This window comes from Chelonia mydas, chromosome 9, assembly GCF_015237465.2.
Source record: "Chelonia mydas isolate rCheMyd1 chromosome 9, rCheMyd1.pri.v2, whole genome shotgun sequence".
Lineage (NCBI taxonomy): Eukaryota > Metazoa > Chordata > Testudines > Cheloniidae > Chelonia > Chelonia mydas.
The window spans coordinates 78,746,588-78,866,138 of NC_057855.1; the positions used below are offsets into that span (position 1 = coordinate 78,746,588).

The following is a 119,551-nucleotide window of genomic DNA, read 5'->3' on the forward strand; positions in this document are numbered from 1 at the left end:
CCCCTATTCTGCACAGTCCTAGGACTGCTGCTAGAACACAGCCTAACTGCTTTCAGCTATCAAGTCATTCCTGCTCTGCTCCGAGCGGTTCCTCAGAGCAGCTCACTTTTGGATTATTAGCTCAGTCACAGCCATTCCCTTTTACTTGCTTGCTTTTGGGGACTCTCCAGGATGGAGCTTTTCAAAACCAAGCAAACTGTGAATGACGGGGTATAATCCCATCTGGACTGAAGGTGACCACATTAGGCACTAGGCCCAGTAGACATTTAGTAAGACAACACTAACTACCTTTGCCTCATTCTTGGGACATCACCAGAAGCCCCAGCAGCTCTGAAAATCAGTCTGCTTCTCTTTAGGCGCCTAACTCTTGGGCCCAAGCAAAGGATTAGTGGTTTTGGGTGCCTGAGCTGATTTTCAGAGAGTGCTGAGCACCCATGCTCTGAAAATGAGGGCCCTTTTGCGGGTCTCCAGTTGGGTACTCAGAAACCCAAAATGAATTAGTCACTGCTGAAAACCCTGGCCCAAGCCAGAAAAATGTGGCTTTAAAAAGAAAAACCAAACAAAAAACCCCTCTGCGTGCTTCAGGTTCCCCTTCTGTACAATAGGGATGATACCACTTCCCTAGCGCACTGGGAGTATATTGTGAGGCAACGTGCATTGAGCAAGCTGGATGGAGCCCTATTATTATAGTGGGGTTTAACTTGCTTCAGAGTCTAAAGAAGTCATAAGCATGAGTGTCATTCTGGTGAAGCATGTTGTGCTGTCATTACCCTACATACACAATTCATGCTACAACCCGGTGCAGTATTTTTGCCTCTTTTTGTATCACCTTCTCAGTATCAAAGCAGCAGCTCAAAACACCCTGCAGGCCACCCAGGCAACGCAGGGCAGAGCATATTTCTAAGAACAATGGAATCTGTATAGAAATAACAGAGGGAGCATAAAAACAAAAATGCCATAAGATGCAGGTGACAATGAGACTGGATTATTTTACCATTGACAGTATGGTTGGAAACATCAGGTCAACTACAATAAGATCTGTCTAGAATCTTTGCTATTTGAAGGAGTTTGGCTAACTTTTTTGTTCCATTTTCTCATGTAAGTGCTGCTGGTTTCCAGCCTGGGCTGTGCCAAATCACTGAGAGAAAGGCTTTTTTCATTTTATTGACAGCTCATTTAGGAGCAGGAGGCACTGGAAATCTCACCAGAGAGCCTGTTCTTACATGCTTCCCAGTTTCAAATGGTTCACATCAGCATCTAGCAATCTGCAATCTAGCAATCCCAGCCAAACCAGGCTAGGTGTTTGAAATCAGCCATGTGGGATTGCACATGCGAAGACGCAGATTTATGGCAGATGTCAGGCACCAGACAATTTGAAGGAAGATGCAAGAAACCCCATAGTAAACAGATGTGGAAAAATCTGCCCCTGAAGAAGGTTTTATCCTAATCTCTGAAAGATTATCTTAAACCCTGAAACATGACATTTTATTTCCCTTGCAGTACTCTTTTATTAGCATCAACTATAACAACTCTGGACATTCTTGTTATTCATATAAATGTCTAGCCCCTCTTTGAATCTTGCTAAATTCTTGGCCTCAATATTATCTTGTGGCAATTAGTGCCACTGTCTAATAATGCATTGTGTGAAAAAGTACTCCCTTTCATCACTAAAACATATCGCAAGCATATGGAAGTGTCTGTGATGCTGATAAACAGTTTCCCATTAGGTCATTGTTTTTTGATTGCCTGCTAAATGCATTGTGAATTTGAAACCAAATCCTTACTTCTGAGAGAAAGATTTCTGAATGGAAAACCTGAATATAGACTTCAAATGTCCATGTGGCTTCAGTGGCAAGTTTAGAAATTTCACTCAAACATATAGGGTACATCTACACTGTAATCAGAAAGGTGACTACAGCATGTGTCTATATACCAGAGCTAGCTTTGGTCTAGATAGCTGGAATGCTAATATCAGTGAAGCCAAAGCAGTCGCCTATCTGCTTGAGTACACACGGGACATTTCTATACTGCCTCTGGGAGTGAGTGTCTCAGCCCAGGTCTACAGACTTGTGCTAGTGCATTAAAAAGAGCTGAGTAGATGTTGCAGCTCGGGCTTTCAAGTCTAAGGGAGAGTGAGGGTTATGCAGGCAGTGTTATTCACCATAGGCTGCTGTGGCTTCACGGCTATTGTTATTTGAGACAGATCCAAGTGATCTTGGGTATGACTACACAGGCTGCAGTCACACCTCTGACTGCATCTTAGACATGCCCATCAAGAGAGAATCCAGGAGGTAAAATATATCTTAAAACAGCAACTGCATGTTCATGCCCCAGATCTCCATTTCTTTCATTGTACTATCAACCACATCAGGAAAACAAATTCAATTGGTCTAGAAACCCAGTGATTAGCCTTTTATTTTTGAGCTAGAATGTGATACAATAGTGGAGAAAGGAGCGAATATTTGGAGAAATTAACACAGTTAGTGCACATTGGCACAAAAAGTTCATATTTATGGAAAAAAATCCATTTCTGTGTAAAATGGCAGAATCCTGAAGGTTACCCATCCATTGCTATTTATCAAACTAACTTAGACTATTTAATCAAGCTGATGCATACAGTTATGATTTTATGGTACTAGCGTTCCCCCAACTATGTCAGAATGGGAAGTCTCTCTACAGTTAAGTAGCCAGATCCAGCAAAATTCGCCATTCACAGTAACTGTTGGGATGTCCTTAACTTCAAGGAAGGGAGAGAATCACCTGTGTTTACTATGGCCCTACTTCAGCAGAGCATTTAAGCAAAACATTGAGGTGTCTTGTTGAACTTCAGCGGACTTAAGCAGGTTCTTAACTCTAAGCATCTGCTTAAGTCCTTCAAGTTTAGCACATGTGTAAGGAAGAGCTTTGCTGAATAGGGATGGATTCTGAATCAGGGCCTATGTGACCTAATGCAACTGGTCACAAGGCTCAATGGAGACAACAAAATATAATATACTTAAAAAACACGCCTAAATCTAAGGGAAGGCTTTGTGCAGGTGCCAGTGCCAGTTACTAATATTATTATTTGCTTTGCTTTCCCACTTCCAGCTCTCTCCTCATGTCAGCAACCTCCATGGGGACCTGGACAGTCAGACCATCCATCGCCTTCTTAACACACACCTGGCAGCCTAGACGTGATCTGAAAAGCAGACAACAGAATGAGCTTCATACATTTTTATGGCAAAGGAAAGAGCCCACTAGTTCCCACCACCAATGCCCATACCATTTCGTTTGTCTTCAGATTCATACAACAGCTCAGCTATCAAAGGATGGAGCTAGCACTACCCTCTCCCTCCCCCAGAAGAAGGAGATTCTTAAGACACGTTCGTAATAGAAAATAAATTACACCCTCTGAGTAACTGTTGCCTTATAAACACTAAGAGTCTAGACTACGAGGAGCGAGACAGAACGTTCCCAGTCCAGAAAGTGGTACATTTCTGTGTGCCAACTCCAACAGGCAAAAATGCTTACGTATCAGTGAGTCCATAGGCCAAATCCAGCATGTCCAGCTCCTCGTCTGTAATGGCATCCAACTTTTGAAAGACGTCCTCCTCAAAGATGAGGTGACACGTGGAGCAGGCCAATGTACCTTCACAGGCACCTGCAGGAAGTGGGAGGGGTCAGCACAGTGCATCAGAGAACAGCAAGGAGGGATAGTAGACACTCTTGAGGAACTGTGAAAAGAGGTGGCCCTGCCTATACCCAGGCCGAAAGTACATCAGGAGAGGTTTCAGAGTGAAATCAAGGAGCCAGTCTTGCTACTAACACATTTACTGACAGCCCCGCACCTCTTATCCAGAAGGATCCCAAAGCCAAATGAATACATAGTTGAAATATGAACATATTTGATACATCCAGATAAATAAATAACTTCATTAATACAGTCCATGGGGTGCCAGCTAGGATGGGAGTTGCACAGATATTGCCGCTCTGGCCCTTTAAATGAGACAGGGATGTGAAACCCCTGCACCCCGGACACATACATACTCACTAACGACCGTGTGGCAGAGAGAGAGAGGAGCTGGCCCCCAGTTCAGCGATCCGAGTTTGACCCAACTGCAGAACTGATGATAACCAGAACAGTGAGTGACGTTGCCAGACCATTGCAAGCGCGTCTTCAGTCTCGCAATTCCCTGCATTGTTTATTTCACATTTTGTGTTTGACCCTTGGGAGCTTTATTATTGCACCTACCAAAGCCATCGATGCCCAGGTTTTGATTAACCACCACTTCCAGCAAACTCTCCCCTTCTTTGGCTGTGGCCGTGAGTCTCTCTCCATCCCGGTTTATAAAATGCACCGTCACTCTGTCCGCAGAGCTGTCAAACAAGTTACAGGAGGTCAGTGCAAGCTGGGCCACTGCTACCTATGAAACAGCTGCCGGCTGAGCAGGAGAACGAGGTAGTGATCACATGAGGAATTTACATAAGCATCCAGCTTCTTGAAAGGCTACAATGCAGTTGCATGAAAGTACCTACACTACGTAGTATCTTCGTGTGTCAGTCCTTGCCATTCACTGCACAGGGAAGGGCAAACTAGAGCCATTCAAATCTGAACGGACACAAACTTTACCCCTTGCTCAAATGTTTCTAAAAATAGACAAGTGGTTAAGGGTGAATGAGCGTACCTGTATATGGGCAAGGGGTGGGAGACTGTTGATTTAAACCCAAAGAGCTTGCTAGACATTTGCTATTGCTGGGAGAGGGGGGGCCTCTCTGGGCTAATCCTATATGGAGTGAAGTGAGGATACTGCATGGTAAAGCTGCTCAGGATTAGATTTAAATTATGCAACAGGGGCTCGCTCTTTTTTCCCCCCAGGAGGATTATTTGCTAAATGCTCCATTTCTACTCTTTGTTAGTTCAACCCCTGAAAGAGTCACCGAGAGCCTTGATAATACACTAAAAGCTAAATTCATCCTCATCATAAGGGGGATACAGCTTTTAGTGTATGAATGGAAATCACCCCCATTTTCACTAGGCTAGATTTGGCCCTAAAACTCTATGTGAAGGTGAAGGTCCAGGGACTTTTCTGAATATGCCCATTCTGGCTGGAAGTCTGCATAAAACTCACAACCCATTTCAGCAGGGATGTCTACAACAAATCAGCCTAGGTACGTTGCCTGTAATATAACTATTGCATTATAGCAATAACAATAGATCAGACCCAGCAAGCACTGTGTAAAACCTGAGATGGGTTCTTTCTGCCTCTGCTTAGGATATTCTGAATTGCTGGTCAAAAGATGGAGAGGGATCTTCTCTGGATATTAAATCACCCAGCCCATATGCCCTTCTTTGCATGAATGCAACCTAATCGGATTTCTGTTGGCTGGAGAAAAGAGACAGGGAACTATGGAGAATGTACTATAGAAAGGGGGATTACAACAGAGGGCTATCAATTAAACACAACTGGTCCCCGAACCTGCTCTAAAACATACACTTGTGACTTTACTTGGGTTCCCCAGGGTATGCCATGGCAGGAAACATTCACAGTCTTTGTGATCTATAAACTGCAAGCACAAAAGCTTCATCATATGGAGGTCCTAAAAGTCATATGGGTCCCATTAGCATTTCTGTGGCTCGTGTATTTCTGTTACACATCTCCTATGCAAGAACAGAGGCAGGATTTTGGTAACCCAACTGTGCTTCCCACACAGTGCTACCTCCCAATACCTAAAGAGTGGCCAAACAAGTCAGATAAAAAAAGACTTTTTTGCCCCACGCTTAAACAGAACGTCGCTAACAATTGCATCGCTGAGGGTTTTCACAGCTGCCTGCGCTGCTCTGGGCTCCTCCTGGAAGCAAAGCTGTCGAGACACCCCAAGAGAAGCTAGCTGCATGCTGGCTCTGGAAATCTCATGAAACAACCTGTTCTGGCCCGGTTTGGCAGATCAATTACATCTGAATTACAGATGCTGAACTTCACCATCTGCTGAATGCTTTGAGGTTCAAAAATCACTACAGTAAAACATCAGAAACCTCCATACCCCAAAGTTACAATATCAGGACCGACAGTGCGAACGTGACAGGTGAGGGGCTCCAAAAACAACATCCAAGAGAGAAGTGGAAATCTCAGATGAGGTGAAATCATTCTTGCAGAAGGGAATTTGCAATTTAAATTGACAGCCCAAGAGACCTAAGTCTTATAGTTATCCACAGAACAGGCCTGCCAACACTGACCTAGAAGAACCACCTCTAGGGAGGAGAGGAAAAGATCAGCCTCTGTATCTCATTCAGTCCTTAAGAACATAAGGACAGCCATCCTGGGTCAGACCCATGGTCCATCTAGCCCAGTATCCTGTCTTCTGACAGTGGCCAGTGCCAGATGCTTCAGAGGGAATGAACAGGGCAGGGCAATTAGTGAGAGATCCATCCCCGTCATCCAGTCCCAGTTTCAGACAATAAGAGGTTTAGGGATACCCAGAGCATGGGGTTGTGTCCCTGACCATCTTGGCTAATAGCTATTGATGGACCTACCCTCCATGAACTTAGCTATTCTTTTTGAACCCAGTTACACTTTTGGCCTTCACAACATCCCATGGCAACAAATTCCGCAGGTTGACTGTGCCTTGTGTTCCTTATGTTTGTTTTAAACCTGCTACCTATTAATTTAATTGGGTGACCCCTTGTAATAGTGTTATGTGAAGTGATAAATAACACTTCCCTATTCACTTTCTCTACACCATTCATGATTTTATAGAGCTCTCTTATACCCCCCCTCAGTCATCTCTTTTCTAAGCTTTTGCCCTCTACACCAACTTTGACAAGAAGATGGCCAATTCATGCCACCCATATGGGGACATCTGTCAAGAGGTGCACTAGTGGCCTAGAAGCATATCACACCACCAGCTCTCTGAGCCGTTCAGAACTTGATGGACTGACAGAGTGGCACACTGAATACAATGGCATCGTTCTGCATAGCACCTCTGAACGGGGACCTGACCATACTCCTGTGAATTCAAAAGGCAGGAATTGTCTCCAAAGCCAACAGAACTTCACAGCAGCTCAGTCTCCCTGGTTGACTTTGCAGGTTGCTCTCTCAGCCCTCTAGAAAGGGATGTCACCCATCTAGCAGCTTCTGATACATTCCTGAGCAACAGAAGTGTTGCTGCAGCCAGGTGGCCTTGCTTTTGTCGTTGCTGGCATCAGAAGAAGGTTTTTCAGCCTTGAGAATGATGTGTTTGTTTAGTAGAGAGAATTGGCCACGCCTGCAATCCTCTGGTTTGCCCCTTATACAAGGCTGACTGAAACAGCACCCAGTTTCTCACAGTCAGAGTAAGATTTAAAGTGAGCAAAACTCAGCAAGGCCACATTCCTGGAAGCCCAAGGGACAAAGAAACAAGCAGTGACGCTCAGATGTGCTGGGAAATTATAACACAGTCTACCGATTTCTTAGCAATACGTCCATAGAGTGCAAGCACACAAAGTCAAATGACCTAAGTGTATACCATACACTCTGAAGTTTCCAGTGTAGCTGCCCTGAAGGATGTGCTATATTGTATTTAGGCTCAGTTGCATCAGGCGTGCTCTTGGAAAGCCCAAGAAGTAAGCAGAGGGAAAACTCGTTTATTAGGGATATCCCGGAGATAGCTGAAGCAACACTTGGGAATGCTTATGCAATGTGTTCATCCCCAGCTGTGCTGTGCAGCAGGCAGAAATCAATTATTTCCGGTATAGGGAGTCCTCCATTGATTTATTTCTATCAGTGACTGCAGAAACAGATGAGAAGGACCTAGGCATAGGTGCCGACTCCATGGGTGCTCCAGGGCTGGAGCACCCACAGGGAAAAAATGGTGGGTGCTGAGCACCCATCAGAAGCCCCCCTATCAGCTTCTCCCCACCCCCTAGCACCTCCTGCCCGTGGGCCCCACGCATCAACGCCTCTCCCTCCCTCCCTGCACCTCCCGCCTGCCGAGAACAGCTGTTTCGCAGTGTGCAGGAGGCTGGGAGGGAGGGGGGAGGCGCGAGGACACGGTGCGCTCAGGGAAGGGGGTGGAACTGGATGGGAAGAAGTGGGGTGGGGTGAGAAGAGACAAGGGTGGGGCCTTGGAGGAGTAGGGGCAGAGCCAGGGGTCAAGCACCCCCTGGCGCTTTGGAAAGTCGGCACCTGTGAACCTAGGTCAGACAGTTTTCCTTCCCCTCTACCATTCCTAAATGTATTGGATAGAACATGTAGCATATACCTACCTGATTGTAATGAATGGTCCCTGATCAATCCTTCAGAAGCAGGTGAAAAAAATTACCTGTGAAAATTCCACTGTGGGGAAGAGAGTGGAAATTTCTTCCCTCTACCAAGCTTACTGATCAGATTAACTCTGCACCAGTGATCCAGAATCACCATGATTGTGTCTAGCGCCATCTATACTCTTAGATAATAGTTGATCACTAGCATTAATCGTCACGATTATGCCCTTGTTACAGTATCTCGCTAAATAATTAATTGTTCTCTTGAATCCTAGTAATATGGATTCCATCAGTAGTCTCCAGTGGCAGAAAATTTGAAACACTGATGATTATCTCTTGAAAAAGCCTCTGCCTAGATTTAATCTAAACTGGCAGGAGAAGGGAGCAGAAGGGTTGTCTTATTTCCTTGTCATTTTCAGGAACCCCCTCTGTGTTTTCCCAATGCCACATAATTCAGATAGGTAAGGTATAATTCAGAGAATCATGTATCTTAAAATTAGGGGGTCTGCCTATTGCTTTTCAGGGAGTTTCAATCATAAAGCAATACCTAGAACATTTTTCAGCGCAGGACCCCCTGGAGATGAAAACAGGGAGAGAAGTCAGGCAGGAGACCTGTACTACAGGAGGAATAGGTTCTTACACACACACTCATATCACATGAGTAACAAAAATGGCCTATTGCAGCCAGAGGCAAGCAGCACAGTCCCGTTTTACTAGGCAGAGAAAATATTCAGAGCCATTTCAACCTCCACAACAGTGAGACTGACTGAGTCTCTCTCTCTCTCTCTCTCTGTCAACAGAACAAGCCATTTAACTGTCTGTGGAACTTCTTCTCAGATGTCTGAAGCCTGTGCCTCCTGGAATCTTTCCTATTTGTCCGAGAAACTGAATAAAAGGATTGGATCCTTCAAAATAGGGAAAGGCAAAGTGTTGGGATTGCACTTAGAGTTGGGCAAAATGCTTTGGAAGAAGGGAAAGCAGACTCCAACCTTCACCTACCTTCTGTGAGCTTTAGAGCTTCAACCATCACTAAGGCACCAGTCCTACAACCACCCAGGCGTGGAACTTCCATTGACTTCAAAGGGAATTCAGCATAAGAAATTAATGTGGGATCATGCCCCAAGTCATGTACTTGATTAAGTGGGTACTGTTGCAGCTGAGTGACAGCATGGTGCAACACACAGAGCACTGGAATAAGGCACCCCGACTCCTGTTGCCACTGACTCCTTGTATAAAGGCAACGATGATAACCCGCTTTGTAAGGCACTTTTAGATCAACAACTGCCAAACCCATTATCATTGCTAGGTATTTATCAATCTTTTATTTTTAAAAATCATTACACCTTAACCTCACTGCCTTAGATTAGTAAAGCTGAATGAATAATTTAGGCTGTTTACTTTGATAATCTCATACATCCTGCAGTGTGAATCTCACTGTTTAGAGGACTGAAATGATTTGGAAGATTTTCTCTGGCTTGACAACTGGCTTGTCAAACAGGACTCTACAGCTTGCCTCCGTATGGTTACAGCATGCTGTCTTATTATGCATGTGGTGGATGGGTGCATGGATGTAAGCAACCATTCCTTCTACAGATCTCCTGCCTTACTAGACTAGTCAGTTTCACACTCAGATCTTCACAGACTATTATTCCCACCCTGCAGGGGAATATTTAAACATAAGATTCAAAACCCCTGTTGATCGGTCATGATATAAAAATGACAAATTCCTATTCATATTACATTTTGCAAAACTCTTGTTGCTCCTTAACAAAATCTTGGACCAAGATTTTTCAAGAGAGACTAGTGATTTTGGGTATCCAATTTGAGACACTTTAAATGTGTCTCATTTTCAGAGGCAGGTGCTCAGCATTTTCTGAAGATTTCTCCAAGATGTTTCAATTTGGGCATCTCAAAATCTGAAGCATCCACAGTCACTAGTCCCCTCAGGCTCTACATGATACAGAAAATTAGTAGAGGAGTGGCCCTTTAAATGTTTGTTTATTTTTTCAAAGATTTTATAAGGCCATATGACAAAGCATGGTGTCGAAAAGTATTGCTGGAAAGAATTTAGTAAGCAACAAACTAATTAAAAAGGAAAACAGTTGATAGTGGCTGTTCATAAGTCCCATTAAACAGGTTTATCGCTACAACTCCTTTCTCTAAGGTCAGATAAAGTGGCATATTGTGTTTTCCATTTTGCTGGCTGGGCCCTTTTTCTAGATGGGTCTTAATCTTTGCTAGCAGATTAAAGTCTACTCAGATCACATTTGTTTGGAAGAACTACAAGTTCCCTTTCTTTTCCCCAGAGAAATTAACACATTACCCTTCCACATTACCCTTAACACAAGTGGAGCTCCTTCAGAACCAGTTAGAGAAGATACCATCAGAACTGGTGAGAGACTTGAGGTAAAACTCAGACCCACCCAGAAACTCTGCATTTGATTCTGCATCCCTTACTCTCACAGAGTAGCACCATTTACCTCAGGAGCCTCCCTTGTCAAGCCTGCCCCGACAACAACCCTGCTTTGCCTATATTCCCCAGCCTTGTTCCCCATTGGTCAGCTTCTCACACAACCTCCTCCAGAGCTATTCCTGTGCTGCCCCCCACATATGGCACGACCTCCTTGAGTAAATCTGCAAGGCTCGTACTCTGCCCACACTTAAGTCCTTAAAACGCCACTACTGCTGTGCTGCTTACCGTGAGCGAAGTTGCCTTGTATCTAAATTGCCTTTGGTCCCCTTTCCCTCACTAGTTGCCCTTAGACAGTGAGCTCCTTGGAGCAGGGACCATCCTTCTCAAGTATTTGGAAAGTGCCTGCACATCATGGGCAATACGGGTAATAACAAACCACACTAAATTAGAGGCAGGCTTGCAGCACTGGGCTCTATGCTTTCAGTTGATATTCTGCTTTTAAAGCCACCCAAGGATTTGGTGCCAGTGAAATACCCCTTCCCTAATCCAAGCCCATTGGCTCTTTGCTTTTGCATCAAATATAAATGCTTTGATCTGATTGTAGGGGGTTGACCTGTTCCTTGTTTGGGCCCAATGAGGCATACTCTGAGCCCTGGGGGACTTTCTTTCAAAAGTGCAGAAAGCAGCTGTAAGGCAGTATACCTGACCTGCCAGATGCTGCAGTGCTCAGTTCATGCCTGATTTAAGACATTTTTAACAGCTAATCCAAGGATGGATTTGCTGACCCCCACAATTTCCAAACTGTTTCTGGGGTCTGGCCCTGGGCTGGAATTCTGCAAAAGGAGAAGGAAGTGATTTTTACTTTGTGAATTTAAGAAGAGCTGGGTTGATAGGAATGGGCCTTCTCCCAGCCCTTATTCCTCAATAGTTTCCACCATCTTTTAGCTGGCAGACTCATCATTAAAAGACAGTCCTATCAAAGAACAGGACCCTCTCTAGAATGTGCTATCCTGATGGGATCTTAAAGTCCTTCTGCACGAAGAGCTCACATGCTCGAGAACCGCCATTGGTTACTGTTCGGTGTAGTACCATGACCGAGAGGTGGGTTTGCAGCTTGGTCCCTGCCCTACAGTGCATCCCTGAGTGGAAAGTGAGGAACCCATGTTGCTCAACAGTGCCCCCTGTGGCCGATTAAATAGAAGCTCTTATTGGGATCCATCCACTGGGAAGGCAGACGGCTGCAGCATGCTTGCCCAAGAACTGTAGAGGGATGAAAAGATTGGGAGATCCTTAGGGGCAAGGGGGAAATGTAAATAAATGGAGGGATCCATCCAAGAGAAAACAGGGAGAATTTGAAAAAAAAAACAAAACACCCAACTTGTGTTCCTGTTTGTATGTTAATAGTGTAACAAACCCTACAGTAATTGTGGAGTCAGCTGTATTGCCCCCAAGGAGGAGTTCCTGAGAACCTCCTGCTCCCAGCTGCAAGGGTGACAGTCAGTGCAGTGCAATGTGAGGTGCTGGCTTCCGGCTAGAAAGTGCACGCTCTGCTGCCTGCAGATGCTGTCAGCCTTACCAGCTGGGGAGTGAAGGACAAGGTCGGAATCCGAACTCACGTGGCTGTAGCTAGAAGCCTTGGCCAGCCACAGGCCATGTGTTGAATACATCCTTCAAAAACCCACAGCACACTACACTAATAAAACCCTGAGGGGATATCTGTAATTCCTTAAACCACACTGGCCTTTTTGGAGAAAAAATGGTTACTGAGGTGAAGTATTTGACATCTTTAGGACACATAACATGACCTCACCTTTCCCTCAGGTGCTGAAATATAAACCATCCTGCGGCATTAGAGTATGTAAAGCTACCGTATTGGAAAATGGGTCCTGGAAGCTGTCGTCGCACACTGGGAATCCAGCCCTACTGGCAGTGACGGAGTGTATTTATTCTCCGATGGGTTGTCATAAATATAAACGGAAGGCACCAGGTGCCAGCGAGGTTACCTTAGCTTCTTAACCCTTTACAGGTGAAAGGATTTTGCCTCTGGCCAGGAGGGATTTTATAGCACTGTATACAGAAAGGTGGTTACCCTTCCCTTTATATTTATGACATGGGTGCTTGGACGCAAAGGGAAAATGATGCAAGTCTCAGACCAATTTCTACCAAACAGGGGTCCACATCACAAAAAACACAGTCATGGTTTGCATTAATTGGCCACCTTTTTGGCTGTCTGAGCAGAGAGGCTGAGGAAGTGCGGTTCAGCTGGACTCAGGAACCTGGCTTTTCCACTGACCTGCTGTGTGACCTTGTCAAAGCCACTGCATATCTCTGGGCCTCTGTCTCTCCCTCCACCCCCAAGGTACATAAATGTTGCCACAGTCAGAGAAATACTAGAACCCAGCTAGTCCCCAGCATTTGTTGGAACTCACTCAGATCTAAATACATGAGGTACACATGCTGAACTTGCCCTAAGTGGCTACCCACCCCCCACTAAATATTACCTACTGTCCCAATTCAACCCCCTGTTGACTTCTCTCCCTTTAGGACACCATGTACAATAAGCTAGTGAGAACACAGGGCAAGAACCATGCACAGATTCAGCATAACATCCACCCCAATTGTCCCTCAGGTGGCCTTGCCTCTTTCATTCTAGATACAGGTGAAGCCCTACCTCCCACAGACCGGGCTATTCACGGTGCCATTCTCACCTAGCTAGGGGATTGATTGCTATTTATTTTAAACATCCTCTTTTAAACTAATTTGTCTGTCCCACCCCTGCACCTCAGCAGGCTGAGATAGAGGCACGTGGCCCCAGATAGATGGGGTCAGACTGTCTTTCCTGAAAGGTCCTGGAAGAAATGAGGTAGAGTTGAGTCTTTTGCTTACCCTGTGTCCCTTGGGACATCATGGAGCCTGTGTGTGGAGCCGAAGCTTCTCTTTGGCTGCAGGCTGACAGGTGCCTGATTGTGCTCCGCTACTCTGAGGCATTGAAAAGACTGAACTTTGCCCAAATTAAGTCCGTTTAGCAAGGTGCGGATAAGCTGCGGAGTGCACCGTGCCATCATGCTAGCTGAGTCTTGCTTTATGTTTCTTCGTTCTTTTTTTGTTGCAGGGCTGGCTAGCTTCTGAGGTATAAGTACAGCTGAGAGAGGGGAAAAAAAAAAATCTAGGACAGCCTCCCTGTGGAGGAGGAAAGAGGGTGTATCCTGGACCTTACTACAGCCCAACCCACTGGTGGAGTTTTGTAAGCAGCTGTAATGTGCAACCCCTGAGCAGGTTAGGACCCCAGCTGATCACACTTCACTATTCTTCCCAATTCTGTTTCATTCTAGCAATCAAACAAACCCATTTTCAGACGCTATCTTGAGTACAATGCCCACCTTACAATATGTATGTCTGTCCTATGGTTGAAACAGTGGACTGAGACTTGAAATTCTTGAGCTCTACTGCTGTCTCACCAAGTGTGTCCCCTCAAGCACTTAGACTAGTGAGCTAGGATTCCTGGATTCTGTTCCTGATGCAGATGCTGTATCGCTATGAGCAAATCACTTCATCCCTCTGTGCCACAGCTTCCATTCTGTAAAATGGGCACCTTTACCTACTTCACAAGGGAGAGGAGAGGCTCAATTAGTGAATGGTTTTGAAATCCTCAGCTGCGAAGTGCTACGCAAGTGCAGATTATTATCCTGGTCATTTAAATGCACAGGGAATTTAGTACTGGTGATAACCCTAAAGCCTCAATTTATTCCCAAAGCCAGTATCGTCATGGCAGCAATAGTGTCCTCTACCCCATAACAACGCACCTCACCCCTGACCTGAAAGAGACCCGCCACTATAGAGGAGAGGCAAGTCCAGTCCTGGGCTGATCATTTCAAAAGACTGAATTATCCCTAAACAAATCTGAATAATTTGACAGTTAATAGAAATATTTGTTTTAATTAAGTTTATCTATATCATAATATATACATTACTATAGAGGCATTATTAGTTACCATTATTACGGATAACCTTTTAAACTGGAACTGTCTAGGGCTCCCACATAGGTTTCAGAAGAGGATAGCAGCAAACCACCCATCAATCCCAAAAGGAAGAGACATTAAGAGGTTTAGTCTAGATCTGGACAGAAAATGGGGTCTGGGGACAAAAATTTAGAAGCAAAAATTATTTTGTTTGTTTTCAGTGGAAAAAATTGACTCTGTCAAAGAAGTGAACATTTTCAACCAGAAACGTCTTGCTTTTGGGGTTTTCAGTTTTTCCAGACACCAACACGTGTTGACAAAAGCAGACACATTTCATGAACAAGTCTAGTCAGTCAAAAACTCCAATAATCTGTTGGGGAGAAAAAATTAAGGGACCATTTCCAAGCAGCCAGAATTAAAACACACCATTTAAATCATTTTTTTGTATTGCTCTCAAGACTAAATTGAAGGTGGGGAGAAGCTTTCAGGGAATGACATGAGGTTCAAAAGAAAGAAGGTCCCCTCCCTGAGGTCTCAGAGAACCCATGATCTCTTGAGGTATCTGCCCTCCCCGTGATGTGCCTGTCCCATCAGTGAGATTCTCAGACATTCAGGGTTATTTGATTCCCATTCAGTGCTTTGGATCCTGTTCCTGCTCCTACTGATTTTAACGAGAGAAGGATCAGCACCATTCTCTATGGGTATGTCTATACTGCCATCACAGGGTGATGCACCCGAGCTAGCTTTAATCTTGCTAGCTCGGGTAGTGGAGCAGCGAAACTGTGGCAGCATGAACTTCAGCATATGCTGTACAAGCACAGCCAACTACTCCCAGATAACTACGCCTGGGGCTAGCGCTGAAGCATGAGCTGCCACGTGACTCTCCTCTGGGACCCAAACTAGCTACATTAAAGCCAGCTCGGGTAGGTCTACTTGAGCTGCAATATCACCCTGTGATTGTGCTCTAGAAGACATCCCCATATATGGGGGAAGGTGGGAGGGAGAGAGAGAAAGAAACAAAGTGCTCTGTATTTGATTGACAAATGATCAACAAATGCTTGAACTCAACAAACTCTAGCAGCATAGGATCCTCCGCTGCAAGTACTCTGCTGGATTCATCTGGTGCCAACAATCCCCAAATCCTCTCTCCACCTTTCCCCTCTCACTATGTAATGCACACATCAGCCAGTAGAGGCCCCCATAGACCATACAGGAACAGATCCATGACAAAGAATACATTGACCACATCCATGAAAAAAGAAAAGGAGTACTTGTGGCACCTTAGAGACTAACCAGTTTATTTGAGCATGAGCTTTCGTGAGCTACAGCTCACTTCATCGGATGCATAGCATATCGTGGAAACTGCAGAAGACATTATATACACACAGAGACCATGAAACAAAACTTCCTCCCACCTCACTCCCCCGCTGGCAACAGCTTATCTAAAGTGATCCTCAAGTAGAGCCATTTCCAGCACAAATCCAGGTTTTCTCACCCTTGAGCTGTAGCTCAGGAAAGCTTATGCTCAAATAAATTGGTTAATCTCTAAGGTGCCATAAATCCTCCTTTTCTTTTTGTGAATACAGACTAACACAGCTGCTACTCTGAAACCTGATGACTGAACATGGTTCTCTTCTCACCCCACTGACCCAGATCAGGAGTTACTCCCTTGAAGTCAGTGGCAGAAAACCAGTGTGAGTGAAAGGGGAATCAGGTCCTTCCCTGTAAAACTTAAGAGGGGGAGGTGGCAAGTCAGTGATTAGTCCTGTATTGATAAGCATTCTCCACGCAACACACAGCAAGTCTTAATGCTTTGCCACAATGGGGACACAGCTCAGAAGCGCAACACCACGTCACCCATAGGCAGCGGGTATAATAGGCCGGGGGAGGCTAAGCCTCCCCAAACCCAGACTGTGGCCCCGCTCATGCTCTGCCCCGAGGTCCCACCTTCACTCCTGCTCTTCCCCAAAGCTGGCAGAGGCTCAGCTCGGGCCTATGGAGCTCAGGGCTTGGCCAGCCAGTGGCTCGGGCTGACCAGCAGCCAGGGGCTGCTCAAGGCAGCCAACGGCCCGGGGGTGGCTGGCTGGCATTGCAGGAAAAGGGGAGGCCAGCATGGCTGGGGCGAGTGGGCGGGTTGATGATTGGGTTGGCTGGGGCGGTTAAATGCGCCCGCAGGTGGTCCAGGCAGCTGGGGCAGGCAGGCTGGTGCTTGGGACAGCTTGGCCAGGACTCTTCTGGCCACGGTGGGGGGGAGCTTGGCACTCCAGCAGGCAAGGGGGTGTGGAAGGGGCAAAGCCTGGGGCTAGCCTCCTCAGAGTGGGGGTTCACATCCTGCCCATGACAGCATGTTAAAAGGCTGCGCGCTGAAGGACAGACATGCTCTCCCACACAAAGAGGCTGTGTGTGGAGTTTAGTAGGAAGGGTGGTCTTCAGTAAGCAGCTAGATCTATTCAGGAACCCCCACAATTGCATTTGGGCCTGGTCTACCTTAAAGGTTAGATTGACCTAGCTATAGCAGTCACAGGTGTGAAAAATGCCCCCCCCCCCCCCCCCCCCAAGAGACATCATTAAGCCAACCTAACCCCGTTCTAGTCAATGGAAGAACTCTGTCAATCTAGTTACTGCTGCTCAGAAAAGTGGCTTAACTACAGTGATGGAAAACCCCCTCCATCACTCTAAAAAGCACCTCCAGCATGGCACTACAGCAGCATAGCTGTGCCTTCATAACAGCCCACAGCATAGATGGGGCTTTACTCTGCTGTAAGGCCCACGTAGCATTATGGATCCTACCAGCGTTTGTTCAGCCCAGTACATTTTCCCATAATGGAGGGGGGGAGATGGGAACTGAAGTATTATTATGGTTTTAATCTAATGAATATTATTACCCTCTCAGTCCAGATGATATCTGTGCCTCCCACACTGAGACAATTTCTGTATGTCCCATGCTTCACAGGGTACAGATGTTAAAGGAAGGAAATAAACCCTGACAAGGGCCCTGCCCAGAAAACTTGGTTTTTAATAGTCTGTACACGCACATATGTTAGAGATGGAAAAGACTTCCATTGTTAGGGTTTCTCACCCATTGCACAGACCCCGACCCCCAGTCAATATAGCACTGGCCCCTACAGTAAATCTCCAGTTTTAAATTATTTGTGCAATAGGGCAGGAAAACCAACCTCTTCAACCCTGTCCCAAGTCATGCAGGAGTTCAGATGGAGCTGTTCTCAAAAGTCCCCTCATTCACACAGCGACTTCACTGTGGGAAGGGAACCTTTTCACTGGAGATGGGGATCAGACTAAATGCCTGATCTGAGGCCCCTAAAATGTTGAGGAAATTCAGCCCCAGATTAACATGTAACAGCTGGTTTGATCTCTATCACATGCTGAACTAAAACGCTGGGCCTGAATCACAAAGGCATGAAGTTCAGAGCCAAACCCAAACTTTGTGGCTCAGGCCCACCTCTAACTTTAACTAGCAAACACTACACATGGTTATTAAAAGTCTCCTCCAATCCCACTCTCTGCTCATGAGTCTGGGTTTGTGGTGCATCTCAGCACCTTGGTCCCTTTCTGTTCTCTCCCTTCTGCCCCCCATCCCTGTGTTAAATGAGAACTGGATTCACCATGAACAATATGGAAAAAGGACCAAGAGCACATCCAAACAAACAGCTGAGCAGCTAATCTCACCAGCAAACCTTGAATCGAGAGATAAGCAAGACATAGGAGCAGCAGCTCTCCTGCAAGGACGCTGGCATGTTTGCTTAGCACTGACCTCCTTCACTAGCAAGAATTCTAAAACTGCACAGTGAATGGCAGGTCAATGGCACAACAAGGGATAGCCCAGCTGAGCGCTGACGCTGAGCTCATTATCCCCATCCCCCAAGGGAGCACTGCAGAGGCTGTGGAATCGGTGGATGGGGAGTAACTCCCCTCCAGCTAAACCACTGCCAGGGCTTGGAGAGAGAGAGAAAGAGAGTGTACTCAGGGATCAGCTGACAGCAGGGCATCACCTAATTTTGGACCTCTGAGGATAATATAAGAGAGGCAGTGTGTGGACACCTCCATCTGCAAAACTAGGACCAATCCCAAAAGTAAAATGTAGCGTTTGCAAAGTGACAGAGCTCACGCCCTAAACCTGGAAGACAGCGAAAGAGCTAGGGATAAAAACACAGCGTACTGCACATAGAATGGCTCTTAGCAGCATTGATTTGACTGTCCAGCAGTTAGTGCCCTGCCTTGCCCAATCAGATTCAAGTCCTGGTAGGGTGACCAGACAGCAAATGTGAAAAATCGGGACGGGGTGGGAGGTAATAGGAGCCTATATAAGAAAAAGACCCAAAAAATCAGGACTGTCCCTATAAAATCAGGACATCTGGTCACCCTAAGTCCCGGCCCCAGCCTCTGCTCTGCTGAGTAGGCAGGCGCTGAGAGAGAAGCAGGCTTTCCACCACCACACACGCCTAAAGCAGTGTCACGTTCTGCTGCTGCAGCACTTGCCCAGACAGTGCATGCAGCCCTCACCGTGCCTCTGCACATGCTGCGAAGGGGGGGGTGTTCCCTCCTCCCCCCCAGCCTGCAATAAATCATGGCTACTTTAGATTCCTCAAGCACAGGACAAGGGACAAACCCACCCAATTTAGGGACTGCCCTACAAACGTTTGGGAGAGGTGGCAAGGTGACGTGGATTTCCTGACAGCAAAATTCAAAGCAGCGAGTAATCAAAGTGAAATCAGCACAAGGCTGAACGGACAAGAAATTACTTAATGGCATTGCAGCAGCTCTGAGCAGGAAGCACACTCAGCAGCATTTCCTGAATACCAAACCCAGGTACTTTGACCACCATTACAGCAGCCTGGGTCAGTTTCACTCCTTCTATGGGCATGTTCCTTAGGGCTCTGCTCCCCTGCTCACAAGTAAACATCAGAAAGAGGCAAGAACCCAACACAAACCCAAACACTATCTATGCTTCCCTTAGGCACAGGGTTTTCCTGCAAACACAAGTCTAATCAGAAAGCATTAACCCCAGTGCTGCCAACTTAAGAGACCCTGTCAAGGGCTGGTAGGCCTCAAATGAGGCCTACACTCTATTAGTTCATAGCCTCTCAAAAAGCAGGATTCTCATCTAGTTTAATGCCATGTGCAGCATCCCAAACACACCTGCAATTGCAAATACACTCATGTTCATGTCTTGGAACTAGGGGTTGGGGAGGGAACGATTGAGAGATTTAAAAAAAATTCCCTCCCCCTTTTAACTATCAGTAGCTAAAATCCCATGTGACTACATACTGTGTCCCTCCCAGCCTTGTAATTGGGTTGTTACACAATTGTGTAATTTTCTTGGGTTATAAATATTAAAAGGAGACCTGTGTATGGAACAATCATCTATCCGTGGGGTTATGAAATTGAAGAGAGAGTGGTCTCCATCCTACTGGACATGGAACTGGCTCCTTTATCTGCAGTGAGTCCCGGCGGGAGAGATTGGGTCTGGGAGCTAGATTCTACCATTCTACTGTCATGCTGATGGGAATAGGGCAGGTGTTCTGTGCCCTCACGGCTCGCAAGCAGTGAGGGATTCGGAAATAGTAATGTCTTGAGAGAGGAGAGAGCTAGTGGGCTGAGCTGGGAACCAGGAGCTGCTGAGTTAGTTCCAGCTCTTTTAGGGATGTCTACACAGCCTACAGCAGCAAACCTCCAAACCCAGGTCAACAGACTCCCAGTGTCAGAGCACAGATAAGAGGGTCCCATGTCCACAGGTTCAAAGTCACCTTCCAAAATTCACCCTCCCTAACTCCAGATGAAAACTGCTTAGTCCACCTGCCCCATTCTGACTATTTCTGTTACAGGGAAAGTATTGCAGTGGTGCAGCCTGAATCCATCTGTGTACTGCTCATGATCACCCAGCTCCAAACTCACAAGTCTGTCCCATACCGAACAAGTTGAACCTGAATAGAGCAAATGGACATAATGTGCTATGGTGGTTAGGACAGACATCTAGGAGTCACAATATTTTGGTTGTGTATGGCCAGATATTCGGGAATTGTGGGTGCTCAGCTTCCCTATAGGCACAGCTCTGACAGTGGTCAGCGCCTCCACAAATCAGGCCATTAAATTCTATGCATTCGTTTCCCCGCTTGTAAAATGGGAATAGCCTTTATCTGCCTCATTGGTGTTCAAGGGTTTGAGATCTCCTGAGAAATGGTCCAAACAAAGGGGGAGCAGCACTTTTCCAACACTAGTGAAGAGACACCAACCAATGATTTATCACAATACAAAGCCAGAAACAGACAGCACTGGTATTCTGCCCCATGTGACAAATCAACACTGTCAGAAACTGTCATTAATCCACCTAACCACCTTCGAAAGCATCCAGGTGAAGGTCTCCCCAGTGGTTCAAGTGGCCCAGCCAAGTCTCTAGTTTACAGCAGCAAATGCTTTTCAGTCACTCAAGGATTCTGCTGGCATGAGCGAAGAGGGCAATGCCACTGCACTTGGGATACAAACAGCCTTTGCTGGAACCTGCTGACTCCAGCTCCATATATTCCAAGCCCCTTGCTGCCCTGTTCAATCTTTCTGTCAGCGCAACCCTGGTTTGTTTTCCTTAAAGCTTCAGAATTGAAGGCAGCAGGAATGATGGAGATTTGTAATTTTCCAACTTGCTCTTGTGACCAGGGGCTGTGCCAAATAGGTCTAGGGATTTGCTTTGGACAGACTTAAGGTCCCATCCAGCAGCTCCCCCTCATTCCTTTCCCCCCCCCCCCACACACTTCTCCTGGAGCCCCTTCTTCCTTTCCCCAATGCCCCCTACTGCCTTCTTCTCCCTAATGCCTCCATTTCTCTTTTTCTTCCTCCTCTTGTTTTTGTCATTTCTCCTCTCCACTCATTCCTTGTTTACATACTGACTTTCCCATTCCTCTGCTGCTACGTAGACTCACCCTCATAATCAACCACCACCTTAGGTCACTCATTCAGCTGCCTCAAGTTCTGTGACGATCTCTAACACTGCCACAGAAAGTCATGGCCTTGTCCATGAGCTGTTCCTGAGCTGGTGCTACACACACCTGCAGGCAGAAGCTAGCCCTCTGCTTTAATCACAGCTGCACTGGTGAGACTTTTCTGAGTTGAGCCCCGTGTCTGTCCTGTATGCATGTTGCGGAAGAGCTTAAACTGAGGTTTTCTTAGAAAGGAGGGAAACAGTATTATAATTCCCATGTGAAGTCAATGGACAGAGATTGGGTTATATAGCAATTCTGGGCCTAGGTCACCCTTGTGCCAGTGCAGAGCAACTAAGGGAAAGCAGTGAGTAAATCTGCGGTGTACCATGGGTGAGATCCGAATAAACTTTTCACACAAAGATCACATTGCCTCCCATGAAGAAAAGTGACAGCTGGTTAACACCACATTTCACAACAACTTAAAGCAACCAGTAAAGCAACTACAAACTGCAGTTGGGTTTATTCTCCACTTCTCCTTCGGGAGAAATTTTGCTCTCATACTCACAAGGTACTCCTGGCAAAGGCTAGGATGAATGTAACTTCCTCTCTCATTTACGGTGCCCTCCACTTTGACAGGACATTAAGTACCAACTAGCTGCAGAGGCAGGTGTCATTTTGTGAGGCAAAGTCAATGCAGCATGATACAGGGAGACAGTACTCTTGTGACCACCACCACCACAGGGGAATTGAACTCTGGACCTCTAGACCTAAAATTGTGAGCGTTGATACTTGAGCTAAAGTAACTCCTGTAGCCTTAATAGACTTTCATCCTCTGTTGGCCAGTGTCAAGTGGAGGACACATCATGAACACTGGACAATTAGTTGCACTCTCTCATGGAGAGGTTATGCTTATTTTTGGTTTTCTCCATAGCCTAAAATAAAGGGATTCAAAATTAAAGTATATAATTAGTGGGAGAAAAGTTAAGAGTGCTACATACATATGAGAGCAGGACTTGGCCCCAATTGCCTTTCAAGAGTCTAGCAGGAGAGCCTGAATTACATTTGTTATTGCAAGTCATCCATATATTTAAATGGCATTTGGCAGCTTGGCACCAATGGGCATTTATATCCAATTGTTAATTGTGGAAATAAGGAAGTGACTGGAAGAATACAGAAGAAACCGATCTCATCTCCTCGGGGGGGTGGGGGGGTGGGGGAGGCTGAGATTTTCTGAGGTTAGCAGAGGTGAATTACTTCCACCTGCTTACAGAGTGAGACAGCCTTGTCCGTGTCCACTCTGGAATATCTTCTTAACTCGGCTGTCGGCTTGTAGCACAAGGGCTGTACTTTAGGCTCCACGAGCCCCTTTCCCCCCTGACCCCCTTTTCTAGGTTATAAATTAACACACACACACACACACACACACACACACACACCTGACATTGTTACAGTCAAGTGCCCAATCCCTTATTTTCTGTGCACTTGCAATGTGCACTGATCCAGTGCCTCCATGGAAGCAGTACCACCTGCATTTATGGGCTTTACCTCAGTTCAGAGTCTTTCCTTGAGGTTTTTATCTTTGTCCATGCTCAAGCCTGCATCTACTCCACACTGTAAATGCAGGGCTGATGGATGTCAATTGTTCTGCATTGACTGAGTCAGCTAAGACCCACCCCACTTCTGGTGACATTGTCACCTCCAACGGTTTGGGAACCAAATATGCTACATGATACATAATGCTGGAAGTGTGGACTGTTTGTATGGGAAACAATAACCATCCTTACCAGCTAGTTCTCAGCTTTCGGTAGAGACCCCCCTCCACATTGGGAGGATGATTGGACATAGACATAACATGCCTGCCTGGGGATGACTGTCCCAGGGGCCTGAACCTGGATCACTTAAATGTCTTGCTTTCACCCCTGCCAGCACATTAATCAGAACCTTGTGCTTTGTAATCCATGGGTTTGCCCAACTGGCTGAAGAGAAACCTCTCTCTCTGAGCAGGCTGCGGGACAGGAGTTTCTTTACATTGGACCAGATAAAAACCATCTTTCAGATGTTTTGTTTCTTCTCACATCCCAACAGACAGGGGGTTATAACAAAGGGACAAATCCCAGGAAGTGTAAGCAGAGAGAGGCAGCAAAAGGAGAAGGGGGGACCTAAGGCTTCAGTGGTCTCTCAGCACATGTGGGTAGAGGGACAGGAAGAGAGCATGAATGTGAGCACAGACCAGCCAGGAGGATAGAGCTCAGCAGAGAAAAGCAGATATTTAAATAGTTACTACGAAAACCTAGCCACTGTACAGTCCTTAAGTACCAAATGCTGTCCAATAAAACTGCACACATCAAAACACATGCACATGGAAAGTTTAAAGTATTTGCTGTAACTTTTAGAAGCACGAGTTATAATTTAAATTACACAAAAAGGATCCCACCCCTTCTGTAACTCAGAAATGGATTGGGGGTGGGAGGTGTTGAGCCTTGACACTTTCAAGAGACCAAGCATGGAAAATGTGAACCCTTGTCGTTTGAGTATTAGGAGCATGTGAAACAGGGTGCTGTAATTAAAGCTATTTTGCAGCCTTAACTCTCTAGTGCTTCAATTCTTCCACACCTGCTTGCAGGTATATTACTTTCCCAATGGGCAGAGTTTTCAGAAGGTGGAAGGATAGGGTCATGGGTAAAGAGGTTAAAGGGAATGAAACTACATATTGCTTGAAGTCAAGTAACAATTGTCAGGGTTAGTCTCCCATTCCAGGCCAGTGAAAATGTTCACTTCTTCCACAGACTTAGAAACACGTCTCCAGTGAAGATAAGTGATTCATAACTCACCAGTGTACATCAGGAGTAACTCCACTTAAGTCATTGCACTTACACAACTGACTAAGTGGAGTATCAGATGTCAAAATACATACACACCCCCATTCTTGAATCCCACACTTGTGCTGATGCTTGTGTCTAATCAGCTACACTTGACACGGTTTAATACAAGGTTGCCTCTTACACCATTGTGGTTCAGACAGCCTTAATCCAGATGTTTGATAAGGATTTGGTACTTGTTTAGGAGAAAGTCAATATTGTGTTGTTCCTGCAACCATATAGTGGTATGTTTGGTTGGACAAGAGGCATCTAAGTCTACCACTGTGGACAAGGCATATTTATAGTGATTTAAAACAAGAAAGTTAAGACACAAGACACCAATGTAGTCTCAGACCAATTGTCTTCTTCACCGACTCCAATTATCTAGTCATCAATTGGGAGCACTCCTAGAAAACCAGTACACTGAGCAAACTGTAGGTTATGAATTCCATCCTTACTTGGCAGCCCCACCTACCATGATCCTTTATGACCCAATTATGCCTTGGGGAAGAGGGCTGTTTTAGAGACAGGCTTGCAACCCACCAGAAGGGATAGGAAGTGTCACTGACCCCCCCCCCCCACACACACACACAAATCACCACCCCCAGTGTTCCTTATTAAGTACAACAGACAGGCAACAGTAAATTCTTCTATAATGATTTTTCACCAGTAGATCTCAAAGCACCATCAAAAATAAGGATCTTTACCGTCCTCATTTTGCAAATGGGGAGATTAAACTGCCCACATTCACCTAGGATAGAGAGAGCAAATGTAACACCCCCCCTCTTCCTTCAACATTTTCTCATCCTGAAAACCTTCATTTTAAAAAAAGCCAAAAACACACTTTGAAATTTGGGAGCAGAGCGAGGAAAAGCAACTGTAGCTTGGAAAAAAAATCTAAAGTTCAAGTCCCACTACATAGGAACATCTGCTCATAGCAAATTTAAGCTACAAAACCAAAAGCAGACTAATATATGCTGCCCTCTTGTGGCTTACTGATGCAAAGCAGCAGCTATGTCTCCACACCAGAAACAAGGTTTAGTGAAAAATGTAACTCAAAATCCAACCATTTTAGGTTCTTCCCTGAACTGGAAGCAGTTTTAGATTGGGAAAAAAAAGTTTCCTTGGTCATTCTCAGCTGCAGGTGTTAAGGACAGTACAAACCTGTGACTTGGTTTTGACTTCCATTTCTGGAGACCTGGCCTCCAACCCTAGCTTAAGTCAAGAGTTTTGGTGGGTTCCATCCTAGCCTCTACTTGTGTGCATCAAGAAGGAACTACAGAATTTGTTAATGCTGAGAGGTTGGAGTTCCATGGTAACAGACTGTTGCAGGTGAGCATGGAGGTGCAGTGGTAAAACATGGAAGGGGGGAGGAATGGGGGTGAAACAGAAATCACAGCAATCCAGATACACCAAGGATTTAATTTCTCTAAACTTTATTGGCACTGAAGGAAGAACAGGACATGGACTTTAACAAATTCCTCCAAATGAAAGTGTTTTGATACCAAGGTTCTTTTTGTGGTTAGCCACATGGGCCAATGAGTTACCTCACAAGCCCCAAAGGACTGCTGTTTTAATATAACCAAAAATAAAAAGTTTGGTCAAAAATGTGTAGACATAATTTACAGCAACAAACAAAGGCAGGCAAACACTTCATAGGATAACCCCCTGAAGAGGATACTATATATCCAAGTAGTAAACAAACTGGGGGAGGGGGACAAGAAAAAAAACTCAATGTATTGTAACAAATAAAAAAATGTGTCTAGAAATCTCACCATAATACTGAAAGCTTCTTACATTAATTTCCTTGCAAAATATCATCTCTTTACAATACAGTATACATTTTCAAAGGATGAGGGGACTATAAACATCTCCTCCTCCCACGATTAATATTTTCTAATTGTGCATAGCTAGAAAGACTGAAATCAAATATCATTAGATACCACTGGAATATATAATACTGGTAGGAAAGGGCACAGCTGAAACAACTACATGAGGAGTTAGGTGGACTCACTGGTATGAACTGTTCTATTCCTATATTGGACCATTTGAAATTAGAACGTGACAAAAAACAGAAGTCACGTCAACATAACAGGAGTTCAGCAGTGTTCCGTGACCAATCACAACAGAAAGGTTTAATGGTTTATTATTTGAACAAACATACTCCAGGCACTGTGCATTCTCTCATTAAGGAAACTGTTAAAGATGCAATAAAAGGCTTTTAAAAAAAGCCAGTAGTTGTCAGAGCAGAACCGCTGAGAACCAGGTTTAAAGCACCAGAAGTGAAGTTTAATTGTTGTTTGTTCTCCCAGTAATGACTCAAATAGAATCAATGCCAATAACTCTTCAGTAAAGAAATATGCAAATAAGTTCTGACAAGTTTAACTACAATCTTATTTGTAACTTTCAAAGCACTGGGGTGTTTTGTGAGTTTTTTTGGTTGATGGAAAGTTTCCCCTCTCCTCCCCTCCTAAAGGCACATCGTGTCTGGGGACAAAAAAAAAAGTGCTTCAAAAATGCATGTACTGGACATTTGGAAGGATCTACGTTAGGTTATGCCACCAACAGAGGTCCATTTGGTCACGGTTCGCACGGACCTCCGTGCAAACAAACTGATATTGTGTCTAAAATCACTTTTCGATGAAGTGGTTTCAAGCAGCACAAGGGATTCCTGGAGGAAATACTGCAGGCCTGTATTAACACTGACTTTTTTTGGCACTCTTTTCTCCACACCACTAACATTCCACTGTGCCGCTTCTACTTCGCCTTAGTAGAAGGAGTTTGAGTTTTGAGGAGTTCTAGTGTAAGTTTTCAGGTGTTTTCTTTATACCACAAATAACGGTGGCACTATATGGATGAGAAGGGGGTGGGAAGCTCCCACAGGGCTGAAGTTGCATAGATTTTGGAACATGCCAAGCAAGAATACATTACCAGCCAGGCTGAAGGCTGCAAATTTAAGTAGCAACAGGCTAAGCGATGATGGGAAGAGCAGGGGAGAGGAGGAGTCCATTTAGGTGGATGCAAATTTTAAAAGGGCTCTTCTAAAACTGGAGATTTTCCCTCATTTTCTTCTACAAAGAATCAAGGCCATGTCCAAGTCAACCCTGACCATACATGGTTATTTCCTGCCAAGTGGTACACAGAATCCTCTCTAACATGGACAGGAATGCATAACAAATCCATTTGGATGACAGGACTTTTTGGAAAGTACAAGTAACAGTAAAACAGTAACAGCTAGCTCAGGACCATGTCACCTCATCACTAGGGACAGAAACTTCTGTTCTCAGGGCCACAAAAGACACAATATCATTCCAAGGGGAGGACAGAGGTTTGAGTTAGGAATGAAGTGTGCTGCTATCATTTGATAATTAAGATGGCAGTACGAGAAGAGGATTCCATTTAGGACAGACAGCTAGCAAGGTATCTTTTCTTCCCAACCACAAGAGATGGCAGGGAGGGATGGAGGGAAGAAGGCGCTGACCTGTAACAGATGAACCAGATGTGAAATGAAAAGCCTTAGGTCACTGATTATTTTTCCTAGTTTAAACTAACTATGAAGACACCTTATTAAAACCCTAAACTACAGTATATATCTGTGCACAAGTCATAAGGCACCAATGATTTAGGATAAAAAGGCCTTTTCTGGAAGTTACCTGCATGAGAGGAATAAATGCATCATAATCAGACAGACAGTCATGATTTTTGGTGGCTACATTTTCATTTGGTTAGAGCTACTTAATTTTTACATTTCTCCTCCCACTCTTGCATATTAGCCTATTCCTTTAGAATTCTAGTTGGGGTCACTAGTGGAAGTGAAAGCCCCTCCAACAGTCTCTGCTACTGCTTGCCATTGGCACAAAAAATGGCAATGAACAAGAATTATTGTGGAGGAGGAACCCCTCTCCTCACTGACTAGAGAATTTACTGCTCCAAAACAAGTTGCTTTAATGGAAATGCCCAGATCACTCCAAAGGACTCAGGAATAGGAAACTGAAAGCTTCATAACTAAAAAGAAGTCTGATGGATCCACAAGAAGTTTTAACACTGACAGTTCAGATGATCTGTTTGGCTTGCTCAAATTCAGGGAGCAGAAAAAGCTTTGGTCTTTTACAAATAACGTTTATACTTTACTTCCAACCCTTCTTCACTCAAACCCTCTTCCCCTATACCCCACCCCGCAACTCAATTAAAATCAAACCCTTGCATTAAAGCAGCAATCTAGCCCCTAGCTACTCAATTCTAATACTGAAGTACTGTTGTAAGGCATGTGTGTCAGACTGCTGACTTTTACCATATGTAACTCAGTGGAAGTATCTGGTTGCATCTCCTCCCAGTGGACCCTGGGAGCAATGCAATTATTTCAGTGAACAGTACAAAGCCATGTGCAATTGAGACTTTACCCAGCTAAGCAAAAATAATTTCAGATTTGGAGTCCTGTTCCCCCCCCAAGACAACATGGATATTTTGTTTGTTCCTCTGTTGCTGAACTGCAGAGACTGCACGAAACTCGATAAATAAAGACCATGGTCACTCTTCTGTAGTGGTTCCAGCGCAGCACGATTACACGTGAATGATGGGAGAGGACGAGAAAGAGGGGAGAGTACAGGGACCGCAGGTGCAGGAGAGTTTACATGGACTCAAACTCATCAATGCGCTGCTTAGTATTGCCCTGCCGGATCTGGCGGAGGGTCTTGTACTTGTCACGGCCCTGCCGCATGTTCTCAGCGTGGATCATGTCATTGGCTGTCTTCTTAGTTTCATCCCGGGCATTTGCCAGCTCTGAGGTAAGAGCCTGTAGATGGGAGAAAGACAGAAGTAGGGTTACAAGCCAGCACATGCCACAGCCTTGAGCTGTAGGATCAGCAAGAGGTAAAGTGGGCCTTAGTCCCAAAAGATCGCTATCCTTTGAGATGGAAAACCCTGTGCCTACCTAATCTAGTATTTTCTCACCCCCAATATTTACAGTGTAGGAAGTGTGATAACATCACACCCTTTGCTCACAAGTCTAGGTTTTACCTAGTGCATGAGGAAGGCTGGACTAAAGTTAGGCATAACATTACATAGGAAAAGGTGACAACACAGGCTCCAAAAAAATGTGGCCCCTGGGGCTCTCTCACAAGGGATTTTTCCCATGGGGGGTAGGGGTTGAAGACAAATAGAAAGATATTTATTTAAATAGTGAACAAAATGGCAAACCCCTTTCTATTAGCAAGGCACTGCAGATTCCAGCCACCTTTCTAGCTTCGCCACAGCGCAGTGCAGTAACATTTCTGCCCTGGTCTGCAGGTGAAGGAGCCTAGACAGCCAGTAAGTGATTTACAGCTGGACACACGCCACCACTTGTTAATTTAGTGCCTGTGAACGGTCACCACACAGCAGACTGAAGTTCAGTGCAGAGCGTAAGTACAGCACAAATAGCAGGGCAAGCTTTCCCTGTGCTGCTCTCAACAAAGGAGCTTCAAACCTGCCTTTGAGACCACTACTAGGGTTGAGCAGTGCAAACCAGCTGAGTCAGCCAACAGGGCAGCAGACTGGCATGGACATCAGCTTGACAGGAACTGGACCAAGTCCTTCGTCTTGTTCCAGACAGCGCTGAACAGCTGTCAGATGGACAGCAGGATTCAAGTGGGCAGAGTACATTGGACAGATGCTTTTCTTGGTAATGAGTACTCTTCACTGGTAAGAGGTCTGAATGGTTATCGGATGGGAGTGGGCGGGGGAGGGACAAATTTCTCCCCACTCTCTCTACATTTTGCTATGTATTGAACTGATGAGATTGTGGCACCCTACTCTTCAATAGATGTATCTAGCCCCCACTACAGCTGCCCGAGCATGGCAGGGAGCAAGGAAACAAGCAGCAGATATCCCTCACCCCACCCTGGCATTACCTTCAAGTGTTTCTGAACCCGTTCGTTCTTCTCCGCCTCAGTGGTGCGATCCTCCTCACTGCGGTCCTTGATGGTGGCATCTGCCTTCAGTTCAGCACTGGCCTCTGCAGCGTTCTCATCCTGTTCATCATCATGCTCGTTCTCAGACTGCATGGGTTCGGTGACATGAGGGGTGCTCATGGCCGTCTTCAGTTCCTCTTTGGTCTTCTCTAGGTCTTCCTGCACAGTCTGAGCCTGCAGGAGGGCAACATCCCTCAGTGGGTTAGGGGAAAGAGACCCATTTCAAAGGCTTCCCTTATAGTCCAAGGGACCCAGAAGAGGGAACATCTGGGTTCAAATGTCTCTTTCAGAATGTCCATAACCCCTTTGGGTGAAGTGCTTTCGAGTGAGAATTCATAGGCTGTCCAGGCACCACCATACACTAGTGGAGCTAGAATATGGCCATCAACCCCAAGGGGTTTCGATAGGCGAGTTATATCCTATTTGCAGTAACTAAAGGCAACTTAGATAATCTGGGCAGCCGTGTGTGTACAAGTACTGCAGAGTTAGGTGTGTGCAGCTGTGCACACATTTGTATGCATTTTAGGTGTTCAGATACCCAACCTGCACCTGTAAGTCCTGCACTATGTATACTTCTACCTTACACCAGCCCTAGGCATGTGCAACTACGTAGTCTGCACACACGTTAGGCATGAATAAGGGTGTAAATGTGCCCATCTTTTGGAAGTCTGCCCACAGGATAATTCCCATGTCTGTCCATTTAAGTTGCAAGGTGGACATTTTCTGCTTATTCTTTTGACTATATTCACTTTTGGAACACTGAATGAATTTGTAGCTACATGCAACTACTAGATTTTACCTGCATATGTTGCTCCCACCACTTTTTGAACGAAAAGCTGGTTCTAGCAAGGTGAACCAGGAAATACTGTAATTGGTAAATTGGTAACTGGAGGCAACTTAGCTTTACCACACATTGGCTTCCCTCCTTTCTGCTGAAGTGTGTTCAGAGTCTTATTTTAAAGAGCTCTCTGCATCCTAAAAGGACTCACGGTTTGGGTCATATGATTAATCACATTGACATGGTCAGAGGGTCAGACCAGCCCACAGCAAGAAGAGGAATACTGTGCCAAGCCCAAAGCTACACTTTTGTATTTAGGCTCTACTGATACCTTCTGTTGCCACTCCATGGCTTCACTCTCCTTCTTCTGCCTGGCTATTTCCAGCTGTGAGATTTTGGATGTGAGTTCTGACATCTCAGCTGCCTGTGAAAGTAATAGGTTATTTTTAGTAGGAGAGAAACCAATTCCCTTCTGATATTAGGACCCTAAAGCCCCAGGAACCTGGAAGTTCCATTTCCACACTGATAAAAGAGGACTAGGACCAACATTGTTAGTTGCCTATGCCCACCTTGTAGCTGTGGGTCTTGGCTCGGTCTTTCCCTCTTTTTCTTCCCTTAATTCTAAGAGTTCTAGAACAAGGCCCTGAAGCTGCTCTCTCAGTACCGAGCTTGACTAGTTAGCGCATATATGGACTTTACTAGAAGCTAGTCTCCATTAGTCACTACATACAAAAAGCAGCTCAAATAGAGACCACAGTAAAAAACACCAGCATTTTTCTGAAAAAGGTAATTAAGTTTCTTTAGATAGTAGCTTATGCCCCTGTTACAGCTACAACTAGGCTACATAACTCACCCAATTTTGAGGCCAGCAGTCTAGAACTCCAGTAAAACCATTCCCCCACTGCTAAGCTTTCAGGAAAGCGGCTTACCAGCTGCTCCTGGGTCTTTTTCTGATCATGGGATGCTTTCAGCAGGGCTTCCTTTGCCTCCTCTGCCTCTTTGCGTTCCTTAGCCAGCTTCTCTGCTTCTTCCTGGGCTCGTTTCCTTTCCTGCTCTAGCTCCAATGCCCTGCGGGTCTGTTCTTCTAATTCTGAAGCGAGGATAGAAAGTATGAGGCAAAGATGGTCTCTTTCTGATCCTCTGAGCACAGAATAAGTGCAGGAAAGCAAGCTTCCTTCCCCATGACAGACATATACTTTCCCTTCACCACCAACACAGGAAGGTGGGTAAACAAGTGGGAGTAAATATTGGTGAACAGGATAGTCAGGAATATACTGCATAGGCAGCCTGGTTTTGCATTGTCCTACCCCAAATTAAAAAAAGATGTAAAGTTAGCTTCAAATGCCATCGGGTTACTATTAGTTGGAACCATTTGTCTGTACAAAGCATCAGACAACTCAAGCGCCTGGATTTTTTGTTTGTTTTAAACCAAGCAACAAATATACAGCAATTTGCCCTGGCAGCACCACATTTACCACCATTCAAGGGGCTAAGAGTTCAGGAAAAGGACAGGAAAGTCATCTGTGGCGAAGTCTATTGTACCTGCCCATTTGGAAAGGCTTCTTCTGTGGTACCCCATCAGCACCAATTGAACCAGAGCACCAGGTGATTATGTAGCTCAAGGAAGTAAGATGGTTGGTGGGGTGGGTAATTGTGGAATTTATTTTTAATGAAGGCCCTGTAGAACCAGACTATTCCAGTCTCTCCCAATGCACATTTCGTAATACCTAGTTGAGCTTTCTTGGTTTGCTCCTCAATTTGTCTGAGTCGTTCCATCAGCTCTTCCTTCTCACGCTCAATCTTTTCTTTCTCCTTTTCTGCCAGTTCCCTCTTTTTCTTCTCATTCTCCAGCAGAGCTCTGATTTGGGGAAAAAAGTTACAGTACAGCAGTTAAATCTAAATCACAATTCAAAAGACAACAGTACTTTATTATAGAAGACCCAGGAGCATGCAAACAGCAACTGACTTAGTGAACTTTAGAGACAAGATGGCTGAAGGAATGTCTTCATTGGACCAATTTCTGTTGGAGACAAAAGCTTTCATGCTTACAAAGAGCTCTTCTGGTCCTGGGACTGACCCTGACAACACCACTGCAAACATTAGTGAACTGTGTCAGTTATGTTTTCATTTGTAGAAATTACACAGGTCAACCTACAGCCCTGTTTAGGTCACCTATTTGGACAATCCAGACTAATTTGAAATATAGCCTTTAGAGTCATCATTAAGATTCAGAATCATGATATTGATATGATTAGACGTGAAATGCTCTGAATTGCCCAAGGCAGTCCTACACAGGATCTTATTTATAAGGAGTGCCATCTACAACATCTCTTTAGGTTTACTGGAGCAGAAAGGAATCCGCTTGATCAGTTTAACAGTGGACTCAAAAACACTAGTTACTCAAGAGTCCTGCAGTACCCACCTCTCCATCTGTTTCTGATGCTTCTCTTCCCGAGCCTGTGCCTTCATCTGCTGCACCTCAATGGTGTCTGGTTTACGTCTGCGCATATAGAGCTCATGGTTCCCCATGCACAGTGCCAGGATTCGCTTGTTAATCCGTAATCGTGGAGCATAGAATACAAAATCCTTGGGACAGATGGGAGACAGCATTAGACTCGTTGCTCCCCAAGCATGCACCAAACATACCTCTGTATCCAATAATAGCCTTGCATAGAAAAGAAAATGTCAAGTGTCTGAGGGAGCCCATTAGCAGTAATAAAAACTGATTTCAAAACACCTATACCCAGCAGAGACAAGTGCCTGATGACATGGGTCAGGTGCCTTGAAATAGCAGTAATAAACAGTCAGTTTAGATTATGAAGATTGACAGAACTTGTACAGGAGTAAGTAAGTATCCCCACAAGCACATTTTGGAGATTACAAGGAGACTATAGTTGGCAGTTTTCCTGGGATTCCCAGTGATATATGGTGCAGTTCAAGTCTCTGGCCTTAGAAAATTCTCAGGGTTTATGTTCTGCTTAGTGCATACCAGAACTGGATTTTCAGTTGTGTGGCTATGCATGCAGTGCAGAAATACTCTAAACTCAGTTAAAGCATTCCTCTATCAAGCCTCAGTGTCTGGTTTTAAGGAAGATTTTCTATGTTCTGAGACATTCTACAAGTTTTTAAGGTTTTATGGATCATATAAGAATGACACCCTTACTATTTCTATTCAACTAGAATTGTGATGTTCTGGCAGACATGTGAAGAACCAGGTTTCCTCTTATGCCAGAAAAAGGGGAAGAAATGGATCTTCATTGTGTGAATGGAGGTACAACAGCTGCAAGGTGGTTTCCAAGCAGCAGTAACTTCATCCAGGGAAGGAAAGAAGAAGATATAAATTGGTACATGGGGAAGCCAAAGAGATAGAGCTTGATTTCATTTTCTCCTGAATTGGAGAGATTAGAAATGCATTCTACTTTGGATTTTTCCAGAGTGAAAGGGATTTGTTTGGGTTATCAGAAATAGTAAAATTTGTCCTTGCACTTCAACAAGAGATTATCTCAATGTAAGGCAGCCTGTCACCAAATCAGAAGTGGACAACTATGCAAAATGACTATTGTATAAACCCCCTTCCCCTACAAACCCATCTACCCACTTACTACTATTAAGCTTGCTCTGCAATGCTGGAGGTATCACTTGGGGAATATGTGGATGCCTTATACCAACAAGTACTGGAATTGACTAGACTGGTTTTATTTAAATGTGTAAAAGATGTAGAGCTCAACTCTACATATAAAATGCTAAAGATTTATATAGTGTTTGAGTACTGTTTCTTACTGGTGCTTTCTTGTCAATGGGCTTGATAACAAACTTCTTGTCATTGAATGAGATATTCCTGATCTCACTCCAAGGGAATCCAATTTTTGGAGTTAACCTGCAATAATGAAGAAAGGAGGAGTTTTTAGTAAAAGTTACCCCAAGCGGTCTCAAATTCTTAGTCTAATTCTGGGCTGGAAATCTCACCCAAACTGGCTCTCAGAGTATTTCAGTACTTCCCAATTCCAGCCAATGCCAGAAACAAGAGTGAAGAGGCATGTTAAAAAAACATAAGAGCAGGAGTTGACAGCTTTTCAATCCCTCTCCCCCATTAGAGAAAGTGAGGCCAGGTCTACACTACACAAACTTATCTGTGAGAAATCCACACCTGAGCAATGTAGTTATACTAACCTAACCCCTGGTATAGACAGCGTCGTGTCAGCAGGAGAGCTTCTCCTGCTGACATAGCTATTGCCTCTTGGAGATGGATTAACTTCACTGACTGGATCAGCTCTCCCACTGTAGGAGTGTCTTCACTTAAATGTTACAGTGGCACAGCTGCAGCGTTTTCAGCATAGATGGGCCTTAAGATTTGAAGGCTTAGTCTTTAAGCAATCCCTATTTAATGGGATTTGATCAATGCCTAATTTCAGTTTGTCCTATCCACCCCATGATTGTGAACAGCTTTTTTATATCAACTTTACTTATGCAGGAGATCCAAAGTACTGGATCACAAGGTTATGTTGATGTCATCGCCAAGAGCCACATGAGGACGTGGCTTGGAGGAGTTTGCACAGACTGCATATAGCATCATCCCAACAAACTGAACCACCTTCCTCTGCATCTGAGTGAGGAACAGCTATTTGTTCCAAAAACCGGATTCTTAAAAGTATTCCTTTGCTTTGGAGAAGGAAGTTTGTGTTAGCTGTATATGCACGGTGGAATGAAGGGTCACTAGAGAGGGGGCAGTGAACTTAGAGATGTCCTTTTGTTACCTGTCGTTCTGCTCATAAATGTTGAGTCCGAGAGCATCAACACCTAGCCAGAGTTCAGAGCCCTTCTTATTCTTAATGCTGAAGTAGTTCACGCCATACATTTCTAGATCCTGTGCAATTTTCAGGTACTCCAAGATGGCATCTTCCCTAAGAATGCAAAGGAGAGCAGATATTCACATTTGAAACCAGATAAGCCAAAAATTGAGAATTTATGCCTTCTTGATTAGTTAGTGGCAACTAGTCTAACACGTCAGAGCATGACAATGCAGAGAGGATTTTTTAAACTAAGGGCTTGGCGAAAGCCAAGAGGAGCACATGGTTCAGGTGGGATGTCTCCATTAAAGGGGGAACTATGTCCTAGTAAAGAGATCGTAGAGAAGCTAATAAGGACCAGACAAATGTTAAAAAAAAAGTCCCATTTAAATAACATTAAGGCAAGCAATTGAACATTGATAATATACTTGTGCTTATATACACAAACTCTAGCAGTCTAAATACTAATATGGATGAACTAGAGTGAGTGGCATTACATGAGGATATTGATAGAATAGGCATTGTGGAAACTTGATGGAAGGAGGATAATTAATGGGACCCAGTAATACCAAGGTACAAAATATACAGGAATGAAAGTAGGTCATGCTGGTGTGGGAATGACACTGTATGTGAGAGAGAGTCAAAGTAAAAGTCCTAAAATGACCCAAACTGTCTCTATAGAGAGAGTCTATGGTAAATTCCATGCCTGAACAATATAAGGATAGCAGTCTATACCACTAGTCTCCTGACCACGATGATGAAATGCTTAGGGAGATTAGAGATGCTACAAAAGGCAGGAAACAATAATAATGGGTGATTTCACCTATCCCCATGACTAGGCATATGTCACCTCAGGAAGGGTTGCACAGATACAATTTCTACACACATTAAATAACTTTCTTGGAGCAGCTGGTGCTGTAACCTAGGGGTTCTCAACCTCTTTTTCTTTCTGAGCCCCCCCCCCCCCCCCCAATGCTATAAGTTGTGGCACAAGTGGACTGTGGGGTTCTAATTTTCTGCATATAAAAGCCAGGGCCAGCATTAGTGGGTAGCAAACAGGGCAGTTGCCTGGGGTTGCATCCCACAGGGGACACCACAAAGCTAAGTTGCTCAAGTTTCGTTTTCAGCCCCAGGTGCCAGGGCTCAGGACTTCAGGCTTCAGCCCCATGAGGTGGGACTTCAGCTTTCTGCCCTGGGCTCCAACGAGTCCAACACTGGCCCTGCTGGGTGGACCACCTGAAACCTTCTCATGGCCCCCTGATTGAGAACCACTGCTGTAACTCACAAAAGGAGGGGCAATTCTTGATTTAGTCCTAAATTGACCACTGGATCTGGTCCAAGAGGTGACTATAACTGAAGTACTCACTAATAGTGACCATAATGTAATTAAGTTGAACATTCTTGGCGGGGACAAGGAATACTAAATGCTACTATAGTGGTTGTGTTTTTTGTTTTTTTTTAAACTTCAAAAAAGGGGAAGGATACAAGCTTCCTCACTTTTGTTAAATGGAAATTAATAGGGTGAAAAGCCTGCAAGCTGCATGGAAACCCTTTAAAAAAACCACACAAACCATACAGGCTCAAACTAAATGTATATCGCAAATAAAAAAAAATAAAAAAAAAAACACAAATCACCACACCACCATGGCTAAACAGAGTAAAGGTGGTGGTTGGGAAGACATCCCTTAGAAAGTTTGGAACTCAAATCCTACTGAGAAATAGAGAAGTATAAACCCTGGCAACCAAGTGTAAAGGCAAGCCAAGAAAGAATTTGAAGACAAAAAACAGCAGAAAATTTTTTTTTTTTTTTTTTGGTTTAAGTACATCAGAAGCAGGAAACCTGCCAAAGTCAGTCGGGCCACTGGACAACTGACATGTTAAAGGAGCACTCAAGACAAGGCCATTGTGGAGAAGCTAAATAATTCTTTGAAGTCTTCACTGTAGAGGATCTCTGGCAGATCCCCACACCCAAACCATTCTTTTTAAGAGAAAAATCTGAGCAACTGTCCCAGATTAAGGTGTCAATAGAAATAGTTTTGGAACAAACTGACAAGTTAAGCAGTGATAAGTTTAACTTGTCAGGCTCAATGGGTAGTGATCAATGGCTCCATATCTAGTTGGCAACCAGTATCAAGTGGAGTGCCCCAAGGGTCGGTCCTCGGGCCGGTTTTGTTCAATATCTTCATAAACGATCTGGAGGATGGTGTGGATTGCACCCTCAGCAAGATTGCAGATGACACTAAACTGGGAGGAGAGGTAAATACCCTGGAGGGTAGGAATAGGATACAGAGGGACCTAGACAAATTAGAGGATTGGGCCAAAAGAAATCTGATGAGGTTCAACAAGGACAAGTGCAGAGTCCTGCACTTAGGACGGAAGAACCCCATGCACCGCTACAGACTAGGGACCAAATGGCTCGGCAGCAGTTCTGCAGAAAGGACCTAGGGGTTACAGTGGACAAGAAGCTGGACATGAGTCAACAGTGTGCCCTTGTTGCCAAGAAGGCCAATGGCATTTTGGGATGTACAAGTAGGGCATTGCCAGCAGATCGAGGGACGTGATCGTTCCCCTCTATTTGACATTGGTGAGGCCTCATCTGGAGTACTGTGTCCAGTTTTGGGCCCCACACTACAAGAAGGATGTGGAAAAATTGGAAAGAGTCCAGCGGAGGGCAACAAAAATGATTAGAGGACTGGAACACATGACTTATGAGGAGAGGCTGAGGGAACTGGGATTGTTTAGTCTGCGGAAGAAAAGAATGAGGGGGGATTTGATAGCTGCTTTCAACTACCTGAAAGAGGGTTCCAAAGAGGATGGATCTAGACTGTTCTCAGTGGTAGCTGATGACAGAACAAGGAGTAATGGTCTCAAGTTGCAGTGGGGGAGGTTTAGGTTGGATATTAGGAAAAACTTTCACTAGGAGGGTGGTGAAACACTGGAATGCGTTACCTAGGGAGGTGGTGGAATCTCCTTCCTTAGAAGTTTTTAAAGTCAGGCTTGACAAAGCCCTGGCTGGGCTGATTTAGTTGGGGATTTGAGCAGGGGGTTGGACTAGATGACCTCCTGAGGTCCCTTCCAACCCTGATATTCTATGATTCTAAGTTACTATGACCAAATGGTATTCCCCCAAGAATTCTGAAGGAACTCTTACGCAATTGCAGAACTACTAACTGTGGTACATAACCTATTGCTTAAATCAGCCTCTGTTCCAAAACACCAGAGGGTAGCTAATTTAACTCTTAAAAATGGCTCCAGAGACAATCTTGGCAATTACAGGCTAGGTAAACTTAACTTCAGTACCAGGCAAATTGGTTGTATCTATAACAAACAGAATCAGACATCCATGAACAGTGTTGGAGAAGAGTCACAGCTTTTGTAAATGGAAATCATGCCTCCATCTACTAGAATTCTTTGAGGGAGTCAACACACACATAGACAAGGGTGAGACAGCAATATAGTGTACTTGGATTTTCAGAAAACCTTTGACAATGTCCCTAAACCTTCAACTGCCAAAAGCTGGGACTGCAAGGTGGATGAATCACTCGAAATTGCCCAGTTCTATTCATTCTGTCTGAAGCAGCTGGCACTGGCTACTGTCAGACACTATATGGAGATAGATGGACCACTGGACTGATCTGGTATGGGTGTTCTTATAATGCAGCCATTTAGAAAAGTTGAGTTTCACTCTGCTAGGGATATTGTACACTTGCTAGCCAATACTGGCTGAGACAGACAAGATTGTAGTTATTCTTCAGTAAGATGGCTGGAACAGTGCTAAGAGGCTTTTGCCCTAGGATGAGCTTTTGTTTACACACAAACCTTATCTACAGAAGTAGATACTACCATGTAGTAGGACTATACCAATCTAACAGAGTGAGATCAAACCTTGATCAGTTACCTGAGCATTCCCCGATGTTCCTCATGCCACACTTGGATCCTCTCCTCCCATTGGTCTTTGTTGAGTTTGTGCTGCTCCAGAACTCTAGAAAAGAAAAGAGCAGGAGGATCCTGTCAGTTCGAAAGGCGGCACTACACCGAGACAGGCCACAAGTCTGAGCATATGCAGTGCTGTACAGTCTAAATGTCTCATACACAGTATAACAGAAATTCTATAGTATATGGTGGCCTCATTGGCCAGGGTTGACTCTTAACCCAATTAAATGTTTTAAGACAATTTGGCCTGATGAACACCACTGCTGCATATCCAGACTACAGTGTAATTTGACAGGAGCCCTGAATATTTAGCCAAGTAATGATATCCAGCTTCTCATTTCTTTTATGCCATCATACCCATTTATGAAGTTTAGTGCCAAAATTTACTCTTTGCTCCCCCCTTCTTTTGCTTAGGTATCTTCAGTTCGTTATTCCCAGAAATTTAAGTTTCTACCTGCATTTTTATACGGAATTGCAATGGGCTCTTCAAAATGCAAATTTCCAGGGAGAATAGACAGGGGTGCAGGAAGTGCAACAGCCTTATTCTTATGAAAAGATGCACTCTGAACACCCATCAGAATTAAGATGATTTGAGAAAACAAAAACAAGCAAAAAGCTAGAGTAAGTGAAGCTTATAGTAAATATAGCACTTGTGCACTTCATGGTGCTGGAAGGTCTGAGGCTGGTGAAATCTGCATACCTTTGAGGGAGCAGTTTGTCACCAGCAAGATAGCCAGGCTTATGCAGCTCCTTGTTGAAATCTCCATGTTTAGATTGGACGGCATAGGAAGCCAGCAGGACAGCAGTCTCTGGAGGGCAATAGATATCATCATTCAAGATGCCCTCCTTCACCTGGAGGAAAAAGAGGCGCTGCGTGATGTCCTGAATCAGCTCCTCTGACACATCCTCTGGGTAGAACTTGGCACGGAACTTGAAGAGCAGAGGGCTTTCCTTGCGTACATCCTGTGCGGTCACCTGGAGTGAGAGATGGCACCATCCAGTTTTAGAACTAGCCAGCTGAGTGGAGCAGTGTGTAATAAAATGGAAGTAAAAGACAGAGGCATGTTCAAAAAAACACTTCCTTTCTGACACAGAAAGCAAAAAACCATGAAGTATCCTCCCATTGAGCAGTTCATTGGAAACTGCTGAGTTGGTCCAGTCTAGCCAAGATTTCTTGTTTAGCAACTACAAAATACTATTGTAAACTTATCAGTAAGTCACGCACCAGAGTTTTCTAGGGATGGCACCACACCAAGAGTCTTATTCACCATATGTATTACACATGGATAAAGTCTCTTCCTTGATCCACCACATTAGATCTGCCTGGATAAAGCACAGGATAACCGTAGGCCAGGAACAGCAGATTGGCTGGCATATCTATACGCTGTAGACCTAGCTACTCTGGAACAGTCAGCGCAGACTAGCCAAAAATAATAATAATAAATAATATCAAGGTTCAGTATTCAGAGTGGCATACAAGAACAAGTATGAGGAGCTGACCATCCCATCCAGCTGAGGACAAGAATCCAGAAAATAATTTAGTGCATTTGTTCTAACCATTATCAAGTGTACAAATCGGATAACCGGGCATATACCTTTTTATTAAGTTTCAGCCATGTCGAGAAGCCCTTGGTGTCCTGATACTGAAGTCCAAAAAACCAGACCTCTCTCAGCCCAATTGTCTTCACAACCTGGAAAAGAAGACAGAGCAGTGTGTGCATCAGTAACTGTCACAGCTGACTGGCCAAAGGCTCACTGGTTACCTGGGAATGTGTTGGAGTGGTGTAGTATAAGGTAGGCAAGTTTAGAAAACAATCAAATAAGCCAACTTTCACCTGTTGACTATGGGGACAGGGAAAAAAACTATCCTTGTTCACTCCCTGCACTCCATACCACTTCTGCAGAGTGGTTTATAAAGAGAGACAAGAGGGGTCCCTAAAAAGTTTGCCAAATTTGAGGTAGGGTGATGGTAATTAAGGTAGGCCAAATTGAAGCAGGTGGTAACAGAATGCCCTATGCAGCTCTGCCGGTTCAGATCACTACCACTCTGCTGCATCTTCTTACATGCCCCCTCACTCTCCCTGAGTGAAGGCTGCCTGTTGTACAATAGTTTTCTGATTAAGACAGACACCAATTAAGAACTAAGCACCTATAACAAACTCACCACAGATGCCTCCTAAACCTATCTGAAACAGGACTCCTGCTGGGAAAAGCTGGAGCAACCCTAAATTGATACATTAAGATTTTGGCACCACAGCAAAGGCCAGGATTTCCCTTGTATGTAGGTAGATTCCAGAGAGTTTGCAGGTGGGAAGCTATACAGCTTAGACCCCCTACCTTTTCCTGGTCTGAGCCTGGACAGTAACAGTGCAAATGCTGAGATACTAGCCATTCTCATAAATGAGCAAGGAGGACTGCAGTAAGGAGTGATACATGCTGGTTGGGTAAGGCAATGGCAGATACTACAGGAGTAGACAGCATATGCCTTGGCTCTAGTTCCAGAACCATCCCTCATTTTTTTTACATGCAACGGTCCTATTTTTGAGCATAGCATGAACCACTCTGCTATGGACCAGAGAGTCAGTCTTGTTAACTGCAACATGCCTTAAGATTTGCAAAGCACGCTACCTTGTATGTAAATGATGTCTACCCATACCCACCCACTGTTTAGTTGCTCCACTGAAGTGCACTGCTTTGGGTAAGGCAGGACAACAACATGCCCCTTAGACAGTGGTGAGCCATCAATACAATAAATAAACCCCGATGCAAGGATCTCTCCTCCGTCATGCACCTAGCACACTTTTGGTGCTATATAAACAAAGAAGGCTTCACAAAGCTATTGTAGCATTCAGTGTTAGAAGCCTGCCAAAGGTGGAAAACTACTGCGGTAATGCTATTTCCTGTCAAGGGGTGGGGGTTATTTGTGATTGTGAACAAACCAACAGAACTGAACTTTTTGATAAGCCAGGGACATGTTATAGGCTAAAAATTCCCCTACAGGCAACCTTCCTGAAACTTTGTCATCTGGCTTCCAATCTGTACTCTACACTTCAGGAAAACCAGACAGATATGTCCCACTCTCCCCATCATCTTCACTAGCTTCTTAGCCAGCTGATTTTACCCACCTGTCTTTCAAACTAATTTTATAAAATTATGACCCGCAACACCACTGCAGCCAAGTGTCTCAAGACTGCTGGCACTCACTCCAGCCTACCTGTCAGACTTCAGATTTACTCACTTCCCTGAGACTGCCTGCTTGCCTCCCTGGGCCTGATGCCTCATCTGTTGGGGAGGAGCAGTGCTGACATGATCTCCCCCCCTCTCAAATCACCTCCTCTTTTAATCTCCAGGAAGCCCTCCGCTCCATCCTGTTTTTATTGCTCTAGGTGTGCAGCATACCCGGCCATTTGTATTACTGGTTTTATGGCCTGCTTGTAAGAGCAGAAGAAATGCTGGATCTGAGAACAATGCTGGGTCACTTACTGCTTTGCTACCTACCTGTAAAAGTGCTACCTCACTTTTGCTGTAAGTATTTATCAGACTTGGTCTACAATTAAGACAACTATATCAGAGATGTGAAAAACCTATACTCCTGACCAACACACAGCTATTCTGACCTAGTGCCTCCAGTATAAAAACAGAAAGATTGATAGAAGAATGTGTCTGTCAACCTTGCTACCATTGTTTGTTTAGGTGGATGGTGTTCCAACACAGAAGGAAAATCCCTTCAGTCAGTGTAGGCTGTGTCTACACTGTGGGGTTATGCCAGCATAATTATGCTAATATAGCTGTGCTGATATAGCCTCTATATGGGTCCCACCCTGAAATCCTCCCCTATGCACCAGTCCCTCCGACTTCAGTGGGATTTGTCCAAGTAAGCACTGCTTGCTTAAGAGTTGAGGGATTGGTCCAATGGTTTGGAGTAGACTCCTAGGGACAGTGGGTCATAGGAACATAAGCAAATGTTTGAGACAGGCAACGGAATACATGTTGCTAAACAGACCTTATGAAGTGCATTTAATACTGCAGGCCACTATACAGCTTATAAGTGTGTGGGGCAGGGGAAGGAATGGGTCTGGAACACAGTTAAAAAGAGCTCTGTTCTCAGGCATCATTAACATTTGAATAGGATGGTGGCTCACCCCCACTGCTGCATGTGTCCACTTGCCGCAGTTTCATTTGCCGACAGCTTAAGCCTGGGAGTTCAGCATGCTGAACTGCCAAAAAGGAACCGAACGGCATCACACTGAGGCCATAGCACAAAAGGACTTTTATTCCACAGTGGAGAAGTCTGCACTGTAATAGCAACAGCAACAGATGCGACAAAAAGGAAAGCCAGCTATGCAAACTCAGTATCTTTATAAATCTTATTCCCTCCCTCCCCAAAATATAACTTTTTTGCAAACTTATACTGACACTATGCTGCACAGAACCACATAATTAGTGCTATGAATTACATGAGCTGTAAAGCCAAGCATGTTCTGGCTTGCTAGACCAGGTCTGTGCGCAGGCTGTACGTAGTCATTCATATCTGAAATCGCTTTCCAACCGGATGTGCACGCTGGTAGCCTCTACCAAATGCAAAGGCAAGTAACTCCCCACTGCATTAAAAAAATTATTTTTGTTCCATTTTGCAAAGGGAAAACATCAAGGCAGAGACTGATTTCTACAGCTGCTAGGAGTCTGCCTGGCAGCTAGCAGCCTGATTACTAATCTACTTTTGGTAAAGGGGTATGCAGCATTTGCAGATTTGCTGAACTGTTTGCCTGTGGAGCCTCACACACAATTCTTGGCAGTGAGCAGCAATGGAGGGTGCAAAGGGACAAGATGCATAGGGCTGTTTTGAGGATGAGGGACAATGAATTTTAAAGACAGCTGACTGTATGCAGTATTACAAGATTACTTGTATATTTATAGCCTTACTTTGCAAGTTGAACAAGAGAACACTCTTTCCTCCTTGCCAGGCAGAATATTAAGTCAGGCTGACTAACAGAACTCTGGAGTACAATACAAGGAATTTATTCATAGATTTCATGTTTTTGATCTGCCTATAGGATGGTGGAAAGCAGTGTACGGAGAGTTCAGGCAATCCTCAAGATTCCAATTATGGTTTCATAACCAATTAATATATATTTAAGACCCCAGCTCAGGTACGGTTCATCAAGTGGAACTCTGGATGCCACAAGTAAATCCTAGACTGGAGTTGTGTCAAGCCTTTTCCCACCTTATATTGAAATAACCACACTCTAGGTATCTTTGCACTCATTCTTTGAGTGAATCTGTATTAGCACACTAGCAATAACATTCTTAAAGATGCATGCAAGTTTTCTAGGGCAGTGTTTTTCAAAGTTCAGGTCATGACCCAGTACCGGGTCACACCATGTAAGGCACTGGGTCACCTTGCTCAGCACCCAGGGACCCTAGCGGCTCTGGTCAGCACCGCCAACTGGGACGTTCGAAGTCCGGTCGGCAGTGCTGCCAGCTAAGGCAACCTAGTGCCTACCTGTTCCGACATAGCACTGTGCCCTGGAAGCAGCCAGCAATGGGTCCAGCTTCTAGGCAGGGAGGCCTTGGGGCTCCACTTGCTGCCCCCACCCTGAGCACCAGCTCCACACTCCCATTTGCCAGGAGCTGCTTACATGCCTCTGCCTAGGAGCTGGACTGCTGCTGGCCACTCCTGCCTCTGCACTGCTGACCAGGAGCTGCCAGAGGTAAGTCTATGCCCCCAGCCCCCAAACCAGAACCCCTTCTTGACCTCACCCCAGAGCCTTGACCTCCTCATGCATCCCAACCTCCTGCCCCAACCCTGAGCCCCCCCAAACCCAGAGCCTGAAGGCTCTTCCAAGAGAGTAAGATTTCTTGAAAGAATATCAGATTTCTAGCTCTCCAGTCTAAGAGACCAGAAATGGGAGACACTGAAGTCTTGTCAGAGGTAGCTTGTCTCAGGTAGTTTCTACTAGAGCTCCCACGTCAAGAAGGCTTGGACGGACTTCTGGTTGGGGGTCAATGCACAGTATGTGGCCAGGAAGAGGAATGGGGGAACCCTGCCAAGCTTCCAGAAATCATATGATAAACAAGCTGGGCTTAAATTCAGCTGGAGCCATCCAGAGCAGAGCTCCAGTGAGTATTTTCAAACCCCTGGAAGCCCCAGCAGCCACCCTCCTTTGTGGGGCTGAAAGTCCAAAGACCCCCACAACACACCCTGCAGCGAAACCTGGAGCCCTGAATGGAGGAGAGGCAGAGAGGTGCAGGGGGCTCTGGGATAGAATCTGAGAATTTAAGTCCTGGGAGCAAGGATCAACATAAACCAGACCTGCACTTCCCTTTAAGCTTCACTGTTACTACCTCAATTTTATTGCAAGTCTCTCAACATGGTGGGGGTTTTGGGGGGTTTTTTTTGTTTTTTTTAAAGCCCAAGCTCTGAGTCACAGGATGACGACAAACCCCACTCATTTAAAAACAAAGTTTCAGCCCTCAGAAATGCAGAGAAAGAAAAGAAACCCTAAAGGGTCAGATTCCAGAAAGCAAATCAAGAACCCCAATTTTTCCCTCCAATCTCATGATTTCTGGAGGGCCAGACCCAAGACTAAATGTTTGGATTTGGCAATAGTGAAACTTAATTCATTGAAAAAGCTTTGGATGTAGAAAAAAAGGACTTCATGTTTATCATTGTTTCATATGCTGTGAAAAGGGAACAGAAAATGCTTATCAAACGCATGAAGTTGGCTAGTTTCACTGTAGCCTTTGCCCTGGTATTCTAGCTTCACAGCAGCACACACACACACCCCCTAACATACCACATCCAGCAGCAGCAGCATGGTGAGAAGATTTGTTTAATGCTCTCAAAAGTCATGTTAAACTTTTACTCTGTGCCAGTAACTACTTGGTTTTCCAGGGTTCTGTAACTACAGAACCCATCTTCCTGTCAAATCTAAACTTAAAAATTTAGCGATGAAGTTGTATATCTAGAATTCCTGGTTGTGAAGGCAGTCTTCAGAATAGTTTATTGCTTTTAATAACAAAAAAAAAGTAACACTGTACTGGTTTTATTCCTCCAGTTTGATTTAAATGTAGACCCCATTTAATTTTACAGAGGCCTGAAGCGTAGCTACTTAAGTATCAGACAAAGCAGCTTGATGACAAAAAATTTACATCTAATGTGTGCGCATCCCCCCAAAAATAGGTCCTGCATTTATGTCCACATGCTTTCAGACTCAATTTTTAAGTCTGAAAACAGCATGAGGAGTTCTAGGAGAATACAGAATGAACCAGAATCATATAGAAGTGAAGCATAATTATATATAAATTAGGCAGCCCACGAGCCACTACTCTAGTGGTAACCTTCAAATACCACTAAAAAGGGCCCAGCTTTCCTTTAGCTAGACAGACATGGACCACTGAGAAGACACCTAATAAGCTCTCCTCCTCATCCCTGGAAAAAAGAAAGTACTCCTCCCAAGGTTCTGAATTGCCATAGTATAGGTTTTAGAAAGGGTTTTGTGCAAGATATACATGTTGCTTGGCACTAGTCTAACTTCATTCTCTTGGCCCAAATCTACAGCCAAGATAACATGCTCCAAGAACAATTTGAGAGGGAAAAATGGATAATCTCATTTTCTGGTTTGAGCAAGATTAGCTACAAAGCTTCCCTCTAAGAAAACAATTCCTGGCTCCAGTCACCCTTTGGAAACAAGTTTAATTCTGCATAAAGTTGGCTCCTGAAGTAAAATGGCAAAACCACATTTCCAGAAACATTTCAACACCACGACAGCCACAACCACCCTTAGCTGCAGAAAGGAGATGCATTCTGGAGGGGGTTTGGGTGGAGGAGGAAGGGAGAGAGAAGAGAAGACCTGATGAACAGTGTCCATGGAATCCCATCTTTCCCTTATGGGAATGCCAAAAGGCATTGCTAACTTCAGTCTAGGAGGCTAATGCATTAACCACTCTACCAGCCCTTTAAATGCTGCTAATATTTCAAGGAAATATTTCAGAGGATACTTGCTACTGCTGAGTGCACCTCCATTAGCATCTCACAGTTTACTTGTGTGCAGTATGAAAGCCTGCAAAATGTATTCCATAAACCGCTTGATTGGGAGAAGTGGTTTTTTCTATGTACCCCTAGGGAGGTTTGTTTACTCATACTTGGCTAAACTGTTGTGGCTAAAATCATTGCTCCCTAATAGCAACCATGAAGAAATCGAAAAAAATAAATATAAATAATTTAATAAAATAGACTAGACTCTTCCTACTTCTATTTAAAGTCCTGGTTTGTCAGCAAGGTGGCTTAGAAGCAGAGTAATGCACATTGGAAAAAATCTCAACTATACATATAAAATGATGCATCTAAATTAGCTGTTACCACTCAAGATCTTGGCTATTGGGGATAGTTCTCTGAAAACATCCATTCAATGTGCAGCCTCAGTCAAAAAAGCAAACAGAATGTTGGGAAATTAAGGGATAGATAATAAGATAGAAAATATATTGCCTCTATATAAATCCATACTATGCCGACATCTTGAATACTGTGAATTGGAAAAGGTTCAGAAAAAAGGGCAACAAAAATTAGGGGTATGGAATGGCTGCCATATGGGGAGATTAAAAGACTGGGACTTTTCAGCTTGGAAAAAACAACTAAGGGGGGGGGGGGGGGAATACGATAGAGGTCTATCAAATCATGACGGGTATGGAGAAAGTAAATAACATTTCCTTATTTACTCCTTTCCATAACAAGAACTGGGGGTCACCAAATTAAATTAAATAGGCAGCAGGTTTAAAAACAGAAGGAAGTATTTTTTCCAGATAAAGCACAGTCAACCTGAGGAACTCCTTGCTGGAGAATGTTGAGAAAGCCAACACTAACAGGGATCACAAAAGAATAGATAAAATTCATGGAGGATAAGTCCATCAATGGCTATTAGCTAGGATGGGCAGGGATGGTGTCCCAAGCTTTTGTTTGCCAGAAGGTGCGAATGGGAGACACTTGATTATCTGTTCTGTTCATTCCCTCTGGGACACTTGGCATTGGCCACTGTCAGAAGACAAGATACTAGGCTGGATGGACCTTTGGTCTGACCCAGTATAGCTGTTCTTAAGCATTACTTCATTGCTCTAGGATCCAGGAGTCAACTCAACAACAGCCTGCTGAGGATCCAGTACATTACGGGCTCTTTCCCCATTGAGATGGATCTTGATAGGCTCCACATTTGAGCATGTGTTAGCATCTGCTCATTGCTGGGCATCAAGGACAGTGAGCACTCTGAATAAGATGTGGTCACTGGCCTACAAGGGAGAAGAGGACATTTCAGCTTCAACTCCTAGGAGTTTATAGCTTTCCGTTACAAGCCAAGTTTTCATCTCCTCAATGTATCTTCCTCAAAAAATATTTTCTTTCTGAAGCATGCCATAAATCACCTGGCTTTGCTAAGAAACTTGAAACTTTTTTTAAGAAAAAAAAATAAGAGTCCTACAATCTTTGTTTACTTTAAAGTTCGGTGGTTGGTTTTGGAATTACATGCAGGACTTGAACCATTAAAACTTGGACCTCAAACCATTAAATTTGGTGCTGAACTGGCTGTGTTTAAGGATTCCACAGGGGTAAGTTTGTGGAAGTTGTACCGTATGAGCAAGCTGAAGCTCAAGATATGCTAGTTAAGACAGCTGTCCTTTAGGCAGTCCAGCGCACATACCTACTGGATAAGTAGCTCTAAATAAACAGGGATGTTACCATTTGACTTGACAAATGTGTAAAAAATCCTCAAAATGAAAAATTTAATGAGTTATGTTTGCAGATTCAAGAAAAATTAGAACACCGAGATTTGAAAAATAATTCTAAAGTCAAAAAATTTTGAGTTTATGAATATCCAAACTTAGTGATGCCTAGGTTCCTGAACTAGGGACTTGACTGACTGATTCATTACATTTTCTGTAGTCATACACCTGTGCACAGAGGATTTAAAATGCTCACAAGTCTGGCATCTTCCGTTTTGATGGTGTTTTACCCTCACTTTACATATCATGTAATTATGACCCCACATTCCCACTCACCATGGCATGTAGTTATGGCAATACCTACTTTCTTCACTTCATATGGCAGATGCTATACAATGGTCTAGGAGTCCCATGTCTTCTCCAGAAAATATGGAACACAATAAAATATGATGTGGTGGTATTAGGGCTGTTCTAAACTTCAAAGGGTAGATGTAGTAAGCTGGACTGTCCAGCCAGATCAAGGATGGATCAAGATAAATTTTTCTGGGAGGTACATGGAAGAGTCATCAGCATTTCTTACTATCAAGCAGAAGATTTATAGAGCTGTGTTTACAATATGGGAGAGGAATGTTGTGGTCTGACCTAATAAATCAGAAGTGTTATTGGGGTACAATAGATGCAGAGGGTTTGACTGTGGTGAATAGGTAGAGGGCGCATGTAGATACAAAGCCAGACATAAGATTTTGGGGAATCAAACTGATTTTCTAGACTTAAATGTTTCTGCTCAAAGCAGAGGGAGGGGTGCGGTCCTAAACTGCCACACCATGTTCAATTAGGGAAGTGAGTCAATTTTTAAATATTTCCACACTGGTTACTGGCTATAATTCCCAACTTCCTATCTGTAATGCAGGGCTGATCCTCTGCCTGGAGGCATCAGTTGCCACTTTAAGTGTTCACCAGTAGCTGATGGCTGCTGTCTCCTCCAACAAGTAGTTCCAGAAACTGCAGAGCCTGGCTAGGGAGCCACTGCCAGGGTTTTACAAAAGAAGTGTGATGTGGGCTGTACGTCCAAAGGAGATAATAAAACAGGAGGAGAAAGAAGTAGACTAAAACAGGATCAGAGATTACTAGGTGCTCAACAGGTCAAAAGTAGAGCTGCTCCGTGGGTTGGAGGAAAAAAAAAGTCTGTGGCAGAGTAGGGCTGGGGGAAGTGGAAAGGGACTCTGCAGGTCTGTTTTGAGATTTGGCTGTATGGTGTTGTACAAAGTCAAGGCATGCAAAAGACTGAATTTGTGTGATTTTTTATTTCAAGCAGCTTCCACTTAATGGTCTCTTATTGCTAGTTCTGTAGGTAGTAAGTAACAAAAATTCCACCAGCCTAAACACAGATTTCTTTGAACAAGATTATCTGGATTTAAATTCTAGCTAGAGAAGTCCAGCCTGTGCACCACACATTCAAAAGAAAAAAATAACCCAGCTGTACCAGGAAGAGCTCCTCAGACACAACCAACCAAGTGAACTACTGCATCCGATGAAGTGAGCTGTAGCTCACGAAAGCTTATGCTCAAATAAATTGGTTAGTCTCTAAGGTGCCACAAGTACTCCTTTTCTTTTTGCGAATACAGAGTATACACGGCTGTTACTCTGAAACCTGCTTCCTCTCTGTAACCACATAGTAGTTGAAGGAGGTAAAACAAAATGTAGCTGGTGGCATCTATGGTAGGAAGAGGGCGTCAGAGGAAACATTTAAGAGGGAGGGAGAATGGGAAGGGATTGGGGTAGGACTCCAAAGCAGTTTAAAGGAACAAGTTACTTACTGAATTTGCAGTTTGTCTATCAGAGAATCATTTACCCCCATCTAAAGTTAAACAATGTAAAATAAAGCAATGTTCTGCACCATATGTAGTAGTATTAAGGGGGCAGACACCCACAATGTAACAGTTAAGTATTAAGCGTCTCAAGCCATGCTATATTTTACTCTTTAATCCACATGCAATGAGGGGGGAGGGGGAAATAAATTGGTGTTGATGTTGCAGTCTTCACACTAATCCACAAACCAGGGAAGTTGCCATTTCACAGGTGCTTTACAGACCACTCCAGCAGCACTGAAGGAAGAACCAGGCAAGGGGCTAAGCAGAGTGATGGCAGCGGAGCCCCTTGATTGACCTGTAGCTCCATAACTAAGGGAGTGTCTACACTGGCAATTAAGAGTGCTGCAACTTTCTCGCTCAGGGGTGTGAAAACACACCCTCCGAGTGCAGCAAGTTTCAGCACTGTAAAGCACCAGTGTAGACAGGGCCCCAGCACTGGGAGCCGTGCCCCTCGTGGAAGTGGGTTTTTTAAGAGCGCTGGGAGAGCTCTCCCCCAGCACTCTGCTGCAACCACACAAGCCACATTAAAGTGCTACCGTGGCAGCGCTTTTAGTGTTGCCAGTGTAGATTAGCCCTCAGTAACTCATTTAATCCATAAATTCTAAAAGAGCCTCCCATCAATTGTCTGTAGAGTGTTACAGTTTCACTATTCAGCTGAAAAAAAAAGTGTTGACATTCAGAGGCATCTAGAGCAGCTGAATAATTAGGAAAAAACTCACACAATACTGAGACCCTATGGAACATCAGTAACTAGGACTGGTTTATACAAATGGCTATATGAACCCCCAGCTGACCATTTGCAACTGAAAATTGTCTGTTCGTGCATGTATGTAATTTTCCTAGTTCTATACTTAAGTCAGGCATACAATTGCACATGCACCCAGAAAAAAAAAAAGCCAGATATTAGAGATGTACAAAAGGCTGCAATAAAGCCCATCTGCAGCCGTTAGAGACAGGCAAGGAAGAAGGACTCATGCATCTCTTGAGTGGATCAATACATTAATCAAAGTAGTTGGTTATAGAAATAACAGCTTAGAAACTAGTCTCCCCATTACAGGAAGAGGAAAGCAGGAGAGTAGCCTTTACAGTCTTGGGCTGCTCCGTCATGGAGAAAGCCACCTAGTTTACTACTGAACATTTAACAGAAGTTGAATAGAAAAAGGAGGGGGAGTTTAACAAATGTCAGCACTTAAAAATAAACGGCTGTGAAACCATCTCTGCAGCCAACCACACACTACACCCTGCTCAATAAGATGAAAGTCATGGGAACTAACTGTCAGAATTAGTGTCAATTCATATTTGAAGTGATTTAAAATGAATATAAGGTAACAATTTTTTGCTGCACTTTTAGATAAGGCGAGTATGGTAGCTAGAAAGAGAAGAGGTCCAATGAACTCACTGGCAGGTCAAATATACATAATGTAGGGCTAGCTATACACAGGCTGCACTTGAATGTGGTTGAATGAAGTCAGCTGCACACACTACAGTGTGTTCATATCCATTACAGTTGTGTATCAGAAGGTTTGATCACAAGCTGGATACTAGTTTTGCTAAGTTTAGTAAGGTATGAGAAGAACAGCTCAACTCGGATCTAACAATTCCTACCCTCAAAGTCTCATTTACTCTCAAAAGAAAGAAAGGGAATGCCAGTGCTAGGAGTCTGTTTGGAACAGAGCAGAAAGTTACCCCCCGTCCTTGTCATGGCTCCAGGGAGCATCAAGATTAGGCCTGACGTCAGGAGATGATCCATACACTGCTTCACAAAAACTGCAGGCTGGCTTTATCAGTTCAGGCAAAAAAGTGTTTCTCAACAAGGTGCTGAAATAGATGTGGCTGCCAGGAGCCATGCAGAAGTGACTGCTGACCCAATTTTATCTTAAGAGCATGCCATAACTTAAAGCAGCTAGTACAGCTATAAGCCTGGAAATAATTAACCAAAGCCAGAGCACTGTAACCTGGTTCCATCGGTTCCAATGGGTCTTACCCATTGTACCGAAAATCTCTTCGGACAAGAAGCAAAGCAGGATGAGCCTTCTATTCACAGGCAAAGCCAAAAGGAAGCCTCAAGGCCCATGTAATGGCAAAGCAAGAGTTGCAGCTGAATGTGCAGTCCAAAATGTCCATTAGTAGTAGCTGTGGCAAGAAATGCAGTTCTGCACTGCACCATGTGTGTCATTTTACACATAAGTTACAAGATATGCCCCCTACCATAAAAGGGTCTACAGTTCAAATTAGGCAGCATGCAGACAGGGTGGAGAAATGACTCTAAGTTACTTAAATATGCAGTTGTGGCTTGGCACAGGTCTACAACAAAAAAAACCTAGAACTACTAGGCAAGAACAGGAGAAAATGGTTAGCTGCAAGAAGTGAACTTTTAGGAAAAACCACTTCATTCTTTATGCAAGTGCATTAGATCAGGCGCAGAGGATAGAGAGCAGATGTAAAGGCTTTTTCTTTTGGGGGGGGGGGGGGAATACATCAAGTGCAAAGAAAAAGACAAAGGGATCAGAGAGGCAAGGTGATTGGCAAAGCACTGCACAAGTGGTGGTGAAAGAGGATGACAGCAGAGCCCAGCAGTGCAGAACTGTAGTAGGCAGAGGTATTTGAACTTGATGTGGAAGCACGAGAAGGATTCCAACCAGAGCTAACCAAATCAGACATGCAGGGACGATTTGGCTGCAGTCCACTGAATGAGGGCACAAGTAGTATTAATAACTGAGCAAAATACCATGAGAGGACAGCCCTACACCCATTTCATGCCTCTCCCTTCACCATCCCCTGCCAGGTTAGATCATTTGATAAAACTCCAGTATGTAGTTTCCAAAAATTCCCCAACTGAACATCCATCATGAAGCTTGTTCCATGCACATCGTTAAAATTCTCTACATCAGCAGCTGCATCCAAGCTCTTTGGCCTTTCTGGTTATACTTATCAACTCACTATTTTACACTGTTATATTCTGAGCAACAGTTATAATATTCCAATATAGCCCTGAGCTCATTTGCCATGTTTGGGTTATAATGCCTGATGGTACTTTTCATGACAAGTGGTTCTCTGAGCCAGCTTAAATACGGTAGAACTTCAGAGTTACAAACTGACCAGTCAACCACCCCCCTCATTTGGAACCCGAACAATCAGGCAGCAGCAAATATAGTACAGTCCCGTGTTAAACAAACTACTAAAAAATATTAAGGGAAAGCAGCATTTTCTTCTAAAGTTTCAAAGCTGTATTAAGTCAATGTTCAGTTGTTAACTTTTGAAAGAACATAACATAACATTTTGTTCAGGAGTTACAAACAACCTTCATTCCTGAAGTGTTATACTGTACATTCAACAAAACCCTGACCCAACATTAGGGCAAGTGACCGGTAAAGCAGCTCGCTTTGTAAGCAGCCACACTGAGGTTCTGACATGTTTTGATTGGGTATTTATCATTTGGTTTCCCATGCAGGTGAAACTGGGCATAAGGGTGCTAGAACAGAATCTTTTCCTCACTCTAGCCTCCCCAGACTGTGCAAACCTCTGACGAAATAACTAAACCATTTTCAAACCAGGGCAGTCTTTCCAGGCTAGAACATTTGGTCAAGAAACAAAAATAAATACAGAATAATCAGTCTTATTTCAGGACAGGAGCAGTACGTTTCCTATTGTTACTCAATCTGAATGGGATATTTCCTTTGCAATCAAACTTCCCCCTTCTGCAATTGTCCAGAGACAGTTTTTGAATGCCAGGGCAGCATTAGGGGACAGATTAGATTCTTTATCAATGCACTGATGTAGCAGCAGATTCTAAAGTTCCTCACCCCTCCTGAGGTTTTGTCTGCAGTAGGCCGAGCTGCTGGAGGGAAACCTTGATACCCATAAATGCAATGCCTACTTCATCTCACTCCTCAGAGTGTTTCTAGATCGCTCACTTTTCCTTGGCAGAACCTTCATCTTCCCAACCCAAGAGTTTCCATTTGAAATCACTATTGTTCTGGAGTCCTTTGGCTAAACAGTACTTTTTCAGTACCTAGCCCCCTCACTGTTCCTCACCCCCAGGACCATATTCCTAGAACTGCCACACAGAGTCACCAGAGTGAGGCGGACATGCACAGCCGTCAAGGACTACATACACCACTTTCACATACTCCCTGGGGAGTGAGCAGCAGGAGATTACAAATCAGACAAGCTTCTAGATGGCAAGATCACCCAACTGTCCACATATTATGTATTAACCAGATATGGCCTACTGGGAAGCCTTCAAGAATCTTCTTTGCCCTTGTCAAGCCACAAAGTGGATGGACACCACCATCTAGTGCAATTTCTCTCCTTTAATAATTTTAGTATATCTATATTTGACAGCTATAATGATAATGCAGATAATTGAAAAATGAGAACAGGAGGAAAGGTAGCAGAGGAACTGTTCTGTATCCTGGCTCTGATGTATTGTGGAAACCCTTAGTCATATGCCAGTGTATTTCCCTCTCCTTGTGGGTCAAATTACCACTCATTCTTTGAAATTCTTCCATTAAGATTTTAAAAGTTTAACCCACGAGTGAAGCTTCTACACAGTTTTAAGATTCAGCCTTCTAATCCTTGAAGATCTGGTATCTTGACTCAACTATGCATCAGTCTTTTAGACTTTGGGGGAGGGAGAGAAGTAGGCCCTTTAATAGTTCAGGGAATGGAGAGAAACCAGAAACAAAAAAGGGAAGTAACAGAGGCAAGCAGAAAAATGCTTCAGTCTTGACGAAGACAAATTCTGCTCAAAAGTAGTAGTCACTTTTGAAAATGATGGCCATCTAGATTTAACTCATGTTTTAGGCACCTACCAAAAATGGCCCAATTTTCAGGAGCACCTAGCATGGCATAGCATTAACATGTCAGCTGTGGATGCTCAGTACCTTTGGATGAATGTGTGCCAGACCATTTCAGGTGTCAAAATATTTGGGGACCCAGGTAACTTTAAAAAAGCCAGTGCCTAAAAACAAGCTACATTGGCCAAAATTCTCAAAAGCCAATCGATCCCGCTTTCTCTCTGGGCTATGAATGACAAAAGAATGTTACCAATGATTAAAAATTAGGTGTATATGAAGAATGATAGATGCTTCTCAAATACAGACTTATTCACGGTAAAGACTAAATTCAGCATCAGTGTGTGCTTTGTGGAAAAGTTCTGCCGCCCTGGGAGCGCAAAGCCATCAAAATTGCAGACCCACATGGAGAAGATTTGGAACCCCCTATTCTCATTGGTTAGGGGTTACAGCTGCAAGAACATCCACTGAAGTTAGTGGTGTGCTTGCTCAGTAGCACCTTACTCTGTGGTTAGGAGTATTAAAGCCTGACCCTTGAACAGGAGACATGGTGAACCCCACCCCATGCCCCCCCCCCCAAAAAACACACAATATGACAGTAGTTTCAAGGGAAAACACTTTGATAACATCAAGCTCTTAATTCATTCTGCATCTGGCATCTCAAGGGCTACTGCTGAATGATGGAATAAAATTAACAGTGCAGTGTCCCTACCCTTATTTGTGTACACTCATGCTGCTTGGGTTTCAACAGTGTCATTTCTATGGACCATGCAACCGTTATATTTAAAAGGTGGGTCACAAGGCTAAAAGTGTTGGAGCTACTGCTGTTCAGTAACATGCTAACAGTCCATGCAAGCCCTCCGTAAGTCAAGACTTTGGTTTACTCACTGAATATCTTGAGGCACTGCTCCATCACAAAAATAGCATACTAATCTATCAAACTATTCCTCTATATTGCAGCTTTGCAGTGAAGCAGCATCAGAAGAGAGAACATTTACTATCTGAACATTCAGACCAGTCTAGTGTTTGAAAGGAAAAAACACCTTTAAGTGACCTTGCGGTACAAAATTAAGCTTTCTGGTCCCAAATGAGGTAGTCAGCTTTATGGGGAAAGTAGCCATAATTGATTTTTCTTTCCTCACTAGCCCAGATGCGGTGCAAAGGCTGGCCCCAGAATGTCTAGGGTTTCTTGTGAACCACACCCATGTTAAACACACACATATGAAGGAATCACCAGGCAAAAGCTAAAGAAAATGAAAATAAGACTTCTTGTTCACAGACTCTTCTGCACGCAGCCAACTCCTGTGATCTCTTCCTCCCTCCACCTCTACTGCATGCCACCTCCCCCAACAGCAGCTCGACAAAGTCCCCACTGTCTACAAGACACGATTGCATCACTCTCCACAGGCTGAACAGATGCTCTGAGCAGCTGGGCAGTAGCCTGGATAAGGCCTCTGGGATTACAGTTGAGATGTGTAATGGAGTCTGTCAGTTTCTCAACAGCTGCGATTGATAATGTCCATGGCTTCACAGCTTCATGTTTGGGCTGCGTATGTCTCCCTGCTTCTGTTTAGCCTGAGTTGAGAGGGGAGGAGGGAGGGGGAAATCCACCCTGCCAATAAGCGTAGAATGCAGAGGAAAGCCAGTCCACCAAGATAAAGACAGCTGAATCTAGGAAGTGACTTACAGTAGTAAGAACCTCCTTGTCAAAGTCTGGCGCACATTTTGGCGCACATCATTTCACTAAACTCATTTGCTGAAACTTGTACAAAGAGGAGTTTTTATTTTGAAAAGGCACAACTCTCACTCTTTCAAATGCCTCCTAGGGGCTATTCCTACCAACACACCTACAATAAGCTAACTAATGATGGTAGGGAGAGAGGTGATTCAGGACAGTTAATATTTTTAAAAATTAAGTGTATTTTAGCCTCTCCCCTCCTCTTGGTATGCAGTTTGCCCAAGAGTGGAAGCACTTTGGGGGCAGATATAGCTCCTGGCACACTCAGACTTAAAATATACAAATAATGAGGTGCGGGTGAAAACATGCAGTTCCTTGATGCTAGATTCTCTTTTAAAGGCCTCAAAAGAGTAAGTGGTGAGTGTGCGCTAATGGGTGAGGATAGTTATGAAGCTGTGGGGAGCTAGCAAAGTCAGTACTAAGGGCATGTTTTCTGCAGTTGTGTCACCTTACCTGATCAAAGAGCTGCTTCCCTGTGGTGTTGGGCTGGATGGCAAACTCCAGCTCAGCATCCATGGTGGTAACTCGCACACTGATCTAGAAAAAGAAGAAGGAAAAAAAAAAAAAAGAGTGGTTACAATGGGTGCTCCTAATTGTGAGATAGTATTACAGGGAACATAGGAACTGTCATACTACATCAGACCAGTGGTCCATTTATCTAGTCCCACCCCCAGTCTACAACAGCCAGTGCTGGAGTCTTTGGATAAAGGTGCAAAAAACCCTTAAGTGGGCAGACAGCCCATATGGGGAGTTTCTTCTTAACCTCCTCCCTCTTGCCCCATCCAAGTCAGTGAATGGTTCATCTCAGCAATGAAACAGGAAGGTTTACATCCCTTCTAACAAAGTTAATCCAATCTAAAAATGTACATGTGTAAAATGGCATATTATAGCTTGTAAACACACATAAGTTAGTGCTCTACAGAGGACATGCCAACAGTTTCCATCATATTTAAGGGAAAGCACTTGAAACTGCTGGTTGTCTTCTCTAAAAGCCCACCATTCAGACCAGGAGATCCCACTCATGAGCCTATAAATAGGCTCAGAAATATTAACTGCTCAAGAAGTTTATCAAGAATTATATGGCTACAACTTCCTTTGATTGAGGCAAGTTGTGTAGCCAAAACCCTGCCATGCAAATCTTGGGAGTAGGGAGGACAAGAGTGTCAAGTTTCAGATTTGATAAGAAGCAGAAGCTTGCCCACACATAGCTTCTGTTAAAGAGACAGGATCCTCTGAAAGCGTACATGCTGTTCACAAAGCTGTAGGACTGACAAGCTACCCTGTAGTTCTTTTGGACTGCAAGAGGAATGCCTTTCTACACAGTACTCTAAGATTTCATGTTCAACAAATAAATATACTGTAGATTGCTGTAGGGAGGTCTTCACCCTACTAAACCTTTGACAGGTGGGGCAAGAGCGTAAAGATTTGAGGGCTATGCAGTGTGTAGATTTGTGGTGTTCTATGTCTGGGAGGGAAAAAACCACACATTGCTCACAGTAAGAATGGGCTGCCCCAGTTTGGATTTTGGGACTGGGAAGGGGAACAGCCTTCAGTCCCAAATTAAAGGTGCATTAGAGCCTCTATTAGACTATATATTCTAGGGACTAGATTCTACCCCCCATGAAAACTGCTTGAATCCTGTAGGGTTTCTCTACGCCAGGGGTTGGCAACCTTTCAGAAGTGGTGTGCCAAGTCTTCATTTATTCAATCTAATTTAAGGTTCTGCATGCCAGTAATACATTTTAACATTTTTAGAAGGTCTCTTTCTACAAGTCTAGAATATATAACTAAACTATTGTTGTATGTAAAGTAAATAAGTTTAAAATGTTTAAGAAGCTTCATTTAAAAAAATTAAAAATGCAGAGCCACCCAGACCGGTGGCCAGAACCCAGGCAGTGTGTGCGCCACTGAAAAAAAAATCAGCTCGCGTGCAGCCTTTGGCATGCGTGCCAGAAGTTGCCTACCCTTGCTCTATGCACTTAAGGCTAGGTCTACACAAGCACTTACTGCAGGATAAAGTTAAGTCACTCAAGGGTGTGAAAGAACCACCCCCAAAAACAACATAAGTTATGCCAACCTAAGCACCATGTACATATCGCTATGTCAGTGGGAGAGCTTCTCCCGCCAGAGCTATTACAGCTCAGAGGGCTAGAGTAGTTAAGCCCATGGGGGAAGCTCTCTCCCATTGGCTTAGAGCGGTTATATTATGCAGCTGCATGGCTGTAAGCTCTAGTGTAGCCACAGCCTAAGGTGGGAAGGGTTCCTCTTTGAATACTACTGTATGACTGAGCTGTGATTCCAGTCAGACCTCTCTGGAACATCTATCAAGAAACTAATTCAGTGCAGAGCTGCATTTTCCTTTGTTAAAAGGAGATTTCTCCTTGTAGATTTGAGTGGGGAAAAAAATTCCTGCTTGAAAATGGACAGGATGAGTTACAAGAATGTCAGTGAAGCTAATGTTAGGACTTCCAGTAGCAAAAAAAAGGGGAGGGGGAGACAAGTTGTTTGAGAACCCATTTCTGTTTGCATATCTATCCGTTTATATAGAAGGGAAAAAACCTCTAAGACCTATGTACATTGTGCTTCAAGTATTTTTAGCTGGGTGGGGAGGGTACTTTTAGAACAAACTGTGTTCTAGTATTCTCCCATCCCAGACACCTAAACCAAATTTTCAGGATTATGCAAAACAAGATACCCAATGTATCAATGAGAATACAGAGAACTGTGCTATGGTTACCCCTGGCTTGCCAGGAGTCAAACTGTTTTTTAAATTACAGATACCAGCTGTCATCTTCAAGATGACAGACCCTTCCCAACTCTCCCTTCAGCTCTACCAGCCCCCTCCCAAAGAAAGAAAAGACACCAAGTGGGTTGGCTTTACCAATAAAAATTCAAACTCAAGTTTAGACTAGAGTTGTTAACCATGACACTATAGGCAAAAAAAAGCAAGAGTCAGCAGAGAAATATTTGAGGAACCACCCAATACAGCTATAAATTAAGCTGGTTCAGAGTAATTTGTCTACCTAGACAGGTTTCATCGCTACGAACATACCATTTCCTCTGCTAACGAGATAGCAGTACACAAAACTAAAGAACATCTGTGGAAAGACAGGAACAAAAGACTTTCTCTATTTAATGCAGGAACTAGTCTAATCCTACATTTTACATACAGGAGAAGTTCACTGTGCCCAAATATGTGCATTTCTGAAATATATCCTCAACAGGCCAATTCCCCCACTCCCTGGGATAACCATGCTGGCATCTTGCACTTTATTCTGCCGTAGCATTAACTGTTCCATCACCATGCAGTACGAAAAATATTTGAGTCAAGCCTTAAACTGGCCTGTTCCGCCTTCTTTGGCTGGTTTATAATACAACTTTAACCCTACATTTCTGTAGCTCCTGTACAGCATTCAGTGCTTTGTTAGGATATCTTGAAATATCCTCACAGGAGGCTCTTCTAGAGATTCTGGGTATCTACATTGGCTCTACTTATTTATCACCTCCTTTAGCATGGTATCAATCAGTTGAACACCACTGTGAACAGAACAATTGTTTTTAATTGGCTAGTAAAATACACAGTCTAGCTAGGCATTCTTGTGTTGCCAGCTGAATTAAGTAGCCAGGAGGCATGCTGTCATCTGCAGTTTTTACCCCCTTGTTAGTGGCACATATGGAAGAGAACAAGGATATTTGTTTTTTTAAAGAGTCAACTGTCAGACAGGTTACACAATTCAGCCACAATGGTCTTTTGAGTACTATCCTCTGCAATGACTTGAGTCCTCTTCTCCCAAGCTTTACTACTATTGGTGCTGATCACTGGTGGAGGAGCAATCATTTTGCTCTTTTTTACAGGTTAAAAAAGATGACTGCTGGCCAAGGACATTCTGCTTGGGCAAGCGAGTTAGGCTGATGTCAAAGCCAACATTGTGTCTCTGATACTTCAGCCCACAGTTCCAATTAATAAGGAGAAGACAGAATGTAGCATCTGTGGCTGGTTCTTTATATCCTGGGACAGAATAATATTTTAAAAAGTTGCTTTCCAGATCAGGCCTTAAAGTGAAGCGGCCTTGATGGATGGTAGTACCAGTCCTACATCCAGGATTCTATAATCTTTTAAACCTATTTGTGCCCACAGAGTTAAGATGCAATGCTCGACACTGCTACATCACAGTAATTAGGCATGCAGTAAGGGACCTATTTTTACTTCAGTGCATTTAAGCCTATTCTACTACCAATCTGTTCAGTATATAAACATTTTTAAGAATCTTGTAGTATTGAACATAGGTAACTATTTGAGTGAAATATTTGCATTTTCCCCACTCTAAAGGTTTTACCAACTCTTTCTGCTCAAGCTGAGTTAATTAAATGAAAAAGATTAGAAGCAGGCATAAAATCTTGAGACCTATGCAGTTCTGCTTAATTCAGTGTACTGTATATAGATTCCAGTGGCCAGTTTAAATTGTGAGATAAGTAGGTGCTCTGTAAAGCCACCCCTAAATACAGTGGGGCCTCACTTGTCTGCACTAATAATTGAGGGAACTACTGAATATTGTGAGTTAGCAAGAAATCAGAAGGAGAGCGCTTCTTGTGATCTATTAGCCAAATAGCAGCAATAGTGCAATTGGTTTCATTTATTTATAATCTCATACTATGCTAGCCAGCATGCTGTATTAAGTTTTGCAAAGATAAATATGGTACCTCACTACAGTGAAACATTTTTTCAGAGAAGCTAGTTTGTGTCCATGTGTTATTGGGTGATAAAAGGATTAGCAAAGTTCTACTGTTTAAAATAGGAAGTGGAGTTGCTCTTTATTATCCCAGTAAGCAGATAAAAGGTCAGGCTTGTAACAACACTTATGAAGGAGGATGGGCACATGGCTCATGTTTTAAAAGTATGGTCCCTTAATGAGACACACTGTCATGTGTAGGAGCAGTTCCATCCCCATCAGTTAAATGAACTGATAGTAAAAGATACAGATTACAAAGAATAACTTTTCCTCAGTTGACTCTTAAGCGATAAAGCAGAAGTGATATGTTAGTATACATACTGCATATATCACCTCTGATGGGACAGTGCCTGGCAGAGCCATCAGCTAAAGTATTTCCTAGTTAACCTTAAAAAACCCCACCCTTTAAGATGAACAAAAAAGCCTCATACTCTGCTGATTATGGGGAATACCATAGCAGAACGGGTGCCCTATAAATACTGATCACTATGCTTGACATTAGACAAGAGAATTGTATCCCACCATAGCGCTGCATGCTGTTTCCTTTGTCAGTTATGAGATACTAGAATTTTTGGGGGGTGGAAGGGGTTAAAAGGACAAATTTTTTTACCACTAGTGTTTATGAAATACAGATAAATAATTGTGCTAAAGATTCTTAAAACTATTGCAAGCAGGAGGTTTAAGCTGTTTCTACCTTGCACTTCTCTCTCTCAAGCTAAATTTCCTCAGGTCTGATGTACTAACAGCCATGGGGTATGTATTCTCCCCATTTCACAGATGCAGAAGTGGGTGTAGAGTTGACGTGACCTGCCCTAGATTGCATAGTGAGCATGTGGCAAAGCAAGGAACTGAACTCCCATTTTCCTGAATCTAGTAGGTTTTTGCTTCCAAATGCTAGCAGAAGAAAGGTAAAGACCTGCGAGTCCTGGACTCGCTCAGGGGACTGAACACAGAGTCAGACTCTTCTATGAGCAATGTGTTTGTGTCCTTCACCAGCCAAATTGAGTTGCAAACAAGTCTTCTACAAAGTTGTAAGTAGTTCTAATGTTTTCCCCTCCAAAAACCTATATGCGCTCACCAATGCATCCTGCCGCCACCAGGCACGTGCAAGAGACTAGAGCACTGTCTGGCAGTGGCATGGTGACATGGCAAAGGTGAAGTGATTTCTCCATATACACAAGTACCAACAGCAATTTAGTTTAAGAGTCAGCACGGGTGGTGCTGACACCACTGCTCATGTTTAACTGGTTATTCACAGGCTAATATTTTCCATTCCAAAGAACCAGCTACTCCCCAATATAAGGGAGAGTAACCCAATTGGGTAACAGGGCATATGAGATTCCAGGTCTGTCATTCATTGTGGGGTTACTATATATTTAATTTTTATGAAGTGACTAATAAGAGCAGGGAAAAGCCATTCCCTCCAATGATAAGCACCCAGAAGTATCTTTCTGGGCTCTTATGAAAGAAAGCTGGCATTCTAAAAACACTTCATGTCCTTCCTTTCCAAAGGAGTTATGTTAATGTATTGGAGGGTTTAAGACAAACCCTTAACAGCTAAAAAAAAACCACAGTTAAGGGATTTACTGGCTTTTATAGTTTTAGACTTCCACTTCAGGAGGATTGCCAGGGTAGGTTTCACTATATTTCTATTTAATGCAACCCAATAAATCCATCCATCTTAGCACTTTTAATGCACTTACTGATGTACGCATGTGACCATGAAAACAAGTTTGTTTAGACCTTTAGAGGCCATCTCTACTAGGGAAAAATCTTTTGCTAGCCCTTTGAGCCGACGAGCAATTTACCGATCAAAAGGAAGAGACAGGCTTGCAGAACTATTTATTCTCCCTCCACTTCTGTTTCTACAACATTAAATTTAATTTACAGCTCAATACTGTGCAAAGTGCTTCCAAAGAAATGGCTCGTTGCATATTATGGCTGTGGTAATTTTTTTAGTATTCCTCCCTAACAGGACTCCTAAGAACCCCCCACACCAGATATCAAGAGGAAGGAGAAGATGCTAGTTATGAAACAGACAATACTGCTAACATCTCCCTAAAGGAAACAGCCAGAACCCCAGCAACTCCTCCAACTGTTACAGAGAGCAGTTCCCATTGTTTTACCACTTTAATTAAAAAAGCAGTTAGTTACGAAATTGCTTCTACAACAGAATTTCCTGCTGCCCTGGACAGCACTGCTGTGAAGGCAAGGCCTCCTACACAGGCCAAGCCCTCTAAGTCAGAGCAGTGCCTGTTCTTGTATGGAAAACAGCTGCAACTGGCAAGATTGCCTTTTAATATATAGCTTCAGAAACCTTCATCAGGGATCAACACCTCCTCCCACAGCGGCATCAAACTGGAGAGAAGTGATACTAGGTGCCTGGTACCACTATCTATTTGCAACAGACCTTCAAAAGTTTAACATTCCACCTATGCCTTCCATACCCACCCTTTATCCCCTTCCTCCATGTAAACTCCTGAATAGGTTCACTAATAAGTGCCAGAGCATTAGAAAGGAACATCAGTTATTCTCAGTTGATCAGAGGGGAAGAATAATCCCCCTGCCCTCTTTTAATAACCAGCAGTAAACTAAACAGGGTGGTTTGGTCTGTAGCTACATTATAAGAACGGCAAACAGGAAAATAAATTTAGTCAGGCCAAATTAAGGCTGCATGATAGTACTTCCTAATGCATTTGATACAACTGGTACCTAGTGTTCCTTTTTCTCCACTGGTATGTGAGCGGACATGGAGTCTCCTTTATCTGAAAGTGCTGTCCCAGAGTCACTTGCCTTATTTATTGATTACTTTACAATTTATTAGGCTGACTCATACCTAGGTGCAGGGATGAAAGAATATGCCCAACTCCTGTACTAATCAAGTGTGCTGTTAGTTAGCTGAAGGGTTCCCCCCTGCTCTGAGGTTCAGAGTTGCTGCAATAGAAAGTGCAAAGGTACTGGGAGAAGAGATTTTACATGTTGTAATCAGTCCAGGGTATTAACAAATGGCCTCCCTGAGTGTTTGTGGGAGACTACTGCATTTTAAATCCACAATACAAGAAGTTTTTTTAGCATCTAAATATTGTGGGTTATGTGTGTCAGTGTTCTGCACACCCTAACCAGACATTCACTGAAAATTGGTGTGAAGTTTTGCTTCAGTATTTTAAAGAACTGATTTCAGTAAATTTCACATGACTCTTTTTGCATATGGAGCAAAAAGAATTTTGCAAGTCACAAATTCATCTAACACACATGCTTGTAAGGAAGAGCAAGAATAAGCACAGTTGCTAAATAGGGACAGGGTTGATCCAGCTGATACTCAGCTTATCACTTCCTTCAAGCCCAGGATCAGGAACGACCTGAGGTAAATCATGGGTAATTAAGATGGGCCTGTGTTATTCACCTCTTAGTGATGAATGAAGCAGGCACAAATTCAGCTTGGCAAACAAGAGGCAAGTAACAAAGGATGACCAAACCACCATATGACCCAACTCTATATGCTGTGTCAGTCATTGCTGCTTTGACCAGAGAGCCCTTCCCCCTTAGTCTGAAAACAAGTACACCACATTCACATCGTATGTTGGGAATTTAGTGGATCTGTGGACTGGGACTGATCCCACTTTTAGACAGTCACATGACAGAAGTCAAAGTCAAGCAAGATAATACATTTTACCAATCTGCATTTTGCTGAGCAGAGGGCTCAAATGGAGGGGGAATTCAGTGCAATAATTGGCTAACAAATTTCAGTTGCAAGTTTAGCTCTTTTTATTCACACATGAAAGGAATTACAGTTTCTACAGATGTACCCATTATTCCCAAGTATTTGCTGAATATTTTAGGAAACGAATTCCAACCTGTGGTTTTACTTGTAAGCTATTCAGTTCAACTATGCTATTTCGGATGTGTGATATCACATGGTATCATTTCTGTGATATTCTGACATTCCCTGAAAGAAAGGAAGGATAGAATGACACTTCTGGTATGATTTTTTGAATAGATCAGCTTTATTGAAATCCACTGAACTTGTAGGATTTAACACTTGCACATATATCGGATCAGCCGGCTGAGTACTCATGAACAGTTAAGCCACCCCAAGAACCCTGGGAACCTGGCAAGTGAAACTCTGCTATCGTTCACAAAAAGATATTTGCAAGTCATTTTGTATTTGAGTACCTAAAGCAGGGGTGGCTCTCCCAATCAGTTTTGCCCATGGAAAACATTTCATATCAGGCAGCAACTGTGCGTGTTGGGGGGGGGGGGGGGGAGAAGGAGTATTAAAAAATGGATACTGCATAGCAGAGCTTAGTCCTAGTGTAGCTTGGCATGGAAGGCAGCTGCCCCCTAACTCCCAAAAGAGGGGCAGTTATCTTAACTGAGCCCCGATATCAATGTCCATTGGCCTTGAACAAAAAAAAACTACTTTCCATTGCTTTATCACAGTGGTTTTCAACCTCTCTTCAGCTGCAGACCCCTAAAAAAAAAATTCAGATGGAGGTGCTGACCCCTTTGGAAATGAGACAGTTTGCAGATCCCCAGGGGTCCACAGCCTAAAAACCACTGCTTTATCACAACACAAAACTTAATCACTGCTACTGACGCATACCTGTTCCCACACCAATATTTCCCCAGATTCCAGCACTGCCAGTGTAAGCATAAATTGCACTAAGCTTTCATGATGCAGATTGTCCACCTGCAAGTTTTAACCTACCAGGCTTTTTACAATACCCACATGAAGCTGGCATTGCTAACCATCTTGCCTATTTCTTCCTCTATTTAGGATGGCAGTTTATACAATTAGGACATTCACGGACCTCATACTCCTGCTTCCATATTCTGATAGCATGCTTTCTGACTTGGGCATTACCAAACCTCAAACCCTTAGGGTACATTCCTTCTCAGATGGCAAGCTCTCCATTTTGTGTATGGACAACCCAAGCTAGAGCCCTACATACTGTGCTTGTAATCTGAGGGACATTAAATATCCCCTAGAGTATCATTTATTCAAGACTCCTTGACTGATTATTTCTTGGGCTACTAAAAAAAAATCAATCCTTATTGGAGGGAAGAATGCAGGAAGATTGCTACTCCTCAAGAGCACAGGATATAACACTATTGGTTTGATTTATAGGCTTCACACCTCCTGGGATGTTAAGGCTACTGGATTCAGGTTATCAATATGTCCATTTCAGACTAGGCTATTCCTGGAGAAAACTCTGCTCTATAAAAAAGGGAAACTTATGCGTTGTCTGATTTTCTCATGGACAGTTTGGAATAAAAAGTTAAATAGAATACCAGGCTACATTTATGAAGTCCTTTCACCCATACAAAATCTGAATTCCTTTAGGAGTCACACACACCCCCAATCAATACACCCGCCAGGGAAAAGCAGCCACTTCTGGGGTGGAAATTTCCAGATTAACAGCATATTGCAATACTACAGAGTTTAGGACAGGAAATTAAGCATACCACGTAACAGAAATTGTATGGGGAAGCTATTCATAATGTGGCAAAGCCATAAGAGGAGTCCAAAGCTGCTAAAGAGGACTTTAATAATATCAAAAGGAGATCTCTGTAGAGAATACAGAGGCCCAGGACACCATGATCAGGGTGAAATTCTACCCCCCCTCCCCCAAAACCCACATGTGTTTAAGGGGTAGACATTTCTCACAGCTACATATTAATTCTAATCCTGGCTGGAAAGATGAACTATCCTGGCTCTGCCACCTTACATATTCCAGGTCCAGTAGCTTGCCAGAGGGACACGAAGTCCCACAAGTAGAGTGCACCGGGTGCTTCCACTTACCACAGGCCCTACAAGGAATGTTAAGGATAAGCCACTCCACCCCTACCTGTTGCACCAGGGATACTTACAGACATCTGGCTTCTTTTTGAGTGCCAGCCCTTCCCTCTCAAACTTCCCTGTGTTTGTGTGAAGCTGGACCTAGGTCATATGAAAGGGCTTGCAATTGCTGAAGGGATTACATTTAATTAAACCAAGCCCCCTTCCAGCAATCTTAAAGGGGCTTTTCATATTCCTAAGCTAATCAGGGAACAGAACACCAGCAGGCAGGCACACTCAGGGTTCCAAGCATAACCCTGCCACATTGCAACCTGGAGAAAAAGATTAACCCTCCAGATGGCCACCCAGAAAAGCCTGCTGCATCCATCTTTTGTTTCTCCATTTAACTTTCACACACTAGTCCTCTCTACTTCTACTCTTAGAGACCTTGGGCTCTATGGACAGGGCACCAGACTAGCTTGGTAGATGCATTCCATCCCCAGATTTGCCATCAGCTTACTGTATGACTTTGGAGGAGTTTGCCTCTGGGTCTCATCATTCCTGTTTTATAGAGGTATTAGCTATTTGCCCACTTTTCTAATGCACCTTATATCTATGATCACTGTAGAAGTGGTATATCCCTTACAGTCATTCATTTCCATTTTCACTAGTCATTACCTTTTACTGCAGTTCATGATGGGAACTCCCTGTTACTCATGGACTCCCCCCCCCAACCACTTTAGCTCCTTGTCTTTAGTATCTGCACTAATATTACAAGATTTAGCTTCTTTGCCCCATATAGGCTTAAACAGCTTCAGGGAGAAATTAAATGGACATTAAAAACTTAAAGGATTGTTGTCTAAAGTCAACTTTGTTTTAGATTTCACACCCCCATGAGAACCACTATAATTAAAGAAAGAAACAGATTGTTTTTGTTCCACATTTGATAGCGTTATTTCTAGGTCAGTTTTGTCATTTGTCTATGTACAGGTTCAATTTAAAAAGTACTTTAACTCTTTTTGAAACCAGATTTCAAGTGGACTGTATCCCTGCACCAACACTCTAGTTATGGAGTGTGTTGAGACACTTGTGTTCTGTGTGTACAGCACAGAAGAGTTTTAGTACAGGAGAATTTGGGAAACAGATTTTTAGAGATATTTAGGTACCTAAAGACAGATACCTGTCAATGGGAGTTAAGTACTAAGTGGTTTGGGAAATCCCACTAGACACTTGCTTCTTTAGCTGCCTAAATGCTTTACAAAAAACTTTCAGACTGACTACTTTATGCAAGCAGCAAGTGTCAAAGACAGCTCTTGTATCATGTAAAATTAAACCAACATGATTGAGAACCTTAAGAAAAGGTCAGTCTGAGATTATTTCCTAAATCTGAAATTAAGATTGCAGTGACAATATCTGTCATTAAAATAAAACTACACCTCAGAAGACAGGAGTTTATGGGAAGAAATATCAGAAAGAACATTTCACCCAATAATAAAGTCTTATCCAAAAGGACAGCCTACAAAAAGGACTAGAGGCTGGTCTTCAGGCCACAGGATGGAGAAGCAGCAGGAACAAATGGAACACAAGGTCACAGTGGCCTGAGCCCTTTCAGAAAAGCTTCCCTTAGGTCATTGAAGGATTGGTCTAAATATCAGGTGCAGTCAACTAGCACCCAGAAAGTAAGCAGCACCAAGGTGCCAAGTCCAGTGGGAGCTAAACAGAAACCCTTCAAATCTTCAGCTGCTGGTCCTTTGCACAAGAGCAGGAGTGACGATCTCAACCAGCCACTGAAGCCAGTGGAGAGCTAGGATTCATCCAATATGGCAACTGAATGTCAGGCACACTCAAGTGTGATATTCCAACAGTAGAAAGTTTAAAAAAAACCACACACTTTCAATTGGCAACTGAGAAAAAGCCGAGCCCCTCACCATTGTGGCTTATATAGAAAGCTGTCTGCAGCACTGGTCCTTCATCTCAAAAAAGGGGATTTCAGAGTTTGAGGAGATTCAGAGATGGACCATGAAAGGCATTAACGGACTGGAGAAACTTGTATGAAGAGATTTGAAATAGGTGGGATGTTCATCTTTTAAGGAGAGCCAAGTGGGGACATGACAGAAGTTAAGAAAATAATGAACAATGTAGAGAAGGCAGACTAGGAGCTTCTATTCTCCCAGTCTCAGAACATTCAATGAGTTAGAATAAAGGAGATACTTTTCCACACACACAGCATAATTAGACTGTGGAAATCATTGCCACATGTCACCGACTTGCAAGATTCCACAAAGAGACAGGACTTGACATTTACATGGTAACAAGAGTATCTAGAATTATAATTAGTTTGCGGGAAGCTGTCTGAAGTCTCTTGCTTCAGGGGTTAAGCCAATCCCTAGCTATTAGGAGACTACCTAGTGCAGTGGTCCCCAATGCGGTGCCCACGGGAGCCATGGCGCCTGCTGTGGCATTTATGTAAGCCCGCCTAGCGAGACAGTGTGTAAAGTAGTGCCCAGCAGGGGAGAGAAGCTGCGGCCCCACATCTGCCGGGGACAGAACTCTGGGGCTGCAGGTGCAGGTGTTCTCTGTTCCCGGTAGGCACAGGGCCACAGACTCTCTCTGCACTGCCCAGAACTGCCACTCGGACTGCCACTGTCCGAACTGCCAAAGTGCAAAAAAACCCCCACAAAAAAAAAAACCACACAACACGCACCACCCACCTCCCCACCCCAGCTCTGAGTCTCCCGCCCCAAGAATGGCTGGAATGCTGCCCCTTAGCGCGTGACGCCCCAGGCATGTGCTTGCTCCGCTGGTGCCTGGAGCTGGCCCTGTAGGTGAGCATTCTTCCGCTGTACTGATACTGCTGTTTTCTTGTGCTTGGTGATTTATTTATAACATTTTGCCCCAAAATGGAGTGGTTCAAATAAAAGACAACGTATGTATTATTTCAACGCAGAGTAGGAAGAATCCTACTGTTTTATTGAAAATAAAGGGAAGCGTGTTTGCTTATTGTGTGGTGGTACTGTTGCAGTGCTGGGAGAAAAAAAAAACAAAAAACGTTGAACGCCATTTCCAAACTAATCACTGCTCTTTTGACATTAGCAATCCACTTAAATCCAAGTTAAGAAAAAAAAAAATCAACTCAATCTGCCCAACAATCTGTTTTCACTAGACAAGTGCTACTATTGCTTCCTTTAAAATTGCTCATCTGCTTGCAAAGAAAAACCCCTTTCAAGATGGTGAATTGTTGAAGGAAGCATTTTTGACTGGTGCTGGCTGATTGCCTGTTTCAAGGATTTCTTAACAAGTGTGAGATTTTGTCGGCAATACAAGACTTGCAGTTAAAAGTATTGCCTATGAAAGGGTGAACAAAGGGTGAGGACATCTATAATTTATTCAAATCATACGCAACATCAGTTAGTATGCCACGACACAAGCTGTCTGCAATCATCACTGATGGGGTACCAGCAATGATGGGCAGCGCCAATGGATTCATTGCACTCTGCAGGAAGAATTAATCCTTTCCGAACTTTGTCTTATTGCATTATCCACCAAGAAGCTTTGTGCATCTAAGTTCTTTCTTTTCAACACATCATGAATGTAGTTATTAAAATAATTATCTCTATTCGAGCGAAACCTTTGCAACACCGACTTTTTAAGGCCCTGTTGGAAGAGGTTGATGATAAACAATCTGATCTTATCTTGCACACAGAAGTACGATGGCTGAGCAAAGGGAAAGTTCTTGCATGTTTAAGCCTAATTGAAGATATCAAAGAAATTCTGGAGTCCACAAATCAGAACTTTGAGCAACTAGAAGACTCCAACTGGTTAATGGACTTGGCTTTTCTTACTGACATCACTGACAAATTGAACATTTTAGATCTTGAGCTCCAGAGGAAAAAAAAAAAAAAAAAAAAAAAACGACAAACATGGCTCAAATGATAGGTTCTGTAAAATCATTCAAAGCAAAAAACTGATCTTGTGGATGTCGCATATGAAGACGAAGTCTCCCGTACATTTCCCAAGTATGAAGAAATGGTATGAGACAGTGACTTTAACCCATCACCATTTGTTATCCACATTTAAACACTTCTGGAACAATTTGAAAAGAGATTTAAACAGTTCACCATCATTGAGCCTGTAGTTGCCTTTCTTGTGAATCCTTTTACTTGCCAAATGGAGATAACAGAAATGGCTACATCAATTGTGAGTCTCATTCAAGTAAGAACAGAATATGTGGAACTGGAGATTTTGGACCTTCAAAATGACATTGTTCTAAAATCCTGTGCAACAGATTAAAAAACTTTTGGAATCTGGTTGACCGAAAAAGTTTCCTGTCTTAAAAAAAAAAGTAGCATCCGAAATAAGATTTTGGTTACACTTATCTATGCGAAGTTCTGTTTTCAACAATGAACATCATAAAATCAAAATGCAGATCTCGGCTTACAGATGCCCATTCTGACAATTGCTTACAAATGGGAATATCATCCTACTCTCCCAGCTACGAAAAATTGGCTGAAGAAATGCACTGCGAAAAGTCAGACTTTATTAGAAAAACCTCATGAATTAATGATACCTCTTTTCTATTAAGTGCTGATAAGTGTGTATGATTAACTTGTGTTTAACTTTTTTTCATTTGTTTATTGAAATCTAGATACAAGTAACAATACAAAGAATATTTTTTAATTAACCGTAACTGGATATGTTAAAGAATAATAAATATTTGGACCAGCAGTTCAACAATGTTTTATATATAGGACTGAAATATTACTAGCCTCACTTTCTGCTACAGCTAGTCTAAATTTTTCTAAAAACTGTCCAATCAAAATAAAAAAAAATTTTAAATAGGAAAACTTTCTATTTTGTAAAATATCCTTAATTTTTCTTGCAGGTAGATAAAAAAGACCAAATTCACATGGTAAGGTGAAAGAGCAAATGCCAAATAATTTAATTAATACCTTTTACATGTAAAATTACCTTTATCTTATGGATTCATGTATTATTAAATATGATGTTTTGTATTATTTAATGTACAAATACAAAATAAGCCTTAAAAAATTGTTGGCACCGCCACACTCTTCTGAAAACATGAATGTGCTATTGGCCACAGAAAGGTTGGGTGCCACGGACCTAGTGTATGTGTTGGGGAGGAACATCTGCCTGATTCAGAGAAAGGTGCATGAACCTTGTACTGTAACATCTAGTTTGACCAGTGTTGGAGACAGGATACTGTTCTGGATCTAGTATGGCAATTCCTGGTGTTTAGCACAGAACATTATAGTCTTAAGAGTAATATGTTGCAACATGCAGCTGTCATAAATATAAAGGGAAGGGTAACCACCTTTCTGTATACAGTGCTACAAAATCCCTCCTCGCCAGAGGCAAAACCCTTTCACCTGTAAAGGGTTAAGAAGCTAAGGTAACCTGGCTGGCACCTGACCCAAAATGACCAATCGGGGGGGGGGGGGGGGGGGGAGGGAGGAAGACACAAAGGGGTCTGTCTGTGTGATGCTTTTGCTGGGAACAGATCACAAATGCAAGCCTTCCAACTCCTGTTAAATTAGTAAGTAATCTAGCTAGCAAATGCGTTAGATTTTCTTGTTTAATGGCTGGTAAAATAAGCTGTGCTGGAGGGAATGTATACTCCTGTTTTTGTGTCTTTGTAACTTAAAGTTTTGCCTAGAGGGATTCTCTATGTTTTGAATCTGATTACCCTGTAAGGTATTTACCATCCTCATTTTACAGAGGTGATTCTTTTACCTTTTCTTTAATTAAAATTCTTTTAAGAACTTGATTGATTTTTCATTGTTCTTAAGATCCCAGGATTTGGGTCTGTGTTCACCTGTACCAACTGGTGAGGATTCTTATCAAGCCTTCCCCAGGAAAGGGGGTGTAGGGCTTGGGGGGGAGGAAGACGTCTCCAAGTGGTCTCTTTCCCTGTTTTGTTTAATATGCTTGGTGGCGGCAGCATACTGTTCAAGGACAATGCAAAGTTCGTACCTTGGGGAAGTTTTTAACTTAAGCTGGTAAGGATAAGCTTAGGGGGTTTTCATGCAGGTCCCCACATCTGTACCCTAGAGTTTAGAGTGGGGAAGGAACCTTGACAACAGCATTACAGTTAATTACTAGCATATATGCACTCCTATAACAGCGATCCCTAAAGTTAATTAAAAAAAAATTAGTGGCAGTGCTCAGCCACCTTAGTTTGCACTTTATGGCTGAACCAACTCCAGAGACCAGTAAGTATGTAAATTTGACAACATCCAGTCAGGTACAGTCTTCAAATAAGTAATTGATGGTGCATGTAAAGGAATGGGACTTGCTTTCTACCTAGCAGAACTAGATCAGAAGCCAGGTTGGTCAGATACATCAGAAGACTAGGAGGGCTGGGAAACTCAGCACCACTCATCTTCCAGAAAGGGATACATGGCCACTGGTAACTACTATACCCATTAAAGCCATTAATGCTCCAGTTAGAGATAGCTACACAGAGCAGCTGCTGGAGGTAGAGGATCACTAAGTTTTTAAATGAACTACAATGCAATTTAACCATTTGATTTGCAGATTCCCAGGATACCATGAAGTTGGCTTTTAACTTCAACTGTCTGTCCTTGCTGCAAGCTGCACCTTTAAAGCAACTGCCAAAGCACTGAGTAGTTGAGAGAATGGTGGGGCCAGCCCACTATAGCAGGAAGTGAACCATATCCGCCTCAGCAAAGCTCAAGAACTTATGACAGTATCTGAAGACAATCTACTTGAAGAAGTGATCTGAGAAAGAGGGGGGGGGGGGAGGGAGAGGGCTGAAGGGAAGTGAACATGCAAATCAGGCAACCACCACCACAGGGTGTGAAATTTTCTCTTGCTTCTGCAGTGGAACTCAGTGGGGCGTTGTCAACATTAAGGGTCTGTGGCCCCACAATTTATAGCAACAATGATGTATGTATGACATTTGCATGTCATTGTTCTTTATAGTTGGAGTGTCCTGGCCATTGAAGTGAGGGCTACAGATGTTTGCTAGAAGACTAGGTCACCTGTACTAGGTGTCTATTTAACATGAATGGCTTTCTGGACTGCCGCATTCTACTTAGGCCACACAATCTGAGTACCAACATTGGCTGCTGGGTGCAGAGAGAAAGAACTCTCTGCCTTATCCAACAGACTGGTGGCTGAGACTACACCCGTTTCAGTTTCAAGGATCTCTCCATTTTCAATTCTGAACAGCTGCACAGGATCTACTGCCAACTGTCTACAGGTGGGGGGGGGGGGCTTCTTATACCCAGTCTGTAGTGTTTTACAACACTCCTCTCCAGCCTCTGCACATGACTGGCCATTTTCTAGATCAGGGGTTGGCAACCTTTCAGAAGTGGTGTGCCGAGTCTTCATTTATTCACTTAAATTTAAGGTTTCACATGCCAGTAATACATTTTAATGTTTTTTAGAAGGTCTCTAAGTCTAATATATAACTATTGTCATATGTAAAGTAAACAAAGTTTTCAAAATGTTTAAGAAGCTTCATTTAAAATTAAAATGCTGATCTTACGCCGCTGGCCCGCTCAGCCCGCTGCCAGCCTGGGGTTCTGTTCACCTAGGCTGGCAGCAGGCTGAACGGGGCCTGCAGCCGGGACCCCAGACTGGCAGTGGGCTGAGCGGCCGGGACCCCAGACTGGCAGTGGGCTGAGCGGCCGGGACCCCAGACTGGCAGTGGGCTGAGCGGCCGGGACCCCAGACTGGCAGTGGGCTGAGCGGCCGGGACCCCAGACTGGCAGTGGGCTGAGCGGCTCAGCCTGCTGCCGGTCTGGGGTTCAGTTGCCAGCTCCTGCCAGCCAGGGTTCCAGCTGCCTGCCCTGCTCAGCCCGATGCTGGTCTGGGATCCTGGCCCTGCCCACAGAGTGGGTACCTACCTTCTCCCTGGTTCTAGCCCATTCTCTTCCTCTCTCTGCACGGAGCTGAGGGTGGGAGTGCATGGCGCACAGGGCTGGGGGTTGGGGTGCAGGGTCTGGCCAGGAGCTAGAATGAGGGAGGGGGCTCAGGGTTGGGGCAGGAGGTTTGGGTGTGGAGTGCTTACCTGGGCAGCTCCCATTTGGTGCTAGAGGTGCAGGTGGGAATGTGGGGGGATGTGGGGTGCAGGAGCTCCTGTTTGGTGCTCAGGGTGGGGGTGGGAATGTGGGGGTACTGGAGTTGGGCAGGGGGCTGGGAGTGTGGGTGCTCCCAGCCCCCTGCCCAGAGTGGCTCATGGCAGGGGGCTGGAGGGGATATGCCCTGACTCCACCCCCCTTTCCCAAGGCCCTGTCCCCACTTCTTCTCTGCCTCCTCCCCAGAGCAGTGAGCCCACTGCAGCTCTTCTGCTCCAGCGCAAGGGCCATCAGCTGATTGGCAGCAGGGAGAGGAGGGGCAGGAACACAACACACTGGGGGAAGAGGGGAGCTTGCAGCTGGCAAGACCAAGCTTCTTCACCCTGCCCGGGGGGGCGGAGGGGAGGGGAGGGGAGCACTTGGGTGGGCACCAGAGAAGAGCGGGCCAGGGCAGGCTGGATTTTTAATGGCATGCTGTGGCCTGCAGGGGTCCTAGCCTGGGTTTGGCAGCAGGCTGAGTGGGGCTGGCGGCTGGGACCCAGCAGGCAGCAGCATGCCATTAAAAAAAAAAATTTGCTCACATGCTGTCTTTGGCATGTGTCCCATAGCTTGCCAACCCCTGTTCTAGATTTTAGTGCAACTCCAATCCTGCCTTAGCATTCTAGGTTGTCCTAGGGAAAAGAGTTTCCTTATTTAACCTTCTAAAATGTTTTCCCCCCGCCCCCATTGTATTATAGGGTAAAAGCCCAAAATATATGTATGGCAATCATTGAAAACACCCTGAAAAGATCCTTTGCCAAGGTAGTCCAGTCTCCAATCCCCTACTTTGCATTATGTGAGGACAAGGTGCTCCTCTGAGTCAGAACTCACTAACAGCACTTCAGCAGATTTTAACCTGTAGAATTTGTTCTGTAGTGGCTGATATCATTGTATGTGCCTTTCCCACCTTAGGTTTGTCATGACACTGGTTTGCAGGTAAACTGCTAATCAAAGAGGCTCCTTGGAAGTTTTCATTCTTCACGTGAGACACCCCTATGGCCCTCTTTTCAACCCTCCAGGAGCCTCAGACGGAAATACTGATTACTTTGGAGAGGGAAGAGTGTCTATTCCCTTTTTAATATTCTTGGATGCTTTTATTTCTTCACAATAATTTTTATAGCCCTAAGACATTTGTAACAATTGTCATCTGGGATCAAGTCTGTTCCACACCATGTAGTTTTGCCTCAGCTACACCTCCCTCACCTTGGGACACCCTACATCAGAGCAACTAGAAATAGGCAAGTGCAGACAAGGGAAGAATTCCCATTTAATTGGCAAAATGCAGTCCTTGGTCTTGAAGACTGTTTACAGATGCCTCCAGCCTGACCCTCTTCGGACAGAAGAATCCACAGCAAGTAAAGACTTACACCAATATCCACCATGTAACCATCCATATTAGGTGTTCCTAGAACTAATCAATCTACACAAAGTGATTATTTCTACTGTGGTTCATTGTGATAGGTATGTGTAAACAGGGGGACATGGCCAAAAGATAGGAGGAAGGAAACTCAAATACCAAGAACTTGGATTAGCAAGAGTGGAGACATGGAAAGAGGCAAGTATCCAAACTTAAATGTTCCCAGTATGACCATCCATCTTTTGGTGCAATAATCTTATTCTGCATTTGCAATTACTAAATGATACTCCAGATTGGGCATTCCTGTGTTACCAATTACCACAGCTCCCCTCACCAGTAGAAAATTGTATCTGTTTTCTCTACTTATTGCCATCTCAACACAGGACTGAGAGCAGGGATTTGAATTCTATTCTCATGACTTGTGGGCTCCAGTACCTGCTCTCCCACCTCCATCTGCAAGATATGAATAGCACTTACCTCACAGAGGTGTTGCAAGATGCTCTGAACACACAATATTCTGTTACTGATGATTAAGTCACACAGTGCAGCACCTTTGGAAGAACTCTTTAAGGGCTGCAGCTAACAAGTGTTTATAAAGCAGATCACCCTGTCATTAGTTACCCAGATAATGACGACTTCTATCAGTACTCCCAAAACAGTGACTATCCTTCTACTAGCTGAAGTCTCTGTTAGAAGAGCAACCTGGGATGCATCCGATGAAGTGAGCTGTAGCTCACAAAAGCTTATGCTCAAATAAATTGGTTAGTCTCTAAGATGCCACAAGTACTCCTTTTCTTTTTGTGAATACAGACTAACACAGCTGCTACTCTGAAACCTGGGATAGTCTCCCAAGTTTTCACTCATGTGACCAAAAGTTAAGGCAAAACATTTATGTTCCAGCAGCACTGCCAACTTCCCAACCCAGGGTCTTTATCCTGGAAAGCTATTCGCACCACAGGGCATTTAACCCCTTTTTGCCAGTTCTCCCCCCCCCCCCAGCGCCCACCTCCCAGATCCTGTGAAGAAGTTTACTCCACCCTCAGAGATGAAAAGCAAAATACCTCTCTGCAGACACTGCCATCTTGAGAGGCAGATATCCATAGGTTATTCCCTAACTGACCTCTCCATCACTGCAACACAACCACACCCAAGCTGGGCTTTCTTAAAACAATTAAGAGGAAGCTAATGGAAGATGCAAGTCTTCAGTTGTAGGCACTCAGCACCTATGACAATCAGACCCCTAGAATCTTGATTAGGCTCAGTTTTGTGTTGTTGGGCAAGTCTTTCCTGCACCCCCTCCAAAGATATCCATGGCCACTGTTAAAGCAAATCGGCATCTTACCTGCTAAACATTATATGTATTTAAATCAAAGTTTCTGGATTTTTGCAGTAGGCTCCAACGTGTGAAGACCATCTGAACGCAAAGTTTCTTAATGAAACAAGAATGCCCTATATTGGCGATAGCCAGACTGTGGTATGGGTGACTAAGGCTTCAGGTATGTCCACCATCCCAGTCCAATGAGCAGTCAAGAATGCTTGGGGTTGTGTTAAAGACCATTTTAAAACCAGGGGTGGGGGGGAGGAGGAAGCTTCCCTCATTCATCCCACCCAATTAAAGACAGGTTTCTTTGCACTCATGTTTCAGTAACACTGTTTTTTCCATTGATACGGATATACAAGTGTCAAAGCTATGGTAATGTGGCTTTATGACAACTCAATCCCTAACAGGGAGCACCACAAGAAGAGCATTTACCTCAACATTTATTAATTAGTTCTCAGCAAGTGAAAGGGGAGTTTCAGACATTTACAACTCTGGGGATATTACCTATTTGATTTAATAGTAAAATCCCTAATGACTATGTTCCTTTCAGGAACGAGGAGGACATGTAGATTCTGTTGTGTCAGGGGTAAAGCATGGTCATTTGGTTTTAGCCCCAGCTGGGGGACTTGCCCCTTTCAACAGGTTACAAGCAAAAATCAATCAGTTGAGGGTAACTGAATTTATTGCATTTAGTTTGTCTGGATATGCCAATTCTGTGGTTAAATGGCAAAAATTGCCTCCTAACCAACCAAGTGATACAGATTAACCACTTCTTGCAGTCATAAGCTGTGTTTCAACAATGGCCACTGGCTAGTCAGCTAGGAAGGACACAAGCAGTTCCCCACCCCCTTAATTGAAGGGGGAGGGGGAAATTAAAAAAAAAAAAGGAACTGCAAACTAAGAACACTAAGCCAGAAAGAAAAATATTATGGGTGGATCAAGTAATAGTCAAGTCCAGATATTTATGGCAGCATTTATTGCCAATGTTATTCACAACCTTGGGTAATAAGTCAAATCCTCTATTTTTGCCACTTCCTCTCTCATAAATAGAATCTTCATGCACACTCCCTTTGCTTTCCTGTGATAAAGTTTCTGTCTGAAGTTCCTGTGCCACTAGGGTTTGAAACTAAGCTCTTAAAAGAATTGCTTTTCAGAATGTGGACAGACCAACTACTTGGGTGACTTGCAGAAACAAACAAGCTTTATCAGCCAAAAAACCCAGAAGGGGTGCAAACATCAGAATCTGGAAAGAGGACATTATATTTCCCCTCACCACATGTTCAACACGAGGCTCAGGAGAGCCAAATCAGCTTGAAGTGGTTGCCATCATTTGTCCCCTTCCATATTTGTAATGAGAGAGACAACTGTCTGAAAACAGAACAGATCTGGGTTTTTGGTGACATATGCATGCTGGGAATATACACAACTGTGTGCTTAGTATGGCCCTTGGACTTTAAGTAGCAAGAGCTGTACTTTCAGGGCACAAGATTAGGGCCAGGGACATGGCCTATGTGAAGTCACATACAAGGCTTCCTGCCTCTTAGGCAAGGGCCAGTCACGAAAGGACCTGGGAATGGGAAGGGGCTCTTTGAGCCTGTCAGATGGAAGCTTTGACAGGGCCTCTGCAGGGCACAGGAGCTACCTATGAAATCCTGGAAGAAGGGCTGACACCCTGGACACAGCAGCTACACCAGACCCTGGAGGGACAGCATAAGTGTTTTGGGTTGCATCGCGCTGTTTTGAATCTGTTTCTAAAGTAATCAGGAGCCCTGAGGAAAGAAACTGAACTGTGCCGTTTGGGGCATGATTTTACCTTCCCAGATGGGGGAGTGAAAAGGAGCTTGGCACACCAGTTTACAGTACTTGCTGATTGGGGTAGATACATAATAGTGGTCTCTGCTGACGCTATCCAAGCTAGACATAGCCACTTCAAGGAGATTTATATCTTGGGATCACAGAGAGGGTCATCTTCCATTTATGTGACCCAGTTCTCAGGAAAGATCACAAAGGAAGCTGGTGTGCCTGAAGAGCCATTATTGTCCACCACACTGCACGATCATACTGTGTACTTCCCAGTCAATTCTCATTACAAATCACAGAGTAATTCCCTCATGTACACTGAGCATGCTGCTTAAGTGGATGTGCTTTAGTAAGAGCTAGGATCAAAATGCAGGGAAGACAAAAAATGGCTAAAGTAAACACTAGGCAAGTCTCTTCAGATGCGCTTAAACAGCCACTAATTAAATATTTGAATGTTATTTTTCTATTTATGTCGTCTCCTCAAAACTTCCCTCCAGTTAATTAGGAGCATTCCATTTGCTTTGTTGATCTAGTGTATCATATACTCTCTCCATATCTAAGATGGCATACATTTCAAACAAGCCTACTAGAGACTCCCAAATTTGAATCTGGATTCAGTCAAACTAAGATTTCAGGATCCTAGTCTACTGCTCAGTGGGCCTCTGGCCAAATCACAACAGTAAAACTATGAGCAGCTCATAAGCATGTGTTCTGATCTTGCCTATCAAGATCAAGGCAGGCTTGCAGGGTTTTGAAGACTGAAGTGCATTGGATGTGTGAAGATGAGTCCCACAGCACCCACCAATACTATGCTTTATTATACTGGATGGCTAATTTCAGCTTCATAAGCTAAAAAAAACCCAAAAATTTTGAGTAAAAAATTTAGGAAAAAACTTCTCTAGTCGCAAAATTCCAGAACTTTTTTAGGAGAGAAAAAATACATATGTACATAAAATGTACACTCAGATGCTATCACAGGTTTGGGGTGGAGGGGGAGCACACCATCCCTTCCTATATAATTCTACAGGGTTTGTGTAAACCACCTTTTACAAAGTTTTCACCTAGTTAAATCTCTTGATAAACAGAGGCAGTCACTTCTGGCAAGTCAGTTTTATTTTATGGTCTTTGTAGCTCAACAAAAAACAGTTGAAGACATGTGCCAGTACCAGACATCTAAATCAGTACCTGGGTGAGGCACACCAAGTACTTGTGCAGTTTCTCAGTATGCACTAGAACTGTCCAGTAGCCAGATCTCTAGGAACTATGAACACATTTACTCACTGTGGGAGTGTGCCTGTCCAGTCTATCAGGCATATCTCCAGATTTGTCTGCAGTGAGACCTAAAGTAAAGCTATTGATCATTCTGAGATTCTCAGAATCTACTTAATCGAGAGAAAGTTAAATCTAACTTGGTTTCTTTTAGGGTCTTATATTCAGGAGTGAGTCATCAGTCCATTCAGGATGTGGCTCCATCCAAGGCAGGATTTCACTGAAGTTCCAGGAAGCACATGGGGGGGTTTTTTTTGTTGCTATTTAATATTTTTAAAGTTTCCCATCTTCATTTGCCTCCCACCCCACCCATTAACTTAATGTTGTATAATTCCAGAGTTATTTATGGTTTAATAAAACTGATTTGCAATACCAAACCTACTTTTATAGGTTAGTGCCTGCCTACATATTAGGAAGATTGTCAAATGTTTGCATGGTTGTAACTACATTGAGACAGTCACATTGGTGCAAGCCTCTAATGTAGGCAACCGCAGCAATGCAAGAATGAGACTTCACTGGTAGAGTACTCTAGTAAGTTACCAAAGTAAGGGGCATTGGTACAGCACTAAAAAAAGCCCCCCGCCCCCCCCCGACTGGTGTAGCTACAAAGTATGACATATGCTCTTAAGTTATTTTCCAAAGTAAAGCTTTCCAAAGGTATTCTGGTTTCATGTAAGAAACACTTTCCAAGAATATTGAAAATGGAGCCATAATCAGACTTCAGAGAGGTATTCATATGCCCCTTGAAACATGCAAGGCCCAGTTTTCAAAAGATGGCAAGATTTGGGCATTTTAAGTAGCATCTGGATGCTCAGATCACCTAGATGCATGAAGTGCCCATTTAGAAGGGCTTTTTTTTAAAAAAAAAAAAAAAGCCCAAATTCTGGATTATAAAAAACTTATTAGAATGCCCACATTTGAAGAGCAGGCCCTCAGAACACCACCATACAATTATGCAGTCTGAATGACAGGAGAAAGATCAGAAGAGATGTTACACTGGTGTTTAAATATAGATGATCTGCCACCATATTAGGCCAGAATAGCCAAAAGTAAGTAGTTATACCTTCCCCAACAATTAATAAAAATATTCCTTGGACTATTTCAGTTATAAGAGTATTAAGCATCACATTGTGAATTATGTTTCCCCACTTTTAATAAAAAAAGTTCTGGGGACTAGAAGTGTAAAGAGGGATGTGAATATTGAAACAGTGCTCCTGCTTAATACAATCCATTACCAGCTGTTATGACTTCAGCATTGTACAGAGGAGTGCTGGTGGGCAGCTTTCTGTCAAAAGAAAGCTGGAGAACTATGAAGTAAGCACCAAAAACACTTGAAACTTACAGGGTTTGCAAGACTCTTAGCATCCCCACACTCTGGAGAATCAGAATTCAAGGACTTTAAGTCAAAATTTGGTAACATTTAAGAAACACTGAACTACAACCCATTTTTTGAAACAAGTTTGAAATAAGCAGGGTTATTAGCTTTTGGTTAAGTAGTGGGTAGAAATGGGGGAAGACTGATTAGATCTATTCCCTCTCCCTGCCAGTGCAGGGTTGCTCGCTACAGTAAATCTGCTACTATTTTCCACTCAATCTCTTTAAAGAAATTCACTCCTCCCCCAGGAAATTCCCAGCCACAACTACTGTAAACAATGGGGATCCCAATAAAGGGATCCACCTGCCAGTGGACACTACAGCAATTTTAAATACTAGCCTCTACAGCTAGGTTTCAATGTAACAGAAGATTGGATATCTACTTCTCCCTAGCAGTTGGCTTAAACAGCTGTATAGCGTAAGCTTAGAAGGGAAAAGAATACTTGCTCTTATAAAGACAGGTACATTGGGAAGAGGTTGTATCACTTTAGTCACTGAAAGTTCTGTAACTAATAGACTAAAAATTTCCCTTCCTACCTTCCTCTGAATTGTGGCGAGAGCCTAATTTTGATCAAAGGCTCAGGGGTTACTTAAAATAATACAAAGTGGGCATGGTTTGGGAGGAGGGTGTGGCACTATAACGGGCTCTACAACAAAATGTTGCTGTAATCTGAGAACTGCTCTGTAACATTTCTGTAGAATGTCTCAGAAAATACAAGTAGGCTAGAATTGAAGATAATGGGACAGTTATGATGGAGAAGAGTTTTGAACATTGACAAAGCTACTTTCCCCTTCAGGTCTGACTTGTCACTGTAGGCAAGAGAACCTTCGAGTTCCCTTCTGGGAGCATACAAATCAGGCTACCACCCCACTTCCCAAATGCCTTTTTCTACAGGCAACATGAACTACTTAGTGCCTTGATGTACAGACAATGGGGAATTCAGGGCAATACTTGAAGTTTGTAATCCACAGGTCTACATGCTTAGTAATATTTCAGAGGTTCCTCAGACCCACCCAAGAGCATTAGCTGGCATCTTTACCCCATGCTGGAAGAAGATTAGTCACCCAGTGCTGTCCTAGAGGAGACAACAATCAGTCCAGCTGGGTGAAGAGGTGCCAAGAACCCCAGGGAAGTGTTGGAGGCACCTTTTAAAGAGCAGGTAGATTCTCCCCCCCCCCCCCCCCCACCACCACCCCCTTTTAAAATGGAGTTATAAAATGTGACTAGTTAAAGTGGAGCTCATGACACTTAAGAACTGTGGTGACCGCAACATTGCCCATCACCCCACTCAGAGAGATATACACACACACCCCCTTCCCTTTTGGTGGTATCTTTGCAAAAAGAGTTACAGCACAATACCCAGAAGTCGATGGTCACTATAAAAGTCCATTCTGGTAGTTAGAAGGAAGTCTCTCCCACAAAGGAGGGCTGAGACTGTTCCAAAACCCCTCCATGGGTGGGGGAGAGAAGAGCTCTTTTCCCCCCCACAACCACCTATAACTTCTTAGTCAGTTGGGATGGGGCCCTGAAGGGAAATCCAGAACCAAAGCTAGTACAGACAATAAGAAGTGGGGGAAAGCACCTGCTGCATGAGTCATTGTGAAGTCTCATGTTCATTCACTGTATTTGAACGAACAACGCAACTTTTAAAGCAAGACAGATTTTGAATGGGTTTAGACAGAACTCACAGCAAGCACATGCTACAGTATCACACAGGCACTCTCCATCTTAAAAACAAAGTAACAGCCTCCACAACCAAAAGGTCTGCATCGCTTCCAGAACAGTACAGGCCTATGCTTCTCCAATCAAGAGCCATGCTGATCACTGCTTTAGCATTATGTAAAGATTCCAAAGTTTTTGCTATTAAAATGCCTTTCAGCCACCTAGGAAAGCAGGTATGCTGGGGTCTAGATTAACCCTCCAGACTGGGAGTCAGGATTTCTGCACACCTAGAAGTAAGGGGCTCCTTTTCAATGTAGAGCATGCAGGTTTAACCACGCGATTGCACTAAAAGTCAGTGCAAGCTGCATTGCTAAAACCCTGTACTATTCTGGGAACAATGTACAGATTTATCAGCTCAGTGTTTCAAAGCCCACAGTGATCAGAGCTAGTGATTTTAAAAAACAAAAACAAACAAACAAAAAAAAGAACTTGAGCTCAACTCGCAGGTTAAAGCAAGTCTAGCAAGCCTCATCTTTGTCTCCACTTGTCAAAGTTAGACCTGTTACTCCAACCTCCAACAAGGGATGTGGGAGTTCAAGACTGAGCCATGGCCTACCCCTAAAATTTAGATCCACCTAGCTACATTGCTGGAGGGAGGGGGGTGCAGGTTCTGAAAAATTCAGACCCAAGCACCACTGTGAATTAACTATGTAGTACTGGCTAGTCAACAGAAGACTTCATCTGTCAACCTAGCTACTGCCACTTAGGTGGCTGGATTACCTACAGTGACAAAAATCCCATCCATGGATGTAGGAAGTATCTACTCTATGGCACAATTAGCTACAGCACTGCAGCAGTGTTTGGAGTGCAGACCTGTCCAAAGAAAATGAATTGGATAGCAGAGGCAGCCTGCTCAGTACCTGGCTATTTCCAATGAAAGCTAATTTATTAATTTACTTCATACCAACAAAACCAAAAAAGTTATTCAAAAAAATCAGAACTCACCATGCTAGACTAGGGGCAAACAGTACCCTTTCTAGGCCATAATCAAAAAAGCTTATATTAAAGAACATGAAGGCTTGATAAAGTTGAGCTCTATAAGTAAAGAAATAGCAATGTTAGAATAAAGGCTGTGCATGCAAACCTATGAGTATGCAGGCACTGAAGCCCTTGCTTCTTTCAGACACCTTGCACTTAACTGGAACTATTAAGTCCTGAAAATCAGCAAGGAACAACTAGTGCACCTACCAAGGTTTGTTTTAAAAAGCATATACCAGAGTTTGATATATGAATACATGCTACAGTCCTCCCACCCCCCACCCTTTTATTATTAAATGTCCTAAAGGACTTTTGTTAAAAAGTTACTCTATCCCTAAGCCATGGATGATTTTCAAACTCCCAACAGGGCCAAATCAAAAACCATTCCAATTAAAACCCTGAAGAGACATCTCCAAGGCAATTCTCTGCTAAATGTTGACTCTCTCCAACCATTCTGGTACTTGACCTGTTTAAAGAGGCTGCTTATCATAGCAATGCTAGCCCAGCTTTCCTCCAGTCTTCCACACGCAGAGTCCTATCCACATGCAGGTATCAAGCTAGGAACATTTCATCCTCAACAGTTGATATTCAGAAACTTGCAAGTAACTGAAAGAGGGCAGTTGGAGAGAAATGCTTAGGCATCCTGAAGTATATTTCACTAGAGTTTGTGAACACTACAGCAGTAGCATTAAGTCAAAACCCATGTCCTAGTATCAGTTTAGGGGTATTGAGAGAAGGGGTTGCACATGTGTGCACAGCACCAAGTTTACTTTGTTCACGGTCGCTGGCACAAGCTTCCTGTTTGGCAGAGTGTGGCCACTTGAGTATGTCATCCCTTTCAGAAAAAGGAAATATTTCAACTGGAATGAAGACCACCTTTCATACTTATTTTTACATACAGAAGCAAAATGCAGCTCCTAAGAAACACTCTCCATTTGTAAGTCAAACCTACTTGCTGAGTGGTTTTATGCTCATGACTAGTGAAGCTAGTTTATCGTTGTGCAATTAAATTTAAAAACTCCACACCGGAATGTTTAAGTCATACAGAAGACAAATTCAACTTGTTTCACTGTAGGCGTAAGGAGACCACCACCAAAGAGCTGAGACCAGTAGCTACAGGTTGCCCCTGAACAAGATGCACTGGTCCTTACTGACAGAATAAGCTATGTTTGTTTAACACCCATACAAAGAGCAAAATATAGCACCAATTCAGAAGGCTAATTATGTTTGTTAAAGCCAAAGTAACCCACACAGATAGGGGAGAGCTTGAAACATTGCAAGGATTGTGTGTCAAATTTCCCCATCTTATGATTTAGCATTGGTCAGTTATTTGCCATATTCAAAAAAATGTGGAATATCTCAACCATTTCCAGTGTAAAGACAGAGTTTTGGGGTCTGAGTAAAGAGTGGAGTTTGTTAGTATTTCACCTCATCTTTGGTTGATTATGCTACAATTTTGGGGGTGAACAGCATTTGGTCATTTGTCTAGTTATATTTTTATGTTATAGGAGAGGCACTTGTAGCTCAGGACAGGCACTTTAGCACACATGTTATAGAGCTAAAGAAAAAAGGAACTTTTTCCTACGAGAGTTATGAAAAATCCTAATCCAATCTTATGTTTGGACATGGGGGCATGCAAATTGATGCACTATTTCTGATAGGACCTGCTTGAGGATGTACTTGAGATAGCAAGTGAAGTGCCAAAGGTTATTAGTGCCAAGCCATAAGAGACAGTGAGGTGTACAAGGCATTACAATCCTTCCCTCTTTCAGCATTACTTAGCTGCAGGAACTGTAGAAAAACTGACACTCACACCACAGTAACTGGTACTACACCAAGCGATAAACCAGATAGATGCCACGAAGACTCACAGACACCAATTCAAGAATTATAGGTTGAAATACGGAACTCCCAGTTTTTTTATGTTCTTGAACAGCTCACTGAAAAGTTAAAGCAATATGCTTTTAAAGATGAACATCCAAAACTGACAGCACATTGTAAGGCATATGGGCCACGTGACAGCATGCTTCAGCTTAAAAAGGATACTTGTTTGTAAGTCTCCATACTTCTTAGAAAAATAAGTTCAGGCTTTTCATGTTACTGATACCATCATAACTCTGATAAAAAGAAAATAATTACTCCCTGCTCATCAAGAGTTTGCCTGATGGCATTAACAGCTGCAAGATAAACCCAGAGTACTGAACTGTGGCCTTAACAGGTAAGAATATTTACAGTTCACAATCAGCCTCCACAAGCAAGTCTGCATAACCCTCAAATCGATCATCAGAGACATTCATATTTGCAGGACTGCAGTATGATTTCTACCATTTTCCAGTCTTAATGGGATACCAGTCCTTTGACAACATCCTTTGTGGCCAATACTTTCTCTAATCTAAAACAAGCAAAGCTGATCAAGTTATATAGTCAAATGAATATTCATCATCCTTCTGTTCATGCATTGAGCCAGATTACTAGGAATGTTATTTGTAAGTATTCCCTGAATAGTTTATGTAAACAAGTTTCACCCCCTTTGCAAACTGTTCATTAACTACTGATTTGCTGTGTGTGTTGTCACTTAACTGATACAATAAAAGCTTCTGCTCCCTGACTGGATGACAATTATCCTACGAACAGACCCATTTCATGCTTTTGGTGAATATATTAGGGAATTATTTTACCAGCCCTGTGAAGCTCATCAGGTGGGTCATGAGTCCTTCAGGACACACAGCAAAGCTACTGGATTAAGCTATGTTCCAATTACAGGGTTGACACAAAAGTCTAATCAGTTAGACATCATATCTTTAGAAGCTATAAGACTCGTAATGTGCACAAATCTAATCATTTCTTCTTACCTCACCCAATCCATTTTGGAAACACATTACATAATACTGCCCACCCAGCCTCAAACTTGCTGTTCTCTTAGTGCAGGAGTGCCCCATACATGGCCCACCAGAGCATTTCATAAGAGCCAGAGCCTGCTTCAACACCATATACTAATCACAGATTCATTAGCTTTTTGTCATCATGTTTACATCATTTTAGTTTACACAAGTGTAAACAGACTACTGTACATATAAACAGCCTAATACATATGAAACAAGCTGAACTGAATATAAATCAATACAGGTGACTTTAAATCTTATTAAAATATGTGGAATCTGTTTGGCCCACACAAGGTTGTGCTTAGGTTTGTGCGAACCTCCTGTGTAACAAGGTTGGGCACCACTGCCTTAGTGGAAATCCAGTCACATGTGTTGTAGTCAAAAATGGCTCTTTGAAAGGGAAACACCAGATTTAATGCCTGGTTTTCAAATCCTTACGAACTGCTACAGCAGGCACTATTTATAAACCGTAGTAAGTGTGAAGTGAGTCCTTAAACTGCTGCTAGCAAATAGTGAGCTTAATGCAATTTTTCTTTTAAGTGAACACCTGTCTGCACAATCAGTGAGCCTTACTGTCTCAGTAGGTAGCTTACTGTTGCCATCCAAACAGTTTTACAAATCCAAACTCTGCAGAATTCACGTCAATGTAAAGTCAGTCCAGACTGCTTTTTTAATCTATTTTCTTGAGAAACCTGGACTAAACCTCTTTGGAGTACTGCAACATGGAGGGAATTAAGAGCTATTAAATAGAACTGTTAGAATAGAAGATTCACCAAAATGTTTGTTTTTTTAAATCCATCAGAAACTTTAAAAACAGCCAATGGCTGACTTTGTAATGCAAAATAGTAAAAGGTCTGTGCTAATGCAAGATAGCCAAGTAGGATAAACTGAGTGTAGTTAGCATGTAGAAAAGACTATCTTATACCAAGATTAATTTTTTTCCTAATACTTCAACAATTGACCAAGTTACAGAACACAGTTGAGAATTTTTTCTACACTGTTACTTGTTTTTCCAATAGCTGCAGATTATTGCAATAAAGTTGAATATTCCATTAACCTGATCTTGATCACTGGAATATATCTGGTACCTTACCAATTGGTATAATACCCATTTTGTTAAATTTATTATTTAAAGTAATTCTTGAAGGATCTATTTTGTAGTTAAACAGATGAACCTTATTTTTCATGTCAAAGTTAGGCATTTTAAATGCCCCATCATTGTATTATCATGAACCCCCTGATAAAATTAAGACTTTGATAGTCAATTTTATCTCTACAAATTACTGTATTCATGAGATGTGTTCACCAGCAGCTCTGTCTCAGCAAGAAGAGCTTAATGAGGGCTGTGCTAAACCAGTTATCTATTTCCTTCAGAGACCAGAGTCAAAACTCATCTGGATATTGCACACAGATTGAATGTAAAAAGAGTGCTTGCATTATAGGACATGGTAGTTTAACTTAAGAGCTCATGGATCTTCACTTCTCCTGAACCTCTAAGTAGTCAAAGCATCCTGAACACGGATTAAGTTTTACTTAAATTTAAAGGAAAACTGCAGGAACTTTCTAGAAGTGCATTGAAGTTTGTCTAGTTTCACTATAGCTTCTTTAAGTGCCTCTATGTTCATCTAATACCACTTTTTAAAAAAATTATTACTGATAACCACACACACCCCCACCCCAGTGTGAGATACAAGGATATTAAGTAGAGGAATTTTCCTGTGATGAAAGTATACCCAGGCAAAAGACTGTACAAAGGACTGCACACTTTCACAATACTAATGACTTCTATCTGTTGTAGTTTAGATGCTGAGTGCAGAAAAATCTGTGTCAAGATTTAGTAGAGAAAAATGGAGAGATGAAAATACTTTGTGAACTCTTGCAGCTTCCATTTTCCAGCCCACTCCAGACAGACCTAAACATTTCTTAACGCGTTTATTTATATCATTTTAAAAGGCCAGATTCTGGAATTGCTCCAATTGCCATGCCAAGCATCATCATTTGGTTGATCTAAATTCTTGTCAGTGTTGCTACCTATTTAGTAGTATAATTACAGTGCTATAGTTCTTCTGGTCTACATGAGGAAATTGACAAGCCCTAGAACAGACAATAAAATTAAGGGACCAAATTCATTCTTCGTGTAAAAAAAGTTATATTGGGATGAATTTGGCACAGCTTTTCCATGCATTATTATGCCACATGAAACCATAAAGTTTATTTAAAACGGCTACATGACTGATGAGACTATACTCACTGCTAGATTCTTCCTATATTGAATAATTTCCTCAAGTTAACAAGACCTTCCTATCCAGAGGAAAGAGCAGTGATTCATAGTGGTAAAGCAAGAGGGAGGATAAGAGCGGTTCGGTTAGTGATTTTCAGAGTCAGACAAGAGACATGTCTCATAGCTTCAGGGAATAATCTAGTTTGTTTTTGGAACAGAGTTAAGAGCTTTCATTAAAGTATGCATGGGATCTCAATGAGATATTCTGAATTGTTGCTTACTAAGGGGCTGCAACAAGCAAAGGGTGTGTCATTTACCAAATTTATAGTCCAGTCTGTATTTTGTGGGATTCACAGGATACCACATTACTGAAGTTAAACCCAGGATTCTTAGCACATTGTACCTCTGTTCCAGTGATGCCAGTTTTGATGCCTTGTTTCTCCTCTTCCACCCTCCCCAACAGTCTTCATGCTTTCTTTCCCCACAACAACTCCCTTCGCCACTCAAATTCCTCCTCTTAAGTTACCCAACTACTAATGGCTAGTGGACGAAGCAGCTGGATACTGCCAGACACTCCCATCCCCACTCTTCAGACACTTGTCCTATGAAGTAAGCTCCTCAGGACAGTGATTGTTGTCTTACAGGTTTGTATGGCAACTAGTACAATTTTGGGTGTGGCTGTAATTTAGGTCTGCAGATACCTGCAGGAGTCATCCCATTGTCCTCAAAAGATCTAGATTGGTATTTAGTCAGCTTGTACCTTCAAGTTTAAAAACCCAAACCAGGATGGCCACTATAACACCCAAATTTGTGGGTAATAGAGGTACCTAGGTGAAGATAAACTAAAGTATCCTATGGCTGGACAGTAAGACAGCAAATGTTGGATCTCCCCCACAAGATGTTACAGCTACATATGGGGGGGGTGGGGAGGGGAAGAGGACACAGAGGGGGGAGTTTCAAAGCCTAAAAACCCTTGCTTAATTTCAGAACAGTTGCAGCTGATTCTCTTCCTCCTCTTCTCTAGAGCTATGGTTTTAATCATCACCAAACCTGCCAATGACCTATTTTCTACAAATATTTGGCAGTGGAGTTGGAAGATACATTAAGCATTATAGCAAGAGAATCAGCATTAGCTATTGCAGTCAGACGGATGTGTTTATACACCCAGACCATTCAGCAATTCCACAGTTGAAGTCAGTTTTCAATAAGGTATAAGATAAGTGCTTTTGTGAAACAACTCACAATAAAAAAAACCACGAGCATGAAACTTAAACTTCAGGTTGCTTTAGAAGTATAAGATCACTGTAAAAATACAAGCCACTAATATGGCATTTAGTAGATCTAATCCACAGGTCTTCTGTTGTTCTAGAACATCCCTTAGGAAGAGCAAGCCACTAAATTGGCATGAATTATTCCTGGGTGGGGGGTTTTGTGGTTTTTTGTGTGTGCACTAACACTGCTACAGAAGCCCCCTGAAGAGTTTGGCGCACCACATTAAAAGCAAGCATGTGAATGAGGTACTTCTTGGAGGTAAGGGAGAGAGTGCCTTATGTCTACACAGCAACTAGATACTCATAGCTGGCCCATGCCAGTCAGCTCTGGCTGTGGGGCTATTCCACTGCTGAATAGACTTCTGGGCTCAGACTGGAGCCCAGGCTCTAGCACCCTGCAAGGCAGGAGAATCCTGGCACTTGGGCTCCAGCCCACACTCGGAAGTCTACACAGCAACGAAACAGCCCCACAGCCCGAGCCTAAGTCAACTGGCACAGGCCAGCCACGAGCATCTAGTAGCTGTGTAGACATCCCCACAGAGTTGAGAGAATCTTGGCACCATTCTCCAAGCAGGCCTCACTGTAACTGTCAGTGCTATGATTAAACTCAAATAGCAGCTTTATTGTGCAAAAATCAGGGAGGCCCTTTCCCTGCACAGAGAAAGAAAGAAAGAGTCAGCCAAATAAGGCCGTTTGAGTGGTACCAAGCCCGGAAAGGGACCAGGAGATGATGTTGTTCAGAGGAAGCCCTTAGTCATCAGCTTCCTTCAGAAGCTGGAGCGGAGCCAGAAGGCACCTCTCAGACACCAAATCTCACAGTGAAGAATGTCAGTCAGTTGAGAGCAGAGATGCTCAGATCCCATCAGCTCATGATGAAAAAGCAGCTTTAAAAATAAGTCACAACAGGCTAATAAGGAGTCCCTCCTTTACTTTAGAAAGGTTTAACTAGCTGTACTTCCTGCTAGTTGCACAGGGCTAAGTGAGCTATGCTGAGCTGTGCAGCAAGATTTTGCTTCACACCAAACATTATATATGAGACATCTGAAACAGAGAGCTTCCTCTTGAGGCAGCTGTGCCATTTCCTGTCAAAAAGGAGTCCATATTAAGGCATCTTAAGCAGGGATATTTCTTTTTTTTTTTTTTTTTTTTTTAAACGGACTGTTCTTTACCTTCAGAGGGGATTAATCAGACACATGTGAAGAGGAAACAGTCAGCATGACAGAGAAAGCACTTCAACCCCTGCTGCTCCAAGGAAGGAATTGCCTGCAATTCAATTGCAAAAATACTCTGGTGTGTGAGAGAAGTCCTAGATTAGCAATCCTGGGGAATTAAGTGTTCTGTTTCTCCACAGAATTATGGTACGAATAGCAGTTGTGAAAGCATAGCCATGCTGCCTTTTTAAGTATGCTTCAACACTGATCTAGCCATTATGTTCTTAGAGACCTAGAATAGTCTGTGGTAGCCAAAGTCCAGAAGTGGGGGGGGAGGGGGAGATGAGGGAGTTCAGGCTCTGTCTGTTCAATTTGTTGCCACTTCTGTGGAAGCTAAGAGGACCAGTTATAGTGGTGATTTGCCAGGTGGACACTTGACCAAGAAGTGAACAAAGACCATGAATGTATTTCAAAAGTCAGCTACGAAGAGATGTTAGGGATAACTTTTGGTCACTACCCAGAAGGGTCAGGTCTGAAATTCTGCTTTTGCACTGAGGTTCTCCACATGACATGGCCAGCCAGATACTCCCCCTTCTGAAAAGGGAACCCTTTTGGCTAGCGTAAGGACAAAATACTGTAGGGAAGTTAGATGTGCAACAAAATGTAACTTGAATTGGTTTGGTCATTTTGGGGATTGGATTTGCCACAAAACCCCAAACCAATTTATTCAGTTTCAGACTTTTGGGGATTTAGAAGAAAGCTCTTAGAATTCTACTACTCCCTCCTCTCCTAATCCCCAACCTGCCAAAGAGGAGACATAGGACTTTGTTTTAAAAAGATGATTTTTCCAAGTCATCTGATGGTACTAGGCTAGCCCACTACTAAAACAACATTAAGCAGTCCCCCTTTTGTTAGTCCCAAGAATTTGTTGGAATGACTGAATTCCCACTCCCACAACCAGACAGGCCATTCTAAAAAAAAAAAACTCAATGTTGAAGCACTCAGGCAGAGGCTGAGGTTGTAAGCGGAAACTTGCCCTGCCACTGGCTTGTGTGTATAAAAATGCACCAGAACTTAAGCAAATCAATGTTATTTTACCAATCAATTGGATTTTGTAACCCCATGTATTATTTAAATGCCAGAGTCCAGAACAGGGGTGGCCAACCTGTGGCTCTGAAGCCACACGTGGCTTTTCAGAAGTTAACAAGGCTCCTCGTATAGGCACCGACTCCAGGGCTGGAGCTACAGGCACCAACTTTCCAATGTGCTAGGGGGTGCTCACTGCTCAACCCCTGACTCTGCCACAGGCCCTGCCCCCACTCCACCCCTGAGCCTGCCATGCCCTTGCTCCTCTCCACCCCCCCAAAGCCTCCTCCACACCATGAAACAGTGATCAGGAGATGCGGGGAGGAAGGCGGAGGAGCTGATCGGCAGCGCTGCCGGTGGGTGGGAGGAGAAGCTGGTGGCAGACTGCTGACTTATTACTGTGGCACTTTGGCAACATAATTGGTAAATTCTGGCTCCTTCTCAGGCTCAGGTTGGCCACCCCTAGTCCAGAAAATCCTAGTTAGCTAATTAGCCTCTCTCAGTTTGTATGGCAACTTCGTGTGTGTGTGTGTGTTCCATTCCATGCATCTCACGAAGTGGCCTGTAGCCCATGAAAGCTTATGCTCTAATAAATTTGTTAGTCTAAGGTGCCATAAGTACTCCTGTTCTATGGAATATGGTTTCTAGTCCATTCAGCTCACCCCACTGTGCATAGGTATAACTGCACATTATATACGAGAGAAAATACAGAACGCAAATATTCCTGCAGCACCAAGAAACCATGATAACTGCTGTTCTAAAGTGATTAACATTTCAGAGATTGCTGATCTGCAAAATAATCAGCCCTTTTGTCATTTGACCATTTACCATTTAGCTTCCACTTCTTTTGCCCATCACAAGTATTACAGGGGTTTTGGGTAATAAAGTCTCACTAATTGAGACAATTTAGTCAGCGTGTTTGATTTTAGCCCCATTTAAAAATTCTAAAATAAAAAGACAAGTTTCTTAATCCACCACTATTTCCAGATAGTCAATGTTTGTCATTTTGCTGGAAGAGATGCAATGGGACAGGAAGGGAGAAGGGAATTTTCAGTAAGCCAGAAAACAGTTTTGTCTGCCACAGGAGTTTGTTACTCTACCAAAACAAATCAACTGTATACTGGTATAGTACCATACCTGAATATGTTTGGATGTAGCCAGTCATAACCCAATACAATTTGAAGTACAAAAATGAGGAAGTATTTGAAATTCCCAGATGCCTCAGGCAACCCAATAGATTTCCCTGAAAAGGAAGTTCTTTGGAGGCTCTCAGTGCAGCCTTTTCATTTTAGGACCTCTCAGATTGTCTCTCTGCTCTGCAGCCAACAGACTGCAACTTGAGTTTGCGTAACAAGCTAGTCATTCAGGCAGCCATGCTAGATCAATGCCGAGACAGTACTTTTCAAAGTTAGACAAGATTCCCAAGTCCTATAAGGAGCCTCAGAATGGAAACACTTTTGTTCTCTATTAGTTAAGACAGAAGACAAGATATTTGGGACGCCTTGAATGTTCCTTGGCAACACATCAGGATTTGAACCCAGTTCTCTGGTGGTGCAGAAAATTTGCCTATTATAATTCAACCAGCATTTCATATGGTTGCCTCTCACTGGACCCCCAAAGTCAAGTCTTAGAGTAAATTCTGTAACTGTATAAAATAAGTACCAATGTGGATACAACAAATGGATATAAACTGGCCACCAGGAAGTTTAGACTTGAAATTAGATGAAGGTTTCTAACCAGAGGAGTGAAGTTTTGGAATAGCCTTCCAAGGGAAGGAGTGGGGGCAAAAGATCTATCTGGCTTTAAGATTAAACTCGATAAGTTTATGGAGGAGATGGTATGATGGGATAACATGGTTTTGGTAATTAAATATTCATGGTAAATATCCCATCACAGGCCATTGGGCCTATTAGATGGGGTGGGATCCGAGTTACCCAGGAAAGAATTTTCTGTAGTATCTGGCAGGTGAATCTTGCCCATATGCTCAGGGTTTAGCTGATCGCCATATTTGGGGTCGGGAAGGAATTTTCCTCCAGGGCAGATTGGAAGAGGCCCTGGAGGTTTTTTGCCTTCCACTGTAGCATGGGGCACAGGTCACTTGCTGGAGGATTCTCTGCTCCTTGAAGTCTTTAAACCACAATTTGAGGACTTCAATAGCTCAGACATAGGTGAGAGGTTTTTCGCAGGAGTGGTGGGTGAAATTGTGGCCTACGTTGTGCAGGAGGTCAGACTAGATGATCATAATGGTCCCTTCTGACCTAAATATCTAAGAATCTATGAAAGTCAGCACATGTATAACACTGTATACAGTTACTGTATTATTAAGATTTGAATGATTGTCCTAGAGCAAGAAAATTCAATGATTCAAAGAAAGTTAGAGAAACTTGGTCAGTATTGTTTGGAAAGGAGGCAGCAAGAGAAAACAAAGTATATACAATATTGGAGAATAGCAAGGGAAGAAGCCACAAGAATATTTAAGAGTGATAAGTCAAGGGCCACCAGTTTAAACCAAAAAAGGAACACAGGCCATTATAAGGAACTTAAACAGCAGTTTTGTTATACTGGATTATTGGGAATACAGAATAGTGAACCAAAGGCCACAACATTAATTACTCTTCAGGAAAAAAAAAAAAAAAGTCTTAAACTGACAAATTAGTAGAGTGGTGAAAATGTTCCCCCCGTTTTGTTTTTTTTTTTTAATTAAAAACTTCCATGTTTCTCCAATTAGATTTTCTTTGCATGGACTTTTCGGTTAGAGAGCGCTAAAGGGCTAATACTCTAGAGACTCCATCTACCAGCCAGCAACATTTAAGTGCTGCTAACACAAAAAGCAGATGAGCACTAGCCCAGGCCTTGCTTATAAAATGATTGGGCCTAGTCTACAAAAGCCACTGTTCTGTGAAAGGCCAGTTCTGGCCAATCCCATTTCCCTGTGATGTAAATGAGGTTGTAGAGTGATTAAGAACTGAGCTGTTTAAGACATAGTGATGATGAGCAACAAGTTTTAAGTGGTCAAACTGTCTTTACAGGGTAAGACAGAATCACAAACATCCAAAAGTAAAAGAATATTTCATGTGGGACTGATGCTTATGTTGGTCACACTGGACCTAGTAATCCACTCAAAGTAAATCAGAGCTAGTTTATTTGACCTTAACTTGTAAATGGAAAAAATTATAGTAAATCTAACTCCTTATGTCCCCATTTAATAGAAACACAAGAAAGTATTAACTCTATGAAGCAGTGCTTACCCCACAGGTAAGCTTTTTTTTTTTTTTTTTTAATAGCTAAAAGTTATTAAATGAGGTTTTGAACCAGCTTTCACAGTGACAGCTCACTCACCTCAATTAGGTTCTGGAACACAGTGTAGTGTTCAGCTCTACTAAGCATGAAATGGTTAGGGTGAAAGATAGGAGCACTAGCCAGTCACAGTGAGACCAGCTCCCCCTCTTGGCCAATAAGCACTCAAGGCTCAAACAACAAAGGGGAAGAGACTTCAGTGCTTTAGGATGACTTGGGAAAGCCTTTAAACAGTCAACCATCTCCTTCTAATATGTGGAAACAAAAAAGTATATAGCCTATTCTTTCATGTAATCCTTAACTGCATACATCACGCAGATCTTTCAGAACAAAGAACAATGGTGAGCCAGAGCAAAACAAAGTTAGAGGCAACACCCGTTTAGGATAGCTCTCTAAATTCAGCTGCGAAGCCAGATGCAGTTTTCCCCAAGAAAGAGTCTGGCAGGATTAGCAGACATTTTCACAATGGACTTTCTACATATCCTGTATAAACGCCAACGCCTCCACCCCCCACCCATGCCCCTTAACAAATCTTCGGACCACCCCTTGGGAGCCACTTCCCTCCCTTGATCGCAAATGTGCTGACTGCTTGACAAAGAGAGCCCATGTACATCTCAAAGGTCACAGGTAGCACTAGTTCAAGGGTTAACAGAGTGGAGCTTTCCTTCCTATTAATGGTGCACCAAAGTTTAATGCCACTTGGCCAATTCTGAAAAGTGATGGAATGGCTGAAGGAAGCGTGATTTCTATCTAGCTCTGTTAAACTTTAGCCTGGCCGGTAGATGCTTAAAAAAAACTGCAATAGTTTTTGATGCTTAGACCAAACAGTGACCACATCCGCACGTTTTCTGAGAGTCTGGTGAAACTCTATCAACTTTTTCCTGCCCAGCCGGAAGTGTTCCCTTAAACATTTGCTCCAACTGGCTCCTCCACGATGGATTTATTTTTGTGATGAGACTCATACTACAGCTATGTCTAACTACTTAGGAGGTTTCACCCATGTTTGACCTGGATTTGAAGGAAGAAAGTAGTTCATATTTTACTCTTTGAATTTCAGCTGTTTTGTTTAAAAAAAATTAAGAATAGCACACTACTAGTAGTCACTTTCATCTAGAGAAATGGTTACATAGTTTTGCCTACATTTCCTGTGAGCCACATCTTGAAAATGCTGGACCTACAATGTCTCTGCAGTGCAGGATAAAGTATCATTTTATTTTAGGTCTGCAATTATAACAGACAGGCCAGGAAACAGGAGGGAAGCTGGCTACTTGCTATTGCCTCATTCCAATGAGCCCACAGTTCTGCACTTTGGTAGTAACTAGGTGCATGTTTAAACAGCCCGCTTCTAAATCTGCTTCAGCATCTGAAGTTACAACATACAGCAGATATAACATACTACAATGAAGTGCTTGGAGTTTCATATCTGCATCTATTTGAATTACTCTGAAAATAGAACCAAGCCCCTGGGCAAAGAGGGGAAAGCAACAGATTGAACACATGAACTCAATCTAGGGCATGTGTGAGATTCTGAAATTGCAACAGGCACTTTATTACAACATGGCACATAAATCTGGATACAGCTTGTTTGCAGGGTAACCATACCCCTCAAGAATGCCTGCAGTATGATAAAAGTACTTCAACCCAAATCACATTATCTTCAAAAGTTCAGGGTAGTTTCATTAGATACAGGTACTTGGCATGTTCTCCTATGCTTAAAAAAGGGCTGTTGGTTTTTTTAAATGTAGTTTGTAGATTAACTGGACAAAGTTTTAACTACAGGAAAATCTTCAGAGTTTAGCCCTTCCATTTTCCAATAATGGAAAATACCAGTTCTGAGTTCAAGCAAGAGAAATTAAAAATGGAAAAAACTCATCCTTCTTATTAATCATTAAACTCCCACTACAAAAAGAAAGAGTCAAGTATGGACTTGACAAAACTTTCTCAAGCACTTGGTTCTCCCTAGCCAAGAAATACTTTTGAATCAAGTTGGGACAAGGCTCCCTAGCAACTCAGTCAAACAGAGACTTTAATTAGGAGTTATAAAGACACCAACCCCTATGTTCTTTGTGGCTGAAATGTAGCCGTACTGGGAGTTATGAGAGTACATCCTATATGCATTTTTAACTCTCCATACTTTGATTTTAAAGGGGTCAGTAAATTTGTACTCAGGAAATATACACTCACAAGACGACCCCTGCAGTATGGAAAGGCTTGTAAACTTGTGTAGGCTGAATAAAGCCCTGTCAATGGTGGAGGCAGATAGAAAGAAAAGTCTGATTCAAAAAAAGAGAAGACAGTGTAAAAAGAATGAATACTTAGTTTCAGGAGGAGAATTGCACAACTGCGCAATTAGTCAGCCAGCCACCTCCACCAAGGGCAGCCAGAAGCAAGTCTCAGGGCTGATTTCCACCACACACACCCCCACCGCCCATTGACAGTCATCTCACAGTTAGCAGCAGCTCATCCAATGGAAGCTGGGCCAACACAGCCCAGCTCTTCTGAAGATTCACTCCTCCTTCATTTACATGGCAGAAACTCTCCCCCCTCCCCCCGCTGTTCTGGGAAGTCTGACTAGCATGACAAGAACCCGGAGGGGGAGAGGGGGGGGGGAATAGGGGTATTTACTCCACCTCCAATTAACACTTTTCTCCACTCTTGTTCTCACCGAGTTTGGCGGGCAGGAGTGAGTGAGCAAACGAACCCCCCCCCGGCAGGAACCGCACACGCTCCACCATGGCTTCCCACAGCCCTACCCACGTTTCAGCTCGTGTCCGCGCCTCAGAGGAGCCCCTGCCGCCCAGGAATGGGATCATTCACGGGAGACTCGGAAGCTCGGCCCGGCCGCCTGTTCCGCCAAGCGGCTGGCCGGCGAGTTCGGCCCGTAATCAATCCCGGGCCAGGGCAGCAGCAGCCGCGGCTACAAGATTTCGGCCACACCTGTCTCCCCCCCCCGCGCCCCGGCAGCGGTTGCAGACCATGCATCGGGCCCAGAGACCCCCCCGCCCAGAAGTTCAACTGAAGAGGACGAGTGGCTTTTTTTTTTTTTTTAAAAAGGACCCCCCCACCCCCGCACATCAGATACTGGCCGGCGGTGGTGAAATCCCCGCAGCGAGAAGGGAAATGCCGAGTCTAACCCAGCCCGGGGACGGGGGGGGCAGGGCTCGGCCGGGGGGAGGAAAGGGGTGGGGCCTGCCCTGCACCCCCCCCCCCCGCCTCCCCGAGAGGGGACCCCGTCTCCGCTCCCACTCCCGAGCCCCCAGCCCCGCCCACGCAGCGCCCCCCGCCCTGGCCCCGGGCGCCCGCCGGAGCCCCGCTGGCGCGGCGGGGAAGGGCTGCACAGGGAGCGGCCCGCAGGGGCAGAGCGGAGACGGCTGCTTCCGTTCGCCGCCCCCCAGCAGCTGCGAGCCCCCTCCCCAGCCCGGCGAGCCCAGCGCCCGGGGGCACCCACCGTCTTAGGCATCTTCCCGGTGGGCTGGGCTGGGCACGGCTCTCTCGGCTCCTCCGCTCCGGCTACTGCTGCGGGCTCCGCGCTTCCTGCTAACGGGACTCGTCTGCCTCTCCCGCGGCGACGCAAACCCCACCCCGGAGCTGCGGCCCCGCCGCCCGCCTTTATTCTGGGCTGGAGCTGCCGAGCCCCCGCCCCTGGCTGCCTCCCCCGGCTGGCGCTGCCTGCGCCCCGCGGCCGGCCCGGACAGGCAGCCCGCCGCCCCCAGCCCTCCACAAGCCGTGTGTGTCTCCCTGGCCCCCCGATCCCCTCGGCTGCCGCCTGCACCCAGATCCCTCCATGAACCGCTGCCTGATCCCCGTCTCCTCGCCCCCCAACCCCGCCCAATGTCCCCTGCCCCCAATCCCCCTTCTGCCTCCACACGCCTGCGTGCCCCCGCCCCAATCCCCCTTCTGCCCCCACACCCTTGCGTGTCCCCCTGCCCCAAGCCGCGTATTCCCCCAAAACCCTAGCGTGTTCCCCTGCCCCCAATCCACCTTCTGCCCCCACACCCCTGTGTCCCCCTGCCCCAATCCCCGTATGCTCCCACACCCTGTCCCCCTGCCCCATCCCCCTTCTGCCCCCAACACCCTCGTGTGTCCCCCTGCACCCAATCCCCCTTCTGCCCCCACACCCCTGCATGTCTCCCTGTGACCCTGTCTGCCCCAATCCCACTCCTGCCCCCACACCCCTGCGTGTCCCTCAGCTCCCGTCCCCATATGCCCCCACATCCGTGCATGTCCCTCTGCCCATCCTCCCTGTTACCCCCACACCCATGTGTGTTCCCCTGCCCCAATCCCCCATCTGCCACAAAACCCTGTATGTCCCCCTGCCCCCAATCTCCCCTCTGTGCCCCACACCTCCACGTGTCCCCCTGCGCCAATCCCCATCTGCCCCCCACACACCAGCATGTCCCTCAGCCCCAATCCCTCCTTGACTGCCCCCACATCCTTGCATGTCCCTCCGCCCCAGTCCTCCCTGTGTGGGACACACCCCTGTGTGTCCATCTGTCCCAGTCCTTCCTGTGACCCCATGTGTTCCCCACTCCTACATCTCTTCACTGTGTCCCCCTGCCCCCACATCTCCCACACACACTCCAGTGTTCCCCAGTCTCATATGTCATCACATCTCCGGAGTGACCCCTTCTTTGGATCTGCATCCTCTCCTTGTAGATCCCCATCCCCCAGCTCTCCCTAAATGTCTACCCACTTCATCCCAATCCCTTCAAGTGTTTCTATCCTAACACCATATCCCCTTATTGCATCCCTCCCCACACACATTCTTCCAACGTCCCCTCCCATGACAGAAGGCCTTCAGTCTGTGTTCATCCTCCCCATAAATCTCCTCAGCATACCCTCACTAAAACCCTTTGATGTCCCATTCCCCCCACAAGTCTCCTGAATCTCTCCCTTCCCTCATTAAAGCCCCACATCTCTGTTTTCCATACACGTTCCTCCATCTCTCCTTCCCTACTTTTCCCAGTCTTGCCTTGCCTACACTAGCGAACTGAATCAATTCTAATTTAACCTTTTTTTAAAAAATATTTATTTATTGAAGAGGCTTTAACAAGTTTACAAATTCTTGCCGTATAAATGTGAGAAACCAAACAAACATTACAACAGTTAGCTTTTGTTTAAAGAGACATTATGTAGGAATATAGTCATCAGATCTTTCTATTTAACAAGGCATTAAAGAGTGAGCATCATTACAACCTATAATATGTTGCTTCTAATGATTTTATTAAATTGAGTGAAGTCTCTATATAAACGTATTTAACAGACCAGGCACAAACATTATCAAATGTTAATATTCAAAAAAAAAAAAAAAAATGGACAGGTGTGCTGGGTTTTTTTGCAGGTGAATGTACTTTGAGTACTGAATAAAACTTAACCAGATATCTAAGTTTATTTAACAATAAAACATTGAATCAACAGATATCAAGTATAAGGAATAAAGATAGAAAAGGTTGCAAGCAAACAAAAACTAAAAATATACTACTAGGACTAAAACTTTATTTCAGCAAGGTACAATCTTTGCCTAAGCAGGTTTCTCACTAAACTCAGTTCCCAGAGACTGTAGCCCTCTTAGCTGAAGGATCCAAAATTCTGTGATTTCAAGAGCTCTGGCTCCATTAGTCCCCCAAGTGATAGATAACTCAAATGTCTTTTGCCCCCCTTTTGTCACCCGAAAGTACTGTCTCTGTTCACGAGCCAGGGAGGCTTCCTACTGTTCTTCCCATCCTATAGACTTCCCATCCCCTGCTGATTTGTATGTAAATGGGGCTTCCATTGTTTTGATTCCACACTGCTTACTTTATATTGGAGACAGGTAGCTAGCTGCCTTCCCTCCTGTCTGGGAGAAAACCTGTTTCTTTCTGTGTTTGATCACAGACTTTAAAAGCATAATGTCAGTAAGTATCCATAATTCCTCGGCTAGTGTTAACGCATACATTTCACAAAGACAATCACCAGTGGGTCAGAGGCTTCCATAGAAGACCTTACTTGATACACTTTGGTAATAGAGTAATATTGTATACAATCAGTTGATTTAATTGCTTATCACTGGAGAGTCAGACTTCCGGTCTTTATAGCCAAGTCAGCCTTTGAAATGTATTCTTTGAAAAGTAAGTGCAGACCAAGGGCTTGTCTACACTGGCAATTTACAGCGCTGCAACTTTCCCGCTCAGGTGTGTGAAAAAACACCCCCCTGAGCGCAGCAAGCTGCAGCGCTGTAAAGCACCAGTGTCGACAGTGCACCAGCACCGAGAGCCGCACTCCCAGCGCTGGGAGCTATGCCCCTTGGGGAGGTGGGTTTTTTAGAGCGCTGCGCTGCGACCACACAAGGCATATTAAAGCGCTGCCGCGGGCAGCACTTTAGCGTTGCCAGTGTAGCCTAGCCCCAAGTTTCTGTTTCCTTGTGCAGACGCCACACTGGCTTCCCAAAGTTAATTGACCCTGTTTCAAGAAGCATGAAGATTACTCAGGGGGGCAGGCTCCATCCTCCATTGAGATTAGGTATTTATCTTTCCCCACTTGCTCTCTTGATGGCTTTTTTTTTTTTTTTTTTTACCTTGCAAGTAAATGTTCTCTTCTTTGTCTTTGGTCACACCTTGCCTAATTTACACCAGAGACATTTTCAAGCATATGGAGCCACATTCCTTTGTCTGGAATAGGCATGGTTAGGATACTATTTATCAAATACATTTTAAGAACACATTTGTAGCATATATCTATAACTCTTCGTATGCACTCCCTTACATACACCATGTAATGATTTTCAGGACCAGCCTGTTACCAGTTTGTATATGGTATTTTACGTAACACCTTTTAGATACAGATTGTGACAACAGTGTGTTAGGTGTAGTGAGTATGTCAGGCCTGACAAGAGTTACTTACACCAATGGGCCTCTGTGTTGCTGCAGGGTAATCCCATGTCCAAGAAGTCTACTTAGTGTGATCTTGAGGGAGCCTGAAATAACTTTTGAGGCCCATAAAACATCACATTGCAGATGTTATCATGTCTGATTACAAATGCTAATATGAAGTCATGAAGCATGAGTTTTCCCTATTGATCAAGCTCCCTTTTAAGTGTAAATCCTACTGACAAATTGTATCACGTCCTGATACAATATTCTACCTGAACAAAATTTGTGAGTTTTTAAACATCCTGCAGGCTAGTTCACAAATGATCAGCACAACTGCATGAAATCCAGGACGGCTGAAGCAGGCCAAAGCTCTCATTTTGGTCATTGACATTTAAGCCACTAAAGTTTACTGAAGTTTCCCCTGTACCTGCAATTCTTTTAAAAACGTTCTTTTCTGTTTAAAAATGCCTTACTGGTGTTTTATAGAATAACATATTTCAAAGTACATTTTAATAATTTAAAAAATGAGAATACAACATCAGAGGATAATGGAATCAAAACTGGGGGGCGTGTATAGGCACATGGAGAGGATGTGAAAGTAGTGTAGGGTAGAGAACATTTAAGCACATGTAATTTGCAGATTAAGGCAATCCTCAATCAACATTTTTTTAGGTGGTTTTATTATGTTGGCATAGCTGGGAAATTACATCGGTGGGAGGAGCATTTCAGTGTAAAACTGTGTAGTGTACTTGTCTACACTGCCACTTTACAGCGCTGCAACTTTCTCAATCAGGGGTGTGAAAACACACCCCCTGAGCGCTGCAAGTTTCAGCGCTGTAAAGCGGCAGTGTAGACGGTGCACCACTGCTGGGAGCTGCAATCCCAGCGCTGGTAGCTACTCCCCTCATGGAGGTGGGTTTTTTACAATGCTGGGAGACCTCTCCCAGCGCTGGTGCCGCAACTACGCAGCCTAGTGAAGACATACCCTAAGTCTTAAAAGCATCAGATGTAGGGGCCCATCCGGCAACAGTCAAAGTCAACAGACTATTCATCTACGGAAGGTATTATAGAGTCAGACTTTGATTTACAAAATTCTTTCATAGCCTGCTGCGTGGCTGAGAAAGCTATATCCCATTTTCAGGCACTTAAATATTAGTCCTAGAAGCAATGGGATCTAGGGTTCGGATTCTCAAAGGTCTCTGTGATAGGGTTTACAAGCCCCACACTAAGGCCGAGACAGCTGTTTTCTGCATTTGTAGCCCCAATAAATCAATTGATTCCTAGGTTCAGTGGTTCTTCTCCCTTAATTGATTCCTGCCACATACCTGTTGTTTTTTGGTGCTAGAATAAATCAAGGTGGTGTAAATCCATATCCAGCTACAAAATGAGAAGTGGACTAGCCAAAAACTAATAGGCAACGAAGGGTATGTCTACACTACGAAATTAGGTCAAATTTATAGACGTTGGTTTTTATATAGTCTATTGTGTGTGTCCCCACACAAAATGCTCTAAGTGCATTAAGTGCATTAACTCGGCGGAGTGCTTCCACAGTACCAAGGCTAGCGTTGACTTTGGGAGCGTTGCACTGTGGGTAGCTATCCCACAGTTCCCGCAGTCTCTGCTGCCCATTGGAATTCTGGGTTGAGATCCCAGTGCCCAATGGGGCAAAAACATTGTTGCGGGTGGTTCTGGGTACATGTCATCAGGCCCTCCGTCCCTCCCTCTGTGAAAGTAATGGCAGACAATCGTTTTGTGCCTTTTTTCCTGAGTTACCTGTGCAGATGCCATACCAGAGCGAGCATGGAGCCCGCTCAGCTCACTGTCACCGTACGTCTCCTGGGTGCTAGCAGACGCGGTACTGCACTGCTACACAGCAGCAGCCCATTGCCTTGTGGCAGCAGACGGTGCAATAGGCCTGATAACCATCGTCATCATGTCTGAGGTGCTGCTGGCTGCCTCGGTAAGGTTGGTCAGGAGCGCCTGGGCAGACATGGGCACAGGGACTAAAATAGGAGTGACTCGACCAGGTTATTCTCTTTAGTCCTGCCAGCAGTCCTATTGCACCATCTTCTGCCGAGCAGCCAGGAGATGAGGATGGCTAGCAGTCCTACTGCACCATCTGCTGCCAGCCAAAGATGTAAAAGATAGATGGAGTGGATCAAAACATGAAATACACCAGATTTGTATTGTATTCATTTGCTCCCCCCTCCCTCCCTCCATGAAATTAATGGCTGACAATCATTTCAGTTAGGTCTGTCAGGGGCACCTTGAAAAGTTTAATGGAGATTCAGTTCTGCCTAAAACCACAGGGGAAGGGATAGCTCAGTGGGTTGAGCATTGGCCTGCTAAACCCAGGATTTTGAGTTCAATCCCTCAGGGGCCCATTCTTTGTGACAGTTGTTTTTGTTTCTCCTTGATTTAAAGCCACCCCCTTTGTTGATTTTAATTCCCTGTAAGCCAACCCTGTGAGCCTTGGGTGAGTTTGGGGGGTACTGGCCCCAGGTCCAGGGTGAGAAACAGTTCCTGGCTGTCAGGAAAACCGGTTTCTCCGCTTGCTTGCTGTGAGCTATCATCTTCCTCGTCCCCAAAACCTGCTTCCGTGTTGCCTCCATCTCCATTGAAGGAGTCAAACAACATGGTTGGGGTAGTGGTGGCTGAACTCCCTAAATTGGCATGCAACTCATCATAGAAGTGGCATGTTTTGGGCTCTGACCCAGAGCGGCCGTTTGCCTCTCTGGTAGGCTTGCCTCAGCTCCTTTAAGTTTCATGCGGCACTGCTTCGGGTCCCTGTTATTGCTTCTGTCCTTCATGCCCTGGGAGATTTTGACAAATTTTTTGGCATTTCGAAAACTGGAACGGAGTTCTGATAGCATGGATTCCTCTACCCATACAGCGATCAGATCCCATACCTCCCCATTCGGTCCATGCTGGAGCTCTTTTGCGATTCTGGGACTCCATGGTCACCTCTGCTGATCAGCTCTGCCTGGTCACCTCTGCTGATCAGCTCTGCACTCACCTGCAGCTTGCCACGCTGGCCAAACAGGAAATGAGATTCAAAAGTTCGTGGGCCTTTTCCTGTCTACCTGGCCAGTGCATCTGAGTTGAGAGAGCTGTCCAGAGCAGTCACAATGGAGCACTCTGGGATAGCTCCCGGAGGCCAATACCATCTAATTGCGTCCACAGTACCCCAAATTCGGCAAGGCCAATTTCAGCACTAATCCCCTTGTCGGGGGTGGAGTAAAGAAATTGATTTTAAGAGCCCTTTAAGTCGAAAAAAAGGGCTTCGTCGCGCGGACAGGTGCAGGCTTAAATCAATTTAACGCTGCTAAATTTGACCTCAACTCCTAGTGTAGACCAGGGCTTAACATAGCTGACTATTGCTGACTAATCCCTTTTGTTTAATTTGATTCTAGGATTCTTCTGGGAGTACCAGAAAACTAGGGCATATTGGGAATTGACACCACATTAATAATACATTTCTCTAGTGCCTTTGCATTTTTCTAGTGCCTCTATCTAAGGATCTCAAGGTGCTTTTCACACACTAATAATTAAATCTTTACAACTGCTGAAAGGAAAATTTATTTTTTCCCCTGAGCAATAATATGCTGTAAAATTATACGTAGTATAATATAAATAAATTTCCATTTGACAGCCTATAAAATGTGTTAATGTGTTTTGCAATGCCTTGTTTCTTCACCATGTAGTATTCTGTGAAAAAGGGAAAAAAACAGCATAATTCTCATTCTATAAAAGAAATATATAAACTATAAGATATTTGATTCTCCTCTGCCTTACACCAGTGTAAAGCAGGAGTAACACCACTGAGGTCAATGGAGTTACACCAGCACAGAACTGGCATAATAGGAGAATCAGGCCCATAGCCTTCTTGAGAGCCTGTTGTATTTATTAAGCCTGAAACCTGCAGCCTCACTCAAGCAAAATTCCCAAGGTCTTGGCTAAGAAGATTGCATTCGTTTAACTACAACTTTTCTTTAGACAAGGCCATAGATTCTCTAAGGGCCCATTGAAATTACCTGTACAACACAGTATGCCAGTTTCCTTCTGCCACCTTTGTTGACTTGGAATTTGTTTATATACCTCATAGGCCAGGCTGAGAACAAGACTCCCCATTGGGTGGGTTCCCACTATATCTGTAGGAACTTACTGAAATAAGTAAAAAGAAAAGGAGTACTTGTGGCACCTTAGAGATTAACAAATTTATCTGAGCATAAGCTTTCGTGAGCTACAGAGGCTTATGCTCAAATAAATTTGTTAGTCTCTAAGGTGCCACAAGTACTCCTTTTCTTTTTGCGGATACAGACTAACACGGCTACTACTCTGAAAACTGAAATAAGTGACTCAAGATGCTATGTGTATGAAAGTCCTTGCCCATTGCTTTGATTTGACTAATGATATTGGGCTGTCTATTGCTCCTTTGTGCCAGGTTTGGAGCCAGACTGAACAAAAATTCAAATATGTGGCTCTGTCATGACTTGCACATCAAAATACTAAGCTGTATTTTTAAGTGTGTAGATTAATTCTCTCACACTAGTATAACTCAATGAGCTCACTGTACTTTTACAACAGTGTAAGTTAGAGAAAAATCTAACCCCTTGACTGCATCCTCCTGTTTCTCAAGTCCCCCCCCCCCCCGCAAGTTTTGAAGCAAGGTACATGGGAGATTTAGCCACTAAGCTCCCATTGGCCCGGTGACTTCTGTTAAAGTTCAAGTCCAGGGCATCTCTTTGTGAACTTTCAGGTGTCAGTCACAGTTTGGTTTGTAGGGAACAAGCTTTGTGCTCACATTGCTGAGATTAGGAACACTGAATGCCAGTGCTGTCACACACCCATGTCAACAGCAGGACAATCAAACATATATAGTTCCAAATTTTAAAGAAACACCATTCAAGGAATATTTTACTATACACACAAATGTATAATTCTTTATTACACCTACAGGCCACAGTGTGCCAGGCACTGTGGATATGTGTATAGTGCATCCTAACCTGGGGCTCTGACCCAGGTCTGAGCCCAAGCCCCACTTCCCTCCACACACAAATCAGTCTGACTCAGGTCAGCAAGTACTCAGAACCCAGGTCCCAGGACTCCAGTAGGAGAGTGGGTCAGAGCCCAAGTCTTGCTGTTACTTGGGTCCAAACCCTGTCATTTTACAGTGTGGGTGCAGCTCAAGCGGCAGACTTGAGTCAGAAGGTCTGCCAATTGTAGTATGGAGGCATTAGCATGGCTGTGGGATCCAGGTCCAGCAATTGTAAACCCAGGCTTACAACGAAGTATGGGCCCTAAAGCAGATTTGGAAACAACAAGACCACAAGCCTGGGTACTATATGTAAGCGGGGGAATGGTCCCGCTGTTGTGGGGAACTTTCCTGGCTTATACACTACCCTGGTGAAATGGACTAGCAAAAGGATCTGAGACCTCGTTCCTTTACCCAGAGGCCAGCCTGACCTCAAGGGCTCTCCTTCCACTCTCCAGGATGGCAGGATCCTTCTTCCCAGTGTTGCCCCCGCCCCGTCGGGGTTACAATCCCCCTCCAAATCTGACATGCAAGGCCTCTTGGCCGGGGGCGTCTTCTTGCGCTGGGCCTGCTGCCCAGGGTCCCCCATCACTCTCCCCAGCTGCTCACCACACCTAGCTCCAGACTGCTCCAGCTCCAGATCTACTCTGCCTCAGCTCCAGCTCCACTCTGCCTCAAGCTCTCTGGGCTGCTTTTCTGGCTCCTCTGGCTCTGGTTGCTGCAGCTCTCCTCCCAGCACAGGTCTGTTCTCTGCGCTGCTTCTGTGACTCTGCTCCCAGCACTGACCTGCTTCCTGGGCTGCTTTTCTGGCCCCTCTGGCTGGCAAGACCCTGCTCCCCAGCTCAGCTTGGGCCCCTGCTCTGTCCTTAGTTCTGCCTCACTCTGCCCAGCCTAGGCAATTCCAGCTCACAGGGAGGATAGGACCTTCCCTGGCCTCCTGACTCCCTGAATAGCCTGCCCACCCTGTCAATCAGGCTGACCTGGAGCATTGGCCTCTCCTCCTTGTTCCTGGGGACTGTCAGTCTCAGGGTCCTGATTTCCCATTGACCCTTCCCCTTTCTTTTGGTACTCGGAGCTAACCAACCAAAACATCCCCACTGAGTTTTAGTAAGAGGACAACAGTCCCCTTATATAGAGACACGTGTTTGCAATGGAGTGTAGAGAAACCCTATATAAACACACAGGAAGATTCCATCTCTGCCCCAGCAATCTTACATTCTAAACAGGCATGACAACATACAAGTAGAATGTTCAAGGTGATTTTAGGTTCACAGCATGTTAGACATTTCCTTCTCATCCCAATCACACACCCCCTCCCTCTTCCCCTCAGTGCAAACCTGCTCCATCCACCCTCTGTACCTGATGATGGAGATTCAAACTCAATGGACCAGATTCATAGCTGTCCTACAGCCCCATTGCACCAGCCACCTCTGCAGTCACCCCCAGCACAGGGGCAGGGCCCCGAAAAGAGAACAGCCATTTTGCTGGGGGATCCTGCAGAGGTGGCTGGCAACTGGCCCACTGAGCCTGAATCTACATTGCTGCGGGTGGGATGAGGTGGAGCTGGATCATTCCTACACCCTGGTGATTGTGCACCTTGCAGTGGGCTATAAGGGACACTGAAGCAGGGGTGCAGGTTCTGACACCAGTGCAGAGATGATTAGCCAGTTAGATGATGGCTGTGCTAGTGAAAGTGTCTGAAAGTTAGGGGCTTGCTGTGATGGCGGCACAAGCCTACATTCTTCATCTACCCCCTGCAGTCACTTCCCTCCTGCTGCTTGCCCTCTTCCCTGTAGAGCTATAAAACAGGGGAGGTACATGAGCCTGCCTCTGTTCGGGATCCCAGGGCTGGGGCTCACTTATTTTCACCTTTCCAGCTGCTGAGAGTGAAGAGAATAGATTCCAGAAGCTCTGGTTTGTTTGCTGAGCACTCCCTGCACAGCCTTGTGTGACTCAAGCTCAGGCACGGCTATGGATTCCATGAAAGCCACATGCAAAGTACAGAAGAGATATCTGGGCTCTAGGCCTATGGGCTGAGTTTTAAAGGGAGAACTGCCTCCTCCCTCCCCTCAGACCATAAGGTCTGAACATGCAGGGTGGATAATTTTCATTAACAATCACATTTTACATTTCTACAGCATCTTTCATTCTGAAGTATCCCAGAGTTATTCACAAATGCCCTTTCTGCTCTAATGCAGACCTTGCTGCAGCTCTTCATGCCTTCAGCATCAGGCTAGATTACTGGAACCTGCTCCTGTTCAGGCTTCCTTTGAAACGGATCCACTTGTAGAATGCAGCTTTCTCTCTGTTCCTTGGTACTATATAGGAGCAAGAGGATCGATAATGTCCACTTGCCACACCCTACATTACTTGCTAGCAAGAACAAAAAAAAAAAAAAAGAGCCTTGTATATAACCTGGGGCGGGACTTTAAGAATTTGCAGCCTAAATAAGATATAACATAATTAGTGAGGCCAAACAGTGGCCATTTTGTGGCAGTTTGGGTGCCAGGTGCCAGATATTGCAGTGACTAGTGTGGTATAAGAATCTATATGAAATAGAACAATATATAGAAGTTGACAGGTTTGGAGACTGACATCTCCTATTTATTCACAGCACAGTGCAATCTTTCCCAGTTCTGGCCTATCAATGGGCCTCACACCTCACCAGAAGCCCCCAGGGAGGGGAATTCAGTTTTGACCCTTGGTCTTTTTTTATATGCCTAATAAGTAATCCCCGTGGTGTCAATTGTGCTGGTGGTTTTTGTGATCTGGGCACATGTCCAGTAGGAACTGAAACAAGAAACATACACACCCAAATTTACTTAACACAGGCCATCAAACGGTTACCAAATTCACAACCAACCTGGAGCAGATTGTAACCAATAAAGTAGATGTTAAATGCTCCATAGCCCATGACCAGTCGCCTGAAGCATGCTAAAAATCACAACTGCTGTCCATTCTAGTGATACCTTGTTTTAAACAAACAGAAATCAAAGAAATAACTCATGTACATGAAAGCGAGAATCCAAACTCTAATGCTTCTGTGTCACTCTGTTTCTTTCCCAACCTTATTTACTTAAAGAGACACTCTTAGGGCAGGCAAGCATAAAATCTGGACATTATTTTATTTTATAGGGCTAAATGCTGCCTCCTCCTCTATTGCTGGGAAGGGCCTAGATCAGGGGTTCTCAGGACAAATTTTTTCGTGGCCTCAGAATGCAGCCACCAACTCTTGCTGGTGGCCGCTCTCACACTTTCTCCTAAAATACTTAATTAGCTTTAGGAAAACCAAATAAATATGCACATATGCAAGTCCAAATCATTGTAATTTAGTTATTGATAGCTAGTAAGTCTGTTGTGAAAAGCAATATTAACAAACATACAAGTTATCACTTTTCACAGCAGACTTACTTAGCCCTGACAAGCCTGGGGACAAATTAAGCCCTGGATGCAGGGTCGGGGGAGGCAGTGTGGGCCAGGGGAGATGGGGGTTAGGGGCTGGGGGAGGTAGCGAGGAGCTGGAGCCTGAAGCACTGCTGCCAGAACCCGAAGCCCGGCAGCTGGAACCCAGGGATGGAGACTGAAGCCGTACGGCCGGAGCCTGGGGTCTGCCATCAGGCAGCCAGAGCCCAGGGCTGGAGCCCGAAGGCCCACATCCAGAGCCTGCTGCCCCACCACCCCTGGACTAAAGCCCAAAGCCTGAGCCCCACTGCCCCTGAGAAGGCAGGGAACTCACTGGCTGTCTGCTCCTACAGCATTGTGCCCCAAGTGACTCCAGATGGGGGCAGGGTCCAATCCCTACTGGTAGCCCCAGCAACCAACTCCATGGCAGTGCATCCAGGAGCAACAGGGAGGGGGAGGGTGCACTATTTTGCCCTCCCCCCCACCAGGAGGCTGTGGCCACAAGAAAAGCCCCTATTGGCCTCATGTGGCCATGGTGGTCACATTTGAGAAACACTGGCCTAGATCCAGCAGAGCCAGTATGATTCTGCTGCAGAAAGTGGAGATACAATTTATACTCCTAGGGGAATTCTGCACCACTGCACATGCACAGAATTCATGTCCCCCCCACAGATGTTTTTTTCTCTGCAGAATATAGATTCTACTGGAGAGGCACTGCAGTTACACCTTTCACCCACCAACGGCTGCTGTGGCAAGAGAAGAAAGGGCAGCCAGCCAGAGAGGCTGTATTCCTCGCAGCAGTGTCAGGTGAGGAGGCACAGGATGGACAGGGACACATGGGGCTACTGGGGGGAGACACACAGACTGGGGTTCAGAAGGGCTAGTGGAGGAAGCAGACTGGGGCATGGGCTCAGGAGCTAAAGGGGTGACAGTATTGAGCCAGTGGCTGAATGGGAGGGGACTGCAGGGCCACATGAGAGTGAAGGGACACATGGGGATGGGGGTAGGGGGTGCAGGGACACACATGGATGAGGGGTGCAAGGACACATGGGAACAGGGGCAGATGTGCCTGACTGAATGGGAGAGGCTAGGGGTCAGCCAGGGTCTGCATGGGAGAGGCTCCCCAACTCCCTAACAATCCCTTCCCCCCCCCCAAAAAACCACCCCTTTTCCATACTTCTCCCACTCACACTCAACAATCCTCCAGATTCACTCCCATGCTCCTTCCCGCTCCCTCAGTTCCTCTATTCCCCTGGCTCCCCCAAGCCTTTGCACTGCTTCTGAGGGGTGTGGGAAATACATTTCTGTATTGTAGTTTAAATTAGTTACTCAAAGTTTTGTATTAATGTGCCTAGTAAGGAATCTATTTGTCAGAAAAAAAATCAGGATTTTTTGTGTCTATATTGTTAGAGACCTACTTGCTGACAGGTATTTTGAAATAAATTACCAAAATAACTGAAACTGACATGATTATACTGTGTTATTTTGACAAATAAAATATGCAGAATTTTAAAATGTTGTACTCAGAATTTTTAAATTTTTGGCGCAGAATTCCCCCAGGAGTAAATTTAGTGACCCCCTGTGGTGTGCCAGTGAGTTGGGCTCTCTGGGAGCTCCCTGCATTCTAGCATATGGAGTTAGCACAGAGCAGGGACAAGTTTGCTGGGTCTATGACTATGCAGATCCGTCAGCTCTTCTGACCGTGTAGGGGGAGTCGTGAGGCTTAAGTAATGATGATACAGCATTTCCCTGGCTCTGTGTGGAGGACGGCCACCCCCGCCCCTCCCCCCAAGAACTCTGATGCATAGTCCAGCCAGTAGGACTGCTCTCTGGGTGGACAGGAATATGTCAGGAATGCTTGTATTTAAATTAGGGATTTCTCAAGATTTTAAAGGGCAATTATAAGTTTAGCTGAGATACAGGGAGTCTAATGGGCAGACGAGTTTAAATAGGCTGAGTGATAGAGTACAGAATCAGTCTGGAAGATGGAGGGAGTTGGGAGAAGGGGGCTGTGCAATATTAGCTAGGTACACAGCAACAGAAATGATAAAAGGTTCAGAAAGCATGAGCTATGAGGAAAGGTTAAAAAAGCTGGGCATGCTTAGTATTGAGAAAAGAAGACTGAGCGGGGACTTGATAACAGTCTTCAAATATATTAAGGGTTGTGATAAGGAGAAGAGGGAACAATTGTTCTCCATGTCCACTGAAGGCAAGATAAGAAGTAATGGGTTTATTTGCAGCAAGGGAAATTTAGGTTACATATCAGGAAAAAAAATTCTAACTATAAGGATAATTGAGCACTGGAATAGGCTTCCAAGGGAAGTTGTGGAACCCCATCATTAGAGGATTTTAACAGGTTAGACAACCATTGGTCAGGGATGGTCTAGGTTTACATGGTCCTGCCTCAGAGCAAGGGGATGCAGTAGATGACCTCTTGAGTTCCCTTCCAACCCTATGTTTCTACAATTCTATTAATATAAACCTGTCTAAAGAAGCCACAGGGCTAAACTGATTTTGAAAGTGTTTTTCACATCAATATGGTTTAATAGCATAAAATGGAAGTGCTGAAATACCGCAGCAGCAGCCACTCGCTACAAACACAGATGGATAGTAGATCTAGATCAGAAGTGCTAAGACATGTGAGGCAGAGAGTGGTCATTAACACCCCTTCCTCCTTCAGCATAACTGTGGATCCAGACTGTGCTCCCCACATTTAATTCATAGCATGCAAAAGCAGGGCATTCAGGCAGAGCTCTAGAATCCGGTTGTAATAAGAAGGCTGAGCTAAATTCACCCCTCAGGTGAATTCACTGGGGCCAATAGAATTATACCAGACTGAATTTGACCCAGTGAACATAGGGAAAGAAGCCTGTTGGATCTGACCAGAGTCTAAGATTTATAAGAGAGTGTCCTGGATCTTTAAGATAAGATAGGAGGGGTCAGTACAGGGTTACTTATACTGAAACTCTGATCTCATCATAGGTACACAGCATTCCTGTAACAAATCTACTCTGCTTCACTCAGCTTTGGAAACAAATAAAGCTCTCAGTGCATGTGCCCCCTTCCTCGCTCATGTAACACCAACATGGGTAACACACACACACACAGGCCTTGTCTTCACTGCTGGAAAAGGTGGGTATATTTTTACCTGTGTTAGTTACCCCAAGGAGCTATTCTAAGGCAAAAAGCACAATGAAGCCAAAGCACCTTAGTTTTACTAAAAAGAAAAGGAGTACTTGTGGCATCTTAGAGACTAACAAGTTTTACTGTGAAGTAAACTAGGTGAGGTCAGCCCTAGGTGGCCTTGCTTAGTTTACCTGGTGGTAAAACTAAAGTGCCTTGTCTTCACCGTGCTTTTACTCAGGATAGCTCATCCACATTATTTACTCTGAGGTAAAAACTATGCCTTTTCTAGCAGTGAAGACAAGGCCATAAATGCACACGTCAGCTTCAGCAGTGCTTTCTGGAGCCCCCAGGACATTATTCTAAATACAATCACAGGTCAGGTTTCAGAGTAGCAGCCATGTTAGTCTGTATCCACAAAAAGAAAAGGAGTACTTGTGGCACCTTAGAGACTAACAAATTTATTTGAGCATAAGCTTTCCTGAGCTACAGCTCACTTCATCAGATGGATGCTGATGAAGTAAGCTGTAGCTCACGAAAGCTTATGCTCAAATAAATTTGTTAGTCTCTAAAGTGCCACAAGTACTCCTTTTCTAATCACAGGTCAGTGATAGAAACTTGCAACTGAGATCACTGAAAAGATTAGTTGAGGGGCTATGCTTTTACTTATGCTGTAGAGCCCCCAAACAGACATACCCTAAATCATTATTTCGCATGAGCTGCCTTCCAGCTGACCATCCAAAAATCCCCCTGACCTGCCCACATTTGTACCCCTTTGGCTTCAATATTGAGAGTCTAATCCTGCAGTTCCTGTTCTGATTGCAAAGGAAGTGTTGCCTGCTTAGAAACAAGAAGACAAGGCCTTTACACAGGGGTTATCTATTTCTTAAATCCATGTTCCCTTTTCCAGGACTTGGGGAGACACTATTCATTTTTCTTGAGATTCCTTTAATTTCTTTTTAGCACTCCATGGAAAAAAATCACTTATTAACTTGGCATTAGTTCTGAAGTGATACAATGACTTGCTAAATATGCGGTTACAAGGACTGCGAAATTGGGTTTTAGAGGAATTTGGAAAAAGATGAATCTCTCAGCATTTTTCTTTGTTTTTTTATGCACTTTTTTTTTTTTTTTTTTTTACTTTGGCCACATGATGGGGCCAAAATAAAGTAAGATCTGGTCTTTCTAGAATCCAGCAACCAAATACATTGAGATGACCATATATCTCATTATTTCTGCCCTATAAATTGCTCTTGGACCTCATAAACAAACACAAATATTTGACCTTGCACATGCTAGAAATGCCATATATCCTGGTTTTCCAGGATATTGCCTGTTTTGAGCTTCCGTCTTCTGTCCTGGTGGATTTTTCAAACAACAGGAAATGTCCTGGATTTTTGCAGAGCGGACACTGCTGCTCAGAAAGAACCCCAATTGGTCCACTTCCCGATTGGTCCCTCCCATGAATCTGCAGCTGATTGGTCCATTCCCTTGCAGCCACAGCTGCTGGAATCCGCCTGCCTACCCAGACCTCGGCTTTCAGCCCTGGGGAGGGGGGTAGGCAGAGGGGGGCAGGCAGAGAGGTACTGACTGAAGGCTGTCAGTGTGTCCTGAGCTTTTGTTAGCTGCCCTGACACTAAGGTTGCCAACTTAGTAATATTTAAAAACCAGACACTCCAGCAGGAGTGCCAGAACCTCCCCTGCCTCACCTCTTCCCCCTGAGGCCCCACCCCTGTCCCCAGCTGTTCCCCCTGAGGCCCTGTCCCATCCACTCCTCTTTCTCCCCTCCCCTCTCCCCCTGTCGCTTGCTGCTTTTCCTCTCCCACCACCCCGTCCGGATCAGGAGAGGCTTGCCTGTGGAGCCAGGGTTGAGAGCTGCAGCCACCTGACACAGGTAGGAGGCAGCCCCAGCTGAGTAGGGGCTGGCATGGGTGATGACCTGGCATCTCCCCGCCACTCCTGCCTGCAGCGACCAGACATTGGGTGTCCGGTCAGTAGATCTGACCAGACACTGTTGGGTCCCCTTTTCGACTGGACTTTCTGGTCAAAAACCGGGCACCTGGCCACCCGCCACCGTGACACGAAGCAACACTGCCCCCTATCTCTAGTGAATACCCCTGCCACAAGTACGCTCCTCCCCTGCAGTGTCCTCTTTTTGGAAACCTGAAATATGGCAACCCTACGATATTCAGATCTGGTACAAGTCAGTGAAATCCTATTGACTTACGATAGCTTTGCCTGTAGCAGTGTCTCCTGCCTATACCATGTTTGACTCTGGCCCCTGGTTTTTCCTAAAATTATTTCTAATTGATTTTAAAGTGTAGAAACTACTTAGTACATGTTGATTACTTAACAAACCAGTGATGTTGAGATGGCTGCAAAAATGGACACTACCTCAGAGTTAAATTTTCCTCTATAAATAAATTTAAAAGGGGATGAAAAAACAGCTAATTGATCCCGTCTTTCTGCTTTTACCAGTGAGTTAAACTTGCAAATTATGGGCCTGTTCCAAAGCCCATTTTAGTCAATGGAAAGTTCCCTTTGGCTTTTTGATCAGATTCAGGACCCATGAAAGTATCTGCATAAAACATGCCCTGGGGAGTCTCTGACTCACAAGTTACTCGAAGTTGTGGTTGGGGTGGGAGGGAAGAACGGGCTCAAGAGGAAATAAAGGGTGCGCGTTATGAGATAGGAAGTGTCAGACAGGAAAATGAAAGCTCTGAAGAAGCAGCAATAACAAACCTCATTTCTTAACAAACCCTTTAGCTGCAGTCAACTCCCTGGAGCTGCAATAACCTCCTTTTTCTTAGAGTTACTACTGGTCAATTTGCCTCTCCTTGACCAGAGCAAAAGTAGTTTG

General features: G+C 44.0%; 2 protein-coding genes across 3 annotated transcripts; both read right to left on the reverse strand.

Annotated features, from left to right (window-relative positions):
- Nucleotides 1–2,397: 2,397 nt before the first annotated feature.
- LOC102932878 (adrenodoxin) lies at nucleotides 2,398–13,805 on the reverse strand. Its single transcript, XM_007060186.4, has 4 exons — nucleotides 13,518–13,805; nucleotides 4,232–4,356; nucleotides 3,511–3,640; nucleotides 2,398–3,178 (listed from the first exon to the last, which is right to left on the reverse strand). Exons 1-4 carry the CDS (start codon nucleotides 13,694–13,696, stop codon nucleotides 3,061–3,063), a joined length of 552 nt encoding a protein of 183 aa, XP_007060248.2. The 5' UTR covers nucleotides 13,697–13,805; the 3' UTR covers nucleotides 2,398–3,060.
- An 11,994-nt stretch (nucleotides 13,806–25,799) lies between these two features.
- On the reverse strand, nucleotides 25,800–101,925 carry MSN (moesin). 2 transcript variants are annotated; one of them, XR_006284067.1, is made up of 14 exons: nucleotides 101,732–101,880; nucleotides 58,396–58,479; nucleotides 41,422–41,517; nucleotides 40,527–40,801; nucleotides 39,792–39,875; nucleotides 35,861–36,007; nucleotides 34,887–34,983; nucleotides 33,529–33,692; nucleotides 32,834–32,964; nucleotides 32,036–32,196; nucleotides 31,438–31,530; nucleotides 30,269–30,502; nucleotides 27,683–29,172; nucleotides 25,800–27,440 (listed from the first exon to the last, which is right to left on the reverse strand). XR_006284067.1 is itself a non-coding variant. In XM_037908366.2 (13 exons), exons 1-13 carry the CDS (start codon nucleotides 101,741–101,743, stop codon nucleotides 29,008–29,010), a joined length of 1,743 nt encoding a protein of 580 aa, XP_037764294.1. In that variant the 5' UTR covers nucleotides 101,744–101,925; the 3' UTR covers nucleotides 25,800–29,007. The 2 variants fall into 2 exon arrangements, 1 of the variants encoding a protein (XP_037764294.1); XM_037908366.2 differs by having other exon boundaries at nucleotides 25,800–29,172; nucleotides 101,732–101,925.
- Between the last annotated feature and the right edge of the window lie 17,626 nt (nucleotides 101,926–119,551).

Coding starts and splice junctions, on each gene's coding strand:
- LOC102932878 (XM_007060186.4), bottom strand. CDS start 13,696: ATGATGGCACGGTGCACTCCGCAGCTTATCCGCACCTTGCTAAACGGA. Junction 4,357..13,517: donor GATGTCCCAAGGGACACAGG/GTAAGCAAAAGA, acceptor CTTGTTTGACAG/CTCTGCGGACAGAGTGACGG. Junction 3,641..4,231: donor CCTGGGCATCGATGGCTTTG/GTAGGTGCAATA, acceptor CACTTCCTGCAG/GTGCCTGTGAAGGTACATTG.
- MSN (XM_037908366.2), bottom strand. Junction 39,876..40,526: donor GACAAACTGCTCCCTCAAAG/GTATGCAGATTT, acceptor TTTCTTTTCTAG/AGTTCTGGAGCAGCACAAAC. Junction 29,173..30,268: donor GGGTTCAGAAACACTTGAAG/GTAATGCCAGGG, acceptor TCCCATCTACAG/GCTCTTACCTCAGAGCTGGC.